This window comes from Telopea speciosissima, chromosome 5 (assembly GCF_018873765.1).
Source record: "Telopea speciosissima isolate NSW1024214 ecotype Mountain lineage chromosome 5, Tspe_v1, whole genome shotgun sequence".
Taxonomy (NCBI): Eukaryota; Viridiplantae; Streptophyta; class Magnoliopsida; order Proteales; family Proteaceae; genus Telopea; species Telopea speciosissima.
This window is the reverse complement of record NC_057920.1, coordinates 65,259,070-65,403,248: the sequence shown is the minus strand read 5'-3', so window position 1 is coordinate 65,403,248 and position 144,179 is coordinate 65,259,070. Positions and strand designations below refer to the sequence as shown.

General features: G+C 38.4%; 7 protein-coding genes across 10 annotated transcripts in view; 4 read left to right on the top strand and 3 right to left on the bottom strand.

Annotated features, from left to right (window-relative positions):
* LOC122661631 (disease resistance protein RPV1-like) overlaps window positions 1–2,543 on the top strand; it is a 6,625-nt gene extending 4,082 nt beyond the window's left edge. For both annotated transcript variants that reach the window (XM_043857090.1, XM_043857091.1), the window contains exons 3-4: window positions 1–53; window positions 175–2,543. The exon at window positions 1–53 is cut by the window's left edge and continues 235 nt beyond it. In XM_043857090.1, coding sequence (XP_043713025.1) covers window positions 1–53; window positions 175–2,253 — 2,132 coding nt within the window. In that variant the 3' untranslated portion in view covers window positions 2,254–2,543. The remainder of the gene's footprint in view (window positions 54–174) is intronic.
* Window positions 2,544–9,589: 7,046 nt separating this feature from the next.
* Window positions 9,590–19,678, bottom strand: LOC122662437 (alpha-(1,4)-fucosyltransferase-like). The gene is made up of 3 exons (XM_043858070.1): window positions 19,038–19,678; window positions 10,534–10,707; window positions 9,590–10,349 (listed from the first exon to the last, which is right to left on the bottom strand). The coding sequence occupies exons 1-3, from the start codon at window positions 19,557–19,559 to the stop codon at window positions 9,774–9,776; spliced, it is 1,272 nt and encodes a 423-aa protein (XP_043714005.1). The 5' UTR covers window positions 19,560–19,678; the 3' UTR covers window positions 9,590–9,773.
* A 35,473-nt stretch (window positions 19,679–55,151) lies between these two features.
* On the top strand, window positions 55,152–61,072 carry LOC122660939 (alcohol-forming fatty acyl-CoA reductase-like). 2 transcript variants are annotated; one of them, XM_043856200.1, is made up of 10 exons: window positions 55,152–55,320; window positions 55,425–55,528; window positions 57,741–57,943; window positions 58,274–58,374; window positions 58,467–58,659; window positions 58,974–59,135; window positions 59,735–59,816; window positions 60,040–60,306; window positions 60,474–60,601; window positions 60,752–61,072. In XM_043856200.1, the coding sequence occupies exons 1-10, from the start codon at window positions 55,242–55,244 to the stop codon at window positions 60,903–60,905; spliced, it is 1,473 nt and encodes a 490-aa protein (XP_043712135.1). In that variant the 5' UTR covers window positions 55,152–55,241; the 3' UTR covers window positions 60,906–61,072. The 2 variants fall into 2 exon arrangements, with proteins under 2 accessions (XP_043712135.1, XP_043712136.1); XM_043856201.1 differs by having other exon boundaries at window positions 55,425–55,532; window positions 57,745–57,943.
* A 1,752-nt stretch (window positions 61,073–62,824) lies between these two features.
* Window positions 62,825–66,944, bottom strand: LOC122663279 (putative disease resistance RPP13-like protein 1). The gene is made up of 3 exons (XM_043858963.1): window positions 66,627–66,944; window positions 63,055–66,467; window positions 62,825–62,858 (listed from the first exon to the last, which is right to left on the bottom strand). The coding sequence occupies exons 1-3, from the start codon at window positions 66,795–66,797 to the stop codon at window positions 62,825–62,827; spliced, it is 3,618 nt and encodes a 1,205-aa protein (XP_043714898.1). The 5' UTR covers window positions 66,798–66,944.
* Window positions 66,945–85,446: 18,502 nt separating this feature from the next.
* LOC122661972 (beta-amyrin synthase-like) lies at window positions 85,447–97,822 on the bottom strand. Its single transcript, XM_043857497.1, has 18 exons — window positions 97,608–97,822; window positions 95,931–96,116; window positions 95,706–95,795; window positions 95,377–95,574; window positions 95,049–95,133; window positions 93,815–93,981; window positions 93,371–93,559; window positions 91,142–91,255; window positions 90,160–90,279; window positions 89,942–90,064; window positions 89,587–89,685; window positions 89,259–89,315; window positions 87,854–87,900; window positions 87,610–87,753; window positions 87,335–87,515; window positions 86,308–86,388; window positions 86,074–86,157; window positions 85,447–85,600 (listed from the first exon to the last, which is right to left on the bottom strand). The coding sequence occupies exons 1-18, from the start codon at window positions 97,803–97,805 to the stop codon at window positions 85,478–85,480; spliced, it is 2,286 nt and encodes a 761-aa protein (XP_043713432.1). The 5' UTR covers window positions 97,806–97,822; the 3' UTR covers window positions 85,447–85,477.
* Window positions 97,823–105,118: 7,296 nt separating this feature from the next.
* On the top strand, window positions 105,119–116,056 carry LOC122661659. Of its 2 annotated transcripts, none has more exons than XM_043857134.1 (3): window positions 105,119–105,629; window positions 112,080–112,140; window positions 113,680–116,056. In XM_043857134.1, the coding sequence occupies exons 2-3, from the start codon at window positions 112,125–112,127 to the stop codon at window positions 115,833–115,835; spliced, it is 2,172 nt and encodes a 723-aa protein (XP_043713069.1). In that variant the 5' UTR covers window positions 105,119–105,629; window positions 112,080–112,124; the 3' UTR covers window positions 115,836–116,056. The 2 variants fall into 2 exon arrangements, with proteins under 2 accessions (XP_043713069.1, XP_043713068.1); XM_043857133.1 differs by having other exon boundaries at window positions 112,080–112,151.
* Window positions 116,057–129,142: 13,086 nt separating this feature from the next.
* LOC122662406 (probable alkaline/neutral invertase D) lies at window positions 129,143–138,022 on the top strand. The gene is made up of 5 exons (XM_043858028.1): window positions 129,143–129,199; window positions 129,641–130,080; window positions 130,160–130,591; window positions 132,213–132,771; window positions 137,513–138,022. The coding sequence occupies exons 2-5, from the start codon at window positions 129,688–129,690 to the stop codon at window positions 137,806–137,808; spliced, it is 1,680 nt and encodes a 559-aa protein (XP_043713963.1). The 5' UTR covers window positions 129,143–129,199; window positions 129,641–129,687; the 3' UTR covers window positions 137,809–138,022.
* The last annotated feature ends 6,157 nt before the right edge of the window (window positions 138,023–144,179 follow it).

Sequence of the window (144,179 nt, the reverse complement as noted above, 5' to 3'; positions counted from 1 at the left end):
ATTTATCACAGAGCAATGTCACAGAGCATTGGAAGGGTTGGAAACAAATCAAGGTATTACATAATTTTGGCTCCCCCCTCCCTTATGATATCATGAATTCCCCTCCTCACCCCAACCTTTTATTGGTTGAAATACCTGATGAATATTGATCTCTTGCAATTACTTGTTTTGCAGAAGTCAACCACATTGAAAGTTCTAAATCTAACAGATTGTTGCCTGAATAAAACTCCTGACTTTTCAGCATTCTCGAACCTGGAGATATTAATTCTTGAAGGCTGTGGGAGTTTGTTTGAGGTTGATGATTCCATTGGGCATCTGAAGAGTTTGGTATTCTTGAATTTGAATGATTGTGACAGCCTAGTGGAAATTCCCACTAGTATTTGTAAGTTGAGTTCTCTTCAAAACTTTCACATTGAATGCGCTAAACTTCAGAAGTTGCCAACAGAATTGGGTCTCATGAAAGGGCTAACAAAACTTATCATTGACAATGCTATTCGGATGGAACAGTTACCTGAATCTATTGGTCTTTTGAAGAAACTTAAGACCTTGACTGCAAAATACTGTGCTGCATTGACTGAATTGCCCAATTCAATTGGTAATTTAAAATCACTTGTAGACCTTGTGTTAGATGGGACACGAATCAGTGTATTACCAGATAGTATTGGATTGCTGCAGAAACTGCGATGCTTATCATTAAAGGGTTGCTTTCTACTAAGAAAGATTCCAGATTCCATTGGAGGATTGGTATCGTTGGAAAAGCTTGACTTGTTTGGCACAGATACTTCTGAAATACCTGATTCTATTGGGAATCTAGGTAATCTAACATTTCTTCGCCTTGATCTTACTAATATAACGAGGCTACCTGATTCTGTTGGATTGCTAGAGAAGCTTGAGGTATTAAGTACAAGGCATTGCAAGAGGCTGCTTAACCAACCAGGTTCAATGGGAAGATTGAGACATTTGCAATGTTTTGAAATGTATTTAAATGATTGGGGGCACTTACCTGCTGATTTTGAAACACTTTCAAACTTAAAGAAGCTGTCAATTGGTGGACTTAAAATTGTAGAATCCAAGAGCTTTCTTGAGGGCCTTGGGAGTTTATGCTCATTGGAAGAACTTCTATTATACAATTGGGCTATCTCAGAAGGGGAAACTTTAGGTGATATTGGGAGACTATCCTCTTTGAGAATCTTAAAGCTAGAGAACAGCAGCTTTTGTAACCTTCCCGCAAGCATCTGTAGCCTTTCTCTATTGCAAAGTCTTGAAATAAGGAATTGCTCAAATCTCCAGTCCCTTCCAAAGCTTCCATCTAGTTTAAGGGTTCTAGAAGCTGAAGATAATTCGTCTATGAAAAAATTATCAGATATTTCAAACTTAACAAATTTACAAGAGTTGAACCTTCGGTTCTGCAGAAAACTGGTGGAGATTCCTACTGATATTGGGAATTCAACAAAATTGGAATCCTTACATTTGGGAAAGTCTGACATTCCCACCCTACCCACCAGTATTAATGCTCTTAACCGGCTCAAGGTACTTGACATACACAGTTGTGTAAAGCTTAAGAACCTCCCGGAGCTTCCATCGAGTCTAACTGAACTAAATGCTGTTGGTTGCATGTCAATGGAAAGATTGCCAAATTTGTCGAACTTGAAAAGGCTCAAGCATCTAAGGCTTGACGGCTGTCTCAAGCTTGTGGAGATCCAGGGCCTTGAGGAATTGGAATGTCTGGTAACATTATGCCTTGATTTCTGTGAGAGACTGACTGAGGTTGAATGCCTTGATGGACTGGAATCACTAGAAAAGCTGTCAATTAAGTGGGGAACTTCGCTAGAAAGGTTACCGAATTTATCAAGCTTGGAAAGACTAGAGGTGTTGGAACTTCCTCACTGCAATAGGTTGGTAGAGATCGTGGGCCTTGAGAGTCTGCAGTCTTTAAAAAAGTTGGACTTGTACATGAGTACATCAATTGAAAGATTACCAGATCTTTCAAACTTGAAAAAATTAGAAGAATTGCATATTGATGGCTGCAAAAAATTGACTGAAATTCAGGGCAGCGACAAATTGGAGTCCTTACGAATATTCAAAATGAAAGGGTGCGCATCATTAAAGAGTTTAGATTTGTCAAGCTTGAAAGAATTGGAGAAAGTAGAAGTCTCCAACTGCAGTAAGCTGAACGAGATCAAGGGCCTCGAGGGAAGGGAGCACTTAATTACTTATAAGGAGTTGGAAGAAATGGAACCCATCAGCTGCTAGACTATCTCTTTGAGTAACCAAATACCAAGATGGAAGACCTCTCTCTCCTACTCTGTCAAGAATGATCAAAATGCTGCAGGAAGGTTACATCAGTCCAAATCCAACCTAAATCTTTACGGTCTTAAAGACTTTTAGCTTAAGCCTGATCCTATCATCACAACTACCAGGCTGGAGCCGAACACTGTCGCATCACAGTACAATGGAAACATTAGATTGTAGCAATCTCTTGGTTTTTTCGGGTAAGCCCAAATTTCTTTAAATTACTAGTTGAAGATGCGCTGTTTTACTTCAGAAAAGTGGTTGTTTCCTGAATTAGTTTCTGTTATGATGCTATTTTTTTCTTTTAACCTCTTGTTATATCCTTTTGCTTGCCAGTTATCATTAAATAATACTTTAGAAGGGATGACACCATGCAATAGAAACAGAATGATTCATGCTCATATAATCACATGTGGCATGTATAATACATGTGACTTATGTGCATTGGCACTTGAGAAGATTCAAAATTGCTTCAATAGATTACACTAAGAAACACCCATGAGAAAAGTGGAGTCACAGTGGTGAAGACCAATATATTGATCATATCTTCCAGTGATGGGTGATGAGCTAAATTCTCATGCTTTGACACCGTAATCTTAGACTGACTTCTAACACATCAAGCATGCATACCTGTTGAGGAAATAATGAGCTGCAGAAGATCCAAAGAGCAATATTCTTGCTTACAATATTGATAATTTGAGATAGATTTCTCTATCTCTCTCTCTCTCTCTCTCTCTCTCCTCCCGTACCATAATATTATGTCTTGATTATAGTGTTTTTGACTGGTAGGGTGGTGGTGCATTGCCTGTTGTTCCAAGGCCTAGCACAATGGGGTTTATAAATGCCATGTGGCAGTAATAGGGCTAGACTCACTAAACAGCAAGTAATATCCCAACCAACAAGTAGGACTGTGGGCTAATATGTTACAGCAATATAGGTAGCTTAAAAACTACAGAACCAGGACCTGGATTAGACTAAACAGTAAGTAATTATCCCTCTTTTTGGTGATGACAACACTAAGGTGATGTCTGGAAGCTTAATTATGCTCCCTCTCAATAAGTGCCATCAATTAGGTTCAATATAACATATTTAAACAGCAAGCTACAACAAATAGAGCAATGTATGTGCAATAACAGATATAAACCACATTACCATACAAATTTTCTCCCCCACCCGTATATGTCTTTATTTAATATCAAACAATACTTCTCCCCCTTTGTTACTGAGAACACGAACTTTGACCAACTTAATTTGCATAACTTCTCCCTCTCTGTCATTGACAAAAGGTGACAGGGAGTAGTATCCCGTAATACCCCATTGCTCCCCTTTTGCGAATTAAAACCAAATGTAAAGAGGCCAAAACAAACATATGTAGAAGATTGAGTCTGATACCAAATCTAGATACCATTTGAATATACCACTTGTAGAGTGAGGAGATAAAAGTATGATGCAAATAAGGCTGTTGAAAGAAAAGATTGGACTTCTAAAGCCATCCAAAGCAAATATACCACTTGTTAAATGCCATTTGTTGGTTAATTCGATAGGATGCAATTGTCATAAACTGGTCTTACATAGATACCAAAGGTGTACCATTTAAAAATAGGGCATCTAATGCCCCTAAGATGGTCTTACTTACAGAACAAAAGATTTAACCAACAGAAACACAGACACTCTAAAACCATATAAGGCCTTACATAGAGATCAAAATATGCCGATGAGTTGCATGAACTCTAATGCCACAGATGGCCATGCATAGAGACTAGATATTCCAAGTGAGATTGCCCTCTAATGCCAAAAATGAAAAGGCATGGCAAGAGTATTAATGAAGTGAAGGAATTTTTAACCAATTGAGGTAGAAGGACTTCACAAACAGGTGAACTTCAATCAATTCAAATGATAGAGACTCAAGTACTTATGAAAGACACAAGTGACTGACAAGAGACAAAAAAACCTAATAACAAACAGGGGATAAGAGGGACTAAGAAATTCAATGAGAGATACATCTCATTGAGGAGGGAGGAAAAAGGATAAAGTTCATCATGTCTTTGGGATTGAGTTCCCAACAGACTTGGTTGATCAACTCGAAAAGAATACTCTATCTAGAGTATGAGGAATGGAATGATAAGGAGAGGAAACAGACACAAAACAGAGTCCTAATACATACTAACAAGGAACAAATATTGAGATAACAACATAAGTGAAACAGTAAGAACTAGACAGAAGGATAGACAACCAATAACCATCCGTATTCGCGGGGCGAATTGAAAAGGAATATATCTTTTGTGTACTGTCTTCCATTCCACTATTCTGATCGAGAAATAAGAATCTCTTCTGAATGACAAAGTCTGATGGGGCACGTTAAATCAAGTCATTCGATGTATCTTATACTAAACTGGCCCAATATAGTGCCCATACACTAGAGTGGGCCCCCATTAATTAGACACATAACAGACCATTCAGCATAACTTTGCTTCCAAAGTACTAAAAATTTATTCAGAAAGAGTAACAATAGAGGATTAAATGATTTGAATTAATCCCTGAAATTTGACAAAGAAGTTCTGTCTTTAGACCATTCATTCTATTCTATTCTATTCTATTCAACGGGCTGTGTGGCGAATAAGAAGATAACTATGGGAATATTTCACATGGGGCTTCTACATTTCTTCCAGTTTTACTTTTATCTGATCATGGGACTTCCCGTTACCATTTAGAAAAATTGGAGGAATAAGAGGTTTGTCATCAAGTGGATTGGTAGGCTTCAGATTAACTCCAATTGAGTAGAGATAGGAAATATCTGAACTTCCATGAAATCCTCCAAAGCGTCGGTTAGTTCCCATCTCAATGCAGAAGTGGATGCCCTCCTCTTTCCCAAACGGTCCGAGCTTTCTTCGGTTGGTTTCAAAAGTGAGAGAACTCAATATTTCAGAACAATTGGGAAATTTGCCGAAATAGGTGTAATAACCACTAATACCCGTAAGAAACTCAGAGGGATGATCTAGTTCAACCTGCAAATGCAAATTAACCAAAACAACAAAGAATTAATATTGGTATTTTTATTTTGCTTATTTATCTATTATGGAAGTCAGAGAAGAATAGAAATTATTTGTGTTTTATGTGTTGACTCACCGTTTTGAAAGTATTTCCATTTCCGTTTCCGCCATGTTTATCGGATAGTTGCAATTTCCCATCCAGATTAATGTATGCAGTCTGTATGGAGCTTATACATGACCTGTCATAGGATATGAAGATCTGAGTTAGATTGCTTCGGCCATTCTCATCCCAGGGTAGCAGTTTAATCTTTCCATACAAATAATTAAACAAGTGAAGTTCCTTCTCTCTTTCTCTCTATCCAATGACATTTTGTAGCTCTAATTATTAGATTTGCCACGTTTTTTGACAACATTTCCTTTTTGTATCTCAAACGAAACCTCTACAGATAAAACAAGTCTTTATGGCTTTTATAGTTGTAACATCTCTTAAAAAATAAGGGCGTTGTTCTCTATGCTGCAGTGCAGCCGGCGCCCAGGCACATGGGGGTGGGTGTAATGATCACCCTACCCCCTGCACAGGCTGCCCATGTGCCTGGGCTTAGGCTGCGTTGCGGCACAGAGAACATTCTCCCTAACAAAATATTATAAAAAGGTATGTGCCTAGGTGTGTACCTGTGCCCAGACACAACCCGGCGTAAAATGACCAACACCCCCCACTTTCCATGGAAGCGGGGCAGTCATTTCATGTCCTGCTGTGTTTGGGCACAGGTACAACATAATATTTGATAAGTTTTACCATTGAATAGTTTATATTGTCAAGTGTCCAACTCTGATTTGAGTTCAATTTTAACATGTAGTCAGAGTATTATTGGACCTATTTGTGCTCAAGATTTGAGACCTATCAAATGTGCCACATGGTAGATATTAAATCTAAACACCTTGTTAGTGTTCTTGGTAGTGTTGTCATTGTTGGTAACCACAATTTGGAAGTGACATATGGTTTTGGATACAATATTCAATGATTTGACAGTGGCATATGGTTGGGATGGGTATTTTTGTCATTCAGGGGGCTAGGGTGGTGATTTCACCCACTCACATGTGTCAGCCTACCCCCCAATCGATTTGGGAAAGATGAGTTGTAGGTTTTGTTTTTCTTGTAAGGGCATTTTTATCAATTCACCCCTTGTTTTTAACGTTGTTAGCCTTATACTAACGCAAGGGGGTATGTGTTAACTTTTATGAACCTCAAGGGGGCAAGTAGAATTTTTCAAAATTGAGAGATGTTTTTGTTATTACGTGATACCTCAGGGGAGGTACGTGAAAAAAACCCTATCTTTTATAGGAGCTAAGAGAGTGTGGTCACATTTTTCTGCATATGGGCATTGTGGAAATCTTAAATTGCACTTTCTCCTGTAAGGGAGAGCTTTTGGGCGCAGGCTGCAGACAGACATGGAGCAAGACAGGGGCAGGGTTTGGGTCACTGGTCATTTCGCCCAAACCCCATATGTCTAGGTGTACCCTGCGTGTAGAGAACTTTGTCCCTTTAGTTTTATATTCTACTATTTTCAATCGTTTTCTACATTTCAATTTCTACAATCAAGCTATCATTTTTGTTTTTTCTCTTTTTTTCGGATGAATAAAACAATTGAAAATAACAAAAACAAACAAACAATCACACAATGCAGAACAAGATTAACATAGTTAGCTAATATCGCATACGTCAAAATACAGAACAAGATTAACGTGGTTAACTAATAATGCTTACATCGACAGTGATGCGAGAACTGCTTCACTAACAATGGTGAATAGGGCTGTATATGTTATTTTTTTTAACTTTTAGATGAGGTGTAAAAATTTATCATCAATTGGTTAATTCCATTCCCATATAGATGCTGGCTTAGCAATACTGCGGAAGTGACCAAAAAACCAAGTAAAAGACAAGAAAAAGATTATTCAGACCATATATGCTTTATTTGGTAGATTAATTCAGGAACTTAATATTCTATATTCCTTCCAGTTTTGACTCAAGGGATTCTTCCTCTTCCTTACCTTTTAGAATAAAGGAAGCAGTACTTAATATTGTATTCTCCACGGGATTGATAAGTTTCATATAAACTCCAATTGAGTAGATATACTAGGAGTTTGAACTCCCATGAAATCCTCCAAAGCATAGATTAGTTGCCATTTGAATGGAGAAGTATTTGCCTCGCTCTTGCCCAAAAGGTCCAAATTTTCTTTGGTTGGTTTCAAACCTCAAATATTTCAATCCATAACCTTCAATGGTAGAATCAGCGTAACCACTAACACCAGTAAGAAACTCAGAGGGAAAATCTATAACAATCTGGAAATTAATCATAAACAAAGAATGATTGGATTTAAAAAAAAAAAATTTACATGTAAAATTTTATATGTTAAAAAATTTTCCCACATTTGGGAACGGGTTTGTTTTTATTATATACAAAGAATTTTTGGATTTTGACATGTCCGAAAATTTTTCCCTTGAAAATTTTTACTTGAAAAAAAATTACATATCTAATGACTCAGTCACTCTATTGGTATGATATTGTCATCTCTGGCCTCAATGTTTTAAAATGTGTCATACTATGTAGAGGAGACTACTCTTTATCAATAACTCAGGATTTTCCATTAATGTATTGAGTTGACTCACCGTTTTGAAAATTTCTCCAAAAACGGCAAGTTCTGTTTCCTAAGATTTGAATCTCTTTCCAAATACGTTTTGAATGTCAAAGCATTATTGGATTTTACACACCAGAAATCAAGTTTGATTACATTTCCTTATTCTCAATCTCAATTATCAACAGAAACCTAAAAGACTCGCGAGATTAAGATAACTATGGTTGTTGTAAGAGACTAAGAGTCTTTATGTCTTTTAAGAGTCATTGTTTCTTTTACTTCTCTCATTTATTTGTGTGGGAAAATTGAACACGCTCAGATTCCAATGAGCTCTTTCCTAGAACATTTGGTATCGTCAACAGAAGTACTAACCAATTAAGGTTCCGCTCACATTGAAGTAAACTCAATCCGAGTTCTAGGGAAATTCCATTTCAAAGCCCATATCAATGGCTGACAAAAAATTGTGAGGGGGGCCTAGAAATTTGAAAAACCTAAATCTCAACCCTAGTTAGCAAAAATGGAAACGGCAAAAAAAGTCTTTTGTGGTAAAAAATTGCAAATAGACGGTCAAATAAAACTGTCAAAAAAATGGAGAAAAGTAAAATATAGAAAACAAATGGTATGAGTTTTAAACGTTTATATTTCAAAAAACCGGCACTACTCATATAAATTGAAGAATTTTTATTTGAAATATATACTTCTATTTTTGACCTTGAGTTGAAGGTGATATCATAAAAATGTAGCCTTTCGAGTCATCTTCACGTCGGTGAAAAAATCAGGCTGATCAGAGTTTGGGAGAGAGAGATATGGTCAGTTAAGTCCAAAGTCTTAAAAGAGGCCAAAAACAAAAAAAACAAAAAACAGAAACATGTTTTAAATGCTTTTAAAATGGGAATACTTGCTGTTTGCTGTATTTTATCGTATATTTCGGAAGCACACGACAAAATGCGTTTAAAATGGTAAAAAAGGGAATGTGTTTAAAACAGAATTTTAAATGCCTTTTTACTAACAATGGTCTCAACCACTTAATTTTGAAATGGTTATCTGATGACATTGAAATGAAACTTATTGAGAGTTCCGTGTAAAAAGATTCTATTTCAAGGGCCATCATTGGTCATCAAGAAATGTGTGAGGGGAATTTGGAAATTTGATAATACTAATTAATTTCGAAAGGGGTATTCGATAATATTTAAATCAGGTCAGTCGGAGATCCAAGGGAAAGATTCTATTTCAAGTACCTTCATTGAATGATAAGGAAAATCCTAAAACTATACATGGTTTAGTATTGCCAGATGACTTTTTTGCAGGTCCGACCAAAACATCAGACGTTTGAGCCTCTGATTGGTTATTAGTGCTTCCATGGATTAATCCGCTGCTGTTGGAAACGAAACTTTTGGTCAGAGATTGATCCACCTGCAGGTTAAGATTCCATGTGAATGTATGAAGCATCAAATTATCTGCTTATGTGATGTAATGAAATTATTATGGAAACCATTCGAATCTATTATGGTGATTCCATATCTGTGACTACTGACCCAAAATAAGAATGAATCCTGGATAATACAGATCAGATATAGGTTAGTTAGGTCTAGAGAATTGGAGTTTTAAATAAACAAGTTCTATATCAATTGAAAATCTCAGCATGGATCTGAGCCCAATCAATATCCGATATGATCAAACCAAATTTCAAAATGAATTTGAATTTAAATCCAAATCTGACACAAAAATTCCACTATAACTTCAAATGAATTTATTACATCCAGTGGTTTCAGAAATAACAATCAGTGTTTCCTGTATACACACTACAATAACCAATTACAACACCTACGGAGGGGGGGGGAGGATTGAATGAGAAAATCAACTTTCTGGTGCTCTATAATTTCTGCCACCTTTACTACTTACAAGTTCACACAGTCGGCATGGCAACGTGTCCAGGCTTGCTGCACGGGTCTTTCCGTAATTACCTAATACACCACACCGCCTCCAAGCATGATATTCCGCATAGGCAATAGGGTCATTTGCAAGGGCCTTCACATAGGAAGCCAGTTCCTCCATGGAGCTGAACTTGGTCCCATCTATAATTGAATGTGGTGGGACAAAGTCCCACACATTTGGAGCACCAAAGTAGATGGGGACTGCCCCTGCATCTAGGGCATAAAATAACTTCTCGGTTACGTAGTTCTCAGTCATGGTGTTCTCAATTGCAATGACGAACTTGTAGTGAGACATGACACAGTGTAGATGATCCCACCATTTTGGAGCGGAGTTGACATTATTTGCACAATCAGGGTATTCAACAAGTGCCATATCCAGTCCTCCAACATTGTTCAGGCACTTGCCGAATGAGTGGTGAGGCAGCAATTTGAGAAGACTCTGGGCAAGTTTGTTTCTTCGAGGAAGGCACCTTGAGGAAGACCAGTAGACAAGTGTCTCCTGAAGAGGTCAGGATGATACTTTGAGCTCAAGTCTTCAAACAAAATAAATAAGAATGTAACAACAATTGACAAAATATATTTAAAGAACTGCCATAATGCTTGTCATGGCGCTTTCTCACATTCACACAAATAAAACCAGGAGAAAACTGTGAGGAGAAGGGAAAAAAACGATAGAAATTTACAGTGTTCTTATAAGGGGACAGGTGATAGTTTCGATTGTTATGGAACAGGGCACCAGCATAAGTTGTCTGCACATCATCATCAGGGTGATAACTAATAAAAATTTCCTCGCGGCCAGACCGGTTCCTCCCAGCTTCGAGGTCCATATATACCCGAAGTGGATCACCTTCTCGTCTCTAGCAAAAGAACGAGTACAAGTCACAAGAAGAAAAAAAGAAAGCAGTCAAAGTAGAACTATGAGACCAAAAGAAGTGAAGTCAATCCATGACAAATGTATACCACTACAAACCTACTGATGTAGTCGAGGTTAGAATACCCATTTCCTTTAAGGTTAAGCATCTGCGTTATAAATCAAAAGTGGGAACTGGATTTCTATATATCATCTCAGTAATTATGAAAAGTGCAATTAAATCCAACACCAGAACACAGATTGATATCTTATGACTATGAAAAATTGTAAGCAAAGAATCACATGCAGACCAGAGCAATTTTTGCAAGATAAGGACAAGACTCCATTAACCATAGTGAACAATCCATTTGTAATTTAATAAAAAAAAAAATGATTAGCAAATGAAACAAAATAACCTTAAGTCTCGTGAAGTTGCAATCTGAATGTTTCAGGACAGTTGTCCAAGGGCCAAATACAGCCTGAATCTATCTGTCACGTGAAACAATAAAAGGAGTACTAATCTCACATATAAAGCAAATACACAATTACTCGTACAGGCTCAATGTTACTCAGGATCAGAAAGGACACACTGAGTTTTTTTTTTGGGTAATGAAAAAAAAACTTTTCTTCCACAAAAGCTTGATGATGTAGAATATTTATCCATAGTTCTATCTTTAAATTTATATAATGAGTCAAGCACTTTATAGATAAGAGAAAAGTTCGTTGTGGGGGAGTGTACTGCCCACGTCTAGACACCGGGGGTAGGCAGAAATCCCTGCCCCCATGATGCCAACACGCGTGCTCTCATTGGTCCCCGTGCACGCGCAGGTGCCACGCTCCCCCACAGAGAATGCCGACCCTTAAAGATATTATTTGATTCATGGATTATTCACTTTAAAGATGGTATTAAGACAGGTGCAGCTTGATAAAAATCTCTACCAAATGTAGGAAGAAATGCCACTTTCCTTTTTCTTGAATAGTAGCCCTTCTTTTTCCCAGTCAGATCAGTTGATCTGTAATCTTATTTAGTATTGATTGAGACTGATCAATCCTTGTTCTAAATTGCTACCCCTTTCAAGCCCAAAACATTTTCTTCATGCTTTTTGGTTATAGTCAAGCTGACTCCGACTTCTTCTGTTGTAGCTCCCGTAACTTCAAAGGAAATTGGCAGTGGATGAACAGATGAGAAAAATCATAAGAAGCTACTACGGACCAAAAAAACGAGTTTTTGGATTATTATCTGGAATATCAGGTGATAATTGTCTCTGTGCTCTTTTACAGTGGACACAAAACTCTGCACCTTTGATGGAGTGAAAACACACATACCATATCTGTTTGAAACAATGGGATTCTGATCTTACTAAACAAAACATTAAGAGAGTGAATTTAGAAGAGAGAGAGAAGTTAGCAGAGCTTTCAGAACACAAGATTCTTCCGTCTTCCAGGACTCTTCATACCCTTACCTCCTCCGAGGCACATATAATCGTCAAGTTGCTAAATCTCCAAGTCATTAATATTTCTTCACAAAGAAGGGCTCCAAAACCTGGCCACATTCACCCATTGAGATAATCTGCCGCTAACATTTCTACCAAAATCCATCTCATTAATTTACAGGAAAGCTTCTGACAGAGATATTTCCATACAACATTTATCTAATCACATTATAGCATAATTGCTATTACTCTTATATACCATTGGAAATGGATTCTGGTCCTACCTTTCTTTCGAGATTCATCTTCTGACATATCTTTACCAACAGCTGCCTAGTGCAGTTGGTGAGCTGTGGCGCGCTTCATGTCCATGCTCACCAGGAGGTCTTGAGTTCGAGTCTCTTGCCTGGTACCTTTCCCCCTCCCTATTCCCTTCCCCCCTACAAAAAAAAAAAAAACTTTTCTTTTCTGGAAGGGGGTTTCTTTTATCTTTTTCCTCGTCTCAGGATCAAACATATCCACCAGAGAAATTTAAGCAGGATATAAGACCTTCTACTCTTTAGGGATGAATGGTTTGAAAGCAGTTGTAATGCAATCCGGGGTTCAAAAAACCCTGGTCTGGATCGCTTATGGTCCAACCCATTCAACAGAAAACCAAGTATTAAATGGAAATGGCAATTTTGTAAATAACCAGAATTATAAAGGAGTTGTTTGGTACCCTAAGATGGGTAGGGATATAAAGCAATTAAAGAATAAGGACAGACTAGGCATTAACAATAAATAAAGGATAAAGAAGAATTAAAACAAGAAGGAAGGGTATTTTTGGATGAAGGCAAATATAGTGACAAACAACCATCACCAATGCTTCTTCAACCTCATGATACCAAGCAACCAGCAGTGAGTTCCTTAGCTTACAGCTGAGACAACTCACTCGATTTAAACCTAATTGACCTGAGATGTTGGAACAAACTTCATGTCCCACTGGTCTCTATTACTCATACAAGGATAGTTCAAAACAGCAAACAGAAGAATTGAAAAGAACTTCTGAAATAAGACCAGGCAATAATCTCAGTTTCAGGTCTGGCTGAGTTGTTTGGGACAAGAGTGTAGGCTAAGGATCACCCCTAGGAAAGGAACTGAACCCAAGAATTTGAGGACAAAAGAACAGGACACAAAGGAGTTCAATTAACTCTGTCGCTGAACTCAGTTTAGTGTTGGATAGAATAGAGAACGAATAGGAGTGAAGAGGAAAGAGGGAAAATGGGAGAAGAACACAGAAGCAAGAGGATAAAGAAGAATGGTACAATCGCATAAAGGGGAAGGGGAGGAACAAAAAAAAAAAAGAAGAGAGGCGAGAGGGAAAGGTATCACGCAACACTAACACTGTAAGTTTCAACCTCAACATTCAATATTCCATATTCAAATCTTTGTCCATTATGTTGAGTTGCATATGTAAATAAAAGAAAGACACCTACTACGAAAAGTAAATAGAATTAGAAAGCAAATTGAACTCAATCTAATCTCTTACGTAATCTAAATTCTCTAATAGCTAACCCAAAATAGAAGATTACATAATATTCTCCCAAATAAAATAAATTTGTAACTATCCTACTGAACCAACAACCTGATTTGGAATCGGTTCCTTATGGTCTAGAAATCCCAAAAAGTCAAACCAGTCCAGCCAAGTATCTGCATCAAGTTGCTTTCTAGTTCCTTTGTGATTAAGTAATACATCACCCAACATCACTAGATCTAACATTAATACATCCAAGGCCAATAGCAATAACAATTTTGGAGCTAAAACTTTCTCCCTATCTCCAGGATTAACCATACTCTTTAACCCATATCAATAGAAAAGAGAAAACGAATCAAAAGTGTTAAAAATGAAAGGATACAATTCCCAACTAATTCTCTAATTTAGTCATAAAATCAGAAATTGATGAAAAATGACTTCAAATAAACCACCCACAACAGTCAAGTATCACATGTGTTAGTGTGAGCAACTGAGTGCATCCTGCTCAAGGGGATCTAAGGCACCCAAAGCTGAAAGAGAGAAAAAGTCCACAGCGCATTACAGTTCAGATCCTTCTGTCACAACATCTTAATACCTAAAGTACCAAAAAAATGATAACATGTAATACTATTATGCACCCACTGCAATTGGCATAAGGCATCACCATTGCAGGATCAAAATTAGCCACATGGTTATTACTCTATTGGACGGGCACTGGAGCTATACCATCTCCTGTCTTTGCCACTGAATACCATTGAGTGCTCAAATCATTGGCCAGAGAAAAAGCCTCAATATTTCTGTAGTCATTCTCCTCATTTCCCAAGCAAAATCAAATATACATTCTGACAGAACCATAACTAGGGAAGGCCCTCATCTAAGGACCCAAACAGGTGAAGGAATCATCGCGTCAAATCATGTGCTCATATGATAAAGACACCCTCCCATATCGTTCCAGAGTGTTTTAGGAAGTTAGGATAACTGCTCAAATCATACCGATTTTGTGTCGCATCCAAAAAACCAGCAACCAATTCCCTGGACATTACCAAAAAAAAAAAAAAGGTAATGAATCCCCTACAGAATTCTCAAGAACAGAAAAGGTTCCAGGGTCCACTGATAATCAATCTCACATACTGACAATGAGGACTGATAGCTGCCTCTAACAGGGGGTTCTGGGGCAGTCCTGCTTCCACAGTGTCCCGCTAGGGGGGGTGGCTGGAGTTGGTCCAAACCTTCAGCAGTTGTTAACTTACCACCTCCAATGCCAACACCCAACTCGTGGTCGACCCAGCATGTATGACCCAAAGCACATTACTTTTTCATGCTCCCTGCCACATTATCATAGTTGTGTTGATCTGAACATATCCGACCTGATTTGAATTTATTTTCCTGAAGTACAACTCTTACCCTAACTACTAATTACATACCCTTACTACAAAAGCCACAAAAGGATTTGCTTTCTTCAAGTACAACTCTTCCACTCATATGACAGGCAAGTCAGATTTGTTTTCTGTATTGTGATAACAAAGCCACGATTAGTATTGCCCATAATCCAGTGCAACATGACTGTACCAAGCATGTGGAGATTGACAGACACTTCATCAAGGAGAAGTTAGAGAGTGGACAGATTTGTATGCCTTTTGTAAAGTCAGATGATCAGTTGGTTGATGTCTTCACTAAAGGATTAGGTGGGAAGTTATTTCATCTATTTTGTTCAAGTTGGGCATTTGTGATATCTATGCGCCAACTTGAGGGGGAGTGTTGAGTTATGTAGCCGCAAGGGCAGTTTTGGGTTTTTTCCCCATAGCCGACTCATGTTAGAGTCGGCTATGAGGGGGGCATTATTGTAATTTTATTCTCTCCTCTTTTATTATAAATAAAGGAGCTTGGTGATCTCATTGATCACTCAAGCATTAAGACCTAATGGCTGCTAGCATTCTTTTTTTAAAGGAGAGCTACAATTCCATCCCTTTATAGCAAATTATAAACTCTCTAAGATGAACCAAACCAATGAGCTAAAATTACAGTATCATACCCAATGTAGGTAAATTCTAACCGAGTAATGATTCAGAAGCATATATCTGTTTTATTACCTATGGAGGTGGTATCTTGCATGACATTTTACAAGGTCAATCAGGGCCAACCCAACCCGGACCAATTAGGGTCAATCAGGGCTAGGCCGGGCTAGGGTAAACCCTGGTAGGACCGGGCCTGGGTTGAGGATTTGTTAGGCCCTGGCAGGGCCTGGCTGGGCTTGGGCTGAGTTTAAGACCCCTAGGGTTGGGCTGGGGTTATAACAAGTCCGGCCCAGCCCGGCCCGTTGACACCTTTAGGTCTGATAATGCACAAGAGTATACTCATCATGAGATATCTGGTTTTTTGTTCTAATCATGGCCTAATTCATCAAACGAACGGGATGGCTGAAAGGAAAAAAAAGTTATTTGATATTGTTCAGTCTTTGATGATTCATATGAATGTTCCCAAAGATTTCCGGTGTAAAATTGTTTTAACTGCTTGTCGATTGATTAACAGGAAGCCTTCTTCTGTTCTTGATAAGTGATCTCCTCTCTTTATAGTGTTTCTTGATTCTCCTTTGTTTTCTTTGTTGCCTCCTGTTTTTGGGTGCACGTGCTTTGTTCATCATTTGCAACTTCATGTTGATAAGTTATCTCCCCGGGCTGTCAAATGTATTTTTCTTGGGACTGTTAAGACCGAATTCGTTATTGGTTTAATGGTTAAATAGTTTTATCGTTCATCTGATTGACTTTGTCTAAGATTCTGCTGATGGCCATGTCGAAGGTGGATCCTTAGATAAAGTGTTAAAGAGTCTTTTACTTTGCAGATGGCTATGTTGTTGGTGAAGTTTTAAGACTTTTTTATATTGCATTGTATTCGTCTAGGTATGCCGGACGTTAAGTTTGTAAATCCTGTTCATATTCTTTTAATATATCTTTTGCTGACCTTCAGCCAAAAAAAAAAAGTATTTTTGTTGGTTATTCTCGAACTCAAAAGGGGTGTAAGTGTTATGATCCTGTTACAAAATGGCAATTTGTCAGTACAGATATTACTTTTTTTTAGAATACCCCATATTTTTCTGCCACTTGTCATTCACCTGACACCGATGTTGTTAGCTCCCCTCCTATCCCTGCTCTTGTACTGTTGGATGAAGTTCCAACTACTACATCGGTTCTGAAAGTGTATCAGCAGCGTAGGAGGAGAGTGCAGCCCGATTTGGTTATTCATGTTTTACAGCCCAACACACAATCTGTTCCTCCGGCTGAAGTTCCTGCTTCCTCCTTGCCTCCAAATGACTTACCAGTGGCTCTTCACTAAGGTACCCGCTCCTGCACTCAAAAATCCATGATTGCTTATCTTATTGAAAATTTTGTTTTTCTCTCTCATCTTCCATCTCACTTACATAGCTTTGTGTTATCCTTATCTACACATTTTATTTCTAAAACCCATCTTGAGGCCTTGTCTCAACCTGGGTGGAAGGTGGCTTTGGAAGCAGAAATGGATGCCTTGGTTTCTTGATAGGCATGGACTCTTGTGGATTTACCTCTAGGTAAGGATATTGTGTGGTATCCTTGGGTGTAAGGCATCGATATGTATTAGGACTTCCTAATATTTTATTATCATGATTTAAGGATTAGGCCTTCCTAATAGGTTGCTATCATGATTTAGTTTCTTAGTTTTAAAAAAAAAAAAAACCCACTAAGTGTGACATTTATATCTTGCTAAATTTAATCACACATCTGATACATAAAAGTTTCAGATCTGTCAGAATATGCTATTTTTTTTTATTGGTTAATGAGCATGCAGACTGCCAACATTAACAAAAGCAAGCACTACCAGAGTAGGAAACATGGAATCTGTATTATAGAAGTATCCCTTTAGTACTTTATACGGTTATCTTTTTCATGGAGGCTCCCCTTCGCCAGAGGTGGTTCTATACATCTCTTTACATTTTTCATCCATTATTTATTTTAAGCAGAATTAATCGGAATGTCTTAAAAAAAAAAAAAAGCTTTCCTTTCTCTTCTCTTCTCTCCTCCTAAAGTACCTGTGGTACCTGGACCAGTCATATAACCAAAAGTACCTGGGTTGGACACGATATGACATGGTATGGGGTTGGATATTTATCAGATCCTCCAAATCCCTAATACAATTTTTTGATTGGTTTACTCATTTGAGAGGGGAGGAAGTATGTAGACTTTTTCTTGCACACATACGAACATAAATTGTTGGCATGTATCTGTTCAAGCACATGCCTTTCAAATTTTTCAGACGGTAGGCTCTTATTACGCTATCACTTGGAGTAATTGATGTCATAAAGCAAGGTCAGATACTCAGAATTGTAAATTTTTGCTAAATATTTTACAATAATGGATGGATCCACATTCTTAACCATGTTATTTAAAATTTATTATGTAATATTAATATAATATGTCCAAGCACCCGTTCCAATTGGTGGATTCACATAAGCCAGCCCCAACATGCTATGATTTTACAGCCAGACATAGACGGAGCTGACTCCAACATGTGTATAAACACCCAACACCTCCACCAAACCCATGTAACAACCAACTTGCTAAAATTTTACCCATAGGACATTAGTGTTCCCCTCCTCTTTCCGTCGAACCTCCCATTCTAGTGAAGATTAGTCTACTAACCAACTTCCTCACTGATAAGCTCCCCAGGTAAGGAATCTACAGCTAGTTTACTATTTGAATCCAAGTTTCCTTCTTATGTTTGGTCTTTGGTTTTATGCCTATTATTTTACCAGACTTGCTGTGGTAGTTTATTGTTCCGTGGTTTCTTTCCATTGTTACCCATCAAAAAGGAAAGACTAAAACTAAAATTTGTTTTAACATTAAAGCATCATCATAATTACCACATCCAGATCATTTGCCTACTCTCAATCATTTTGCGTTGCCAATACAAAATGCTTTTAAAAGCAGAGTCATGTCTTCCATTAAATCCTTTTTCCAAATCTTTTTACAGCACCTCGATTTATATCTCGAGTCTCTACCTTTCCCTCATTTAAAGTCTTCAAATCTCACACAACAAGCTCTAACCAGTCCCAGTTCTAATTCTAGACCCACATCTTTCTGACTTCATCCCAAAGAACAATCAAACTAAGATGACAGAAGAGGTCGACAATTAAGGAACAACAACCCAATTTTAACATTTAATCATGTCCATATTAAAATTTACAACATATGATTTCCCCCATCCATTATCTATTATAGCTCAACAATTCATTTTAATTGTATAACAACTTAACAAGATAAAGACAACTTACAGATATTCAAAATAATTTCTGCAAAACATAATCCATTCTTCAGTCCGACCAATTCAGAACCCAAAAAGAGGTTAAGAGATGAAAAGAAGTACCTTGGATGGAGGTGTAATGGTCTCGAACAGCAATGCGTCAGCTTTATCAGCCAAAACAGGGGACTTGGTCCATAAGCAGCTCAACCCACATCGGCAAGAATACAAATTATCCAAATTATCAGGAATCCAAGTCCACCCTTTAACGAGAACACTGACATGTTTCATCTTCATCGCTCCACAGTCAATAAAACTATCGACATCCTGCAGAACAGAAGCAGAAGCAGAAGAAGAAGACGAACTATTCGAAGCCAGTTGTCTTTGCTTTTCCCTGAACTGAGCACAACCCACCACAGAATCCCATCTTCTGAAACCACCCAAAAAATCCGCGAAGGGATATGGGTTCCGGTCAACTCCTAATTTCGAATCGCGAATAAATGGTAACGAAGAGGAGATAGATGGGAATTCGAGGAACCCTGAAACAAGGAGAATTAGAAAGGCGCAACAAGATATCGAAGCAACGATGATAGAGTTGAGGGATTTGACTTGCATGGTGGGAAGAAGACTCAAACTAGGCCTCTCCATCTCTCCCAGAGGAGAGAAAGAGAGCGAGAGAGAGATATCAGTAGTCTAGTCCATGCCTAAACGTTTCTTCTACGCTGCTCTTGGGGCCAGGCCCCTGGGGAAGTTTTCTTCTCGTCTATTTTTTTCTCAACGACTTGGACTCAATCTGGAATCGCGATCCAAATCGGGTAAAGCCGATTCCAGATCGAGATCGGCCTGAATTAACCATTTTGTGAATCAACTTACAAAATAAAGGGGAAATGATTCCTATCTAGGACATAGCCTTCGATAGGGCTGCAAGAGGGTCGGGTTGAGGCCTGCATTTTAAAACTCTAGCCTAATCTTGAGTTCCTTTAACTAAGCTCAAGCCCTTCGACCCTACCTCAGGGCCTGAAAAATCTAACCTTGACCTGCCATCAGGGTCGGGATGGGCTGACCCTGATTGGGCCTGATCATGGAGTGGGGGATAGGAGAGATAAATGGACTGGAGTGAATTGGGCTGGGTCGAGAAGAAAATTATCAATTTTATATATAATAAAATATTACATCACTTACTTAATATTCTAGCATGTTTATCCAGTGATGAAAAAGCTGTCTAATATATGTATGTTACATCAAATGATTTTGATTTCTATTTGGGAAGAAATTTAGTATATATGCTTAGAACGCATTTAGAACAACACTTTGGTTCAAAAGTGACATGTACAAACATTTGTTGGTGGGATGATTCATGGAATCAATGTACAAGCCTGAGTTACAAGTTCCACCATATTTTATTGGGTTAATTTCACGGACACCCTCTGTAAGTATATGAAATATCATGAACACACCAAACTTTGGAAAAATATCAACCTTCCCCTAACGTTAAGTACAGTTAGTACCCAAAGCTGAAATGTCCATTTTAAACCCCAAGTAATTATTTAAATAATTAAATTAAAGAATGAAATCACATCGTCCCATCTTCTTCAACTTTCTTTTTTTTTTTTTTTTTTTAATTCTTAAAATATTCCCCTTTACTGTAGAAAATCAAATAGCAACTCCGGCATGAGTTAACCCACCGGCGGTGAAGTCAAATATGCGAGATCGATGGTTTTTAGCATTTGTTTTTAAAATATTCATTGGAAGAGAAAGAAATGAAAAAACCATGTTTATCGTGGGAAGCCCACATTAATATAATGTATGCATCTGTTTGAATGGATCTGTCTGTACTGTAATCTGTGTGTGTAAATGTACTTCTGACTTTCTGAGTGGTGGTGGTGGTAGTCAAATGGAGAGGATGAATGGTCAGTCGCTATGGGTCTCTCTCTAAGCTTTGATAGAAGTTTTTGTCTTCTAGTATTCATTCAATTTACAGTAAATGTAGACTACATTCTACACTAAATCAGCTTTCAAAATAAATTCACGATACACGAAAACTGAAACAAATCGGCGAGGGTTCCAGAGACCAAAGATGAGGCAGAGATCTAAGTAGATTGGGGCAGTGGATTTGTCACAAAAATGGTTTGTCTTACCCATTGCCTCTCCTCCTCCTCCTCCTCCTCCATGTTGTGAAGGAAGGAGAATGTGGGGTAGTGGAAGGCGAGTCATTATTGTGGCAATATTCCCTCTTTTCTCCGTTTTGCAGTTTAAACCTAGTAGTTTATTAGCTTTTAGTGCCGAGTGTAGACATTTATTGAGTGTTTCCTTCTTTCAGTAAGTTGTTTCTGTTAATCTGGATTCTTCTATTGGTTTAATGGAAAGTGTGTTTGAGTTTTGTGTTCGGAAAAAAAAAAAGCTTTCAAAATAAATAAAGAGAGCAGAAGTGAAGGGGAAAGAGCTCTGCAATATTGCGAAGGGACCTTGCAGGGACGTTTGGGGGTAGAGATCGAAGAAAGAGTTGGTGATGTGTTTGTGTTTATGTGTGTGTAAGAGAGGAGACCGGAGTTTTCAGGGTTTGACATCCGATGACTGAGTGAAGGTCGAGGGTCGAGGGATGTGTTTGTGTTGTGTTCATTAGAGAGAGAGAGAGGGGGGGGAGTGGAGCAGCGATGTGGCGCATGTCAGCATCGATTTCGGTAGAGGTCTTTCAATTTCTGAAGAGAAAAGAAAAGATTTCCAGATTCAGGGATCCTAGAAGCTAGTGACACCAGCGGAGCCCATTCCGATGAGGTTACAACCGATCTCGGTAGAGAGGCAAGGGAATCAGATAGGCAGGACGAATTGGCCGGAATCAATGGGATTCCCTACTGGGTTTCATCAAGAGACTCCCTCTGAAAATGGGGCAGCTACATGCGTTGATTCCATGGCTGTCTCTCTGTCATAACAGGAGGCTTAGTAATTGGGAATCAACCATTATTTGAAGATAGATGAAGAGAATAGTTTGTAATTTAGGGTTTTACCCTTAAGGGTATTATGATAAGTTCATCCTGTGGTAAGGGTAATTTCGTCATTATAAAAAAATTAACAGCAACTTAACTGCACAGTGGACTAAGTTGAAATAAAAACATAAAGTAAGGGTAGCGTGTGATAGTTTCTCAAAGTTTGGTATGTCCGTGATATTTCATATACTTACAGGGGGTGTCCGTGAAATTAACCCTATTTTATTTTTATGGTTTTGTAAGAAAATTGGATTTTGAGCCAAAAGGCTATGGATATAAATGATAGATATATGGTGATGACCAAAGCCAAATTAGTATAAGTGGTGATACGAGATACAAAGGGTATGGTCAATAGAGAAATAAAGACTTATATGTGTTGGTTATATATATCTGGTGAGGCTAATGAATATAGCTCTATCGACTAAGTATAGTCAAGAAAAAACTAACTGATACACTTATATATAGCCTCTAACCATTACTACTTGCCATACTAATCAGATAAGTCATTGCTCATTTTTATATTTCGAGTCTTAAATATACTTTTTGCCCATGTTATTTTATTCCTACAATCACAAGAACCATAATTATAGAGAAAACCCCACCCAAGGGTGATTTCAGCCATAACTGAAGAGGTTGCATCCTTCAACTTTGTTTCAAGAAGCACAAAACAACTGAGCTTTGAGGCCCAAATATAGGACTTTACAATAGCCTACTTGACCAGCTAATTTAAACCACAAACATTCCACTCCAAGAAATCCAACTTCATTTTCATGCAAATAGTATTTTGAAAAATGCAGTAGGAATGTTTTATTCGGAAGAAAATTTTAATGGAAAAAAAAAAACTTGCACGAAAAATTTTATTATGAAACAATTGGGGCTAGAATAGAAAATCCACGAGACTTCCACTATTGCGGGGTCTCGAGAGGATCATAATATACGTAGTCTTGCTCTTGTTTTCAAAGAGAGATTGATTTCAAACTAGAACCCGTGATCACTTGATCATACTGGAGCAACCTAACTCTTACACCCAATCTCGCCCTCACTATTTGACCATCTTTCTATATGATAAAAATCATATGTGATGTTCCCTAAGTTTTTGTTTTTTTCTTTTCCATGTTCATGTTGACATGAACACACGTGGTTACCCGTATATTTTGACTAATACCTAATGGATTTGGTTAAAGCTATTTTTTTTTTTTTGGGGGGGGGGGGGGGGGGGGGGGGGGGGGGGGGGGGGGGGGGGGGGGGGGGGGGGGGGGGGGGGGGGGGGGGGGGGGGGGGGGGGGGGGGGGGGGGGGGGGGGGGGGGGGTTTTTTTTTTGTGTATGAGTGCAATCAAAGTCCTGCTTTCATGTCCAAGTTCATGTAGAACCAATTTAGGTTTGATGAACAAGAATGAGGAAAAGTTGAGTAGTTTTCGTACTTGGTAAGCATTTTATATTGAGTTTAAGTGCATGCTTCTTCATGGGAAACATTAAATCCATCATTTTCTTAGGCACCTGACTATAACTTATAAGCAGTGACATGTCTAATCACCTAATGTAGCGTGGACCACCACACTATTTGTCAAAGTTGGCCATGCTTGACCCACGGATCCGGCTCCTCTTCAGCGCACCCTCAAGTTGGATAATGTTCGATACACCCTCAGAAGTCGAGATATGACTGAGGTGTCGTTCAAATGACGAGGATAGATACACGATCTGAACGTGGTGCATTTACGATGGAGAGAAGGATTTCCAGCTCATATGTGTGCATCTATCCTCGCTATTTTAATGGCACCTTGGCCACATGTCGATCTCTAGGGATGTATAGGAGAGGAGTCTGATTCTTCTTCTGGAAAATTATCCTCTCCAATTCTTTAAAGTGTGATAGTGCGATAGAACTAGGTGGAGATGTTGACACCTGGCAGCTGCCGCATCCAACTGTCCAAACTCATTGATATGGACCGTTGGATGTGGCAACTGTCAAGTGTCAACCTTTCCACCTAGCATTGCCGCACTGCCATACTTTAGGAATTGAAGAGGATAATAATCCCTTCTTCTTTTTGTATTTTTCTCTTTCTAGGGTTAGGCTTAGGGTTTTATTTTGGCTAATTTTTGCCTGTATTAATTATGACCTATCTCGAGCCCGATTCTTATGGTCTTGTAATCCAATATTTCTTGGCTCAGTGAAATTCTGATGAGCTTAGCTTGGCCCATTAACATGTTCGGCTGGTTGAAGCCAAAAAAAAGTTGAAAAAGTTCATAAGGCAAGTAATAAATTATTGGCACTTGGCTTTATCATAAAACGTTAGGTAGTAAAGATATAACATAACAAGCTTAGGCATGGGGGTTGAGCCCTCATGAACCAAATCCAATTAATAATACATTCTTGTATTTTGCAATACAAGAAGGAAGGCTACATCCACGGCCATAATAAATAAAACAAGATAAGATTTAAGTGGTTCACCCTCAAGAAGGAAGGCTACATCCATGGTCGAGCGATAGTACGAATCCACTATTTCTTTGAAACACATACAAACCTTCACTCACATCTCTCATAAGAGATAGCTACAATTTATAGGAAAACCCTAACCCCAAAAAATACAAAAATGCCCCAAGAAACCCACCCGGACCGGTCTGAACCAAAATAGATTAAAATACATATCAAATTGAAGCTCTTGAAGAGCTCTACAGGGATCAGCACTGAAGTATGTTCTTTTGGCCCTTCTGGCTCGTTTTGAAGGCGAAACGGTCCGCCAAAAAATTACCACAGCACTTTCTGAATTACAACTGAGATCAGACTTCACCAATAACAATCCTAACTATTTTTCAATCGGAACAAAAAACGAGTCATGTTCGGGTTGGGAGTTCAGGAACCGGGTTTTGTACTTGCATGGAGCTCTACAAAGAAAAGTTGGGCAAGCTACGAAAGATCCTGGCCTAGCCTAAAGGATTAAAAGGATCAAATAAATGATGATGGAGCTTTGACCCATTGCATGATATCCTCTATGAAGTCACTTAACTCAAGCTCAGTCGAAGTGGATAGTCACAATACACAAAGTACACACACTGGTCCTGGATAAGAAGACAACAAACTAATTATTTTTTGGCATGTTATTCCTGTTCATCAAATCTCAATTCTTCTGAGAGGGTATGGAAGCTTGTGTTGAAGACTTACTGACGCCATGTGCAACCATAGCCTCCACAGCATATCCCTAAGGAACCCGAGCAACTTCATTAATTCAGACAAAAAATCAAAGCTAACTTCTCTCTCTCTTTTCAACACAGATTTTCTACGGTGCGCTGCCCTATCCTGCCTGTGCTGCACAGACACAGGATCGCGAGCAATGACCGCCTTACACCTGCTCGAACACGAAGATCTGGATCCCTCTCTTTTGTACTTGTTGTGTGTATGTGAGGACTCTAGAATTCCACGTTATCATCTTTTGTTACCCACAAGCCCACAACACTGATTTCTCACAGTACCTTATCTTTAATGATGGTTGGCACAGTTTTCAACCTCTATATAATCATATCTGCATGGATCACTTTCACCAGAAAATGATCTTTATTGCACCTCTATCATTATCAAAATCTCTCTAGTTATCTTCTTCTTTTACTTGTGATATCAGTGTTTCCTAAGAATGCAAAGCAAAGAAGAAGAGAAATGGAGGAAAAGAGCACCAAAAGGGCATTTTGCTGTTTATGTGGGTAGTACATTGAAGAGGTTTGTTGTTCCCATATCTTACTTGAAGGATCCCATCTTCCAGAAGCTGCTAGAGAAAGCTGAAGAGGAGTATGGATTTGATAACCAACTGGGTATTGTTTTACCTTGTGATGTATCCACATTTGAAAGACTTACAGCTGTCTTGGCCAAGTCTTCAGTCATATGTTGCTACTAAGAGGGAGAGCAGAGAGCCCTTCTCTACTTCTGCTATTGTAATTTATAACCTTATATTGATTCTCTTTAGAACACTTTCTAGAAAAACTTGAACCTATAATAATGTAGAAAAGAATAGAAATCGCGAACAAACAATCACACAATGCACACAAGAAGATTTACATAGTTCGACAAGATTGCCTACATCTAAGGTGAGATGAGATCTGCTTCATTATCAATGGATAATAGGATTACGTGGTTCCTTCGCTACAAATTTATAGTGAAACCCTATACAAGTAATTTACCAAAATACCCATATAGCCTTAAAAAATATTTTCTTGGAGATTACTGTCCTAAAAACCTTCGCTACATTTCGGGGCTAGCCTCGATTGTTTGTCTGAATTAATGAATTTTGTTCTTACCCAAAAAAATAAAAGAAGAATTAATGAATTTTGTTGACCGGAAACATTACTTTTTAACACAAAATTGAGTAAGGAAGCTAGTTTGAAGGCCCACACTAGATGATCCTGTTCAATAAGATGTTTCTTGTCCGGAAACATTACTTCTTAACACAAATTCTAACCTAATTTTACACTTGTTGCTCCTGTTCAATAAGCTGTTTCTTGTCCGGAAACATTATTTCTTAACACAAATTAAATCTAACCTAATTTGACACTAGTTTTTCTCCTGTTCATTAAGCTGTTTCTTGTCCGGAAACATTACTTCTTAACACAAATTCTAACCTAATTTTTACTTTATAAACAGACAGAGAGAGAGACCAAGTGGATTTCAATCAAGAAGCCATTATAGGGATGGCAAGAGATGCGCCTCTGACGTCACTTCATTGGAATGATAACAGCACACGTATCCCACATCGAGCCAGATTTCTCGGTTTGTTTACTTGATTAGATATGGGTCCATCTTTTTTGTTTTTGGGGCAACTCAAGGGCCTATTGGCCATCATGCCCCACAAGGAGAGATCAAAATATGGTAACCATAGGGGCTCATTTTTTGGAAAACAAGTAAATGTGAATTTGGTGTCGCTAAAGAGACTTGAACCACTGATCAAGTTCCTGACGCAGTTCTCCCAAGGGAATAGCGAATCGCCAGGGCAAGCCCTGGATCGGCATATGGGTCTATCTGAATCTAACGTAGTACTTTACAAATGAACTTATAATGGGAAAAGAAACGTTGCTTGGTCCCTTGGTTCCTGCACTCAGGCTTAGGAGCATGAAATTATCGCCCAAAGTACTGTGATTCATATTCCTCATCACCAGTCCAAGAAACAACACCCAAGTTTGCTCCTCGTCCGTTGCCACTGTGGTTTAGGTCAAGGGCTTGGTGAGGATTGTTTGGCATGGAATAGTTGGGAGTAGTGACTGTTGGTTGTTGAGTGGTAAAAGGGAAGAGACAACCAGGGAAACCATGGAGTGTGGTTTGGGAATGGTTGGGTGAAGGTTGAGGAGGAAGAGGGAGATGATGTGGCGGAGGTTGAGATGGGGAGAGTGATGTTCGAAGCAAAAGATGCAGATAATAATTTTTGGTAATCAATCTTTGTGCGCAATAGAGGATTCGAAATGATTCAATCGAAGTGGAGTTTAGTGTTACTTCGAAACCCACAAGTGCAGGTTCTTCGATGGAATTCAACACTTTGAACACTGGACACACCACTGGTATGAAAGTGTTGCAGGGATCTATTCTTCACGTTAGGGTTTTCCTATTTAGCTTCCAAATGAGGAAGAAGAAGAAGATGAGCAAGATAGATGGGAGAGAAAGGAGAGAAATTTGGCCTTTCTTTTGTTGGTCGATTCCCTCACTGCCTCTTTTATCCATGCAATATCTCTCCCCTCCCCTCTAATATATATATTAACCGCAACCATAATATCAATGTGTATCATTATGTCAAGTGGTGGGATCTTATAGGGTGATCATATCATAGCTGCTCAAGTGAGTCTGACTCACTTTTATATAGAAATATTTACCAATGAGTCATAGTCATTGTAGTAAATAAAATTATGTATATATTGATGGAACCTCAATTGAACAGATAGTTTGTCGGTACTCAACATGCTCAAAGGAGGTCCAAAGAAGGAGATAGTTTGCAATAATGAATTGAATGCGCTATGTTATACTTTGACAACATCCTTGAACAATGGAGACATTGATTCCATAAAAATTTTGTGGATACCAAGCTCACGAGCCACCAATAGAGCTTTGCAAACTGCTAATGCCTTAGTGACACATGCAAAATTATTGCCACACCCAGAAGAGAAACAGAAAAATCATCCGGATTTGTCACGATTCACACCACCAATTCACTACGGGTTTCCTGGTCAGACCAAATTCAATCCGGTAGACAAAAAGAGAAAGGGAAGTAGGTGGGTCCCACATGATGCACATGTTTGGAGAGAGGTGAAATGAAGAGTCCGGTGACTCTTCACGTACGTGAATGTATGTGAATGACTCACAGCCGTTCAAATAGAATATTCTCACAGATGGATATGTGCGTGCGATGATAGTTGAGGCATTGAGGGACGCTCTCCCTCTACAACCCAGTAACTGACATCTCTACGGGAACTAAACTCCAATTCTCTAACAAAGGACATTTCCACTCTGGGAACCTACTTGGCACCTCTGCATGCTTGCCACGTGTTCATGTTAACCCCACCATAATTCTCTTTTTTCTTTTTTGTTGACTAATAGTTACTCTTTAGTCCTGCCCTTCCATCGCTGACTGATCATGATTCATCGAAGAGAAGAAGATGGTAAGGTAAGATGACTTATCCTTCCAGTGCTCAAATCTCTCTCTCTCTCTCTCTCTGGGTGTTTTATGAGGAACCCTAATATGGGTACTGTGCAGGTGTGCAACGACAAGATGAACAAGAACAGAGAAAGCTTTGGAAACCAGCGAAAGCTAAAAGTACCCCTGGGCTCTCGTCTATAATTCTGTGCTGGCTTTTAATCCCAAAAAAAAACTGAAAACAGAAACACTGGGCGTGGGGGTTACAAAGATCATTAAATGAAGGAAACGTCTAATAATATACGAAGATCTTTTGAATTTAATTTTGTTCAGAAATCAATTTCTCACATCGTGAGATTATTTGGGTATGAACACCAAAGACTTTCTCATTTGCATCTTTGCCATTCTATAAAAACCCAAACCAAAAACCAAAAAACAAAAAAAAAAAAAAAACCCTAATCTCAGTTCATCGTTTTCACAGCCGCAGCAGTCATGGATTTCACTTCTTCCAACAACAACAACAACAATGATGATACCAAAAAAGACAAAGAACAAATGGAGAATGAAGAAGAAGTGGGAGAAAATCAGGAGGTCGACCTCGAGCTTCGACTCGGTCCCAGCTCGGGAAAGCGGCCCATATCGAGTCCTCATGTTTCTGAATCTGTTGCTGGGGCTTCATCCTCGTCCTCCTCTTCTCCCCCTGCGCGTTCGCAGTTGCAGGGAGGATTAGGGTTAGGGTTAGGGTTAGGTGACGGGGTAAGGCTTCATAATGGTGCTAGGATGGTTCCTGTGCAGCCGGCCAGATTCGTTGATTTCCGGCAGGAACGCCAATGGAGGGGTGTGTGGTTCGCTCTTTTCTCTGTGGCTAATCGGTAAGTGGATCTAGCTAGTGCTCTACTCTAATGGTTTCTTCAAAGATTTCAAAAAAGAAAAAAAAAAAGGTTTCTGATCGTGGCTCATGGTAGTAGGGAAGGAGAGATGCTGCCTCAGACTCCGACTCCGTATCTTAAACTGAAGTAAGTAGTGCACGTTAAAGGCTTTTACGTTAAATGGGAGAGGAAAGCTGACTTAATTTTTATTTTTATTGTTTTTCTGGTTTTTTTGACAAATTTTTTGGAAGAAATGAGGAGTTGACGATTTTGTTCGTGAAGAAGTACCTGGTTTTAAAGCTTGGGCGTACAAGTGAAGCTGAGGTATGAATATTGTCAATGCTGCCATTATTTTTTTTTCTTCTTTGAGATTATCATATTCGTTTCAGAAAATAAGGTTTTTGTTTTTTGTTATTGTTTTTGTTCTTTGAGATGAGGAGATTTGTTTACGTGAGTTGGTTTTGAGTTTCTTTGGGTTTTGTGTACATGGAGGACATGCAGAGGTGGTAGGGTTTCTAGAAAGAGATCATTGGGATCCATTCGATAGGTTTGTAAGCTAATAGGTCCAATAAGAGTATAGAGTGAGTTTTGTTGTCATGATTAAAGAAGAGAAAACAGGGATGAATTATGATCATTTCCTTGTTAATTACTTGCAAGAAATAATGAGGTCCTTAAAGCTTCAGAGAGAGAGAGAGAGATGAGGTGCTCAAGCAAATGATGAGGACCCTCACTTGGTTGCTTCCTTGTCATAGCCTAGAAAAAGAGAGAGAGAGAGAGAGAGATGATTCTGATTCCCTAGCTAGCTTGGGAAAAGTAAAGATGGTTATTTAGGGTTGTTGCGGTCTAACAGTAATGATTTGATTCTCTTTTGTTTTGATACTGATAATTGTTAGATAACTCCTTGTGTATGTACAATATTATGTTGACATACTTTAGTGACTACAATGTAAGTCTTGATAAGAATAGGCCCTATTTGTATATAGAAGTGATGCAGGTCTATCCTACATCTTGAAGACCCTATCACAATAGTAGCTCAAATAAAGTTGGTTCTTAGTTAAGACCAACTCAAGTCCAAGAACACCGGACCAAAAGAGAACTAGTCCAAGATTAATAAGATCCTTTCTAGTGGAGAATTTCTACAATGCCCCTTGATGTACCCTAGTGAATTGATGATGTGGAAAGCTTCTTAGTGGATGACGATGTGACACTCACTTTCTTGAAGATAACATGAAAACTCTTAAAGATAACATTAAGACTCCTCAAAACAATAGCCAAAACACATTGCAACAAGAATCAAGATATTGTACTTATTGCTTAAAGCAACCAACAAGAAAATGGAGAAGAAGTTTTAGAGTTTTCCCAAATCAAGATATAATCTCAACCATTAGAACCTCATTTGAAATCAGTGGTTGAGATATCATAGAAAATTTTAGGATTTCTTTTGCTTTGCCAATAAAATGCCTATTTATCTTGTTTGTAATAAACTAGAATTTTAATGAATGAAATTACTTTGAGCATTTGTTAGAATCATGATGAGTTCTCTCTTTTGAACCTAGAAGAGTTCATTCTTTGAAACCTTGAAGAGTAAGAGATTTGTCCCCCTCTTGGATCTTTGAAGAGTTGTCAAGAAGGTGTTGGGGTATTGTGAACACATCCTTGAAGATAGGTGCTCTGAACCGTTACCTATCCTTCAATTTCTTTTACTTTATCCATTCACCTTCCTTTTCCAAATTTCTATTTTGCACTTTACCTTTCTTATTCACACTGTTCGCATAGTTTCTATCTATTTTCCATGTCAAGTGCGTCTATGACAAAATGTGGTTTGTGTTTGTGTGTGTAAACATATTACCTGGAGAAAAAAAGGATAAGCTCTTTGTGTACAACATTTTGCACTTAGGCACTGCATTAAGTTACAACTTCTATTTTAAAGTATCCAGGCTACATAATAATGAAACATAGCTGGGTCTAATCTTATATGCATTCACCTCTTATTGCATGGATACAATCTAGTTAACAATAAAAATGTTTCCATGTTTGGTTTCTTCATTCTGTCTATCTATCTTGTTTCTATTAGAGTGCCTCATCATAATTGAACTAATTTATTAGTATTGCTGCCTTCTCCTCCTCTTGTTGCTATTAATCATGATGTCCTAACCATTTAATATACTTCAGCCTTTCTCCTTGTTTGTAGCCAACCTAATTCCTAAATCAAAATTTCATTGGTCATTGTACTGTAGAAAATCAAGCAGCCCTAATTTGGAGTCCCCATAACTGAAACTAATGCTCTCTTATTCTCTGTTTTATTGTCTTAGCTTTGTACAAACCTCTAAGATGCACCAAAGGAAAGGTTTGGACTTCTGCTGTCATTCCAATGATTCTGTAGTGCAAAACAACAAAATCTCTCTTCAAATCCTATGATTAATGTTTACATTGCATAATATATTACAAAAGATCAAGGATTTCTTCCTCCTACTACTGAACACATCTGCAAGCACACATACACAAACTACAATCTAAGCTACACAAGCTCACACAACAAATGACTTCTTACAAGCCTGAAATTGTATCAATTTAAACACACAATGATTCTCACAAGATTACATCCCTTTTCAAGATTATTTTCTTTCAAGTGTAGTTCTTCTTCTAATTCAAGTGACTCAAGTTTTTATAAAGGCAAAAAACTAGCTGTTGGGATCAACAAAGTAGTTGTTCAAGTCAAGAGTTTGTTTCCTCAAGAATGGGAACTATTAAAACCATTTTGATCTTTAAGAAACCAACTTTTTTTTCTAAGAAAAATTAGTTGTTGGAGTTTATCAACATTAATGAAGATGTTTAGAATTCCATAGTAAGCCAAAATGTTCTCCCATCATTTTGTGGATGGATGGATCCCAAGGTCCCCATAACGAAATGTCAAGTTTCAGCCCAATTGGATTTGGCCACATAGATTAACAAATCAATAATAACTTCAGGAGTATGGGACAACCTAAGAGGTGCGTGCTTGCACATACATGGGAGGGTATTCTTTTTTCTTTTTGTTTTTACTAAAGATCATATTGTATTAAAAAATGAAAAAGAGATTACACAAAAATACAACATGGCCTATTTTAGACCATTCCCTCGATATCCAACAATTAATAGAATTTTCCACATCACTCTTCCATGTGGCTGAATGGGTAGCCATGGTTGCAATGCATTTGCTACCATATGTGGTGAGAACAAGTTGGACTTCAAAAGAACTCAAGGTGGGCTAGTTTTCCTTGAACATCAAAAGTGATAGCATCCAGATCTTCCTTTAAAGTTCTTTTTCACCCACATCCATTCACACTCATGATCAAGAACCCTAATTCTAGAACTCTAGCACTTACGAAGACCAAATCTGGAGGGAGAGAGGGCACAAGAAGAATAACTGATGTACATCCTCCACCGAATTCTAGCCAATGGGAAGTGGAGGAGGTAATTTGTCTTTGATGAAGGAATTGAAGTGTCATAAGGATTTGCGTGAGAGCTCTTCAAACAATGAAGTTGTGGCAAGGAATATGATCCCTAAACTAGACAACATCAAACCTATGGACCTTAGAAGCCCGATTCCACACGAGATTCTAGGCCAAAGAGGAAGAAATTCTGCTCGAACCTAACTCTTACCATATAACTAAATCGCCACTTCGAAAAGGTCTTCTAGCCACCTCGTAAAGCGCTCCCGAAGCATCCACCAACGTTGGAGATGTAGCAGGGCCTAGCCTCCACACATTAACCTGAATAATAGAAGACATCAGTGTCATTCTATTCATCACAAAATTAAGTCGGATTCTATCTCCATATGTACTAATTAGAACCCCGGCCATGAAGGTTCCAATTATCTAGCGAAAGGAGGGTTGAAGAGCCTAGGTCAATCTTCGTCTTAATTGCATGAGCAACCATGGACCTATATTTCAGAACCTTCCTCCAAGACCAATAAGCATCAGAAGGGTAGGAGACAGTCCACAAGGAACGTTGCTTGAGAAAGCAAGAGTAAATCCACTCCATCCATATACCATTACTATAAGAATCCAACTTCCAAACAAGCTTAAGAATCCCTTCTAGATTAACCTCCTTGATTCTCCTGAGATCCAAACACCCTTCTTTCCTGGGAAGACAAATTGAAGACCACCAAATTGTTTGTAGAAATTTGTTATTACTGAAGCCCTTCCACAAAAAGGCACTCATCAAAGACTCTTCTTCTTTATTGAAGGCTTGAGAGAGCTCAAATATCCTGTCTAATATACATAAGAACTTTGCATAAGTTCCCTTACCAATTCTTGTTAGCCTTTATGAGAGACGAACTTGGACTTCCAAAGTTGGAGCGCTTTTATTTTTTTTGAGATTATCCATAATAAGGGAGCAATGATGTGCGGATAGCTTGGCCGTGATTAGAGGGAGACCAAGTGTTATGATCATAGGTAGATGATGGGTTATGGTGTTGGGTTAAAATGTTAGGGGGTAAATGGGTAAATATATTAGATGGATAAGCAAAATGGATAGATGGTTAAATAGGGCGAGTAGCCCATGTAAGACACAATGAATAGTGAATTCTCAATCTCCCCTCAATTCTCTGTCTCTTCGTCGTCTTCTTCTTCTATCTCTTTCCTTCTTCTCCTTGGTCCTCTCTCTCCTTCGTCTATTTTCTAATTTTCATCCACAGACGTATCATTGGTCCGACCTCGCGGATCATTTCCTCCCAGATCTATGTTCATAACATTGGTGCTTTCATTGAACCTTCCCCTACCAAATGGCTCTATTCTCTCATTACAACACCTTGGTCCATTGTTTTCATTACTGGGAACAACATGCTCCGAATTCTCCACTCCTCAATTTTCTTGAGACTGTAATGGCCACCGAACTCAAGCGGATCTATTATCTTGACACAATGGAAGGTGCGGCGATTCTTAGGGAGCACGAGGATGCATATGCCAACTCCACGGATTTGGTTTTGGCTGCGCTAAACCAAACCCCACTGGTTTCCAGGAGAGCTGCGTCGCTTCCTTCTTCGATCCACTGCCCTAATGGACCAGATTCCGGATCGGCGGGAATGCGGGATTGTTGTCGTCGTCGATCATGGAGACCAGGCCTTCAATGATGCCGCCATGGAGCGGAATCGGTTGCTTCAACGATCGTGGCGGCATCGCTTGTCCCTTCCTTCTTCTCGAAATCCAACCGAGCAGAGCTCGTTCTCGCCATTGTATCTTCTCGAATGCACGCAGCTTGATCGGAAGACACCACGTAGCGTTAGCTCTTCGTTTCACGGCAATGGAAGAGTGGCTCCAATCCGTTCATCTCACTTCCTCCCCTGTTACGCTTGCGGAAATGACAAAACAAGAGATAGCGGAGGACGGAACCATCGGCCGCCACCGGAGCCACCACCACCTCTGCGTGTATCCAATCGGTGCCTCGGTTGTTGGACCAGCAGCAGTCCGGACTATATGGACGCCATAGATTCCATTTTTGCTTCTTTCCATTTCTTCAAATGCATTCTGCACCCTATTAGTCATATTCGCATCCGCCCATGGCAACAGGATATCCAACGAAATTCCTGAGTTCGGCGTCAAGCCCAATGTCATTACCTACACCGTAATGATCAAGCTCGTACTAGAGATGATCGCAAAGACTTGCTCGTGTTTGCGTTGGAGCAGTTCTGGATCAAGGAATTGAACCTGCGTTACTTTAAATTCACTTGTGGTTGGCTTCAATGATTTGGATCTGCGAAGAGATGGTTCAAGCGGTGAGAAGGTCGAATGGATCTCTCCGAGTCCTCGGGGCCTCTTACGAGGATCAATCGATCCAGGCTGATGTTGTTGAGGTGTTTGTGAAATTGCTCCCTAAATCGGTGACACGAGATACTACACATGAACCACCGTCTTCTCATCCACATCTCTACTCACTCCCCAATGCCTATGCCAACGTGGCCATCTCCATCGGAGTCTTCCTACCTTCAAAATTGATGATGGCTCAAGGGAGAGCTTGGCTACCAAACGTCCACGCATAGCGGTGAATCCAAAGCCATCACCTATTATTATCCGAGGGGTTGAAGTTCCTTGTCGTGCATTACCGGATATAGCATTGGATGATCCTATAGTTATGGACATCGATCCCAGGACTTGGGCAACTTGTGCGGCTGTACCAAACCATGCTTTGTTTCCATTTGAGTTGCGTCCAATTTCGTTCTGCCAATTGCTTGTGAGAATGCCGTATTGGAGGATTTTCTACCGTCATTTGCATTAGTTCTTGGAACCTCTCGACCACTACCGGAACCACCCCAACCACTCTGCGTGATTGCATTCACCTTTCGTCGTCGTCCCTTAATTTTCTGGTGCCATGGGGCCATGATTACCGGCAAGCAGCACGAGAGGAGCCTCCAACGCCGAAGATGGGTCTTACGTTAATTTTTTCTGGGTCTTCCGCCACTGCCTTCTCGGAGTCTTCAAGGTTTTTTTTAAGGCAGCTTCTCGAGCCTGCTGGCATCAACACGGTTGCAACTCCCAAGCTTTGGCACTTTTTAATCCCTCATGCACTCACGACATCTTTAAAAGCAGGTCTTAAAGGGTTTGTTTTGTTGGCTTATGCTAACGAGGAGCGTTGGGTACACTATGATGAGCAGATGAGTAATGATGAGTGTGGGTTATGGTGTGAGTGTGATGGGTAGCTGAAATTTATTGAGAATTTCAAAATTCTCCCCTCATCTTCAATATTCTCTGGGCCTTTGATCATAATGCGGTTCGATGGGCAAAGAAGGACCTAATGTTAGATGGGTCTACACCAAAATTAGATGGTCTTAACGGCTTTATAGAAGGTCTCAAAACAATTTTGATGGGCTTAGAATTTTTATCTCCGATCAACATGGGCTTCGGCTACCCGCATACGGTTCCCATGCATTCATGCCTATTCGTCTTCATGAGATGAACCGCAAATGAATTACAACTCCATTTCACCAAGGTCCACCTCTGCTCCTTGCTTGGTCTTGTAGAGTATGTTTGGTGTTCGATCGTGGAAAACTATCCTTGCAGTGTGTTGGTCAGTATGCATGAACCTTGAGGACAAGGTTCTCTTAAGGGGTGGGCAATGTTATGATCATAGGTAGATGATGGGTTATGGTGTTAGGTTAAAATGTTAGGGGGTAAATGGGTAAATATATTAGATGGATAAGCAAAATGGATAGATGGTTAAATAGGGCGAGTAGCCCATGTAAGACACAATGAATAGTGAATTCTCAATCTCCCCTCAATTCTCTGCCTCTTCTTCGTCTTCTTCTTCTATCTCTTTCCTTCTTCTCCTTGGTCCTCTCTCTCCTTCGTCTATTTTCTAATTTTCAGTCACAGAGACGTATCACCAAGGCACTTAACCTTAGATGCATGCTCCTCAGAAGCTCCTTTTCCTCCTTATAGAATTCAGCTAGAAAGATCACAGATTTTGTCTATTCACATAAAGACTTGACATAGCTGCAAAGAATAATAGAATACCGACTATAGTAGTCACCGAAGAAGGATTGACCTTATAAAAGATAATAATGTCATTAGCAAACCAAATGTGAGACCCTAAGGGCTTTACACTTAGGGATGAGATCAATGAGTTTCTAGAGAACCTTAAACAAGATGAGTCTAGAAAAAGCTTCAATGATTAGGGTAAATAGGAAAAGGGAGAGAGGACATCACTGCCTAATGCCCCCAGTGATACCAAGGAAACCTATTGGGCTCCCATTAACCAAAATAGAGAATTGATTTGATGAAATGTAGTGCATCACTAACTTCACAAAAGTAGTTGGGAATCTCATTTGAGCCAGAATAGCCTAAAGAAAGTCTCATCTCAATGAATCGTAGGCCTTGTGTAAGTCCAACTTCATTATAGCTACTGGTGAATGAGACTTACAGTTAAAGCCATGAACCAACTCCCAACAGAGGAGAATGTTATCTGAACTACTTCTGCCACTATCAAAGTTGATTATTTATGTGTGAAACAATTGATCCTCAAAGAGAGGATTTATACAAATGTAATTACAAGATTCCTTAGTTGGCAATTATGGAAAGATTGCATGAGATTTAAAATAAAAAAGTTTATTCTAGTAGTACATAGAAAGACTATGCTGAAAAATTTTCAAATATTGAGTTCCATTAAATATAGAAACTCTAGGTCAATACACCCCCTTAAGTGGAAGGGCCGTGTGAGCCGATCTTCAACTTGTCCCTCATGAACTGGAATCGTGTCGTAAGAAGCGCTTTGGTCAATTATGTCTGCAATTTGTTCCTTTGTTGAAATAAACTGCACCTATAGTAGTTGTTTGGCAACACAATCCTAGACAAACACGCACGAATACGGGGTTAATGAAACAGGTACATAGTACTGTGATTGTCGCACCAAGTATAGGAGGGGAGGGGAGCGTAACACCCAATTCCTTAAATAGAACATGTAACCAAATCAACTCTGCAGAGGCGTCCACAAGAGCCTTATACTCAGACTTAGTGGAGGAAGGAGCAACCATATTTTGCTTCTTAGAGGCCTAGGAAATAAGATTTGGACCTAGGAAGATGGCACAACCACCTATGGACTTCCTATCATCAGAACTACCTGCATAATCAGCATCAGTAACCACCTATAAGGCTGATACAAGGGAACGAGCAATAAAAGGCCATGAGTAAATGTTCCTTGGAGATACCGTAGGATACATTTCACCATTCTCCTATGGTCATCAGTGGGTGCATGCATAAATTGACACACCCGTTTAACAACAAAGGAAACATCCGGTCTGGTGAGAGTGACATACTGTAATGCACCCAGAATGAAGCAATGTGTGATGGATCTGAATATGGAGTACCCCCTGCAAAAGATGCTTTGATAGAGGGAGACATTGGGGTAAGGAGTGCTTGCAGTATTTCATCCTTGCACGCTGTAGTAGATCACTAATGCGCACCAGGATTGAGATAAAAGAAGACCATATTTCTGGGGTATAGCCTTAATTCCAAAAAAGAAACTCAATTCACCCAGGTTTATGGTGTAATGTGCAACAGGGTAAGTACCCGACTGGTAAGTGGTGAAGGGGTGTGGAAAGATGGGATTGGGTAGGGAAGGTGGTGGTGTTTGAGCGGTAGTAGCAGGTAGGGTCAGTGTGGTTGTTGCGGTGGCAAATGGAGTACCAAAGTCAATTATCCTGGGAGTGGCCATCACAATCAGAATATCCACCATGGTTCCCAAGCCCTCTATCAGAGCCGCGACCACCTTGAGATGTTCTAGAGTCGGTGGAGGAAGTGGGCTGACTCACAGTGTTGTCAGAGGGAGGGATGGTTGATGCAGGCGTGTCCGTCAATATCAATTTGTTCATGGCTGAAGTGTGGAGAGACTTATGGCGGAAGAGCAGCCCATTTAGTTCAGAATATGGAAAAACGCCAGGTCAAGCGAGAAGAGTAGGTACAATGTCTTTGTGATCCGAATGACACACCCAAAAAATATGGATGTTGAAATCCTCTTGTTGCAAAGGTTGGCCTATAACCATAAGTTCATTTGCTATGGCTTTAGCACATTGGAGGAACTGGGTGACCAGTTCTTCAGGTTTGTGGGAGAGTTCTCGAAGAGCAACGTGAAGAGAGAGGATGTGGGTAGTTGATGCAGATCCGAATGCAACAGTGAGGGTGTCTCAAATTTTTTACTCGTTTCCTTCCCAATGATGAGAGGACAACTTCTTCAAATAGAGAGGAGATGAGAAGACTCATCAACATAGCATCTCGGTGCTACCATTGTGTTACTGCAGTGGCTTCAAGTGGACATGCAAGGTGTCATCAATATAAACGAAGAGACATTGACCTCAAAGAAAGGGAACAATTTGCGTCCTCCAGTGAAGAAAGTTTTTGAAAGTGAGATTTAGAGAGAAAATGATAAGGGGAACCAATGGTAATGGGGGGTAGAGGGGTGAGGGTGGAGAGAAGGGAAGGAGTAAAAGGCAGGTGGTCATGGAAGGGGCAGCTATGGTGGGTGTGGCCATGGTGGAGGTGGTAAGAGAGGGGCCACGATGGGGATGGCCATGGGATGTTCGGCCATAGGGTGAGTGAGAGGGGGGAAGCATCGGCAATGCGGGGAAAGGGGGATCTCCGTTGATGATGTTGGGCTCCATCAATAAAAAGAAAGGAGGAGAGAGAGGACGACTAGGGGAAGGAGAAGATGGCGTAAGTCTTGTTCAGCTCTGTTACCATGTCAAAGTTGATATTATTTGTGTGAAACAATTGATCCTCAAAGAGAGGATTTATACAAGTGATTATAAGATGCCCTAGTTGGCAATTATAGAAATATTACATGAGATTTAAAACCAAAAACAGACTCCAACTGTACATGGAAAGATTGTGCTGAAGATAATCCGAATATTTTTTTTTTTTGGTGGATAAAAAATATATTAACGAAGCAAAGAGATTCTTTTCCCCAAAAAAGGAAAAGAACAAGGAGAAATACAAGGAGAAAGCTCCACAACAAACAAGCAAACGAGGGACTAACTTACAACCTAATCAAGCTAAAGAGAGACCGCCCAAAGAGCAACAAAGTACATAATCACCCATCTCCCACTTTGACCTTCTTCCCATTAGGATTATAGGGAGGAATGAGAGGAATCACCCATCTCCCACTTTGATTCTTAGAAGCACATTTAGATCCAAATACTCCCCTACCATTGGCATAAAAAACACTATCATCCACACTATGTGGAGTGGTCACCACGACCCCATTCAGGTTATCGGAATCAGAATGCAGATGAGCCAACGAAGCCTGAATAGGAGCTCCCAACACGGCAACCATCTCAATGTCCATCGACCTCAATGAGGTGGGTAAAGGTTGGCATCCACACTCCTCCAAAACCAGACTGGGAGATGTTTCTCCCCCCAAATCAACAATTAAATCCAACCCAGCTGGAGAGCTTGCTTCAATCCGAATATTGAGTTTCATTAAATATGGAAACTCGATATTCGGTCAATAATTACCAATAAAACAGATTTATTTTAACTGACCAACCCGTCAACCGAATCTTTCATCCTATTTGCCAAGACCTCAGCAATGAACTTATAAAGAAGGTTGTAAAGAGAAAGTGTTTTGATCCAATACTTAGTCTAATTTCTTCTATTTCCTTCTGTTACAATCCTTATTGGTTGTGATCTTGCTAATTAAATTAAACTTCCCTTCTTTCTAGGGTATGATCTTGAGAGGGGTCCATCTTTCCTAAAGCATATTTCTACTCAGACCACAAACCTTTTGCTTCAGTTTAAGTGAATGTGGACAAAGCATTTTCTTTATCAACGTACTGTTCCTTTCCATTTCAGTTTCTCTTTGTTGCTTTATACAGATCTCATCACTACATTAGGTCCAAGTAAGACAGTAGTCACCTTTATTTATAGAAAGAGGCATTATTAAAAGAAAAAAGAAGGCCTTTTTGAACATGAAGACTGCTCTCATCTCACCATGATCATAATCACCTTGCTACGTGTATCTTTGCGTTGTGGTTGTTTGAATTTTTTCCTTTCAATTATGTTTTGTTTTATTCATCGTGAATAGGTTTCAGTTTCTACACATGCCAACTCAAATGACTTTCTCAATTTTTCACTTACTGGAGCTACTCCTAAATTAGCTATAATTTGTTCATTCTTTATTTTCTATTTTCTATTGTTACCAGTTATCCATCTCATAATCATCATTTCAACTACACTAAGTTTTTCTATATGTTGTTTCTTTACAGCTCAACATTCAGCTCCATACATCATTGTCAATCGTATAATTATCCTATTAAAAAGTTTTTTGGGTGCTATGATGAGCGTTGGTCTAGTAAAGTATTGGATTCACATTGTACCTTGTAGGCTTGCACCTTGATCTGCTGTAATAAGTTCCAGTCTAGTGATTTTTATTGAGGCTTAGCCACAGGTTCCTTGATTGAGTACGTTCCTCGATCGGCAGGGTTACAGGGTAGTATGTTTCCAGGAGTCTTGGTTCCTTTGAATAAGATCACACAAAAACCTATTTGTAGTAGAAGATTCTTGAATAACTCATTTTCTGTAATTGTTGAAGCCTGGACCTGTTCATGTCAATGACAACACCAAGAGAAAACCAGAGTCCAGGCTTTCTTTCTCAGGAACAAGATGCTGAAGTAGCAGTACCTGAGATGGAACTTGTCTTAAAAAAAATGAGTCTTTAAGACAAATCTGAGAAGAAAAAGATCTTAGGTGGAGTATTAATTAGAAAAATTAGTTGTCTCATGATTCAATCCACAATTAGATGAGCACAGGCTTAGGGAGGCTTTTTTGTTTGAACAATCAAAATGATCTATAATAGGCGTTTTAATTTCGACTTTAGAAATTAACTGTCTTAGAGTTCTATTTTTTTTGCAGCCCAAGTGCTTCAATCTGTCCGGATTTAAGATTTCACTCTTGTAATTGCTATTCTCTCCCGATCCGAGTTTGTGTAATCTAACAAAGGGTTATACCAATTTTAGTCATTTATTTCAATTTTTGAGGACTGAAGAGACCAATATAGATCCTTTGGTTTCAATCTGGCATAACAGAGTTTCTACCAAAGAGTGAGTTCTAAGGACTCAATTTATCCTAAGCTGCTTGATTTACAAGAGATTTTCAGCAACTTTTTTTTGTTTTAAACTCCTTTTTAATTCCTCTTCTATACAAGTTTTGGATGTTTCTATTATCTTCAAGAAGAGATTCTGTATCTTTTTCTTGGCTCAGATTGATTACTTGTTAATGGCAGATTGATATTTCATGCATGGGACTTCCATTGTTGGACAACTCTTTGAAGCTTACATTCGTGCGTGATTTCATATTTCGCCCTAGAACACTGGCTCGTTTACTAAATGGAATTGCAATTGGCGACGAAGATGGAATTGAGAGTGGAACTCCACCCTGTCCATATTATTTGATGCGCCTGAATTATGAGAAGCACTGTTAGAGCTCTCTCTCTCTCTCTCTCTCTCTCTCTCTCTCTCTCTCTCTCTCTGGTTGCTCTCTGGTTGCTGCAACTTGTAGTTAATGCATACTAATTAGAGGATGTGAAATGGTAGTTCTATTACTATACCTGTTACTGATTATTTTGAAACTTTGACAATTTGTAACAATCCCATATTAGTCATTTTTGGGGGCCGGGTGGGTTGATATTGGGTTTCCTCGCTTTATAAGCTGGTATCAGTCGGTTTATAGGGTTGAGTTCTTGATAAAATACACATATCAGATGGTTTGCCAATATTTTTTTTTAAAAATACAGCGATACTGATATTTACAGCCAGGCCCTTACATGAAGTGCCCCGAAATATTTTTTTCAGAATGCTTTCTCATGTGAAATGGTATTTGTTAGTTTGCTCATGTAGCTAGATATGATCTGTGTGTGTTTGTGTGCTTCCCTGCAATGCTTTCTCAAATGAGATTGCAACCATGCCCTTACTTGCAGTGCCCTGAAACATGTTCCCTCAAAATGCCTTCTCATGTGGATATGATATCTATGTGTGCTTCCTTGCAACACTTTCTCAAATGAGATTGGATCCACAACAGTGTTTATTTTTGTGTTTATATGGTGGTGTTGGATGGGGGACATGTGTTGGGTACACGTACCTTGCTCGGTGCATGTGTGCAGAGACAATCTCTTCACTTATAGATTCTGACACTTAATTGGATGAGATTGTTGTAGACCCCATTTAGCTGAGATTCTCCTAAGGTGTTGGCATATGCCTCTTTCCTCTTTCTGTCCTTCATATTTCATTTTGCCATTTATTTCACATCTTTTATTTGTATTTTTCTTTTTCATTTCTCACCTTTTTCCCCATCTCTCTTTTCCCATCTTTTTCTTTTCTTATTTTTTTATTAGAACTCTGTTTTCTCTACTTTGTTTTATTGTAGCCAACCTTATTAATATAGAGTTTGTTGTTATTGTATTTTTTTAGGCATAGCTAGATAATTCGGTTTTGACTCGAGCGAGTCATCCGAGTAGAGTTAAAGAAAATGAAACATTATCAAGAGTCATGAAAACTTGCCCAGGTTTGAAAATTGACCAAACTAGATCTAAGTCTGTCTGTGTTTATATAGACTAGATATTTTGCCTGAGTCATGTGAAACTCATCTAGTATGCTTTTTCTTTTAGGACATATACTGTTCATTGGCCATATGTTTTGTCGACAACTAAATAAAACCATATGATTTTTGTTTGTTGTCTTCAATAATAGTCTCTTTTTTGTCTTCTCACCTATGAAGCAACCATAGCCTTAGTCCCTTCTCACTCGGAGATGGAGAAGAGAAAAAATATTGTATGGGTTGGGAATGGCAATACCATTATAAATTGGCCATATGCTCAATCCCATTCCAATACTTTAAACCGGGTAGAAGAGGAGGAAAAACACAACAAAGGTTCTCAAATTAGGCTTTTTATGGGTATTTCAAGTACTTAAAATGGAAATTATACCATTTACATACCCAACGTAGAGAGGCCTTTTCTTGGATTTTAATTCTGATGTGTGACAAGATGATGATGTGGTAATTTGGAATAATTTATATGGTTTGGGGTCTGGATGGGTAGATTTGGATCACGTCCCCACATGGAGATAGATCCGAACCGTCCATGGAGTGTGAGTCCTACGTGCCTCATTTACATGTATGGACATATATATGGATGCATACCAATGTAGTGGGTAGTGGTTGGGATATTAAATTTTGGTTACCATCTAATATATGCTTGGTTATACAAGTACCAGCATGTTCACACTAGTTTGGGCTCCGAAGAAGAAACAGATTGTTGAGGATAACTATGTGTACAACCTATAGTTTTAGACGAATAAAGTCTTGAAATTCAAGAAATGAAATGCGGTCATTCTGTCTTGCACATGATGGACAGAGCCTTCCTTGCCAGGACATCTGCTAACCATATGTAACTCTTTGTTTTCCTTCTGGTATCAAGGGAATTGTTGTGGTCAGCATAAAACAACTTTTATAATAAAAGCCACATTTATGATTTAATTGTCTAAAACATACCATAATTAGTTGACAATTTTCACAACTATAGCAAAAATAAACAACAAAAATGCTAACTTAAAAAATTCTGTGAGCCTTTATGTGTGTATATGTATGTATGTCTACGTATTTATATATCTATGTGTATATGGCCCATGTAATGATACAAAGCGGCCCGTCTCAGTTGGGAATGGACCAATTTAACCCTGTTTTCTTTTTTAAAACAAAAATAAGATTTTTTTTACATTTTCACATAGACCGATACTTATACGAATCGGCCAATCTGAAACCGATTCCTCAAGCCATAGCCACAGTTGAGGATAACATGAACCTGACTTTTGGCTTAAATGAATTCGCTTGTCTTGGTCTCAGCCTAGGCAATGTCAAAGCCCAGATTAGGTTGGGCCCAGGCTGGGTTTTGCGTCCTAGAACCTGGGTTGGGTTCGAAGGTCACTCTTCCAGCTAGCCCAATCCACCCAACACCATACGGGCACAAATTGCAAGTCGCACATAGGGGTGCAAGTTTGGTGGCCAAGCGAGCCCATGTCTGTCTGAACCCGCTTTCAGCCTAGCGGGTCCTAGGCAGCTAGGCTGGGCTATTCAGCTCATAGGGTGGGCCAGGGTTAAGGTTCCTAGTCCCAGGCTGCCGGGCTGCGCTGGGCTGAGGCTTGAACCTAGCCCGGCCCAACGTGCCCTATATATAAACTCACACACACTATATATATATATGGTGGAGTATCAGAAATTGTAGCCACCAAACCACGAAAGCCAGGATCTTTTAGAAAATGGAATTCTTATTCGAAGAGTACATAACTGCATGGAAAAGCTAAAGAGTGTGGAGGTTCGAGTCCTCCTCAAGGCATAATATTGAGAATACTCATTGAATGCGCAATTGAATAAGAGCACTCTGATCAAATTGATATCGATACACCGAGTATCTATTGATACAAAGTATTCTGATGATCCCCATGATCCGAGTCGAAGCTGTTGGAATTGGAATAAGTTCAACAGCGGATCACGAATCTTGGCGATTTTCTCTATTTATTGAATTGAAAGTCCGCTTTGAAATCGTCCGCCACACACACACATACAAAAATCAGAAATAATGCAAGTGACTTGGGATGTCTAGTTTTATTTGTAGGCATCATAATCTTTATTGTTTCTCTTAAATTTTCAATGTGAGACAAAAACTTCTTGCTGAAAGAGAGGAGAAAGGACTAAAAGGATACACTCATTTTTAATCCCACGTTGGAAATTTAAGAACAGAAAAAGAGAATGAGAGTCTATAAATAAGAGGAAAGATGGTGGATATCTTCAAAGTAACTACCGGGGGAGAGGGGAGAGAGGGGTGCCTCTTTGGTATAATATGCAATCCAAGAGAGTCAATCCCTAGACCTCCTGGGGGCATGCACTCAACTGGCCAGCCACCAACCAATCGAGTTAATGGTTGTTTGCAATCATGAGTTCAACTCTCCTCGGAGCTACCAAAAAAAAGTTTATTATTATTGAGTAATGATAAAATAGGGCAAAGCCAGACCCGCCCTGAACCTTTTAGAACTAGGCCTGGGCTAAAATATCTTAACCTAACCTAGGGTGGCCCAACCCAGACCCTATTGTAACCCTAATAGCTAGGGCTGCAATAGGGTTGGATTGGGCTGGGCGTTTTAAAACCCTGTGCCCAACCCTAAGTCCTCTTAGCTTGACTCAGGCCCCACCCAACCCCTGACTCAAGGCCAGAAAAGTCTAACCCTGACCCACCCTCAGGGTCGGGCCGGGCTTACCTTGATTGACCTTGACCATGGGGGGAGGGGGGGAAGGGAGATGCATGGGCTGGCTAGGCCCATGGGGTGGGAAGGGAGATGCATGGGCTCGCTAGGTTGGGAAGAAGAAGAAGAAGATGGAGAAAAAAAAAAGAACGATGAGAAGAAAGAACATGAATAAGAAGATAGGGTCAGATTGGGCTGGGCCAGGCCCAGCCCAGGGCCTCAACCTTAACCTGGCCAGCTCTGATTCAGAACAAAAAAATTCCCAACCCTGACTCGCCCTCAGCTAGGGGTGTAAATGAATAGCCAAAATCCGTTTCAGTATCCGTGTCCGTATCCGTTTAGCATTATCCGAATCCGTCCGAAAGCTAAACGGATGCGGATACGAATAGGCTATAGCTATCCGTAAAGCTATATTTACATGTAAACGGATAAAATATCCGATCGATATTTGTGTCCGTATCCGTTTAGCACTATCTGAATCCATCCGATAACTAATCAGATGCGGATGCGAATATAACACTATCCGAACAAAATCCGATCCGTTTACAGTCCTACCCTCAAGGCAGGATACCTCAACCCAGGTCCTATTCCGGCTCAGGGAAGACTCGACTGTCAGAACCAAACTTGCACCCTATTAATAGCAAGCAATCATACACTGCAAGTCTACAACTGCAAATATGTAGTGGGCTATGGGCCCACTCACCTTGTGAAAGCCGTGGGATCTGATCTGCAGTGTTTTTGGACTAAATGGTCGAGTCGTGCCTGAACTGTAAACTCTCGAAGACTTTTCTGTTCAGGCCTTTAATTAGGTATGGCTTTCAGAGTCTGTCTTGCAATTTTGTTGGAGATGGACATATTAGTCAATACTCATCAGAATCTCTAGTTAAAGTAAGTTGAAAAGAATCTCATTGATAAATGCAACCCACATGGCAGATATTCCTACCTCACTGCCAGTGCATTCTGCCTGGGTGGGGGGTAAGACCATCATTTTACTATTATCTATTTGAAACTATGGACGTCAATCGTATAGACAAGCCACAACAGAGGATCACGATCCTATAATAAATATACTTTTAGACATAAATCCAAAAGATGTGATTAGAAAGTGAATTAAGATTTTAACAAACCATTTAATTGAAATATTTGAAATTAATTACATAATCATGTTAGATAATTATTTTTTTTAAATTAATTTCACTTTCCTTCTCTTCTATTTCCACAGGTGTGAACTATATAAGTGAAGGTCTTGGTTGGGAAAGGGTTCGAGAACTAAGTGCATGTGTTTCAGATTTGACCTTAACCTCAACTCAACTGCTCACCGCCTCACCATACTATATTAAATGAGCTTATTTATGACCAATCAATTTAAGAATACGTAAGCGTTATGGTCTTAGCACACTAACTATGAATGAGGTTGCGTGCTTCTTTTTTTTGGTAATCGAAATTTCATTCAAATAAAAGACATAAAATACATAAGGTTGGGGTACAATGTATCTGGAACCAAGGAGTGTGAAATGATCAATCTATTGTACGAAAGAATGAATTCTTATCAATCTTTGTTCTAGAAGACGGTAAAGACACTCGAGCATGGTTTGAGATAGGGATCTAAATGGATTGGATTCGGCTCAGATACGGATTGTATGTGATCGGATCTAGATATTCCTTGACCGAATACATATACTTTTAAACGGATTCGAATGGATTTGGATACAGATCGAATTCGGATTTTCGACCATCTGTTTACATCTCTGCCTTATGTAATTCAGACCTTCTTCTCCCTAACAAATACAATTCACTCTCAATTCATACCTCTTAGATCATGATTCTCTTTTTCCTTATATTCTAAAACCTGTTGAATTTTCAAAAACCCTCAAGATCATTATTTATTTAATTTTTTATTATTGAGTATTTAGATTTTTTTCAGATAGAATTTTATCGGAGTATTTGGATTTTTTTTTCTAGATATTTCTAAACAAATACATTTGTCCCTAAACAAATACGGATGTAGATTGGTTCAGATTTTCGGTTATCCATTTACATCTTTAGTTTGAGGTATCGATATTGATATCAAATCGATCAATCCGGACAATTTATATCGGTATCGGTGGAGACCGATATCGATCCCTAACCGATAGAGAAAGATGGTAGATTCTCAATCAAATCAGATTATTAGTAGCTGGTCCACGTACTCTATGTCTATTACAGAATTTGGTCAGCGAAAGTTCCTCTTTTCATTCATTTATTGTTTGAGGAACCTATTCAAAGCATTTGGTCACCTAAGTTCCTGAAGAAGAGAGGTCATTTCATTTACTGTCCAAGGAAACTATGAATGCAGAGCATCTTATTGGGTTTATTACTTCTCGTCTAAATCTTCTCAACTAAATCAAAGATGGGAATTCGATCACATGCTCTTCAATTAAGACCACGAGAAGAGTCTCCATTGGGAAACATCACCCACATGGTAAGACAATGAAGAGGGACACAACTTTCTCACGCTCTCTCCCTTCTCTCAAAGTAGAAGGTAGATGTGTCTTATTTTTAGACATAAATATCAAGTAAAGAGAAAAGAAGAAATATACAAGAAAAAAGCCGAAGCCAAAAACTCAACAGGGGCCTCCTCAACCTAAGCATACAGAGAGCTAGGACCACACCAACACCAAACAAAACAAAATCAAGACATTTGCACACCCCACATATTGCTAATAAAAGAACTGATGAGAGCGGATCTTTATCCCATCAATTTGTCTACCCCTCAATTTTCTCAATTCCATCTAATAGGGGGATAAAAATGACCACCTTATCCCTTGTTCGAACACACTACCTGGGGTGGGATCCATCTCCCTTTATTAGAGGGAATTGAGGAAATTGACGGGCAGACAAATTGAGGTGATATTTTTCCAAGAGGAGATTAGCGTATAATATATAGTTTGGCAGTTTTCGCTTTCCGTAGCGTTCCCATTGGCCCCCACGCCATAGTTCCAGACAGAAAACGTGTTCCTTATTATTATATCTAGGGAGAGGGTTCTTTGAACAATCAACATAGAGGAGTGCATTATTGAGGTACGATAAAACTATGTCGTACATTGGAAAGCAACAAGGTCATTTTATATAAGGAATAATGAGATAAACAAAAATGCAACTGCATGGTGTACCCTGCCTTGGGATCTTATCCCCTCCAATTTCCTGCCCGGCCTAGTTCCCCAGTTCCTCTAACAAGGGGAGGTTAAAATGACCACCTTACCCCTACCCGAACACTCTGCCCAGGTAGGATCCACCACTCCCCTATTAGAGGAACTGAGAAATTGGACCGGGCAAGGAATTGGAGGAGATAATTTTCCCCCTATGTTGACAACTCAAAGAGCCTTTTCCCATATATACACTTTTGTTTATCGCATTCTTCCTTATATATTTTCTTATTGATGCCCTACAAGATGTCAAATAATTTGTACTTTTTTTTTTTGGCATTTTAGTGTGACATTATTTTTTCCCAGTGAGGATAATAGTGTCATCTCACATGTGCACCATATATGCTTAAGAATAACATCTTTTGATAATAACATATTGATATGTCACTGTCAAATTTTTTTTTGAAAACCCTTTCATACTTGTATCTTAAAGAAGGTCAAATGTTTTCTATGCTAGGGACGCAGAATGCGTCCAGACACATGGGGATGGGCGATATGATCGCCCCTGTATTTGGGCACAGCCTGTGCTCCCAGTCAGAGAACAATCGTCATAAGAGAAGGTGGTTTCTTATCTTTACTTCAACCAATAAATTTTTTTTTTCTTCTCTTCACGGCCTCATCATGTGGGTGATGTTTGTATGAAAGATGTGTTCAAAGATGTGAGAGAGATAGAACTTGTTACCAAAAAAAAAAAAAGAGAGAGAAGTCTTTTCATTGTCTGTCTTAAATGAAGAGTATGTGGGTTTTCTTCCTTGACTTACATGAGGAGTAAACCCAATAATCCTAGGCATGGTGGACCACTAAAGTTTACGTGTGGATTATCCAAAGAGCTCACCATCTATCCATTTTCAAAATGATCAAATATTCGTATGGCAAAAATATCCGGCCTTTGGTAACACTCCAAGCACCAATGGAGTTGGAAAACTTTTTGCACATATTGTGATTTGGAATTTCTCATTTTACCCTAAATTGTTTATTAAATCATATTAAGGGTAGACTTGTAAATGGATTGGTTTCGGCTCGAATACCAGATATTTCTTGATCGAATACAAATACCTTTAAATGGATTCGTATGGATTCAGATGCGGATCGAATTCGAATTTTCGAACATCCGTTTACTTCTTTGCCTTGTGTAACCTGGAACTTCCTCCCCTAATGGATACAATTCATCAATCCATATCGCTTAGATCATGATTATCTTTTTCTCATATTCTAGAACCTGTTGAATCTTGAAAAACCCTCAAGATCATTATTTACTTAATTTTTTATTATTAAGTATTTAGATTTTTTTCCAAAAGTATTTTTATCGGAGTATTCGGATTTTTTGTTTCCGAATAACTCTAAACGAATACAGATGTCCCTAAACAGATCCAGATACAAATCGAATTCGAATTTTCGGTTATCTATTTACTGCCTTAATTAAGAGGTACCATTTGATAACGTTTTGAAAAAAAATATTTTCTTATTTAGATAAATGGTGAAAACACTTGCAGGAAAGGATAAACACAAGAACCAACCTCCTCTCAATGGACATGAGGGGGAGAATGCTAATGATATTACAAAATAAGGAAATAACAAAAAGGGAAAGAACAAAAGCTATCATAAACTGAAACAGAAAGTAACCAACCACCAAACCACCTAGAGAAGAGACCACATATATATATAAGCTATACTCCTCACATTTGGCTCAGAAAACAGTTTCCAGCCGGATCTTATCTTTATCGTCTCCATTTATCTGCCCCTCCATTTCCTCCAGTACATCTAAACCCCTCTAACTGACTCTGTCTTTCACATCATATTTGAATTTCCTAATATCTATGTTAGGACAAGGAGGACATAAATTGAAAATGAATAATCCTTTATGTGGAGTTACTTTAGGTTTTCAAGGAATCAATAACCAATTTATGGGGTTGGCTCGTGAGTGATCTAGACAGCTCATCCATAATGTTTGAACACCAACTGAACTACCACATTTTAAATATATAACCAGAGGAAACCTTTTGAACACTTACATTGGAGGATCACTTTTCTATATGCTTATGTAGCATTACCTCCTTAAGTTAATAACTTCTTAAAAATAAATGAGGGAAAAATATACAATTTTATAAATTTATGCGACAAAAAATTAATGAATAGTATATGATTCAGTAGATAACATCAATAGGAGAATTATTTGGTAGAGAAGCTGATTTTATCATAGTTGGAAAATTAGGTTTTTTTATTCGATTCATCTTTTTCAAAACTTGGTAAATCGAGCAATTCAAATCTGGTCAAAGTGAATCATGGTTTTCTCTTTTTATTTATTTTTTTAATACATATCTTCCTTCTTGTCCTTAGAGAGACTGAGGACATGATCGATTCACAAGTGAAAAGAAAAAAAAAAAAAAAAACTAATATTGAAAACAAACAAACACAAACTTTGTGGTTTTATTTAGTTGTAGACCAGACTTATGATGTATGAATAGTATAAGGCCTAATAAAAAAAAAAGTTATTTTCGTAGATCTAGGAATAAGAAAAAGATTACAAAACAAGTAAGTTTACTAGATAAAGTGTAAAATGAAGTCAATCTTACTAGTTTTGTAATTAATTTTCTTATTTAGTAGATCTAGGCATTTTCCCTTAAAAAAAACCCCAATCTCGGCAAGTTTCACATGGCTCGTGCAAAAACACCAAATCTATAAGAATTCGAACTCACTCAGACCTGGTTTGATCATTTCTTAAATCTGGACAAGTCTTCATGACTCCTGATCAGATTTCCTTTTTTTTTTTTTTTTTTACTCGACTCGACTGAGTCACCCTAGTCCAAATCGGATGTTCTAACTATGAGTTTTATCCCTTTGTCAATTACACCAAATGGATAAACATATTTTGGAGAATATCATGAACATGCCCATAAAACTTCACCTTCACAATTCATGAGATGAGAGTGATATAGACAACTCTTCCATAATATTTCAGCACCAACTGAACTACCACATGGTAGATATAGAAACAGCTGAAACTATTTGGACACCTACATTGGAGGACCCCTTCTCTATATTCTTATAAGTAAATTACCTACACAAGTTAAATAATATGTGAATTTTCTAACCATGATGTCAACAGGAGAATTATATTATTTTCGGTAGAGAAGTTGATTTATCCCTTTGTCAATTAAACCACATAGGCAAACATATTTTAAAATAGAAAAAAAATGTCTACTCCCGAACATAAGATTACATGAATTTACCATTCTACCACCAATGAATTAAAAATCTCATTCAAACAGATCCCCTACGCGCAGTCAGACAATAATCTCTTGCCCTTTTGAAAAAAATATCCCATGATCATGGCCAACAAACTCCACCTTCACTTCACAATTCACCATTGATAGCATAACAACTCACCAAAAGATTTTATTTTAATCTTTTTTCTAATGGAAAAGAAATTAATTTTTGGTAAACAAAGGAAAGGAAAGGAAATTTGTTCACCTAGAAGAAATATCAATCCTATTAAAATTTTGTATTTTTGTCCTTTTAAAATGTCCCTACTCCCAAACAACTACCAACTCATGTTTTTTGTCTTATTTTTCCTTGTGTTCTCCCTTGTTCCCCTCATGAATAACATAAACCCACCCAGCAATTCCTCTCCCCTGATTATCCGGATTATGTCTTACCCTAAAAAGTAATTAAGAAAGAAAATCAATTAAGATTGCTTCATTCTTGGATGTCATTTTATTATCTTTTTAAGTAAAAATTAACATCTCTACGTCTTCTTATTGTCTTCAAAATCTACAATTAGAGAATTAATTACATCTCTATCATGACTCCAAAGGAAAAAAGACGAAATGGTAATGAAGAAGAAACCTTAAATTAATTACTAGAAAATATCTAGGTTTAATTTTGAAGAGAAATCTAGGTTACCAAATCCCTCCCCCCCTACCCACATGGAAGAACACAAAGAAATCTTCTTTGAGATGACATATAAGAACCCTAATTGGTGAACCATAAAGGGAACCCTAATAGGTGCTCAGATATATCCATTAAACAAGTGAGTTTGGACCAGTAGAGGCTTCCACGCATTAGGTATGAGGGTTACTTCCTTCCAAGTTAACCCTAGACTGTTTATATACTTTCCCAACCACCCATGATCCATGAAATAAATGGTTTATAATAGTGACCTTGGAGGTAGCATAATTGAAGGAATACGTGTAGATATTGTTAAGAAGGACATCTCAAACATTAGTAGATCTTTGGTGTATGCCAAGGACATTGCATGTGAAAATAGACTTTGACGTGCTTCCATAAAAACTCTACCCACCAAAAATAAAATAAAGGGTTAATACTAAAATAAAAACAAAGGGTTAATTATAAAATTAAAAATAAATTAATTTATGGGTTTTATGTACTTAGATTGTCATTGGTGAAGCCCGAATTTTTTTGGATACGTTTTTACAAGGGCAGTTTTATACTTTCAGGAATTAGGATTTCTTAATATTATAATGTGTCTTAAAACACTTTTGATCCATAAGTTGTGATTTCACAAGGTGTGCATGAGGGTTTGTAATTTCTTCATCAGAATAGTGAAAAATTTGCTGGTTTATCACTTGATCGTGAACGTGGCCAAACTTGAGTGAATCACTTGAATTATTATGTTCTCCATGTGTGTGGGATCAGGATCGTCTCCAGGGAGCCCAGCGCCCAGGGTGTTGCCAGGGGGCATCCAGCGGCTAAGCTGTGTCGCACACATCTCGGTGCATGCCTAGGGATGTGTGCGGCACAGCCCAACGGCTGGTAGCACCCTAGGCGTGCTGGGCTCCCTGGAGACGAGCTAAATTCGTGTGTGTGTGTGTACATGTGTGATTTTCTTGGACCTGGCTCTCCTCCAGCCGTGGCGGGAGTTGGAGGGTCCAACCTAGCAAAAACAGGGGGTATGGTCATTTCACAGGGGGCCCACTTGGGTCCCACTTGTGAGATGACCAAAACCCCCTTGTTTTGCTGGGCTAGTCCCCCCCCTGCTAGAGCCAAATTACTATTTGGAATTAACAACGCAGCAGAATAATAATAGCAATAGAAAATCGGGTCGTGCAATGATGAGTTCTAAGAAAAACTTCCCCTATAAAGGCAATCCATGTAATACCCACAATAAAATAAAGGGTTAATTATATATAGGGAGAATGTTCTCTATGCCGCAGCGCAGCCTGTGCCCAGGCACATGAACAGCATGTGTCCAGGCACACGGACAGCCTGCGTCTAGGCACATGCGTAGCCTGTGAGGGGGGGTAGGGTGGTCATTGCGCCCACCCCCATGTGCCTAGGCACAAATTGCGCTGCGGCACAGAGAACAGCGCTCCTTATAAATAATAAAATAAAAACAAATTTGAGGATTTTACTATACAGTGTTACTAAAACCGCTGACATGGGTTGTATTATGATGAGTTCTAAGAAAAACTTTCATTATAATGGCAGTCCATGTAGAATTTAATTTACTACACTAAATGAAGAAACATAATACAGGACAAAGCATTTAATGTTGGTAGCTAGATTTCAATCAAACATTCAACCAAAAAAAATGAAAAAAAAATTAGATTCCAATCAAACAGTAATAAAAGATGTTTTGGACCCTTATTGAGTAAGGTAAAGAATATTCTTATATTGGTAGTTGATAGATTTCTATAGAAAAATGTCTTTCAATTGATTGGTCATAAATTGCGTGAAAGAATCAATAAATATCTTTCCTCTACCTCTCCCCCCAATAAAAAATAAAAAATAAAAAAAACTCAATTTCTTAACACAGTATCACACACTATAAAGAGTCCATGTTACCTCTACTTTCCTTCCATCCTTTGTCATAAATTGAATGTAATAATTTCAAACAACCCATTGTCAGTCTATATATCCTTCTCTTAAAAGTTTTCTTCTATTCTGTTCTTTAGTTTTTTCTCAGAATACAAACAATGGATTTTGAAAGTATAGCAAAATCTCTGGAGCACAAGAACATCTTGATCACTGGTACTAGTGGGTTCCTAGCAAAAAGTATGAATATTGAACACCTTTTCTTTTATTATATTTGTTTTCAAGTTTATGAATCTTTTTCAGGTAATCTCAAAAATCCCCTTTTATTGCTTCTTTTGATGCAGTTTTCATGGAGAAAGTTCTTAGGTCTCAACCTAATGTCAAGAAGCTTTTTATCTTGTTAAGAGCAGAGAATGATACATTAGCTGCACAAAGACTGCAAAATGAAGTATCTCCCATGGCCTTAATTTTCCATTTTTAGTGATCACTTGTAGATTATTTCAAGTTTGATCTTTTTCTTTGTTCTTTTTCTTCTTCTTGTGCCTCTTCTTCTTGTAGAACTTGTCCTACCCATCTGACCCTCTAACCCTTTAGTAGAAAATAAAGTATTTTACACTAAAATTATCTTTTAAGGTGTTAGCTTAGAGATTTACACACCAAAAAAAGCAAAAGAAAAATCATGTTTGAGGTCTAGAGATAGAGCCAAATTTAAGTAGTTTACCTAATAAGTCATCTAATTCTTGACCCACGAAAAACAGAAAAAAAAAATTTCTAAAAAACCAAGTAGGTGTTCTTGTATATTAGAATGTTTTTAAAACTAAAAAGACATTCTCATGTGAGCAATTGGAAAGTACATTTGAATGTTGTTAAATAGGGTTTTGTTAGAGGAGTTATGTGTGACTTTTTGATATATCAAGAATAACAATAACATCATTTTGATTGGCCACAAGCCTTAAAACTGCATAACACACACATAGATAGCCTTATTTGGTGTCCCTATTTTTTATTTTACTCACAAACTTGTACCTTGGATTTTGCAAATCCTTTAGTTCTCAATTTCTTATGGCATCTTATTGGGGGGAGGTTTTCATGCACGGCCGCATTATAGGGGACGAGTGCCAAAATTTCAAATAGGGGGTTTTATGTCATTTCAACCCCCTATTATGAGAGGGGAGATAGAACCCCCCCCCCCCCCCCTCCCACTTTATTTTTAGATTGGGAGTGTATACCTTTTATGGGTGTTTGTGGGTAAAAAGTTGGCCTACACTAGTAGGTTTGATCAGAATTGACCAATTAAAACCCGGCATTGGATTGACTGAATAGTAAATGACCCACCTTGGAGCTATAGATTAATTATTGCCTGGTAGTTCTCGGTGTTTTGTCGTAGTCTGATTGGCACTGTTGCCAGTTTATTTATAGTTTGACTAGTTTCTTTGTAGTCCAATTAGGATATCGATTAATAGAAAATAAACGTGTTCATGTTTGACCTATGAGACGCAGTTACCTAGACAATCAGTAACGGTGTAGAGAGATTGGTGGGGACCAATTAATTAAGCCCAACCGGGTCGACAGGTTGACACCTCTATGTGTGAGTGAAAATGCTGGGACCCATTAGACACCCAAGAAAATAATTGTTAGAATAGTGAGTCCTAAATAAGAGTTTAAATAAGAAATTAACTTGTGTTTGATGGATGTATAATAAAATACGTTTTCTTTTAAATCATAATTTTCGTCCATTCAAAACTTAGTTTTTTGACCGGTTTGTTGGCAACCTGAAAGAGACATTAGATGAATCATGATGAACTGTGGTTGAGCCACTCTCTCTTTCATTTTTTTTCCTTTTTATTTATTGGCAAAAGGTTTTATGCATAGCCGTACACAGTCGTGCCTTCAACCGTTGGATGAGGAATCTGTATCCTCTCAGGTTTTCTGCCAGTACAGTTCGTCTAGTTCCTCTCATAGGGGGCAAAAATGGTGACCTTAACCCTTGCCTGAACACACTGTCCTGGTGGGATCCGCGTCCGAGGCACTAGAGAACTGTACCAGGTAGAGAACCTGAGAGGATATTTTTTCTCTACACATACAAAGTTGTGCAAAAAAACCACAGTCCTTATTTATTTTATGGGGCAAAGAGTGTTGCTAGGGTGCATAGCGTGTGCTAGCACCTCCTTGTGTCTCTCTCTCTCTCTCCTCTCTCATATGAAATGACTTATCTGTCCCTTATTGCAGAAGGAGAGAGATAGACACAAGAAGGTAATAGTGTAAGTTATGCAACCAAACAGGAAATTCAATCCCTTATTTTATATTTTGGAAAAGGTTCTCTGAGCCATGACACTAACATCCCATGTGTCTATCTCTCCTTCAAACATGAAATGGCCTTACTATCCTCCCATGCACGATACCTTTTTGACACACCTTGTTGGTGTGCTCCTCTATGCCACTTGCACAGAGAACCCTCTCCCTTTATATTTTAAGGTAGCACAGATCTGTAACCTTGTATTAAGAGTGAAGTCTTTCTTATGTCTTGGGCATCCCAAGTCCCTCCCTGAGCTTCTAGCCTCAATGCTCCTTAGACCGTTCTCATGTACTGCTTGGTTTTGAAAAGAACTCTACACTCATTTAAGGGCTGGAATATGTTAACATTGTTTTTGAATCTACAGGTGATTGGGAAGAAAGTATTTCGGGTTTTGAAAGAGGAACATGGAACCGGTTTCGGTTCGTTTATGTCGGATAAAGTGACTGCTGTTGCCGGTGACATCTCCTTTGAGAATTTGGGTATAAAAGACTCCACTCTGAAGGAAGAGATGTGGGGAGAAATCAACTTCATCGTCAATGTTGCAGGGAATACCACCTTTGATGAGAGGTAAGGATCGACAATATAGCTGCATTTGATATGCATTCCAAGAAATCATATCAAATGCAACCTTAATTTCAAACGAGATCTCAATTCGACTGAAATTTTGATCGAATTGGGGTAATTTTGTGTTTCGACCTCTGTCTCGTCTCGATTTTTCAAAAAGACGAGATATTATCGAGATCTCGACAAGTTCTTGAACCATGGTATTACTGAAGGTCAAACTATGCAACCTTCTTACCTTGTTTTATAAAAAATTAACCACTTGACTTCTCTTTAATTTTCTATCACAACTTACAACAATGCAGTAACATTTGTTCTTTGTGCATTGTTTTGCAGATATGATGTTGCTTTAAGCACCAATGCCCTTGGAGTTAAGCACATCTGTGAGTTTGCAAAGAAATGCACTAAACTAGAATTGCTTTTCCATGTTTCAACAGGTAACTTCTGCACCTGATTATTAAATTAAACCATTTTTAATACAAATAATTGTTTGTGTTGGAGCTCATTTTGACAAGGTGGTGTGTTACAGCTTATGTCACTAGAGAAAGGGAAGGAATCATATTTGAAAAACCATTCCAAAAGGATGAAACTTTTGGTGAAAACCATAAGCTTGATGTTGCAGTAGAGCAAAAACTAGTCCAAGAAAGATTAAAGGGACTTCAAGAAGAGAAAGCTACAGATGAAGCCACAAAGCTTGCCATGCAAGATCTGGGGTTACAAAGGTTTGAGAGATTCCTCTTAGCTTGTCTCTATGAGAAACTTAGGGACATATATATAAGTAGGTCTGGGCTGAGGAAGGCCCGGCCTAGCCGTAATGCAGGGGGCCAGGCTTGAACCAAGAAAAGTATTAGCCCTAAATTAAAATGATAAGGGAAGAACTTTCACTTATTCATCGAGCCAAAGTCTTTCAATACACTAAGCACTGTAGTTCAGCAATGATAATGGGCCTTTATCTGGCCCAGCCCAAGTTTTCATTCTAGATAATTAAGCTAAATGTAAGACATGCACTAATTATCTACCTATTTTCTCTTATCAGGGCTAGATTATTTGGCTGGGCAAACACATACGTCTTCACGAAGTCAATCGGAGAGAAGCTTCTCGGCCATCTCCGAGGGGATCTACCTGTCGTTATCTTACGTCCTACCATTATCACAAGCACTTACAAAGAACCATTCCCCGGTTGGATTGAAGGCTTCAGGTACTTCAATTAACTATTTGATTGTGATGATCTTATGCCATGAAGTGAATGGGCCTACTTCTAATGGTATTACATGGGCTGAACTACTGCTGCTTCGAGGAAATCCCAAGCTTAGCTCATTATATCTCAGGGGCCAAATTCCAATCCCTAAGGCTGGTTTAAGATCTAGTAACTGGGCTGGCCTATTGTCCCAAGGCCTGATTATCTGGTTATCTGAAAATTAAGCCCAAGTCTGGTCCATTTGAGAAAACTCAGTGCCCTTCAGGCCCAAATGTGGCCTGCAAAATCTTGGGGTTGAGAATCCTTGGGCTAAGCCACGAATCATTATCCCCTCCAATTCGCTGCCCACTCCTATTTCCTCCAATTCCGCACATATGAGCGGAAATGACCACCCTACCCCCTGCCCAAACACACTGCCCAACGTAGGATAGGGTGGTCATTTCCACTTCTATGTGAGGAATTGGAGGAAATTGGAGCGGGCAAAGCCACCCCATTCCGAAATTTCTTGATGCATGAATTCAATGTATACTTGTATAGTTCTAAACTAATTTCCACTCTTAGATGACCATTACATCTTTAGTTAAAATCACTGATTGCAGGACCATTGATTCTCTGATTGTGAGCTACGGCAAGGGGAAATTGAATCACTTCCTAGCAGATCCTGAGGCGCCACTAGATGTGGTAAGCTAACCCTCTCTCTCTCCCTCCCTTTAGGGCAGTTCCATTTTTTTGGTTCAACCACCTGTTTGGTTCGGTTTTAAAAACTATGGGTTCAAAAACCCTTTCATAGTCCATTTTGGTCGACCTAAAAGCCAGTGAATTGGTTGCCAAATGGTAAGAACATCTATTCTCAGTGAGATTTTCACACATATACATTGCTGAACAATCAAAATGATCAATACAGGTTCCTGGAGATATGGTCGTAAATGCAATGTTAGCAACAATTGCCGCTCATTCTTGTCAACGTTCTCAATTCATCTATCATGCTAGCACATCTACAAGGAATCCACTGAAGAACAATGCAGTAGTTGAATTTAGTTACCAGTACTTCTCCAAGAATCCATGTCTTGGAAGGGATGGAATGCCTGTTAGGGTTACCAAAGGTTCTCTACTTCCAACAAAGGCTAGCTTCAACAACCTCATGACTCTACAATATAAGCTACCAATACAGGTAGGCTGGAAAATTGATGAATTATAAAGATGGCCCAGTAGAAGCCTAGCCCATTACAGTTCAAATTCAAACCGAGTTTCTCATCTCTCTCTCTCTCTCTCACACACACAAAATGATCATATCATGCAAAGCTAATTTTTCCTTAAACCACAACTTCTATTCTTCAGGTCTTGCGAGTTATGAATGCATTATCTTTCCAATCTTTGGACAATCTATATTGCAATCTCAACCGGAAATACAACCTAATAACGCGTTTTGTTGAACTCTACGAGCATTTTGCCTTTTTCAAAGCAAGGTTAGTGACATTACATTGCCTCTTGTTTCTTCCATTCCATGCATACAAAGATCAATTAGAGAAGCAAATTTGAGTTAGAATTTTGAGCATTTTATATGATCCAGAATTTTGATTATTTTTTTATAATCCTAATGTTTGTTGGTGTCACAGATTTGATGACTCAAACTTGGAGAAATTGAGAGTGAATACAACAGATGATAACATAGCTTCCATGAAATTTTATTTAGATCCAAAGTGCATCAATTGGGAAGATTACTTCATCAATGTTCACATTCCTGGCCTTGTTCAACACTCAATCAAATGAAAGTTCAAACAAAGTTTGAAAGTTGCAGATTGGTTTCCTCCAATTCATCCAAGTCTTCTCATTTGTTCTCCTAATCTTATATTATTATCATGTCAATGTGTATTTTAGTTTCTAAGGCCTTCTAAAGAGTAAGTCAGAAATTATCAAAGTCTAAAAAGTTGTATGTATTTAAGCATCTCTTTCTTAGTTCATTGTGTAGGGTGTTTATTTTGTTATGCACAATTTTTTAAAGTATACGTGAAATGGCAGTATTTACCCTTATTGGAAAAATGTGTGTTATTCTAAAAAGACTGAAAAAAATATGGTTACAAACTATTTGACACCTCGAGGGGTGTCAACAAGAAAATCCTTTTCAGATTCCATTTTCAAACAACAGAACTTGCCACATGTTGTCGTCATTTATTTTTCACCTATATAAGTAACTACATTTAGTTTTGAATTGTGATCCAACACATTTTGAGTATTTAAGTATTAAAAACAGAGCACATGGGAGAAAAGGTAAATTCAATTTAGAATATAAGAATGATAACTGATATTCTGTATCACTAAAATTGGATGATGAAATATAACATACATGGCACATATAAATCATAGAACCAAAAACTTCAGCAGAATTGGAAATAAAGTACAACATAAGATCCAAATATGTGAGACATTAACAATGATCGAGATTCTTGCAGGTTAAAGGTTTTGGTGAAAGAAATATTTTTGTTGTCAGATATTGATGCTGAATACTCATTCGAACATTTGCTACAAAAATGATATTTTTGTGTCCACAACTTTGACAATCACAATTAATGTGGGTCAGCTTTTGTTTTTGCCAATTTTAAGTCCAGTAGTGAGAGATGAACTCGACATATTAGATCGAGCATCTTACGACTATTTCTACTACAATTTATGTAGCATGATGCAATACAAAAAAATCTTCCTACCTTGTGACGCAATGTAGAAGCTTCAAACATTCAATACAACCACCTTTGATGTGCTCTGCCAAATGTACACTCTTCATGTTACTGCCACAGACAAAAATAAAACTCGAAATTATTTTCAAGGGTGTAAGCAAATGTGAGTGACAGGGGCTTGATAAATGCATAGTTCACTTATTTTTCTATCTGTAACAAGTAAAATGGAAATCAAAGCTATAGATGTCTCAAAAACTATGACCGAAGACTTGGGAAAGGGAGATTTGCCTCTGCATACATAAGCGAGAGAGAGAGAGAGAGAGAGTCACAATTTCAGAATAGGACATTGTCATAATCACCATTCTCGACCAAATCCAACAGAGGAAATAGAGCCATTTGACTCCAGCATTATATCAGAAAATATTAGCCAAGTTGATTGTTCTTGCCTAGAAGAGTTTTTAAGGCAGATTGAAGTATTATATTTGGGCATGTCAATCATCAAATGTAGAGGAGACTAGGAGAGGGACCATGGATTAAGATTACAGAGAAGGAATTAGGTAGGAGTCCATAAGATCAAGGAGAGTAAATTAGGAAGGTTAAAAGGAAAAATTATATTGAGCATTTAACCTGTCTCATATGTATAATACAGTAAAGCAAGGAGAAAGTTGATGGAACAAGACAAGTGCAAGTGAGAATAGAAGCAATTAGCCTTTTTAAATAATTCTGCAAAGATCTGAAAAGTATATTAAACAGAGAGAGGGAGAGAGTAGTTACACCTTTCCACTTGTGCAAGTGACTTGTAGGACAGATTCTTCCTGTGCAGAATTTCCATTATTCTTTAATGACCAATTGAAGCTTTAACGTTGGCAAAAACTAATGGGATGCTGATAAGTGATAACTTATAGATGCAATGTTAGGCAGCGCTCATGCAATTGCCATGTCACTTCAATTCTTGAGCACTTCCAAAGAGAAGTTCTTGTAATAATTAATAATAATTTACACTGCATGTTTGTTGCGTCATTCACTCATGCTCTTCACATCTGTCATTCTACTACAAAGAAAAAAAAGGTTAAATTAATCACAGGTGGCATAAAGTAAATATGGAAATCATAAATTTCTGATTGTGAAGAAATACCTCACTTACAAGGTTACACCATCAATCGATGGTTACTACAGGGATTTGGGTAATCTTGGACCATTCTTCTCCTTCCTTTTTTTGGTACCGTTGTTTTAGTGTTGGACAATACCCGATATGCAACCATTTAAGAGAGGTTAGATCAGAGAGTCCATCATGTAAGGATTCCAGAATTGGGCAATTGTCGATGAAAAATCCCCTAAGATTGGTAGGAAGTAGGCCCTTTGGAATGGACACGAGAGCAGGACATCCACCAATGTAGAGATAGGAAAGAGAGGTGAGATTATGAAGGCCCAAGCTCTCAAGTACCATTCCATTGCATTGCTCCAACCCCAGCCTCTTGATTGATGGAAGGATTGGAAGAAAAGTGAGTTTTTCACAAGCTTCTATCCTGAGTTTTACCAAGGAAGGAAGGGTATGTGGTAATTTTATCATGTTAGGACAGTGAAAGATATATAGCTCATGGAGGCAACGGAATTTTCCTTCACCATATTCCTCGACATTTGAGTTACAAACATGTGGTGAAGATGATGATGATGATGATGATGATGGACGCTGAGAATCACACAATGTTGTCATCTGGTGACATTCCTCCAATGCCAACAATGCCAACAACGCCAACCTCTGAATAGATGGAAGGTTCGGAAGGATAGCCAATTTTTCACATTTTGCTATCCTCAGCTCTTGCAATGAAGGAAGAAGATGGGGAAGTTTTTGTAGTTCACTACAATTTTCTATTACCAGTGTTACCAGGCGAGAAAAGCGATGAGAGAACCATGTCAACTTGGGGCAATCTCTTATCACTAGCTTATGCAAGCAAGGGAATTCTTCTCCACCTTGTTCTTCTTTAACCACCTCAGTCCACTCCTCCAACTCGATCATATTATGAATCACCAGTGTCTCCAATGACCGAAACTGCTTATTAACTGATGAATTATCCCCATATAATTCACATCCTGCACTTTTTACAGCATTGCAGCTGTCGATCATGAGGTATTTGAGCGAAGGTAGTTGCCCTAAAGAAGGCAGGAATATGCATTTATCACAACCAATGAGTTTCACACCCACTAAATTAGAGAAAGAAGGGTGGCCTACCCAACTTGGAAATCTTGTACCACCATAGTTGACAATTCTTAGCATTTCTAGATTGGTATGAGGTTGCAGCTGATCAAATACATGCTCCTCAGCCTTTTCATCTTGTGAACCAAGAAAGAAATCCTTGATTCTGTTATAACGCGAAGTCCAAGACAACTGTAACTCGCGAAGGTGTGGCTTATTCTTTAAATGGGCCTCCATGGCCTTTGTCCAATTATGGCCTACATTTTCCAATTGTGCAATTTCTAGTTTCCCCCGAAGTTGGGACAAATCCCTCAACTCTTCAATTCCACTACAGTCCCCAGTATCAGAACCCACACAGAATAGACTTAATGTTTGAAGATTAGTCAAACTTCCACATCGCAATGGCATTCTTCTAAAAAATGAAAGAGGGAGAAAGAGATGGCGAAGGTTTACAAGGTCACCCATATCTTTAGGCAACTCTCTAAGATGGTGGCATTTAGTTAGGTTCAATGTTTGTAAATTATACAAACTTCCAATTGAATCAGGTAAGGTCCCAATATCAGACTTTGAGAGATCAAGAAGCCGTAGATGTTTCAAATTTCCAATTGAATGAGCCATAGGACCATTAAATTTATTTGAGCAAGTCCAACGAAGGACACGCAGGAATTGGAGTGTAGTGGTGATAAACGACATATCAAGATATCTCGGTCCATCCATTAGAAGGGTGCGTAAGCTCTTGTTTTCTTTGACGTCCCTAAACTTTCTCACCTTGACATCCTTGGATGCGTCAATATCAACATATGTTGCCTCCTCTTCGGTGACATCCGATAAAATACCAATCAACGACAAGTGACGAGTTGCCGTGAGAATTTTGGCTGGCTTATCATCCTCTCTCCTACAGTAAATTTCACCTGAAACAAAATGCGCTAAATCATGAATGAGATCATGCATCACAAACAGCTTTGATGATCCTGAAATATTATTGGATAACTCAGAAAAGGACTTGATAGCAAGACACTCTGATAAATCATCATAAAAATGCTCATCATCATGCCTCTCAATGTTCCAGTAGAAAACACGGTTAAGTCGTAATTCGTCTTCAGATGATAATTCATCATAGCGCCTCCATATCGAACAGGGTTTGTATGGATTATCAGAAGTACGATTAGATAGGTCAAAGAATGACCTCATAAAGAGATCGTCGAAGTACCCTACTCCTATATCTTCAAGCCGTTTTGTTCCTTTTGGTTGCACAATACCTTCTGCCATCCATAATCTCACCAACTCAATCTTGTCAAATTCATAGTCCTTGGGAAATAAAGCACAATATGCAAAGCACCTCTTTAGATGCGGAGGAAGATGATGGTAGCTCAACACAAGTGACGGAAGGATCTCAGTACTCCCTTCTACATCCCATATTTCATTCTCCAAAATATCTTTCCACTCACTCTTCTCCCTTTTATCTCGCAAGATGCCAGCAAGTGTCTTTACAGCCAAAGGTAAACCCTTACATTTCTTCAAAATATCTTGTCCAAATATTTCCAACTTTTCATTTACATCATCAGATGAATTTCCATTCATGAAAGCGTGCCTTCTAACCAGTGCTAAACAAGCCTCATCTGACAAACCTTTAAGATCATGATCATGATCATTCAGATCAGTGCGCACCATTGATGCCACACCTTTGTTCCGTGTTGTAACCAATATCTTGCTTCCTGGTTTACCAAATGCAAAGGCGGTGCTTAAGGCATCCCATCTCTCGTAGTTCTCATTCCACATGTCATCCAGAACCAATAAGAATCTTTTATTGCTCAATGCTTCCTTCAGCTTCTCCTGTAGCAGGTCTAGTGAATCAAAATTAGGGGATGATCCAGTGGCTGACTCGAGAATTCCTTTGGTTAACTTTACCACGTCAAAGTCTTCCGATACACAGACCCAAGCTTTCACACCAAAATGTTTCTTAACTGTCTCATGGTTATAAACAAGTTGAGCAAGGGTCGTCTTTCCAATCCCACCCATTCCAACTATGGGCAGTACCGAGAAATTATTATCATGGTCACCAAGACTTGGAGTTTTGTTTGATAGCAACCATTTAACAATCTTCCACATATCTTGCTCTCTGCCAAAAACTTTAGAACTAATCACCAAAGAACTCGTCGGTGGCCTTTGGACCCTCTGGTTTGAGGTGCTCAAGTTCAAACCTAGAGTAACACCTTCTTGTGCTACACTTTTCAACCTCTCATTGATATCCCTTAGCTTTGATCCAAACCACTCATTGATGCCTTTAATCTCAGATATGTTACCAGACTCCAACAAAGATGAAATACTAATTTCACCTTGAGCGAGAGGAACAGGGTTGCGTACCTGTTGGGTTTGGTGAGGTTGGGTCTGATATTCAGATTCCAATTCCATCCTTTGTAAACTCTCGCAGGTATACCTTCCTTCTGATTCAATCCTCTTAATTTCCTGCAACATTCAGCAATGTTATAAGCCTTAGGCCCAATGCCTTTTATTCCTTCTAAAATTTCATTGATGCCCTTAACTGCAGATTGATTCTATACTGGAGTTCAAACAAAACGAAAAACAAATTTGAATTGATGGAGTGAGAGTGGGAAGGTAGCGTACCTGTTGGATTCGGTGAGCTGATTCCAATTTCAGGCGTAGAAGTTCAGTGGCATACTCATCCAGTATGTCCTCCGCATCATAAAGGAGTTGTTTGAGTTGGCCAAGCCATAGTTTCACAGCAACATTGGTGAACTGCTTCACTTCAGCTTCATCAGATAAGGCCTGAATCATGGCTGACCTTCGCTTCAGTGACTCCACTTCATCCAAGTCGATTTCCCATCGGAGTAAGAAGTCCAGCAACTCAGGAGATTCAAACCTATCGAAGGCCACCTGAAGGATGACCGAGCGGAATGACCCTCCAAAAGGCTGTCGCACACCTGACATTTCTTCTTTCAGAAAAAAAAAAAGATGTAAAGTAAAGAGAGTTCAACAACTCAGGATCCAGAAAACAGAGAGAGAGAGAGAGAGAGAGAGAGAGAGAAAGAAGAAGAAGAAGTGAGGAAACGCTCTTCGATGATAGTATGAAAGTCCATAAACACGCTAATAAGTCACATAACTTTCCGGTGAAACTCGGGTCTACTCCATCATAGAACAAAACTGGGTTTAATGTAAAAGGAAGCGAAGAGAAGTCAATCAAAAACAGAACCAGAGACTATAAAGAAAGAGATAAGCTTGATGAGATGGGGTAAGAGTAAGGAGTAAGGACTAAGGATGGCTGTACAGTTGCTTTTGAATTTTCTTACCCTTCTTTTGACTATTTTCTCGTCCTCATGATTTCAATTCGTGTCGTATCGTTTACTCGATTTCACTGTTTTTTTCTTCCTTTCACGCGTCATTGAAAAAAGTCTCGCCGATTGAGTCAAGAAAATGGAAGATAGAAGAGAAAAATGCGTGATTACGGTGTCGTGTCTATAATTTTTCAGTCTCTGGATCGAATTTGTTTTTAGGCCTGCGTTGGTGCGACCAATTTTTCTTTAGATGTTCCAATAAAAGTCTTAATCAAAAACTTAGAAATAAAACACAGTCAAAAGAATATGACGAAATTTTTCCCACAAGATCATACCGAACCGTTAATTGAAATGCTCAACAACAAAATAAACAAAATAAAAAAAGGGTTTTCGAAAAACAGTGCTTTCATGGAGTTCTAAGTAAGGAAAAAAGCCACGGAAGTATTTAAGAATTCTATGGTTTGGGGCAGTACACTATAAGAGAGAGAGAGAGAGAGAGAATGGCCATGGAGCGTACCTGGAGGAAGAGAGAGAGAAATGGAACTTGTCGATGGCGGAGGCAACATTGTTCCCGATAACTACTGCTTGAGTAAAAAAACGAAGGAAGAAAAAAGACTGGACTTCGCCACTCCAACGGACTGCAACTCTCCATCGCCACCCAAGATCTCATCTTACCTGCAACTCTGTTCTATGCTCGACAACCTCTCACACAGCAGGTACCTGAAGACTCCTTCTTCTTATGTAACCTGCTACTCTTCTTCATCTTCATAATCTCGGTTTCTTCTTTATAAACATTAACCATCAATTCTTTTTCCCCAAAATTTATGACTCTTCTTCATCTTCATAATCTGTACATACTATTTAGATGTTTATTCATTTGCCATAGTTGGCTGCAACCATGGCACCGCTTGATAACCTTACTACAACTGTTTCTGGTGTTTTTTTATCCTGAGAAACAGAAAAACACCTAAAAAGTGCTTGATAAACAGTATTCCATAGAAATTATTCTTGAGTTGATAAATCAAAATTTCTGCTTCAGAGAAGACTTTTGACAGAACATGTCCAACATTGTTCTGCATTGTTCAGCACAAAATTACCAAAAATGTGCCCGATAAATTAGACCCAACCACTCCACTCTCACAAAATCGTCTTCTTCACGGTGGAGCTCTCTCTGTCTTTCACTCTCTCGCTCTCCTGCAGGCGATCTGAAGGTACGCTCATCTCTCTCTCTCAATCTCTCACTCTCTCTCTCTCTCACTATCTCGTTTTCTCTCGCTCACTCTCTCTGTGTCACTCTGTGAGACTACATGTGATTTAACCTGGCTTTCCTGCGAAATTGGTGGGCCATTGAGCCCTTGCTTGGAATTGAGATTTTCCTTTTAATGACGAAGGGTCTCAGTACCCTTTAGAGCTGGCTTTGCTACTAAGCTTGCTTATCAAACAACGATTGCAGATTTGCAGGCTAATGGTGACCTTGGATCTCTAAACATTTAAGGCTCTCTCTCGCTCGAAGCCATCTCCAAGTTCGATTGAAGCTCCACAGTTCTAACCGTCGGCGAACTCAGGTAAAATCCCTCTCTGTATTCTTCTGCATCCTCATCTTCTTCTTCTTCCTCTGCTTCTTCCTCTTCTTTTTCTTCTTTTTCTTGCGGTTTAGGTCTGCCCTTTTGCTTTGTCATCTTCTTCTTCTAAAAATCTTGTATTTTCCTTTTGCAGAAACCCTAAACCAAAAGCATCCTTGATTTCTCTAATCTAATAAACCCAACCTAAAACTTGATTGAGTACAGCCGAAGGTAAAATTCTCCTTTTTCACTCTGTTGTAAAGATTTTTCCCTTACTTCTTCACGCGATTGTTTGCTTTTTTGATAAAAGACACAGCATTGCTTATGGTAGAGTTTAATTTGATAATCAGTTTGGAGGAGAATGATGTGGTCTATGAATTAAGTATGCTTTGGAGTTTAGGATGTAAAAATTGTGACTTGGATGTATAACTTCAGGCAATGATGCAAATCTATGAATTTTAGTGTGAGTTATACTGATCACTGTTAAAACCGATTGATTCTTCTGTTATGATTTTTCCCCTGCTTCTTCACTTGATTGTTTGCTGGCCTAATGTAGTAAAACCCAGAAATTGGAACATAAACTGGGGTTGAACCCAGAAATTTGATGTGTGAAACATGGGCTGCAAGGGATGACCAGACTGGGAGATCAATTGCCTTCAAACCATCTTTCCACCTCTAGATTTTTGTCCCTCTTGACCTCTATGCATTTGAAATTCCTGCCTTGAACCTATTGGGCTTGAATTTATCTGCACATTCTCCCTAGAACTTTGTGGCTATGGTGGATTACCCATTGCAGCACAAGCCAGAAATGGGGAAAAAAAATCAGCCTCTTATTTTCCTTGCTTGAGCCTTTTACAACATGTGAATCCATCTGTCATAAGCTTATACAAATTATGATTGACAACACTAGAGTTAAAGAGAAAGAGATGGGTTTGGTTTTGTGATGATAGTTGAGACTTGAGACAGAGACTATGTGGTGAGTGTAACATTGTAACTGGTCCATTAAGGATTAATAATCTGAAATAAATAATAACAGAGACAAGTGTAGAAGAACTAAACTAGAACCTGAAACCATCAGAGAGACAAAAGGGAAAACAAACATATCTCTCTCTCTCACTCAATGAATCGTGTCACAATACAGGAGAGGGCTTGAAATATCTTCTCAAGTTGAAGCAAATGTTGCTCAAAGGATCTCAAGTGGTTCAATTTTCAGATATGATATCCAGTTGTGTGTTATAGCTTGTCCATTAATGTTTTACTACTTAAATGTGTCTCTATCTATCTTTCTATCTAACCATCCTTCATTCTCAAAGCTTGCAGCTTTTCTTCATGAGATCTGATATGATAAGATATATCCATGATAGCTACTGATCCTACCAAAGTATCTCATTCTGCTCATCATATTTTGTTGGATTTTGTTGGATCTGATATGATAAGATCTATCCATGTTTTGCTGACTTCAGTTGTGTTTTGGTACTTATTCATACTCTTAGAATGGAATGATCCTTGTGAAGAAGAAGAAGAAGATCGATTGTTCTTGCTTTCTACCCTAACCCACTACTTGCTTGCTAAAATTGTAATGATTTATGGGCTTTACACTTGAATCTTGACTCATATATTGGCAAATTTGCTATTCATCTTCATGGATCTTGAAATTTTCACACTTGAATTGGGAGTCTAATTTTTACATAACTCATTGAAGAAGAGACCAGCTCACAAGGCCTCTGTATATAGTCAATTAGTAGAAGAAAGACTGCAACTCCACGTAAAATAGAGCTTCTGTGAAAAATAATATAAGGAAATCTGCAGATATAGAGAATGAGTAGTAGGGTATTGGGAGAAGAGATTGGGAGGTAGGTAGGGGATTTATATAGATAAGAAGCGTAGAAATGTGGAGGGAAAAGAAATAGGTAGATTTATTGTTGGTTCTAACAAGTTTTAGATATGCTAACCAGCTGTTAAGTGGGGGCCTTTGGTATCTTTAAGTCTAATATTAGATGATTCAGATGGTGGGTAGTTTTGAGCTGGAGTCTACCATGAGATCTTGGCATCTCTAACTTCAATCTTGGGCACCCTGTACTTTTCATAGACCAACCAACATTATTGATAGCATAGTTAAGTCTCTGCTAGTCTCAAGACCTGAATGGACTGTGGAGTCTTGTGCTCTGCTGGACTCAGCTTTCTAAAAGTTTGCAACAACACACTGAATCTTCTGAGCCTAATTGTGAGTTTTTGTTGCTCAATTTGGGCTTTTAATTGACTAGATTGTGGTAATATTTGGTTTTGGTTTTCATAGCATAGTTCATGTTTTGATTCACCAACCATAATCATCCACCAAGTATTGTTACATGCTCTCTATTTGTTAAGGTCATCTGTCTGGTGGAAGGATGGACTGTTTATTATTCAAGTCACCATCAGAGCCATTTCTTCTTCTTAAATTGGATAGTTAGACACTGTTACTCACTTCACTTCACTGTGAATTTTTTTTCTCCTCCTTTTGTCTTGTTTATTTTTTCTCTTCAGATTAGATGGTTGATGCCATCTAGTTGTCACTTTCGGATCCTTTTTTCCTTTTTGAATTGTAATGACTTTAGGGATATCTTTATTGTGAAGCATGTTTTTCAAACTTGCTGGGTCTTTTCTCTTTAGCTCAAATTGGTAGAGCACTTGGAACATGAGGATGTCTCAAGCATGTTCCAAGGGGATGGTGGTTCGAATCCACCAAGACCCTTTTTATTCAACTATTCATAGAATACAATCATGAGCATCATACAATGTCTACTTCTCTGTGTTTTTTTTTTTCTTTCTTTCTTTTTTTGTTGATAGTTTGAATGAATTTTGTTGTTTCTTTGGTTCTGAAGATGCAAATCACCTGGAAGTCAAGTGTTTGTTCCCAGAAACAGATTTTATCAAGCACCAATGGTGTTCCAATTGTCTTCTAGAAACGTTTCCAGAACAAGTTTACCAAGCGGGTAAAAAACGGTTTCTCAGCAAAGAAAATGAAAAAAACTGTGCTAAGAAACAAAAAAATGTTGTGTTTTCTAGCACATTTTCAGAACAGAAACACCTGGTAAGGTTATCAAGCAGTGCCCATGTATTCTGTTTCTAGTGTTTTTTTATTCTGAGAAACAGAAAAACACCTAAAAATTGCTCGATAAACATTGTTCCATAGAAATTGTTCTCTGGTGGATAAATTAAAATTTCTGCTCCCCAGAAGGCTTTTGATAGAACATGTCCAACCATTGCTCAGCACAAATCGACCAAAAGTGTGCCCGATAATTTCGACAAGTCTTCAAATTTTTCTATTCATTTTCATTTGACACAAAGCCCTCATCCTCCTCAAGAGCTCTGAGAAGACAACCCTAACGGTGATTCCAGTTGCTGCTGCCATCGTCGAAGCTTCAGGCCATCGATTCGAGTTGCTGCTGCCATCGTCAAAGCAGCAGGAACCTCCAACGAGTTCAGATCTGTGTGTATCCTCCATCGCTCTGCCCTATTTCAGTGTCACTCGAGCGGGATCATTCTTTTCCTTCTCCATTTAATCTAGAGAAGAATTTTGGAGATGGGAATTGAGAAATCGAAACTCGACTACAAAGACCTCTGCTGCATTTGCATCTCTTGCAGACGCCTGAGTAGATTATCCAGCAAAGATCTCCTGGTTGGATTCCCACGATTTTCAGTACCCCAGTGGTTCAAATCTCTTGGCAATCCGTGATGTCCGCAGCAGCAATCCTTGCGTAGTTGTAAAGATGGGCAAACAGGTCTGCTTTTGATATTTTTCATGTTTTAAAGCTCTTTTGTGTTGTGAAAACTTGTTGGAATTAAGACTGATGTTCTTTCCTAGGATGGGTTTTTGCCGACTTGATGATATCTATTTGGGTTTTAAAATTTTGGGTTTCTCTGTTTGATTGTGATTGCAAATGGAACTGATCTTGATTTTGACGAATTTTCATAATTTGTGAAGCTTCTGTCGGATTTTTCTTCTCCTGATTAAATATTAAGGACGAAAGTTGTTGAAGCTTCTTCTTCTGTGACCTGTCCCGATAGCTCTGTTTTGAGAACTATCGTTCTGTTTTAGATGAGGGTTTGCCTAATCATTTGTTTTTTGATGAAACTTTTCAAGCTGAAACCATTAAGGAGAGAAGGAGAGATAAAAATAAAAGGGGAAGAATCTAAGAAATTCAAGCTTACCAATTTTTGATGAATCTCAGCACATAACAGCAAAAAAAGCATGAATTTTAAATGTTGCTTGGCATAGCATAAGGTGATCAGTTGATAACATGCATGAGATGTGTTGCTTCAGCGGTTAAGGCATTGTTCTAAGAGTCGGAATAGGGCATCCCTTTCCCTTTCTTAGGGTTTTTTGATGAAATTGTTAAGGGCTTTGTGGAATTTCGTTTCGATTATGGTAATGATGGATGAGTGAATCCAACATTCCAACCAGCACATATGATTTAAAAATAGACTAACTAGATGCCCCTCTCGATGGAGCTTTTACTGGAAAGTTGAATTAATAATTCCAGCCATTGGCTGGGTGGCTGGCAGGCCCTGGGAACTGGCGATTCTACGGCTTTTGCATCAGATCATTTGTTTCTTTCCATTCGCACCCAAAAAATTAAAAAAAAAAACCAGCAGATGCCAAATGAGGTTGTTGGACTGATGGGTGCATGCCTTGAAGAGAAGATTTTAGATAACCTTTCAATTTTGGGGATTTTTGGATTGAAAATTTGAGATTAGAATTCATGTAAAAATATATTTCACCTGCTGTTCTCTTCTTTTGTGAATGTTGGTTCTGCAACCCAATGTGTGTGAGTGCTTGTTGTGAAAAAGATTTTGTTTGGAGGGTGGAGAAGAAGAGGAGAGGGGGAAAAATCTCAGACATAGATCTATTATGGGCTGCGCAGTCGTGTAATGGTTTGTTAGTTCTGTAGTTGATGTTTGTTATCATCCTCTTTGTGTTATGTTTGCATTGGTTGTTATTGTTTGTTCTCTTTGGATTGATTATAGCCTCTCTACAGAGACGTTTTATTGGCATTTGGTTGGCTGAGATTCATTGTTTGCTTTTGTGTTTTTTCCCCCAAATTTGTGCTGCACAATTATTTAAAATAATGGGAATCACAAGTCGTTGGTGGGTCAATTTAATGGTTTTTCTCTGTTGTTTGAATAATCTGGGTTGTTGGATGATGCTCAATTTCTCTCTTCTTTGATTCTGAGTCCTAGGTCCTTGTTCATTTCTTGCTCTACCTTGCTGTTTTCTAGTGGTTTTACAGGGTTCTATAAGTCTTGATGGGTTTTCTGATTTAAGGTAGGTTAAGGTATAGACTTATAAGTTATAATAATAATAATAATAATAGGAGTACAGCAATGGCAGCAAAAGTGATAGGAGATATGAGACTTGACTGTCCTATGTTCAGCCAACCTGTTCACATCTTTTGAGATGAGACTTGACTGTCCTAGACTCCTAGGAGTGCCTTCAAGTGGTAATTAAACTGAAAATGAACTCATCACTGCAAGTCTCTGCCTCTCTTAGAGTGCGTTTGGTAACGTTCAGAACAGTGTTCTGAACAGTTCTTTTGTTCAAAAAGAACAAAAAAACATGAAAAAGTGTTTGGCTTTGCGGTTCATTTTTTCGTTCTTTTAGAACGAACCGGAGGTCTGGAGCACCAAAAGAACAAGAACGAATGGAAGGGGACAAAATTTGGAAACCCGTGATTTTGCGAGACAAAACCCGTGAGGAGAAGTGTGGAAGGAAGGGGTCTCTTTGGCCGTGGAAGTTTGGAGAAGAAGAACCAGAGCTCGATCTGCAACCCTTCAGGTGAGATCTCTCTCTCTCCCTCTCTATCTCTCGTAGTCTGCATCTCTCTTGCGCTGTTTCCCTCTCTCTCTCTCTCTCTCTCTCTCTCCCTCTCTCTCTCTCATTCTCTGCATCTCTAGAATTAGGAATCGCCCTTCTGATTGGAAATGTAATCTTCTTTCCAATGTTGGCCGTTTAATCCTGATCAAATCTGTTCTTAAATGTCTTGCTTACCCTTTCCAAAATATATCTACAAACAAATTGATTCCATAAATGCAACTTTCTAGAGAGGGAAATTAGAGACCAACAAAGGCCTATCTCTGATCTCTTGGTCAACCATTTGTCTCCCAAAACATTCGGAGGTTCCTCTTTTGTCACAAACTGGTAGAGCTTTTCTTAGTTCGGTAACTACTTATCTTATGTCATGTTTTCTATTACCTAAAAAGATATGTTTGTATTTACACAGGATCAACGCTCAATTTTAGCAATGGAAAACTAAGTCTTGTAAAAAGGTTTCATTAGTATTGAAGCAGTTCATATTGAAGCTTTATTGACTTGGCTAAGATGGTGATTTCTGTAGATGTAGTAGTGATTATTAGGCTTTGAAGAAGAAGATATTGTGAGGTTTATCAGTTGCTGCTGCTTCCTTTTTCTGAGGGTTGGGGAACTGTTATTAAGAGAGTTGAGATTGATTGCTTAGTTGTATCAAGGTGTTCAATGCTAACCAATTAGGGCCTGTTAGTGCCACATTTGCATGCAGCCATACAGCCATAGGAGGCAGAACTCTTTTCTTCTTCTTTTGTTTTTTTTTTGGGAGGGAGGTGAATCATGGGGTGAAAATTGTTAGCCCGGTGGTAAAGTCTCTGTTGTTGGTACTTCATGTAGTAGAGACTGAGGAGACTTAAGATCAAGTCCTACCTCAGATGGGGTTATTGGGTTTTGGGGGAGGGGGTCATGGAGTGGGGTGTGAGTGGGGTGTTTCCTTGCATTACCAAAAAACTATGAGCAGAGCCATGGGTTGAAAATCATGGCTCAACCTTGCTACTGATTAGACCAAGATATATATATTTGGCCATAAGAAGCATCAGGTAATGTAACATAAACTTCATGTGGCAATAATGGAGAAACATTTCATAATCACCCACTGTCTCATAAATAATTGTGTAATAGTAGGGTAAAGGTTTGCAATTAGGCCCTCTTACTTAGTAGGATTTTGTAACATAAACTTCATGTGGCAATAATGGAGAAACATTTCATAATCACCCACTGTCTCATTAAATTTTTTTTCTTGCTGTAACGGATCAGCACCCCTTTGCTTCCCATTTTGATGCATTACAATATGGATGACAAATAAAAATGGTTTTGATTTTACAAGTTGGTATGCCTCTAGATGATTCCATGATGAAGCAATGTAAACTTATGATTTTACAAGTTGGTATGCCTCTAGATGATTCCATGGTAAATTTTGTGAAGTTGGAGTTTTCTGGTTTACTCTCTTCTGTCTTTGATCAGTAAATTCAAGGTGCAGGAATTGCTTGCACTATAGCTTTTCATGGGGAATAGTTTTGCAGATTGAATCATAAGTTGGGACAGTTGGTTGAATAGTTTTGCCGCTCATCTTTTGACTTGCATTTTTTTTATTTTTTTTATTAATTTGTTAGGATTTCTTTTTCCATTTTTATTGCTATTATTTCTGCTACTGTATTTTTTACCACATGTTCCAGAGACCTGGAGAAATAACATTAAATAAGAAACCATCATTATAACTCCTACAATTGATTCATAATATCATTTATATCAATTCCAGAATTGGTAATTGTCCTGAACATCCTGAAATGTCTAAGAAGCATGTGATGCAGTCATTGCTAATGGATATTTTCTGTCCACAATGGACTAGTTTCCATTGTCTAACTCCTCAAAGAAAGCATAGTCCACAGGGAAGTATTCATTGCCATAGAGGCTAAGGAATGGGTAGATATTAACAGTGAAAGGGGCATCATTCTCATTGAGGTACTGAACTATTTCAATTGTAAGTTCACGTATGTCTGACCTGAAGTCACCAGCAGTAGGGACTGGCTTTGAAACAGGGGATTTGTAGATATCAGCATTGAATGGAATAGTTGCTTTTATACGGTTTCCAAGCCCAACCTCGAGGAAGGGTTCATTGCCCACAGCAACATACCTGCAAATTTTAATGGTTTTTGTTGGGAATGATGGGATTTTGTGAAGGGCTTTGGTTGATGTGTGGCACAGCTCCTCCTTTGAGTTCTTATTCTTCTTCTTCACCTAATTGTATTTCTTTTTCAAAGAATGATGATGGAACATCTTTATAAACCTACATAGTTTCTTGACGTAGTAACTCCATCATCCAAAAATTTTCTGCCAGCAGTCCTTTATGGTAATTTTGATAGTTTTTTAGAAGTTGTTATTCCACATGCTTCCATGGATGTGGTAGAATAGATTGGTCTCTTCTATTTCACTTTATTTTTTTATACACAACAGTGGCTGAGGCCACCATTGACAATGAAAATCACCTACAACACACACACACACACACACATACAGGAGGGAGGCCACCATTGGCAGCCCCAACCACCTACAACACACCTACACCATTGGCAACTCCCCCTCCCCCTAATCAATGAGTTCTTGATGGGTCTTTAGCTCAAATTGGTAGAGCACTTGGAATATGAGCATGTTCCAAGGGGATGGTGGTTCAAATCCACCAAGGCCCTTTTTAGTCAATTGTCCATAGCATAGTCAGTTATGGCACTAATCCATACAGGAACCCAATTTTTAATGGCATCTTTGAAATTTGACATATTTTTATTACTTTAGTTATGTTAATGAGATATTTCAATTTTATGCTAAGGTTGGTAAGAGAGAAAATGATTTTGCAAGTATTTTTTGGTATAATTTAGAAGGAAATGACATTATTGTAATTAAAATCAAATTTGAAAGAACATGTTTTACCAAACACCATTTTTGTTTTGAACACGTTCTTGAGATCATTACCAAAGGCTCATTTTTTGTTTCAGAACGCCGTTCCAGACCAAGAACGCATAAGAACATTCTTAGTCAAAAACGTGCGTTCTTTGTTCAGACCGTTACCAAACGCAGCCTTAGCAAACTAGCAAAACCCAAGTCTGAATCTCCAAAGTTCCATCAGTAGTCTGAATCTCCAAAGTTCCATCAGTACTAGCTAATCACTGAATTTTTTATGTTCCATTTGCCTGTTGTATGTGGTTTCTCAAAGAAGCCCATCAATTTTCTCTCGTGACAAGGTTACTTTATATTATTGAAGAGTTCCTGTTCCAGGTAGAAGGTGATAGATAGAAACTGCAGTCTATAAACATGGGAGTATTACTCATCACCAACAACAATGCAAACAACGACATGAATAGGCACAACAGGAACAAGATGTGGATTAGTTCCAACAAAGATGGTGAATTAACATCAGTTCCAGGAAGCTTTAATCATTCCTCTTAGGCTGCGTTTGGTAACGGTCTGAACAAAGAACGCCCGTTCTTGACTAGAAACGTTCTTTTGCGTTCTTGGTCTAGAACGGCGTTCTGAGACCGAAAATGACCGTTTGGTAACGGTCTCAAGAACGTCGTTCAGAACGAAAATGGTGTTTGGTAAAACCTGTTCTTCCCTATTTGATATTAATTACAATAATGCCATTTCTTTGTCAATTATACCAAAAAAAGACTTGTAAAATCCTTTTCTCTTACCAACCTTAGCATAAATTTAAAATATCTCATTAACATAACCAAAGTAAGTATAAAAAGATGTCAAATTTCAAAGATGCCATTAAAATTGGGTTCTTATGTGGATTAGTAGCATAACTAATTATGCTATGAACAGTTGAATAAAGAGGGCCTTGGTGGACTCGAACCACCATCCTCTTGGAACATGAGCATGTTCCAAGTGCTCTACCAATTTGAGCTAAAGACCCATCAAGTTGTCAATGAATTAACACAACAGATTAAACCAAAATATATTCTCCATTCTTTTGGATTCTAGAAAGAACTAAGGATTAACTGCTAAAAATGGAATTACAATCAGATTCATAGGAATAATAGATAGTTTGGAAAAAAAACTAAGGATTAACTGCTAAAATTTAAAAAAAAAACCCTAATTATCTGACTCTAGGTTCCCAAATGACACACTATAATAAGCTTAAGGAGCAATCTCTCACAATTGTCTTCCCCAAGAGCTCTTTGGCCTTCCTAATTAACCACGAAATTACGGCTGGCAGAAGCAATACTTTCTGATCTTGCAACCAAAATCTTAGAGGGTTTGGACTCTCTCCTCATCCAAGAGATTGGACTAGAATCTGGAGAACTAAAACAGGAATTTATGCAACCAAATTTTCCTCCAATGCCATATTATTGGATGCGGAGCAGAAAGGTGCACTGAACAATGTGATTAAAGAAAGAACTACTAGCTTGAGAATTTATGCAACCAAATTTTCCTCCAAAATCTACTGAAACAGTCTCCACTCTCTACCATGAGTTCATTGAAAAAAAAAATAGGAAACACATTCAAGCAATTTATGCAACCAAACTACATACGAAGAGATAATAAGCTCACAGTAGGAAATTTATAGAATGAGAGATCACAATGGAAAAATTGCTATTGGGTTCCTTAAGAACCAATACAACAAAGAGGGGTTATTACATTCAAGAACCAGCAAACTTATGTGTGTGTGTGTGTGTGTGTGCGAGAGAGAGAAGGCTACACATGAGAAGGCTATGGTGGTTTTAAGATCGATCTTGTAAGGCCTAAAACAAAACTCTTTTATGTGTTTCAGTAGAAATTTGGATCTCCCATACAAAACCCATGATCACAACCCAAACCCTTTTTAATCCACCAAGATATAACACACTCCACATCTAGTTTTAGTTTAGATATAACCTAAGTTAGTTCACAGACTGTACAAACAAAACCATGAGAAGAACACTCACTCAGCTATGTACAGAGTCAAATAGACAAGAACCCATTTAAGAATTTCATTACCTCTACAAAGGGTTAGAAGAGGATGCCTCTTGCCTCGGTTCTCTCAGATACCCAAGTAATATTTCAGCCTGTGGAGTCACACAACCAAACTCAAAGAATCAACTCATCTCTGAATTAGTACAAGGAAGAAAAAAAGGATTTTGTGAGCAGAGAAAGATCATCAGAAGATGTGAGTTCATATTCACGAAATCCATTGAACCCATTGAGCTTGGATTCAATTGAGACCTTCTCATCGAACCTGAGAGACAGGGGTTGGATTCTATTTTCCATTAAAGCCCTGTTCTCCTCTTCCAAACCCACTTCTCTTCTCCCTTCCAAATACCAACCATGTAACTTATCTCTCCATGAAATTCAAAATTGCCACGGTAGAGAACTAATTTCTCCATCAAAATGTAGTGAAATTCAATCCTTCAATTCCAACTCCCAATTATATATCCTAAAATTACGTTGGGGAATTATATCAAGTAATAAGCGAGCACTACAAGCCCCAGATTATTGTTTAAGAACAGGACCTCGAGCGCGAAACCATCTAGGGCATCACACAATCCAAATTAAGTATCTGTTCTTGACGTTGTTGGTATAATTGCTCGCGATGTATCTATCCGATATATCCTCAATCAATTAATTCGAAAGTAGAGTAAGGGAATAATACGAACCCATCATCTTGGCCATGAATTTAAGCTCGTCCTGGGCTTCCTCGATGAGCTCCTCGACCTGACCACAGCCGATGCGCTTCTCGATCTGCTCCCAATCCTCTTCTTCCTAGCATACCTTGAGCCGATGCCTTGTGAAGCTCTCCACAGCCTTCCTGTAACCTTCGTCCTCGGGAACGGTTTGGATCTCTTTCAAGGTCTTCAAGTAGAGTGAGATCAACACTTCCCTTGCGTTCGGCACCACATCCAGGCCTACGATCCCAGTCGTCTCCTTCACCTCCGCCAACAATGGCCCAGCGAACCTCCAAAGGAACATCTCTTCCCTTCTCTCCCTACAAAGAACACACAACACCTCTCCTCTTCTCTGTTAATCAGCAGAGCGAGAGAGATGAGTGTCGTGATTTCTCTCAAAAAAATGACGGGTTTTGTGATTTGTCGGCGGAGACGGTCTGCAAAGAACGTTCTTTTGGTGTTCAAGACATCCGCTTCGTTCTAAAAGAACGAAAAAACGAACCGTAAAACCAAACACTTTTTCATGTTTTTTTGTTCTTTTTGAACAAAAGAACTGTTCAGAACAATGTTCTGAACGTTACCAAACGCACTCTTAGTGACCACCTCAATCTAGCTGCTTTAGACAGAATAAAGACAGCTGCAGGATAGATGAAATGATTTAGCTAAGAGTATAAATTGTTTAAAATTTGGGGGCAGTCTTACATCTATGAATGGGTCTCATGGGCTTGGGCTTGGATAGCTTGCAATTGGGTATTATTTCAGTGTTCAGATTGTGTATTAGTTTAGAGGGTTAGAACCATGGGTTTAGTTTTAGGCAAGTTTAAAATATGTTATTACTTGGTTAAGTTTAAAAGAAAGATAACCTCACTGTGAGCTGAGGTTATCTTTCTTTTATCTTCTTCCTTCCATCTTCTTCTTTGCTGCTGAGTTTGTCAAATCAGGTGTAGCTCATATTCTATGTAACTCAAGAGTTCGTTGTTGCTACTGAATCTAGTGTTTCAAATTCACCCAGCTGTTGCTCTGTTTCTTACAAGACTTTGGAACAGAAGGGACTCGTTTGAACTCTATAGTTTCAATTCCATTTCAACCAAAAAATGGGTGTTAGCATCACTATAAGTTATAATAATAATAATAATAATAGGATTACAGCAATGTTCATAAAAGTGATAGGAGATATGATGCATACTTGTGTGTCTTTGTGCTGTTCTTTGAGTAAGTGTGCAACAGCAGAACTGCAGCTGCTCTCATCTCTCTCCAGTCCACTCTTCTCTGCAATTTACCTAAATTGCAGCATTTCACAATGGCTGATATCAAGTGTTTAAAATCCAGTCTAATTTCTTATATGAAAATTGTGGGGAAAAAAATAGACAGCCAGCAGTTTGATGTGGTCTGGGATTCTTGAGACTTGTCTTCAAGAATGTCCCCCCTTCTTGCTTAGGCAAGGCACTCCCTGTTTTTGGCCTGGGATTCTTGAAACTTTTCATTATTCCCTCCCTGTGCTCTCCCTGTTTCTCTTGTCTTCCTTTGTCAAACTGTGCTTCAGGGATACTCTTTGATGGATAGCATTGCATGTGTGTCATATTGAGAAATGCTCTTTAATTGAGAATATGGAACTGGTGTGCTATTAGGTTTTTTGCACCAATTAGAGGCTACCCATCCTGGGTCTGGTTTTGCTAATCCGGCTCAACATTCAGCTATGCTATTATCTATGAAAGTAATCTCTGATTGCTCAAGGTGGTTAGGGAACCCTGCTGTTACATAGAGGTGTCAAACAGTCATTTTGGTCTGGTTTTGAATGGTGTGAATCCGTTTTTGATATGCACCGGTCTAAAAGTTGTAGATAAGCATGACTTTAGTGGCTCCACTGATAAAGTACTACTTGATGGGTCTTTAGCTCAAATTGGTAGAGCACTTGGAACATGAGCATGTTCCAAGAGGATGGTGGTTTGAGTCCACCAAGGCCTTCTTTATTCAACTGTTCATAGCATAGTCAGTTATGCTACTAATCCACCCAAGAACCCAATTTTAATGGCATCTTTAAAATTTGACATATTTTTATACTTTGGTTATGTTAGTGAGATATTTTAATTTTATGCTAAGGTTGATAAAATAAAAGGATTTTACAAGTCTTTTTTTGGTATAATTGACAAAGAAATGGCATTATCGTAATTAATTTCAAATAGGGAAGATATTTTAATTACAATGTTTATTTTAACCTTTATTATCTAAAGTACATTATTCAAGACAAATATTATTAAAATTGGTCACATTACATGTTCCCAAAAGCAGATTTTATCAAGCACCAATGGTGTTCCAGTTGTCTTCTGGAAACGTTTCCAGAACAAATTTACCAAGCGGGTAAAAAACGGTTTCTCAGCAAAGAAAATGAAAAAAACTATGTTGAAAAACAAAAAAATGTTTTGGTGTTTCCCAGCACATTTCCAGAACAGAAACACCTGGTAAGGTTATCAAGCGGGCTCTAAGCCTCTAACGGGAAATAGTTTTTGGTGTTTTTCTATTCCGAGAAACGGGAAAATACAATAAAAAGCGCTTGATAATGGCGTGTTTTTACTGAATGTTTTTTGGAACAGAAATTGAAATTTATGGTCCATGGAAGAGATTTGACAATACATGTTCTACATTTCTCAACACAAGTTTGAGAAAACTATGCCCGATATTAGACATAAGCCTCGTCCTCTCAAAGTCTCATTTAAAGCTTTTCATTAGACTGAAGCCTTCTTCATCCTCTCAAAGCTCTGAAAACCCTCAAGGCGATTTGAGTTTATGCTAATGCAGAAAAATCGACAACACCTCACCTTGTAAACTTGGAATTTAGAGCTTGAATCATGTCGTTTAATCCTTGCACCTGAGGTGTTTGTTTGGAAGGTGGGAGCTTACAGAGACAACAGAAGAACTGTTCTCCCATAGATTTGCCAAACATCGCCTTAGTGGGAGAGAGATTATTGCGACGGAAGAGAGGACCTAGATCCTCTACGGCATGCTGCCCAACCTACGTCGGGCTGCGTAAACACAAGGTCACGCGCAATGATTGCCTTACCCACGCTTGGGCAAGGCACTCGGGCAACACATATGGTTTCCCTGTGCTTAATTAATTCAAGCCATTCAATATAACCGAGTCCATGCATCGCATTATCCTGCCACGCTAGACGATCTCCAGCCCACCCCTGCGCTGGAGAGGAGCCGAATTTTGGCTCCTATAGAATTTTTTTCTTATTTATTGATTTATGGCCAAAAGTTTCATGCACAACCATGCACCCTTGCATAGTCTTGTCCCCCTTTCATAATAGGGTGTCGAAATGACCAAAACCCTCTCATGTGATGCATCGTAACCCACACAAATTGTGAAAAAGGATTTCATTCTTCTCCTTGTTAATAAATTTAAATCAAAACTAACCAGTGGGAAAGAGAAACTCATATCTTTAGCGCGACGTGTTCAAAAAGTATGCATGGACTATTCATGTATGGTACTCATCTCAACTACCCATGCATGGTACTCATCACTTTAGCACGGTGTGTCTAAGCATGCAAGCAAAGATGGCACCTTGAAGCAAGAGGAACATCCTTCCAGTGCCATCTTTGCTTGCATGCCCAAGAAAGCTAAGATCACATTCCTTGGGAGTGCAATTATTCCAAGAAGATATGGTGCGTTTTCTTGAATTCATTCAAGACCCATTGGCCGAACATAGGATCCGGCTCCCCAACTGTGCACTGCCCAACTGCGCTGTGCTATGCAGACATAAGACCGTGTGCAATGACCGCTTTACCCCCACTCGGGCAAGGGTAATGCGGTCATTGCGCGTGGCCTGTGTCTGCGCAGCAAGAGATCCCAATCCCTAAACATATCACTTGTGGATGCCCTTCTATCCTGGTGGAAAAGCAAGGCCATCTTTGCCCCCCTTGAAAAGTCTTTGGTTGACTTGTTTTAACATGATTCCTGTGGATTTATGATATGAAAGGAACCAAAGAAGGTTGTATCCTGATGAAGTCAAAAGTCAAATCAGTTGAGGAATGGGTGATTGCTAATCAACTCGGCATTACTTTTCCTTATCACCCGTCAACAAGAATAATGGATATGATTCGGAGCACCTCGGAGGTTGGTTGGACAAAATTAAATATAGATGGTTGTTCCTTAGGGAATCAAGGTCATGCAGGTGCATGTGGCATTTTCGGGAACTACTTAGGTGATCAAGGAGGTTGCTTCTCTTACTCTTTGGGGTTTCAATCGAATTTTTTTGCAGAATTAGCAGCCTTCTTCTATGGTGTGAAGTTTGCCAAAGAGAATCAAGTTACTCATTTATAGATAAAATTAGGTTTGACTATAGTTATGTCATGTATCCTTTAGCAAAAAATGGATTCACTAATTCTATTTTCTTAAGTCAACATCTTGGAGAATGACTCACTGTTACAGAGAGGTCAACACTCTAGCTGATATTAGCTAAGAAAGGGGCAGCCCATCATCTTTCAAATTATTGGGCAATATCTCGCTCTCTCTTTTGTCTCCCATGAGTTCATCTGGGATGTTCAAGGCATACCACGATATAGATTCCTTAATTAATGGATTTTCTTTTCTTGTAGCAGTTGCTTGTGGTTTATGTTGATGGCAATGCCAAAGGTGGATCCTTCGATCAAGCTTTTGTTTTTTGGTATTGTCCTCTGTTGAGGGCAATGTCGAAGGTGGAGGATAAATGCTTTCTTGAAACTTCTATTTTGTCATTTGGATATGCCTGGATGTTAATCCTGTACATTTTTTACTATTTTTTTGCTAATATTTAACAGGAAAAACATATATAAATACCCAACATTTAGGTGGGGGGGGGGGGGAGGAAAGAAATGCAAAAAAGAAAAAAAAAAAAAGAACTAGTATTACAAAGTTGAGGAGCCTGGGACTAATTGACAATTCTATAGGTGTATTGTCATCATCAACAGTTGTCATTGTCTAGCACATTTTTCAAGTATATATGCGAAATAATAGGATTTACCATCATTAATTGAAGAAATAATGAGGTGTATTAAAAAGACAAAACAATAAGATTACACATTATTTGACACATTAAGGGGTGTCAATAAGAAAATCCTTATAAATTTTTAATACTTAAGAGATAGAGCTAAAGATGTAATTTTAGAGTTTCTTTAGAGGTAGTAAAACCTGCCTACGGTATTCGCCAAGAGCCCACACAGGAAAGAGATCTCTATAAGATCCATAATGTAATGTACAACTCTTCATGTAGGCTCCTGTAATATTCTGTACAAATGAATAAGTGTGAGTGAGCACTATATATAATAAAGGACCTAGTTTTCCTTTAAGCCACAGAGAAGGAGGAATTCCTTCACTGATGGCCATCATTAGGGTTGGATCGAGTGTTAGGGAACATCGAGGAGCATTTCGAACCTCCAACATATAGGGGGGGGGAATAATGTTGACCATAGATTTGTGAGTGAAAGAAAACTTTGTTCAATTATAAAAGAAGTCAAATTATCTTATGGGAGAATGTTCTCTATGCCGCAGCGCAGGCTGCGTCCAAGCACATGGCCCTGCCACTCAGGGGGCATGGTGATCATTGCGCCCACCCCCATGTGCCTGGGCGTAGCCTGCGCTGCGGCATAGAGAACAGCACCCCTTATCTTATTTTCAGAAAAATGTTACCATAAAGATTTCAGAGATTAGTGAATATTATAATGGATATTAATGGCACATCATCCATAACCTTCAATTACCTGTTGGGGGAAGTCACCTTCTTCCAATTGTGAATTAATCAATAACTTTGCCGCACGATGCAGAGGCTTTGGATCTCTCTCGGCCTAATCAGCCATAAAAATAAATATATAAACTGTGATAATCATACATTCAGAATTATTATCCTTTGGAGAATATGGCTTTAAATGCACCATTTTCTAATTAGCCAGCTTAAACATTAATTTTATGAGCACAAGACAATCACTTAACCTTACCTGTCCAGCATGAAGAAGACCCAGCATAGCCCATGCAGTTTGAACTAAGGTTGACCTACCACCTTCTAATGGAACATAAACCTGTTTAAGCAAACACAGTAAACAGAGATTATACCAAGAAAAATTGAAAAGAAGCTGTTAAACAAACACCAAGAAACACGAAAAAAAAATAAAAACAAATCAAGATGACACAGAGATTTAACGTGGCTCACACACTAATATGGTGTGTTTGGTCTACGGGCGAAGCTAAAGATGTTTCACTATGTAATGGAAGAAAGTTACGACGGAGACCCAAAACGGCGCTGCTTCTCTCTCTTCTCAAAACCCTAACGCAAAAGACCCCAAATCTCATTCCCTTTACAACAAGACTGGTAAAGAATATAAATACTCCTCCATCGGGTCAGCCCAAGCCCTCTTTTACCAGCACATATCTCAGAAAAAAAATCTTATTCATGTTGTTAATCAGAACCGGGTCGTGGCGCCCACTTGGGACAGCAGCCCCTACCCGCGAGAAGGAGATAGGGAAAGAGGGCCGGTCACTGTAAGTGACCGACTCTCCATCCTCTTCTTCCCACTCTGAGTATGATTTTGTTAAGGTGGGGGGCCTACCTAAAACCCTAAGCCCATACACAACTAAAAATCTAATTTCTCTTATCTCACTCTTGTTCTCCAGGTCTTTGTGTTCTCTATGGGATTCCCTCTTTTTCCAAGGAACTGTGGTGTGAAGTTCTCCGCGGAGAAGCCTTACGAAGATTGTTCGTGTCAATGGTGCTTGTAATCAAAACTTGGTTCTTTTTTTCTTTTTTTTTTTTGATAGTATCAAAACTTGGTTCTTGATCTCTTCCGCTGCCTTCCCATATCCGTTTAGGTAAGATCCGAACTGCATCTATTGGGATCACAAGTTGTTTAATACAGGTCGCCACCAAAATATGTCTGAGCAGATCAATCTTCGAAACAGGTACAAGAATTAGAGACAAATTAACACATCAGAAGCTTTTAAGAGATGGGAGTTGTTTTGTGGAATTACCTTTTTTGGACATGAAAGGTAACTTTCTCCCCAACCATCTGATTCTTCTTGTTGTTTTGATAGTAAGAACTCACAACCTTTGCGGACTGCTGCACAATTGTAATAAGTCTTTCCAGCAGCGGCTAGCCCTCCCAGTGCGAAGAATGTGCCATAGATGAAGCACACTCCCCAATTCCCATACCTAAACATGGTTTAATTAGAATGATTGTGTTGCATGAGGCCCTAAACATGGCTTAATTAGAAAGATTAAATCAGAGAGAAATCATGAACTATACCATGAACCATTTGGCATTTGAATTTGTTCAAGATAATGTACTGCTTTCTTTATGAACCTTTTGATTTCTTTCTTTCTATGTTGTGGATATAATTTCTTAAACATGACAAGGGCTTGGATTGCTGACGCAGTACACTCAACATACCTATATATAACACCACTCTCATAAATCTAAAATGAGTCTATATTGTACAATATAGGGAAAATGTCTGAAGTGAGAACTAGAAAATGTGAAGAAATCTTACCCTTGCTCAACAAGAGCATCTTCAAATAATTCTGATGGATTGAACATCTGAAAAGAAAACTGAAAAACCATTAATTTAAGTGACTAGTTATCAAATTCGGCAATACAACAACAACAACAAACTCAGCGCACCTTATCCCAATTTAATGGGGTCGGCTACATGAATCCAAACAAAATAAGGTAGAGAAAATTGAGGTCTAAACAAAAAAGGGGAATAAAGATATGAGAAAAGAAGGATGGAAATGAGATGAGAAATGAAAAATGGAAAGAAAACTGCCTGCGGAGATCGTGAGATTTTATAGTTGAGGGAAGCCTCTTGCTCTTTGTCGGTTCTTCTTAACTCAGTGTCAGATTATGTTGAGTCATCAGGTAAAATTTATCTGGGTCAGATGGGTTTGGACTACGTTGGGTCTAGGTCAAAGCAAATAAAATGTTTTTGCATTTAATCTTTACCTCAAAATTTTATAGAATTCATAACTTTCAAACCATATATCTAATTTTGTGATTCGAAATGAGTTGGAAAGAAAGTTTCAAGTACTTTTTAATGGGGTTGAAAATTGGTAATCATCATCAATAAGGATCTTTTTATAAAAATTTTGAACCAATTTCTAGGTTATTTAACCACCTTTTAACCATGTCAATCCTTCAAGAGTATTCAATAATTTTGGTCTCATTTTTAAATTCCTTGGGATGATTCCAAATGTTGTATGAGATTGCGTAAGACTTGTTAAGACACAATTAGGGTTCTCCACACTGCTCCAGAGTTCATCATAGCCACGTGTCTTTGGGGTGACAAAATGTAGTGAGGCCAGTTGATATATGGAGGTATCCAAGGTTCTAGAGTTTTCTAATGTAGAATTATTCTTTTAAGTGAAAATACACGTGGCATGTATATATGGTCATTCTTTTGGATGACTGTACACAAATTGTCATTAATGTACAAGCTTAGTGGCTCTAATACCATGTTATAGCTAGTGTTCAACCTTAAAAGCTTAAATTATTTTGGGAAGAAGCTCAACTGGTATATGAATTCATCCAATGTCCTATGAATTTTCAATATATGGGATTCCAACACTCTCCTCACATGTTGGCCTCATTGTTTGGTTGGCAATACACGTTGGATGGGTGGTCCATCTTTTTGATAAGTGTACACAAATATATTATTACTGTAGTGAATTGGATGATTCTGATACCATGTCTAACTGTCCAATCGTAAATGCTTAAGCTTTTGGGTTGGATAATTCAACAATATCTTACCCAAAAATAAACTGAGTTCAAGAATTTAACCACTGATTATACAGGTTTTCTATAGAAAACATTTATTATTATTTTTCCTTTGAGGTATCCAAGTAATAATATCTTCAATGTAATTGTTTAAAGTAATTTTATTATGTGAAAGAATTAACCTCTAGCCATGATGGTGCTTGAATTGGCTCCCAAGCTGGTAAACCTCCATTTTCACTCTATAAAGCAATTAATTAGGAAGCTGATTAGTAACACCAAAATAAAAAAATTTCAATAAACCCAAAATGAAGTGCACTTGAATGATATATTGCTTAAGGTGCTTTCTTAAAGATAAAATCCTTAGAAATTCCAAGAAGAGTCATTCTCTTGTGATTGACATCTCATGGAAACAAGAACATTTTTAAATCTATACTAACCCTAATTAATTTTACATTACAGATCTACTACAAATATTATATTAGTCCAACTAGAAAATTTCTAAATCTTTACTTGTAGAGAAAGAATGATGTTCACAGCATCATATAGGTGTTGAGGTTCCAATGCTTCACCCACAATTTCTGCTGGCATCATTGATAGCATAAGAGTTGCCTGCAAAAATTAGATGACATTTTTGAAACCACATACCAAAGCTAAAAACTTTGTATAATTTATTAACATTCTCTAAAAAAGGTACTGTCAATAATCCCGCAGATACTGAAACCATTAAAAGAACACCCAATAATTTATTCGATACTGTACGAAGTATTTGAAATACAGGAAAGAAGTACTATTTGGGTAATATTTCCAAGAGGGTTGCAAATGGATCTGCTCTGTATATGTTTTAATGTTGGAACAAGGACAATACCTTCAGTCCCTCTGCTGTGCAATCTGAAACTGGCCACCCATGATCTTGATCTGAGAAAGTCCATGACCCTTTGGAAATGTTACGGTGCATGCTTCGAAAGTCACCCGATGGATTGTCCTGAACCTTCAATGCAAGTAACATAGGATAATTAGGTCAAGGAGGAAAAAAAATACATAAACTGGATAAGCTAGCACTTGAATTTGAGATTAAGTTGATACCTGTGATTTCTTTATGTAATCATGACCTTTTTTAAGAGTAGGTCCAATTTCATCCATTAGATTACTTGCTAAAACTGCTTGTACAGCAAAACTAGTGTCCCATGTCTGGCTGCCAATACCCTGAAATCAAATTATAGTAGCATTTTACAATTTGTGTTATGGAAGTCAAATTTAAAATGCTTTGAAGAAACAATTTAGTTTTTGACAAAGAGAGGTTTGAAGAAACAATTTTTTTGTTGGTGTTTCTGGCTTAGTCAAGCTTGTATTTGTTCATTCTTTTTCTTTTTCTTTTAATACAAATGATCTTCTACCGAAAAAAGAACGAAGATTAAACTACTCAATTTTTTGCAGCAAGTCTACAGGAGCCAAAGGAGCTGCCCCCCCTCCCCCACACCCCAGCCCGGATCAGCTACCCACATGGGGACGGGTGGGGACAGATCTGACCCCTCTATGGGGCGTGGATCCCACACCCTAGAGGCGGGTCCCACATCCCCATAGAGGGTTCAGGTTTGTCCCCACCCGTCCCCATGTGGGTAGCAGATCTGAACTTCACCTCCCCCCAAAAAAAAAAGCATGGGGCGGGAGGATTCTCAGACCCAAAGAAACTCTCGCCAGCAGCCCAATGACAGCGTTGAAGATTAAATTAGCAGCAAGAAATGGGTAACTCCTTAACTGCTTTCTCGGCCTCCTGTTGATCAAGGAGTCGTCTAGTAATTTTGATATTCTTGGAGTTGGCCCTGGTGCCTAGCAATTTTTGAGTTCCATCTTTCCATTTTTATCCTCTTTGGATTTCCCTAATAGCTTGATTCAGCTATAAGGATAGCCCGTTGTTTTGTTGTAGAGTTTTCTCAGTCTATTTCTTATTTTTCTTTTTTATTATTCTTTCCTTCAATTTTTTGAGAAAGAAAAAAAAAAAAAAAAAAAAAAAAAAAACTCTTAGACTTTGTTGATTATTATTATTATTAAGACATTTTCAAGAAACCTGCAATGTCATTCCATCTTCAGCAACCCATATGTAATCCGGGATCCTAGCAAGATGATACTTGAATGCCTCCCCATTTGGATCTTCCACCCAACAAGCAAGCATGCATAATGGCTGTAAAAATCAAGCAAACATGAGATAAGTCTCAATGCATTGTATAGCTAGAGAACACCTTAATTCATAAGCAACATTAAGGCTGTGTTTAGTATGCATGCTTGGAATGTGTTCTAGGTTGATTTTGCATTCTTCAATGATAAAAACAATTGAGTAAATTACTCCCCCCTCCCCTCGATTATGGTCTAATGACAAACCCCTCCCCTGGGTTTTGAGAAATGACTCTCCCCTCCCCTGCATTCCCAAGATTCTATCAACCGTACCCTTGCCGTTAAAAAGGGCTGTTAAGTGATGACATCACCCTAATTATATTCATTTAAACCCCAAGATGCCCTTATTTTTGTGATATTCCAATAATACCCCTAACCATATCAAAACCCTAAAAACATCTCTAGGCCGTTTCTCCAGTGTGAGTAATGGTCACCACCACCACCGCCACCACCACTTCGTAGCCTGTCACCACCACCGCCGCCCTCACAACGTCCATAACCATTGTCGCATCCACCGCAGAGCAAGAAAGCCATCCAATCTTAGAGAACGGTTGGATTTTTTTTTTTTTGGTTGAACGGTTGGTGATTTCAAGGTTGGGTACTGCAGGTGATGGCGACCTTCGAATAAGGTGGTGATTTCGATCATATCCTTTTTCAACTGTTTCTCGTTCTTCTTATCTTTTCTTCTCGATGCAGTCGGATCATAATCTCTCTATCCTGCACATAACTTCCTAATTTGTTCTTTGCGATTATTGAGCTATTGGTTGTGTTTCTTGTTCTATAACTTTAGATTTCAACTCTGTTTTCAAAATCAATCATCAAAACCCAATCTTTTCACTTGTTTTCCAAGAATGCTTCTTCAAGTAGGAATTCTAAATTTCTCAATCTTAGAATCTAATTTTTTAATTATGTTTTCAAATCTAGGTATCAGTTTGGAATCTTAATTTATCGTTGTTTTCAAAACCGAGATCTTTCTACTTGATTTCATGGAATCCTAATTCCAACCCGATTTCTTAAATCTCCTGTTTTGAATCAAATATTGAGTTTTGAGTTAAACCTCGAGAGAGTTGAGTGTTGCCTGGTGGAGCAGCGTGTGGGTATGTGGGCTGTTGGTATCTTCCCTAGCTTCCTCCTTTCCCTCCAGTAAGCCTTCTAATCTCCCTTTTCTCTTTCTGTTCCTTCTTCCTTTTCTTTCTTTTCCTCCTCCTTCCTTTACCTCATATCATCTCTAATACTGCTACGGTGCTAGTTAAGTACAAGCAAGAGAGGCATCGATCTCCCTACGTTTCCTTCTTTTAATCTCAAGTTTTGGGACTTTATTATCTAGCGGTGGGTGATCCCTTTCTTCTAAGCTACGTTCGAGATCCTGCTTTGGGGGAAGTTTCATTGAATTTCGGTCCGGTTCTTCATTCTACCGCTAGATCTAGTTTCGTCTCCTCCGGTTCCTTTGTTGTTGGTTGTTCCGACATTATAAGCATTCTATTTGGGAGGACTAGTAGTGGGGATCTCTCACCTGGAATTTCATATTCAACCTTGACCATATGACAAAAACATCTAATTCTTGCTTGGACTTCGGTTTGGAATTATTACATTGCGTGGTGATATCTTGTGTGTGTCGAGTTATCATTTTCTCACCATGGAGACCCTTTGCGTCGGCAGCAGGGAAAGGGCAAGGAGAGAGCATGAGTGGGGACGGTGAGAGGGGTTGCGTTAGCGCGGGGTGGGGGCGAGTTGCGAAAAGGGATTGTAGGAGGAGGAAGAAGAAGAAGAAGAAGGAGGGGGTAATATAGTCTTTTCCTATCACTTAACAGTCCTTTTTAACGGAATGGAGTACGGTTGATAGAATCTTGTTAATACGGGGAGGGGAGAGTCATTACTCAATACCCAGGAGGGGTTTGTCATTAGAGCATAATCGAGGGGAGGGGGGAGTAATTTACTCAAAACAATTATATATTTTTAACATTTGAGAATGCAAAATCGACATAGAATGCATTCCAAGAATGCACACCAAACACAACAAAAATATCCTAGGTTCAAAACTAAAGAGAAAGGTCGTCAGTTAATCCAACCCTAGCTTTTCATTTTCAATTTAGCTATTTCTTGACTTACTTTTAGCATGCATTACCTTTTCTACAACTCCAATGGTTAGGTATCGACTATTCTGATCTTCATAATGAATTTGTTTCATTGTGATTTGTAGAGCCTTCACTCTCAGTTTGCAGAAAGGCCAGAGTTTAAGAAGAGGCTCTGCAAGAAAATATAGACTATCCCAGAGCAAGTCTTGTATTAAGGGATGGGGGTACTGCATGTCTTCCTGTAATTAAAAATAGAAATTGCTTGATGAGCATAATAATTAAGAACCTAAACAATAAAAAAAAAAAAAGGGGACGCTGTTCTCTGTGCTGCAACGCAGGCTGCGCCTAAGCACATAGGGTGAGCACAATGACCACCCTATTCCCCTGAGTGGCAGGCACATGTGCCTGAACGCAGTCTGCGCTGCGGCACAGAGAACATTCTCCCTAAAATAAAATAAGAGATCCCATGATAAACGAATGTAGATTGAACCAACCTTTGCACACATATTGCGTGCTTTGCTCCAATTTATTTCATGATATGGTTGGAGGTAGAGCTCCTCTCTCAATTGTAGAATGAGATCTGTGATTGGTCCCACAAACCTCTTCCCATATAAATATGATATGGGCAAGTAAACCATGCGAAAGTAGCACAACATCTTCGCTGCTTTGAATGTGGTATGAAAGAAGTGAGGAAGCGAAATGACACCAAAAAACATAGATAGACCGACATGGTATAGTTTTTCCAAAATATTTAATCCAACCTATGATGCTCACAAGAATAGAATTAAATAGAGAGAAAAATCGAGCCCCTCAAATAGAGCTGCCAAAGTTTCGGGTCGGGTCGGGCTTTTTAAAACCCCAACCTAACTCTGAGTCTCCTTAGCTAGGCTCAGGCCCGATCCTCACTCAGGGCCTAAAAAATCCAACCCTGACCCACTCTCAAGGTCGGGTTGGGCTGACTCTTATTGGCCCTGATCATGGGGAGGCGGAAGATGCATGGGTTGGGCTAGGCTGGGGTGGGGAGAAAATTATCAATTTTACATAAAATAACACTATATCAAATATATTATGTCACTTATTATCTTCATATATAATATATGGGAAATAGAACGCCACCTGGTCGCACAACACACGAAATGATCGTTGCACCCCCTGTAACCCAAAAATGACCAGGGGTGTGACATCATTTCTTGCACCCATCTGTCAAGGCGCAGGGGCAGCGTGTCTAGCATGACCTGATGGCATTCTTTCAGCTCCCATAATATATTATATAACAAAATGTGTGTGTGTGCCACTTAAAACAGGGCCAGGCTCTGCCCAAGGCCTCAACCCTGACCCCGCTTGTCCCGTGCTCAGGGTCAAGATATCTCAGCGCAGACCCTGTTCGAGCCCAGGGTAGGTGCGGGGCCAACAGGGCCAAACTTGCACCCCTGACCTCGAATGTGCCACTTGCCCCAGTGGTAAGGTCCTTCGATTATTGTGGCTGAGTCTTGGGACCGAATCCCATCTACACCCTTCTTCTTCTTCTAATCCTTTAATCAGACACTTTTATGCACGGCCGTATATGTACATGATTTGAATGGGGGAGGGATGGGAAGAGGGTAGAAGAGTAATTACACATGTCCTCTCTCTCTCCCATTTAATGGTTTTATGCTCAATCGTGTAGTTATACCGCCGTGCATAAAACCTTTTGCCTTTTGTTATTGAAGAAAAGAGCAGAAAACAAACCTGGATGAATAGGTAGACATGAAGGGAGAATCCATAACTCTGGGGGAACTGGGTTGGTGCCATCCCATTCATATAATCCAAGTATCTATACTAGCCAAAGAGACCAAATTAGAAATAAGCTTCTTTAATTTTAATAGTAGTATTTTTTCATTCTTATATATTATGAATAAGGGAGAATGTTCTCTGTGCCCAGGCACATGGGCAGCCTGTGCAAGGGGGTAGGGTGGTCATTGCGCCCAGCCCCATGTGCCTAGGAGCAGACTGTACTGCGGCACAGAGAACAACGCCCCAAAAATTATTTTCATTCATTCAATAAAAATTGTCCTACCGAAAGCCAAATCTTTCCCCAAGATGGTATTGCAATTATACCACCATGGTCAAGTATCCATTTTCGTGCTCTAGGCAAGGCATCATCTAAGCCACCTTCTGGTCCTTCACCTAACAACCGCATACAAATGTAACTCAATGCTGTAGAGAACATAGCACTATTCCCCTCTATATGCAGCCCCCAGCCTCCATCTTCATTCTACAAATACACCACACCATATTGATGCCTTATAAGAGTCCCCTTAGCTTGTCCTTCCATATCCAAAACCAAAGTAGTAACAATTTTTCTAATTTTGAGCTCAAGACAATAAGGAACAATTCAATTCAAACCTGAAAATTGTATATGTAGCGAAGGATCTCTTTGCGATGCTCTGATGAGAAAACTGTATTAAGATGTCCAGTGATGTATAAACACATGACCTGCGAGAAGTTAAAGTTAGCCGTTAAGGAGAAAGTGCCCAAGTCCTTATAAGTCTTCGCATCAAGCTACTCATATCCCATGTGGGATAATTGCTTTGGTGTGAAATTCCAATATTATGAAAGAAAAACTTTTACCAACGGGGGAAGGAAATACAGTCCGCCTGCACATCCTGCTGGCCAATGGCCATCGCTTGCTTGGAGAGAGGAATAGAATCGCACTCCCCTTCGCAATGCTTCAGTTGCTGCTTCATACGTTATTTCCTCATCATCGGTTATCTTCACAGGGGGTATGTCTTGAACAAAGTTGTTTTCCTTTTTGAGCTACATTTATATATGGTGATCAAACAATGGAAATGTAAGTGAGTTAACAGGGGGAAAAAATATCATCTAATAAATTCAAGGACAAAGTTTTCCTCCACCCATAGAGAACGGTTCACCCACCATCCTAAGATTCACAAACCCCTCATAGGGTTTTAGTGTGTTCCAATATACCCTCCCGATACCCATTCCCACTCCTTGGTGAATCGGATCCCATTCACCGTAGGTGGAGGGAAATGTTAGATAGATTGTAATAAGGAGTTTTAAATCCATTAAGAAGAGAGATTGAACTGTCACATGACTATTGGAATAGTCATGACTATTGGAATAATCATAACCATTCTAGTGAATGGTTTCGAATGAATGGGTTCCAATGAATGGCTTTCAGTGAATGGGTGCCAGTGAGTCTATATAAACCAAGACAATTCAGCCATTCAACAAAACAAATTTTTTTTTTTAGTTCTCTCTCTCTCTCTCTCTCTCTCTCTCTCTTTCAACCAGAATCTCTTTAGAATTACGTTATTTCTTTAATGTTTTGTTGAATCCTGAAGGTGAATTTGCTTCAATCGTGTGGGAGTAAATATCTCCTTTAAGACAGCAAGTACGCATTCAAAACAGTTTATAGTTTCCTTCTCTAAACAGAATTTTATCTATCAAGAAATGCTACAAGTGTAGCAGTAAAATTTCGTCCCATTTTGAAACCCAAGTCTTTTTAATTTTTTCATTTCAGAATGCTTTGTAGACCCAAAATCTAAGAATGGGTACCAAAACATAGCATAAATTACAATGGTTAGAACAAGTACGAAGCATTGCCCGTACGCACAAAACATGCATGCGGATTGAGATTGAATCCCTAGTTTAGAGGTAAATTTATCTTTTCAAGTGCGGTGCAGTACACTTAAGAATCCAACCATCCATCCAACACTTGAAAGGATAAAAGATGTAACTGCCCATGTTTTTACGATTGGATTCTTAAGTGTGGTGCACTGCCCGAGGATGATGCCAAACCCTAGCCTGAACCCATGATATCGATCGAAAATCAAAACAAAAAATGAAGCCTATTGGATCGGTTTCAGATTGGGGTTTTACGACACAAAATCCAAACCGGACTGCACCGAAACCGGTAAGAAACCGAACTGACATAAGGAAACTAGATTGAAACCGAGCCCAAAACAATATAACCCGATAACAATCTGAAATTCATAAATAAAGAAGGGAGAATGTTCTCTGTGCCGTAGCGCAGGTTGCGCCCAGACAGATGGGCAGTCTATGCAGAGGGCAGAGTGGTCATTGCGCCCACCCCCATGTGCCTGGGCGCAGCCCTGCGCCCCTTAACATGATTTTTTCAATACTTATAAATATATTTACATGGAAGCAAGCCGATAAGAGAAACCGACACAATATATGTTGCTTCTAAAAGAATCCGATAAGCAGATTTGATGGCCTCTCTCTATTTTCTCTCTGAGATGTACTACTACTCTATGGGTTATTTACTTGTAATCGAAGAAGAAGGTCACTGTTGGGTTTGACTCGGAAGCGATTCATGCGGAACTCGTCACGAGCCTTGTCGACGGCAGCCCGTTCCTCAGGGGTACCGTAAAATGGGTCGAACTCCCAAGTCTGTCGTCCAACGTAGTTGTTGATGCTGTACAGATATGGGTTCCCTCCCTCTGCAATCTTTAGCCTCCACATCTTCTCTTCTCTTCTCTTCTCTTCTCTTAAAGACGTCAGAACCCTATATGATCATACCAAAACAAAATAATAATTCATAGGAGAGAGAAAGAGAGAGAAAGTAAATGCAAGAAGGAAGGAAAACTATAGTAAGTATGGAGACAAGTATATATAAGATGTTCAAGAATCAAGCAGTTTGGGCCCTACAGTGAGTGACTTCTTATTATTTAGTGAGATGGGAGGAGTGAAGAGCAGGAATGGTGATTTTTAAGGGAAAGAGGCGAAGGATCCGTGCAGTTAATGCAGTAGGGTGCTAAAATGTGTGATGTAACAAACTATAATACTTTATTATTGAAAAAAACTGTAATAGCTGGGAACAATCTTTAAGTTGAGTGTGAGCATTCCCAACTAGCTAGATAAGGATTTGGATCATCTACGGTGCAGCTGCCCGTTCTATCTGTGTTGCGCAGATATAGGGCTGCACGTAAAGACCGCTTTATCCCTGCCCGAGCGCCTTGCCCGAGTGGAGGTAAGGTGGTCTTTGAGTGCGGCCCTATATCTGCACAGCACAGGCAGGACAGGCAGCTGCACCGTAGATGATCTGCATCGGTAAATTGAGGGGATAAAGATCCATCTACATCCGCTAGCTAATAACTCTCTCTCTCTTTCTCTCTCTCTTATTCGGAAAGAATAGATCTCTAATCTGTTAGTTAGTTGTATTACTTTGCCTATTTTAATTTAATTTTGATTGAAATATACATTATTGGTTTATGAAATTTAAGATTATATTTAGGGTAAATTATACGTCACCCCCTGGTTTTCAAACAAAACTCAAATCACCCCTTAGTATTTTGAAAATACTCATTAGTCCCCCTCTACAGTAATGGTGTTAGTCTTCTATTAGTTGTTGGTGTGAAAGGACTATTTTACCCTTGTACTAAAACATTAGAATTAAATTATCACTTAACAGCATGAAACACTGGTCAAGGGTAGTTTAGGGATTTAAATTTATTTAACTGGATGACATCATCACTTAACAACATAAAACTAACTGTAGGAACCAATTTGTCATATTGGGGTCTAATATAGGGGTGATTTGAGTATTTTAAAAAAACCAGGGGGTGATTTGAGTTTCGTTTGAAAACCAAGGGTGATGTGTAATTTATCCTTATATTTAATATAAAATAAAAGAAAGAAGAAGAAGGGAAAATTTTCTTCTTAGTATCCATCCCACTTCACCAACATGTGTGTATCCTATTGTGCTATGATCTCATTTCCGTTGATTTCATGTCTTTCCATCCTTTTATTAGGGCGTTCCTCGTAAGCGACATGTCGTGCAGACATCTGAATGCGGTGATAAGTAGAACAGGGCAAGTGAAAGGAATTATTCCAGCACAGAAAAGATTAAATTAACTTAACATAAATTCTTGAAACATTGGATCCTTAACGGGTAAAAGCCTGGAGTTGGTTGATGTTATGAGGAGATGAAGGATAAATATTGCATGTATACAAGAGATTAGATGGAAGGGTAATAAAGCTAAGATATTAGATGAGTTCAAACTTTGGTATTTGGGAGATCATAGTAATAGAAGCGGAGTGGGCATAATTATGAACAAAGATTTAAAGAATGATGTAGTACAAGTCAGAAGATTGTGAGACAGGATTATTTCGATCAAATTAGTATTGGAGGAAGAGGCCGGTTACCAATATTGTTTGCTCCTATGCACCCCAAGTAGGATTGGATGAAAGTAGTAAGCGTCAGTTTTGGGAACACATGAACGATTTATTGCAGGGTTTTGGCTAGGATGAGTTGATTATTATTGGAGGTGACCTGAACGGACATGTTGGGCGTGATCATAGAGGATACGAAAGTGTCCATGGAGGTTACGGAGTTGGGGAGAGGAACAAGGGGGACTTCAATCCTAGATTTGCAATAGCTAATGATCTTTCTATTGTGAACACTTTCTTTGAAAAAAGAGAGGAACACTTATTTACCTACAAAAGTGGGAACCATACCAGCCAAATAGACTTCTTCCTAACAAGAAGGGCAAACAAATTAGTGTGTAAGGACTGTAAGGTTATTCATGGGAGAGCCAAACCACCCAACATAGATTGGTGGCCCTGGATATGTGTCTCAATGTATAGAAGTGTAGGAGGAGGGAGCCTATATACCTTAAGATAAGGTGGTAAAGATTAAAAGGAAAGCCCCTAAGGACATTTGTTGATAATGTCGTCAAACAAGAAAAATGAGACTTTGAGGGAGACACCAATGCGATGTGGAACAAGACGATGGCCTGTATTAAGAGGGTTGTAAAAGATGTGCTAGGAGAAGCGAAGGGTAGTCGTCAGACCCCTAGAGAGACTTGGTGGTGGAACGCCAAGGTTCAAGCAGCCACTAAGACCATGAAAGATTGTTTTAAGGCAGCAAATGACTAAAGAAACAGAGGATAAAAAGAGGTATTATGAGGCAAATGAAGCTAGGAATATTGTGGGGATGACTAGGGTGAAGAAATATGACGATCTCTATATTAACCAAAATACAAAAGAAGGAGAAAAGAAAACTATTTATAAGATAGTTAAGATAAGAGAACAGAAGAGTAGAGATTTTGATCAAGTGATGTGTGTCAAGGGTGATGATGGGAGGGTGTTGGTAAGAGACGAAGACATTGTAGAGAGATGAGATGAATATATTTGTGACCTACTAAATGGAGCTAGGTCAAGGAGACCTGACCTGAACGATCACATTATTCAACAAGACACTACACGTCATAGATATGCACGAAAGGTTAGTGTGGCAGAAGTTAAAGAGGTCCTACGAAAGATGAAAGTAGGCAAGATACCACGCCCAAATGAGATTCCAATAGAAATGTGGAAAACCCTAGGAGATTGTCAAGACGAGGTCTCGTGGTGTATTCTTCGCTAATGATATCGTTTTGGTGAATGAGGTTCGACAATACCCAGTAGCTCTTACCTGAGCCCACTCTTAACAATTAAGCCCACAACCATAAAGGTTTGGGGCCGGGCTCAGTCCATTGCGACTTTTAGGTTGTAATATTTTCAGCCCAAGAAGCATCCAAGGCTATAAAATTCCAGTCCGCCTGAGGCTCTTTTAAACCAACTTAAATGCCTAACATGTCTACATGAATTGGCAATTTCGCATCAAGCCCATTAGATAATCTTGGACTTCACCTCAAAGGTTTGTCTACTGATCCATCCTTTCAGATTTTACTATTAAACATTATGGGAGAGGGATAGGTATGCTAGCATCCTATGTGTCTATCTCTCTCTTCCACCCTTTGAAATGACTCTCTTACCCCTCAAAGGGAGGATGAAAGAGATAGACACATAGGGTGCTAGCATATGGTATACCGCTAGCATACCCAGCCTTTTCCCAAATATTATATAATAATGAACATTTATATGCAGTACTTAGCTTTCTTGGGTTTTATTTACTTTACAGGAGAGGGTTTCCGACAACGATAGTATTGGGGTGAAGGGGGGGGGGGGGGGAGGGAATCTGCATGTCATACCAAAGGTGGTGCAAAGAACGGTATCATCCACGTGGGGTTCACTTCGAGAGTAGGAAGAAAATGTATCAATGTGGGCCCCATGCATGGGTTATTATGTGAGAGGGAGTGGGATGGAGTCTGCACTCCAGCATCGTGGGGATCTTTTTCCTTTACTTTATGTTTTGCATAAAGCTTTTACTTGACCGATTTGTAACATGTAAAAGGGTGATATGGGCCATATGGCGATTTTAAGGGTAGTTATCTTTTTTTTCCTGGTTAGATTTGAAGGGTAGTTATCCATATAACAATGGAAGATGATGTTTCCGAAAATCATAGCATAAATCTAAGCCATCCGTTTTCACAATTTTTTTTTAATCTATATTGTATAGTCTCATTCAAAGTCGGGAGAATGCACTTAATTAGTGCTAGTACATGTGCATTAACATACATGGGATGTGTGTTAATGCAAAATGAGTATTGGCTTGAATTAGAATGAAATTTGACATTTGGCTAACTAGACCATGCCTTCTCTATTCATGGTTGGACTGTACATATTATCTATCCATGTGGCATAAATAAATGTTTTGTGACATTTGAAAAAATAACATATCTTTATGATAGTAATAATTCGCCTAATTTTAACCATTGTACCAAAACAAAACAAAACAAAACAAAACAAAAAATTAACCGTTGTATATTTAGAAAATATTCTATGTAGGTCACAATGTCATTTTTTCACTCAAATATAATCATACACTCTCCCATTTTTTGTCTATGTATTAGTGGTATGTACACTTCTCTAGACCTACATTTTTTGAAACTCTGTTTTGCCACTTGATTAATATAGATTTGGCTGAAATTAAACATGTGAGCTGGATAGATTGGGGCTTAATTGATTAAAAAATTTCAACAAGTTAGGCAAAACAAGTTTTAAATAGGTTGGGTTTGGATTGGACCCATGCAAAGGTGCTTGACCCCTTGAACCTAAACCCGGACCTTTATCGCCTACGGTTCCCTGCCCGGTACAGTTCCTACAATTCTCTAACAAGGAAGGCGAAATGATCATTCTACCCCCTGACCGAATACTCTACCTGGGTGGAGCCCACCCCCCTCTTGTTAGAGGGTTGTAGGAACCGTACTGGGCAGAGAATCATAGACGATAAAAATTCTCCTAAACCCAACAAACAAACTTTTGAAGGATTAGTGAAGACTTCTCCAATAATCCTAAATATCTACCAAATGGCAGCTTAATTGATGCTTAAATTTTATAAAAATGTTTTTAAGGTCACCATTTATCCATCTATGGGTAGCTCATCTGAGACTAAACAAATATGAAACTGACCCAACCTGATAGATTGCGACCAGATCCTTCTTCTCCCAACAATATTAGATTCATCCATTGATATCAAACTAAGCAACATAGTTGATGCTGCATTCCCTATTAAAACCTCTTCACTTTTGAGACATTGAAGTGCTTCTTAATGCATCATGGCTACTACAAGAACAATATTTGCATCATTAAAAGGGCCCCCTTACATTAATTATAATCTTACCAGCCATTAAACATCTCATTAAGATTTGTACTTGGACTTATAGTAGAAGGGAAACATTTAAATACTCTAGAGAACTTTTGTATGAGGGACATAATTATGTCAATCAAGCATAATAATGTGCCAGTTGAGTGACCTTGAAGAAACCCTTTTTGGAGAAAAGGTAAGGAAAGGCCAGCCTTTTGAGAATAAATTGTATCATGCAGAAGAAGATGTAATTATATCCTATTATATATACACCCACTAGCATTCTATTGAAGGATTCTAATGATATTTTATAACTTATGAGGATTTGAATTTACCAATTCCAAATGATTAAAGAAAAGAAGGGAGGAGTGGAGGACTAGGAGCAAATATCTTCTTTGTTGAATAAGAAATTATTAAGGAGAATATATGCTTTAATCTTATATCTCTACTAAACTTGCACAAAAGAAAGAAAGAAAGAAAAAACTACTAAATAAAAATTCTGTGCAATTTATGATTTTCATTACAAGATGGTATATAGAAAATAGGGTAAATTACATGTCACCCCTTGATTTTTGAAAAAACTCAAATCACCCCCTGATTTAGACCCCAAGATGACAAATTAGTCTCTACCGTTAGTTTTATACTGTTAAGTGATGATGTCAACTAATTAAATAAATTTAAATCCCTAAACTACCCTTGACATCCAAACATAGATTTTGAAGGGTAGTATTATAAATTTAATTCTAATGTTTTAGTATAAGGGTAAAATAATCCTTTCATACCAATAACTAACAACAAACTAACACCATTATTAGAATTAGATCAAGGGATGATCTGAGTTTCGTTTGAAAACCAAAAGGTGATGTGTAATTTACCCTAGAAAATATATTAATTCTTCAATTTGAAACATTAATCTCCACAATTTTTTAAGAGACATATAAATGGAGATTACTCCAACCCAAACCTTTATCTGTATGTGAAAATTCCCTTCATCTAGTTTCATGAGGAAGCTTTTCCTAAATGTATATCCTTTTTCTAAGCCTTGTGATTTTTTTGGGGGTCAAACTATCCAATGAAGAGGAAGTCTTCTCCTTGAATTAGACATATAAAATTTCGAGCAATGGCTCTGTTACATGGAGGGTCTTCTTCTGTATAAAATAAAATGATATAGAGGTAGTTGTAAGGTCAGAGTTAAATGACATATTTGCCGTTATTGCAAATATGTGCTCATTAAACACTAAAGTGAAAAATAGATTTGAAGTGATTTTAATGAAATAAGTGAAGTAGCTCTCGAGCTATTTCACTATTTCAAATGAATTGATTTTAATTTTTCAAATAATAGGTGAAAAATCAAACCAAACACTTAATATTAATTTATAACCCCATGAAATTAAAATAGAAATCATACCAAAAACAATCATAAGTGTGTCAACCTAGCAACAGTGTTAGTAAGGACCATGGCTAATAGTTGTCATCTCTTGGGATTGACTGTCACCCTCACTCTGGTCCTGGGGATTGTGTTTAAGAGGTTAAAAGGAAGGAGGGAAAGGTTGTAAGCAACAAAAAAAATAGTTAAAGCTTGAATTATAGTCATGTAATGGAAGTTATTGAATTATAATAATCATAATTTTTGTACATCAAATCAAGTTTTGATTTTGACGAAATTTTTACTTCACCCTTAGAGAAGGAAGAATTCATTCACTAAGGGTGAAATGATTTCATGTTTAGACTCTTGGGTCATTATTACACTTTCACGCACTCTCTATCGACGAAGTCAAAACTATCCTCTCCTATGACCGTTTATAGTATCAATGCCCAAGGTGAAAGAATTCCTCATTTTTACCCTACTTAATGTACATTACAAACTAGACCAGTGAAATAGGATGGGACCTTTAATTGTTATGGAATCTTACTATCTATGTCTATCATTGATTGAAATTGAACATGGCAACTCATGAACTTTTTAAAATTCACCTCGTATTGTGGCATTTAACAACTCATTATCTTAATATTGACTCAATTCCACTGATCATCGTATCTCAGTTTTTTTTTAATTTTTTAATTTTTTTTTTTGTGAGAAAAGTCAATAGGCAAGGATGACAAGACAAAGCTATAAAGGAAGCAGAAATATTTATAAAATAATAAAGTATAAAAATAAGATAAAGTAAAGAGAAAAATAAGATAAAAAGGGGAAGGAACGAAACATTAACAAAACAAAACTTAAAGTTACTAGTGTTAGAATTACGGTCTCTGCGCTTTCAATGGTTTGGTCCCCAAACCAAACACCTCAAGAGAGAGAGAGAAGGGTTTGTGGGGGCTTTTCTACCTTTTTAGAGTTTACCAGAGCTTCGTTTGTCGTGTGGTGTAGCCTTCCTTTTTTAAGGGTTTTCTTGAACGCGAGGACCCTTCACAGATATGCAGAACAGCGCATACAGCAGAGCAGCAGAGCACGCGAAGGAGAAGAAGAAGAAGAAGGAGCTAAAGTACAACAACGACTACAAATACGACACAAGCAACTGCTATAACACCTTTCCTTGTAAATGGTCTATTAGAGGAGCTGCATGCGAGCTTCTAAGCTATAAAATGCCGTTGAACTGCAAACCATCCTGGTGTTCTTCGTTTTCTTCTCCTATTACAGTTTCAGCATTACGAAGATCTCATCATTGTGTCCCACATTGTTTCCTGGTCGATTCAGGGACTTGGGTATGGTGGTGTCGGCTCGAACAATGTTAGGGTTGGAACTCAGGAAGTTACCCAGTTCGAGTTTTCGTGATCTGGCAACTAGGTATCGTTCAGAATCGGTTTAACAATGAAATTGGGTGAGTTCTTTCGACGATCTGTTTTGTGAAGTAACTTTAAACATAATAATGGCCATTTGTGCAGTGGAAGTTCAAATGTATGAAAGGTGGTTGCTTTGTTTCTTTTCGTTGGCAAACTCTTCTGGTTTAGACTTTAAAGGGTATCTCTTTAGCTCTGGAATCTGGATGAGAGTTTTTGTTATTCAGTTATACAACTGCTGCAGATTGAAATTTTATAGACAGCAGAGTAATAATTTTTATCTTTGTGAAATTGATTAACATGAGTTGAAGAAGCTACTTCCAAATGAGAGTTAAGTTTTTCAAATGGGTAATGGAAACCGTTGGGAAATAGGCTGACCATAATTATTCTCCAGCAAATAGAGTTAGAAACTTTTGAATTGTGATGTCGAGTTCCACACAATGCCGTTGTTCTTTGTTCCTTTAATTGATAAATTGGGTGCACATTAGTTGTTGGAAGGGGAAAATAAATGGTATATCATGTAATTGGGTTTCTAACTCTAAGGGGGAACTGTTGATACTTTGTTACTAAATTTGTACTCTCAATCTATTGCATTTAGACGGTGCCATTTTAAATTTACTATTTTCTTATAATATTCATAGATGCCCTTGAGCAACAACCTTCATTGAGATATCTCCTAGCTGATCCCACGAGTTTGAAACTGTAGCCTGCGTCTACTAATGTCACCATCCCCCTGTTGAAGTGTAATCTAACTCCATGGGTTTGGTTCCGTCATTTAAAACTTGATTTTGAAACTAGCATTGTGATTTTGGTATATTATACTGAAGTTCATATGTATGATAACCTTCAAACTGAATTCTCAATGATATTGATCTCAAGTAGAGTCTAGGGGCATCGTCTTCTTCCTTTTTCAGATTTTATTCAGCATTTCAGCATGATTGGGAACCTCACCCAATCAACCACATCAAGCTCAATGTTGATGGAAGCTCTTTTGGTAACCCTGGCCCTACAAGTGTAGGGTGTGTTTTTAGAGATCATAATGGGCACATCCTGCTGGTTTTGTGGGATTCAAGGGGACGCTGACTCAGTTACACGAGTTAAAAGCCACTGTTAAAGGGCTGAAGGTCTCCTTAGAGAGGTAGAGTTCCCTTCTTATTGAAAGGTGACTCATCCTTGTTGGTCAATCAGTTCATCAGCAATCTGAGTATCCATGGCGATATATGCATTTTACTAGGAAAGCTTGTTTGCTTAGTGTGGGAGGGCAGTTAGAGGTTGTGATCAGCTGATGCTGTATCTTTTGAGCTAGCTAGGTAGTGTTGTCCACCTTTGATGTTTAGGCTGTGGCATCGATTCTTCTTGTATATTATTCCTTGTACTCTAAGCTATTTCTATGCAATAAAAATATCTTGGTTAGCTATCTGAAAATAAAAATGATATAGAACGGCATTATACTAGGCTGATGATCTATATCTAGTAATCTCTGCTCTCGCTTTTCTACATCACTAGATTATCTCTTAGTAATTTACAGTACCCATTGGTTTATACTGATTTAGAATATAAGCTTTCTCAATCAACACGATACTGAGACTAGGTGCTCAGATGGTCATGCATATGCACAGTGCCACAGGCATCCATGTAATTAAGGTGATTGATTTTGTTATCTAACCAAATTAACCTCTGCGATGGTAAAGTAGATAAGCTTATCGGTCGCTTTTGGAACTGAATCCTTCGACTAAAAGTGAGTCATGATGTTCAAGTCCTTGCTGATGATTCTGCTCAACTTGATGCGAACTGTACGTGCTTCAATGTTTCTCAACATGATGCGAACTGTATGTGCTTCAATGTTTCTCAACTATATGCTTGAATGTTTCCTAGTTTATCTCAACTACTCAATCACATACATGGTCTTTATGTTAATGCTGTCACAAGAATTTGAATTCCTGGAGAACCTAGTGAGTAATTGTTGGATCATGTTCTTTTCCAATCACTTGCATAGCTCACAGATATTTGCCAAAGTGCCTTACCCCCACTCGGCAAATGGTATGCTGTGACTGAAGATATTGTCTGAGGTAGTATTGATGCAGAGGAAGAATATAGTGAAAAGAATGGGCTCCCTGGCATGGGCCTGTTATGTAGGATGATCAGAAGGGAAGGGTGAGCTAGGAATTTGAACAAACAGATGAGGAATTGATTTATACATAAATATTGCCAGTTTTGCAGTTCTGCAAGGGAAAGAGTAGCTATGAAGGGGAAAGGAATGTGCAATGGGATGTGTGAGGGTAAAAAGGTGTTGGAGAAAAAGAGCGAGATCGAAATATTGCATTAAGTTATAGTGGAATGGCTAACTGGCTATGTTTGCGGATGCATTTTGCTTGCCTGTTAAGACTCAGAAATTGAAGATAAGAGCTGACATTGGAGTTGATAAAGAAGTAGCTAAAATAGTTAGGTATCCTAGGACATTGAAGGATGTTCTTTTTCCCGACTTACGAGGATATTTAGTCCCACCTAGGGTGGAAACCTTTGTCTGCTTGCATCTTTGAATAACGTGTTGACCTTAAAATCATTTTAAAAATTATTTGGTTGCTAATACATGTTATATGAGTGGTGGCTGAAGAAGGGAAAGTGGTGGAGGGCCGGTTAGGAGGAGAAGAATATCAGAGTTGCAGAGGAGAGAAGGGATCACATAGGAAGAAGATAGGGGGGGGGGGGGCACACCCACAACCATACAGGCTTCAACTGAAATACTCAACTCATCTTTTCATTATCAAATGTACTCCCATCGTTGGGTTACACAAATATTTATAAAACCCAGAAAACAAGGACTCCTAATTACTTCCTAAAATTTAGACTAATATAAAATAGAAACTCAATAAAACTCAAATTAGAATTTTCCCTACGTGTCTAATAGCTACCCAAAATAATAGATTACATACTTTAAACCCAATTAAAATAAATCCTAAATATCCTACTGAACCAGAACAAGGTTGAGACCCGGTTCATCTTGGTTTGGGTTCTCAAATAGGTTCGGGTCGATCCATGGGAGTGCACCTGCATCAATTCCCCCGGTGTTGAGAAAAACTCGACCTCAAGTTTTGCAGAACGGGAGAATCAAAACCACTCGATCAACATCCATCCTTGATTGTGTAAAATCATCAATTAACCCGTAATCGAACGATATGAAATCCGTGACGCGAAGTTCATTGTTGAGGTAGTGACTTGGAAATATAAAATCAATTGGTTTACTCAAGAGAGCAACTGGTTTATTCTCTTCCACAAGTTGATCTTCAATGACCATCGGAGCCATCTCATGATCAACAGTCACGATCTGCTGATGGTCGTTAGCAAACGACATCTCATCAATGGGAATCTGACTATGAGGTTTCACAACTGAAATCGGACCGTCGTTCAATTCTTCAACTTCAATCCTGATCCTGACCGTGTACTTCAGTTTGATCATCGCTTTCGTTGTCCACATTTTCTTCCACATCTGATCCACCTTATGAAGATTGTATCTTATTTGACAAGCTCCCAAAAACCTGTCATCAAATTAGAAAGTTCTGTTTGCAGTTTACGGAACCCATCACTAATCGAAAGGAGTAAATCGTATTGATTAACCTCCATGATGTTGTAGTGGGTTTATGATAACAATGGCAGGATTGTAATTTACTGGACTGCAAAGTAAAGAGAAGATAAGAAAGTGTGGTGTAATGATGGGTGGGGAGGTGTAAACTTGGAAACTAATAAAAAGAAAGATGAAGTAGAATAAGAATAGAAAGGAGGGGGCAAATCTGAAAAAAGAAGAAGAAAAAGAAATAAGAACTAAATGAATGAGTGGGGGGTAGTAGGGTCAAATCGCACAACGGGTCTAACGTATGGGGGGAAAGAGGGACAAACTTGGAATTAAATGAAAAGGGATTAATCAAGATAAAGAGGATAAGGAGGGATAAATTGGTAAAGAAAAAAATATGATAAAAATCAGACGCGAGCAGAGGGAAAAAGATTTTATTGGGTTACCGACTTCAACTTTGACTCTTGGAGTCTTCTACACAGTCAAACCAGAGGAGGAATCCCAGGGGGAAAAAAAAACGCTCTGAACTGGCAACAACAAAGAAGGGGTGTTCCACTTGACTTCTACAAGAAGAGAATCCGGCGGAGTTTGCGGTTTCAGTGTTCGAAACAAACTAGGAGACCTTCAGCGCATGGCGGAAATCCAAGGATGTTGTTGCGGTGGGAGCTCTAAAACAGGTATGCAAAAATTTCTTTTTTTGGATTCAAATCTCTGCTTCTCTTCTACTATCACTTTATTTTTTTTTTGTTCTCTGATTCTTGCTTTGTCTCTTCTTTCTGTACTATTTTTTTTTCTCTGATACCAAATTGGTGGAGGGCCGGTTAGGAGGAGAAGAATATCAGAGTTGCAAGGGAAAGAAGGGATCATATAGGAAGAAGAAAGGGGTAGGGAAGAAGAAGAGTGCACACGCACAGCCACATAGGCTTCGATTCAAATACTCAACTCATCTTTTCATTATCAAATCTACTCCCATCGTTGGGTTACACATATTTATAAAACCCAGAAAACAAAGACTCCTAATTACGTCCTAAAACTTAGACTAATAAAAATAGATTCTCAATAAAACTTAAATTAGAATTTTCCCTACGTGTCTAATAGCTACTCAAAATAAAAGATTACATATCTCCCAAATAAAATAAATCTTAAATGTCGTACTGAACCAGAACAAAGTTGGGACCCAGTTCATCTTGGTTTGGGTTCTCAAACAGCTTCGGGTCAATCCATGGGGGTGCACCTGCATCAGAAAGCTTTTCATTTATTCATTATTTGATGCATTGCCAGTGTAATATGAAGCTGCTTTCTATGACTTTTTTAATCCAAATTGGTTTTCTCCAAAGGATCATCATTTTCTGTTCATTAATTGGCCCTCCAATTTAGTTGGCAATGAGGGACAGAAATTTTGGAGAATATTACCTAATGTTACCTTATGGGATTTGTATATAGAGATGTAGAAGGGTCTTTCCAAGGAAAAGTGAAACAATTCTTATACTGGACGGAGATATTGAAGCCCTTCTTCCGGATTGTGCTTATTCAAGTGCAAAGCTGGTTGGGGCTGTTCAAATTCTCTTTTGCTTTGGATGGCATTTGTGGGAGGAGTAAGATTGGATTCTTCTTTTGAGGCTTTTTTTTTTTCTTTTTGTTCTGCTCATGGTTTGGGTACAGCACTGTCTATACTTTCTTCTTCTGAATACAATTTCCTCGTTCTTGCTGATCGGGGAAAAAAAGCAACACATAATTTTTCTGTAATAGAACTCCAGATAAAGTCAATAAGTAAGATTCTAGAAAACTCATTTTTACAACTGGAACCGAACACATGACAGCTAGCATGGAGATCAATGGTTGTCCGACAATGGGCCTATGGATTTGCAATAGTGGAGGCTCAAACATGGATCTCATTTGGGGCCAAAGTCATATGCAGGCCTTCTTTGAAGCACAAGTTTGACCCAGGTCAAGCTCAACATGAGCCCGAATAAACTTCCTCACTACAAAACTCCTGCTATTTCAGATGCACACTTCAAACTTCCATTCAAATCATCTTCATAAATAGGAGTTCGGTCAGTATTGGAGGAGAATTCTGGTTGATCTGTTGAATGGAAATTTGAAGATGATTTCTTCACTTTGTTTCTCTTGGTTCTAGTCGTAGACAGTTATCTTTAAAATTGATATTCCAGAAATTTCTTGCTTTTGAAAAGCTTTCATTATTGCTCACATTTTGTTGGTCTGTGCTGATTGTTGGTCGTTTGAGTGTTCCAATCCTCATTAACTTCCCCTTGGGAATTCTTTAATATGGTGATTACATCATTTTAGTTCGTCCTCGTATGTTGTAGAATATAATATGGTATTTCAGTTGATATCTTTTAGGTATTCCAATAACTATGTTAGTATACATGTGAAATTCGGCATTATTGTCCAACTATAATTTTTGTTTCTCATTCGATCTGTCATGATTACATGTTTTCTCCATGTACCTTTCTTGTGGATTCACTGCCTTTGTTTTTTAGATTAAAGTACAATTCCAAATCAATGAGTATCTTTCGTCCTTTATATTATTCTTCCCTTACTTTCTTCTCTCTTTCTTTTACCCCATTTATTCTATGGATCAATTATTTGAGTCACCCCTCCTGTTGTAGGTTATATGCCTTTTTTTCTCTTCCTTTTTGGGTTCTTTTGGTACAAGTATGTTATATGCCTTATGTGACATGAAATTAGTAATTGAACTTTTTTTTACCCTAGTCTCATGCTACTTAGGGTAACTGCTATTTTGACTGAATTCTGTAGTGTTTATTCTACCAAAGCATCATTTAATTTTTTTAAGCTGGAAACAAGGTTGCATGTTATCTTACTAGTCACCTGTTTATTTTACCAAAGACTTATTAACTTTTAGAAGGTGAAAGCAAGGTATCTTACTAGTCACCTTTCTCAGGTTTGCATCAAAAGGATCTTGACTCTACCCCAGGGCAAAGTTTGGATGGAAGTTTCAGGAGGTCTAGATCTGGTTTGTATCCATGATTGATCTGAGCTGTTTCTGACAATGGTCTTTTATTTGAAGCTTTCACTTCTTCTTGCTCTAGTGTTGCCGACTTTGTAAATCCAATGGTCTTTCACTTGTATGCTGTGTACAGTGCCTAATATGATTGGCTGATTTTATTTTTAAAATCTAGATTCTTTACTGGTGACATCTTGAAATTTTGAAAGTACAGTTTTTGAAACAGAAATGTGCATGATGTAAAATCACATTTGTTTGCAATTTTGCATAGCTGGTGTTGAATCATGTCATTGACCATTGTTCCAATTTTCAATAAATGGAAGTTATTTTGGTTGTTGCCTAGCCAAAAAAAAAAAATGAACAGTGCCTCCCTTTGATAACTAATGACGAATTATTTATTCCTATCAGTGAAAAATACCATATATTAAATTATAAACGACATTCAGAAGGCAATGTACAAAAGAAAAGGGAGGCTAATGTAGGAAACATTTAAGGTCCGATGGTAATGGGTCCACGACAGAAGAGAAAATGGAAATATTCCCTTTTCCTTTGGGTTGATTACTGAAGAAAACCTTTCCCTTATTAGCCGGAGTACAAGTGTTCCCCTTGATCTTTAGTAAAGGCGGACTTTTAGTTTCTTCTACTATTGCCTCTTGAAAATAAAAGAAATTAACAGCAGTAGAATTCAAAAATTATCAAAATGCAACTAGAAATGCTCAAGGTAACAACAGAAGTCATAGCAACTATCTGATTTAAGCGGGAAAAGGATGATATATACTGAATTCCAGCCAAATATTCTGCTAGTTCTAGCAACTAAAACCTGGTTTCCTCACACAGCAATCATATAAGAAGAGGTAGGTAATTCAGATTCTATCTTTCTTTTCCTCGGTCTCTAAACCAAAATTTTCTGGCATCTCTCTCTTCTATTTTCTAAGAAGTCATACATGCTTCTAAAATCAACTGCTCACAAATGATCTACCAAAGCAATGGGTCTGGAGACAAGTCTGCATTGGGGATTCTATTCTTTTATGAGATTGCACATTGTTACTTTGGTGGTTGTATGCGTTTTCAGGTGGTTTTCTTGTAATCCAGGGGGTTGTATTCTCTACCACTCGCCTCTTGGAGTTTTGGAGGATATTCTGTTGTTCTTTCTAACAAGTCTTTATTTATCAGAAGATCACATAAAGGGGGGGGGGGAATCCAGTTTAGTATACTTTCAGTCTTCTTTAGCCTACGATTAATCCTTCTTATCAGTTATTTTTCATCTATCTAATTCCTACTAAAACTTAAAGCATTTAATTGTCCCTGCTGTTGGTGGAGGCCTAGATCCTCTAATGACATCAATAAATCTTGGGAAGACTAGGACATCATGGTAATTAGTGTTACCTTGATAGATTCTATGTTATTTTCTTACTTATGGTTTATTGCCTTTACTATTTGGTCTTGGTTTCTCTTTCAACTAGGGCCTTCAAATTTTTGCCCCCTCAAAGAAAAAAAAATTCTACTTCTCTGACTAACAACAGACTTTGTGGTTTAGGTGTCTCCCCTGATAGGAGATCGGAGGTTTCAACTTCAAGCAAGTTCATTCCTGCTTCCAGAAGAGTGTTCAAGGGGCTAAAAGATTATTCAAGGAAGCTGGTTGACATTGAAGCATTTAGGCAGAGTCTTGAAGACTGGATTCTGGAGAAGACATGTTCCAGTTCTGCTGAGAGCAACCAATTCTTCAAATCTCCTTTTCACATTGATGAATTGCGTAAACTTGATTATGCATTAGAAGGTGTGTTATTTCAGCAGCTTTTCCGTATGCCCTACTCACCAAACGCTTCTGATGATCTTAAGGAAGATGAGTATCTTGCCCTGGAGGACTTTCTGCATGCTGCTGTAGAAGGCTTGTGGCGCACCTTCTGGCACAAATCTGGACCATTACCATTCTTTGTATCTTGTCCCCGTCATCCTGGATCCAAGTTCTATACTGTGGAAAGGGCAATAATGAGGGGAAGAATTGGAGGGCTTTCTGGTGCAGCTTTGATAGCCAAAACTGGGAATGATATACAAGTTCAATGGGACCAGGTGGTAGAATTTACTCTGTTCAAACCCAACGTTGCTCAGGGAAATGAGTTGGGTTTTTCTGCTATGTCTATCTGTGAAGCCCTGTTTTATGGTTTTCATATACTTCTATCAAGGATTTTGAGCAAGTACAATACTGTTGGCTGTGATTATGTTTATCTGCTAGTTCTTGATTCTAAATTTGGTGGGGTAGTCAAATTTGGTGGTGATCTAAGCAAATTAGAAGTTAACACAAGCAACCCGTATCACTCTGTGGCAGAATGGATCAGGCTTCATGCTGAAGTCACTGTTTCACCTGTGGACAGAATATGGAACAAGCTAGGAAATGCAAATTGGGGGGACTTAGGAACTCTGCAACTGCTTCTAGCAACTTTTTACTCCATTGTTCAATGGAAAGGTCCTCCTAGAAAGTCAATTTCCGCATTGGCTGCTGATCACAGTCTTCGTCTTCACAAGCGAAGGGTAGAATGTCGCCTCATTGAGGATAGCAATGCACTAGTCTCCATGCTACAGTCTGGCCAGAAAGTAGAGATTGTCGAACTTGACCACAATGACGATCCAACCTTTGGAAAGCAAACATCACGTTTGAAGCTTAAGCATGGTGAAGTGATGGTGTTGGAGGATCAGCAGGGGCGACAAGGGTTTCGAATACAGGAGACTCTCATGGAAGGGAACTGTTTATCATACAGTGCTGTTTCTCTTGAACATCATGGTGAGCCATTAACTGTATATGTGGGAGCTCATCCATCAATGCTTGAGCCATCTTGGGAGGATATGAGTCTATGGTACCAAGTACAAAGGCAGACTAAGGTATTGAACATCTTTAAGCAACAGGGGATTTCGAGCAAGTATTTGCCTGAAATCATTGCCTCTGGTCGAATTTTGCATTCTGGTCCTTGTAAGAAACAGAGTCCAGGTGGTCGATGTGATCATCCATGGTGTGGGACCCCAATTCTTGTGACATCTCTGGTTGGTGAGCCACTGTCATCCATTATTGCTCAGGATGGACCATTTTCCGCTGATGATGCAGTATGCTGCTGCAGGGACTGTTTGTCAGCTCTGAGAAGTGCTACCACAGCCAATGTTCAACACGGAGACATCTGTCCTGAGAACATTATACGCGTTGTTGACACCTATGGTTCCAGAACCAGGTTTCGATATGTCCCCGTATCTTGGGGACGTGCAGTTCTGGAAGATAGAGATAGTCCTGCGATAAATTTACAGTTCTCATCTACTTATGCACTTCAGCAGGGGAAGCTGTGTCCGGCATCAGATGCTGAGAGTCTTGTTTATCTCTTATATTTTGTCTGTGGGGGAACGATGCAGCAGCAGGATTCCATTGAATCAGCACTACAATGGCGGGAAAGATTCTGGGCCAGACGTTTAGTTCAGCAGCAGCTTGGTGAGGTTTCAGCTCTCTTAAAAGCATTCGCTGATTATGTTGATAGCCTCTGTGGAACCCCATATCCTGTGGACTATGATATCTGGTTGAAAAGACTGAATAGAGCTGTTGATGGTTCAACAGATAGGGGGAAGTTAGTTGAGGAAGTAGCAGTAACAATGAGATTAGAGGATGTTGCAGAGTCATCGGGAACTTCTGGTGGTTGTACTTCTTTTTCTTGCTAAAAAAGAAATTGGCATTCCTTGCCGAGGGTTTTGGGTTCCGTTTGTGTAACTTTTTGTTGTCGATATTCAGGCAGGTGGGATTGAATTGGGTTCTAATCTGCATTGTCAATTGCATTCTCTGCTGTATTATTTATGTTAGTCTTTTGATTGATTGAATTTGGAGAATTATCCACCGCGGATGTCTACCCATACCAGAAGTATCTTTTATTGTATATGATTGGTGATAAATCTCTTGATTGCAGTATTTTCTGGTACAGACTAGGGTTATGCTCGTTAAATCTTTTTCGATTTCAGGATGGTAAGGAGATGGTCATTCATCGGAGAAATGACGATATATCAGCAGGTTAGTAGCAGACTGTTTCTGCATATTAGTAGAATGCTCATCGAGGTTTTTTTATGTTGGTCGATTTATTTATTTCTGATTCATCTAATTGACACTCTTGCTTGGTCATTGCAATTACTTGAAGACCAATGTTGCACACAGGACATTTTAACTCCCAACTGTTCCCTTCTAAAGGTTAAGTAGAATAGTGAACTTTACAATGGTCATGGGTAGGATGAAATGTCTTATTTTCATATTAAATGAGGATGTGTTGTGCAAAATGGGTATTGGTTTTATCTAAATTGATGTCAGCTTAAAAGGAAAAAATGGATGCCCAAATTCCTCATTTGTCTGTATGCCATGTACTGCTTTCTGGCCTGGCAAGAATGAAAACCATCTTTGTGTTATAACCTTCATATCAATCCTTGATCCCACTTAAAACCCATTTCTGAGTAAATTTGGGACAGATGAATCTGATTAATGAACCTTTATTTTGGTCTCATGCCTTGAAGTTGTGATAGGTGAGCTTCATTGAGATGACAATATGAATTATGGAGCTTTAAATTGGGGTTGGGTTTCTTGCTATATTGTATACTATATCTTGCCTCTTTTTTCTCTAATGAAATTATCAACCACCTATCAAAAAAGAAGGGGAGGTGGTTCTAATACTAGACGCCTTTCCATTGATTGGTTATAATCTGCCAACTCAGTTTCATTAATAAAGTGACATGTTGGTAATATTATCATCTAATTATGGATTAATTGTTTCTTATCTGATCTTGTCACTTGTCAGTGTAATGCTTTGATAAATTGTCTGAACTTGTTTGAAGAACCAAGATGATCTTCAAATTTATTACAGCTTTAGTTCTTATATTGTCTCAATGAATGGATGTGTTCTATGGTGGTAAGTGTCTTTGGTCTGAAACTTTTTGTCATCTGCTTAAATTTGATACTAACCAGTCCTAATGCCATTAAACAATGAAAGGTGCCAAGGTAAACCAGGCAAATAATAGAATGGGAGAAAATCAAATGGTAGTGTAGTCCCACGTTAGTGCAGGGGCCAATGGGAGCATGCATAGAAGCATCAACAAGGGTGGGATTTCTGCCTTTCATGAGGGATGAGTGATCATTTCGTGACCCTCTGTGTCTAGGCGCAGGCCCACGTTGCCTTTCAAGGGTCTTTCCCTAATAGAATTTATCACTTCAGATGCACATAGTGGTTTTTTTTTTTGGGGGGGGGGGGGGGGGATGATCCAGTTCTACTTTACTGGAATTGCATCTCTCAAACAGATCCATTTAAAACTTTGGTCAACTTGGGTTTTTTCTTCCTGGATTCTTTGCATCTGGATCTGATTTTGGATCCAAATTATGGAAATATTTGGTCTTTTTTAAGGCACGTACTTGTTTGGGTTGAGAAATTCAAAAATGGAGCATGAAAAATGTGGCAAATGGAGATTCAAATCCACATTTTAATATTGGTATTTGGTAATAAGGTCAATGTAATAAACTACTAAATTACAATTGGATTTACTTAGATCTGAACCAGATCAACCTCTTGCTACACGTCATATGTGGCGATTTATGGATATACTAGGATCATTTGATACATATCTTATTTGTTTATTGAAATTTCAACAATATTAAGCTTTTGTTAGTTACTCAACTTTTATTTTAGAGAAAAAGTTTCCCATTGACGTATGTTTTATAGGGTTTTTATTTATTTATTTTCTTAATTTTCTGACATTCTTTCGAGTGTTAATTGGTTCGGTTTTAATTCGGTTCAAGTATGAAAGGTAGAAACTAGAACCAAACCGTTCGTTCAATAATTCCAATTTCTCAAATCAAAACCAATTAATAAGCCGTTCTGAGTAACATTTCGGCTGTGTTTAGTTTGCATTCTTGGAACGCATTCTGGAGTTGTTTTTATCATCTGAGAATCCGTTCCAAGAATGCAAACCAAACACAGCTTTGGGTTTTGGTTTAGTATGTATAATTGGTTCAATAAACCAAAATCGAACTAATTAGTGAACAGTTTATCCTTTCATTTAAACCGTTGATATGACATGAGAGATTCCTCCTACGCCGGCAGAGTGGGAACTCTTCCTTTAAAACTCCTTTTGTTTAATTTTTGATAGAGAAGGTAAGTGACAATGAGAGACTTTTCATATTCTCCAACAGCTTTACGTAATGGTTACGTGTATGATGATGCATCTACGCATGCTTAATTTATGACCAGAATCATGGAGGTTGCCCTATCCAATCTTTCGTGTTTCCTCCTCCTAAACATGGAAAAAGATGGGCTTGATTTTCTCTCTTTATTTGCTACACTAAACCTTGAGTCTGCCATAAGCAAATTGAATTCATGGAAAAAGACACTTTGGAGCTCTATCACGCCAAGTGAGACATTGCTTATAATGTCAATTAAGTGCTATTATATAAGTAGTTTGCACTTATCTCTTATTGGATTATCAGAAAGAAATCGACCCAAACTCTTATTTTCCCTTATTTATTTTATGTTTTATTTATTTGACTTGAGAGGGGTGGGGTTTAATAATAATTTTGAAGTGTCAAATTTCAATTTTTGAACGTATAAAGGCGAAATATATTCGATTATTTCTATTTAGAGAAAGGGTTCTCTGAGCAATCGACATAGGAGAGTACACCAATGAATTACGATAAAATAATATAATACATAGGAGGGCAACAAAATCATTTCATGTGAATATGAGAGAGGTAAACATAGAGAATGCTAGCATACCTTGTCTTGGCGTCTCAGAGAATACTTTCCCTTTTATTTAAAACAAGACAAAAGTTTCTATGCATAATCGTGTAAATGCACAACTTGCATTAAATGCAGTCAGATTGGTATAAAATGACATAAAAACCCTCACAACCCTCATTTGATGGAGTTAATGGAAAAATCTCCCCTATACAAATACCTTCCCTCTAAAACAATTCTCTTGATGTCAAAATCTGATTTTGGCCAAAATTTTGCAAATTACTTTAAATGGGTTTCTAGAATTCCGAAATTTTAACCAATTCTTAGCCTGCATAAGAAAACTAGAAAAGGACAAAAGAATGTTTCAATTATTTCCTGTAGTTATACTTCAAAGAAAAGGTGTTTCTTTTAGCATGGGCCACAGGTTGTCCCAAATTCCATGCAAAAAAAGTCTAATCAAAGTCTACATTCCCCTTTCTACGGATAACCTTAATATGAGCAAGAAAAAAAGAGACGCTTTCTTTGACCATGAATAATAGCCAAAACATACTTTCTTTAAAGTATCAAAGTGGATAAGATCTCCACTTCATCTCACTAAGACTTCCAACTACTAATGAGAACAGCAACAGGTAACAGACCTGACCTTTCATACATTGTTAATAAAGTGGGAAATTTAATGATACGTCATTTGAAGGTCTAATCCAAAACCTTAAGGCACTAAACGGAGAGAACTCCTCAAGTATATGAAGACATTAAGGATTTGAACAAATTGATGCGAGATTATAACTATATAGGGAGAGGGTTCCCTACATTGCCCGAGTGTGGTTGCGGACGAATAAGGGAACCTAACCCCTTTGGAATCTAATAATAAGGGGAGGGGCATTTATGACATATCACCTCACATGAACAATAATATGTAATTTCACAATTATATAACCCCTAACATCTCAGCACTCTCCTCGATCATATGTAGTTTTGATATACCTGACTCTATATGTGAGCACAAATCTTAAGAAAAATTATAAATGGACTTAGGCTCTGATGTCATGTTGGAAGATCCAATCCAAGATCTTACTGCATTAGGTGAAGATAATGCTAAGATATATTATGATACATCCAAGATCCCAAGAAATCGATGTAACACTATACCTTTATAACTACCAACATCTCAACATAACTGACATGAAAATGAGGATTAATCATTTCTTAACCATTTATCAAGGGAACAAGGAAAGAAATGTTGAATAACCTGATTTGATAGACAAACTCTCTATGATATCATGACTCATGAGCAATGCTTTAAATTTTTGAATGACTTGCAGTGGGCTCATCTCTTCTGATCATTGAGTCCAGAGCAGAAGGGTTATTTATTGTCTGCAAAAAGAAGACTCTTGAAACCAAACTATCTCATTAAAGAGAGGCGGTGTCTAGACGAATCTGAAAGATCAAAAATCCATAATTGACAAGAAAAGGACACTATGTAGTATGTATAGTAGATTAAATCCTTGAAGATGAGGAGTGGCCCATTTTTTTTGTCCCTTGCAATTTACTCCTTTCCTCTTGCTTCAAACTCATTTATATTTCCATTTCTTTCTGCTTTCTTGCTGTCCATACCCCATTTCTAGTGGATTCCCCCCAAAGGAAGGGATGGATGGCCACAAGTGTGGGCCTAGGAAAGAAGACTGGTCAGCTTATGCAAGCTAGGACTCTCTGAAAAGGGCTCATAGGTGAGTCAGAGTAGAGAATAGAGCAGTTTTATAAAGTCCTTGTTGCTTTCACAATTTGTAGTTGGTTGATGGATCAGGTTTCCCACTTGGTAAGAAAATGTGATTTGGTAAAAATTAATGATTGCAAAAGACTAAGAAAATTTAAGTAAAAAATATTATTTTTTATTAAAAAAAAAAAAAACATACATTTTAGGGTAAATTAAACGTCACCCCCTGGTTTTCAAACGAAACTCAGTTTCCCCTTAGTTTTTGAAAAAACTCAAATCATCTCCTCTACAGTAATGGTGTTAGTTTGTTGTTAGTTATTAGTGTGAAATGACTATTTTACCTTTGTACTAAAACATTAGAATTAAATTTATAATATTACCCTTCATCTTCAACATTGTTCGAGGGTAATTTAGGGATTTAAATTTATTTAACTGGTTGACATCATCACTTAATAGCATAAGACTAATGGTAGGGACTAATTTGTCATATTGGGGGGTCTAAACTAGAGGGTGATTTGAGTTTTTTCAAAAACCAAGGGGTGATCTGAGTTTCGTTTGAAAACCAAAGGGTGACGTGTAATTTATCCTAAAATTTAATTATAAAAAAAAGTAAGCATAACCAAATGGGATATAAAAAGAGAAAATCCATTGAACTTTAGAAAATATGACCTTGACCCATTGAAGGCAAACACAGCAAAGTCTGACCAAATCATTCTTATTGGAAGTAATATATGTAGGCCAATGGAAGCCACCAACCCACTTTTTTTTTCCCACTTGCAGGGATATTCTTTCCTTGCTTCCAACCAAAGAAGATACGCTCCTAAACAATAATCTCATTCAACCCATTAAGAAGGAAATAAATAATAGATATCACATGAAGAGCAACAAAGCAAGAATGTTTTAAAATTGGACCCGCATGTTTCATGCCATGCATGGGGATTTTCTCACTTGGATTCTACCCCTTTCCTCGCCTCTTCCTGAGTTTTTTAGAACAAGGAGAGGTCCAAGAGGGATTGCTATATTGTTCCTTGGTTTTATTATACTTCCATGTTAGACAATTGATAGGAAAACCAGGAAGAGAAGAGGAAAGTCTTAAGCTAAGCCCTTACGATTTTAAGTTTCGAGAAGAACGTTGTGTCATGTGATATTATCCACTTTGGGCTGAGCCGCTGAGGTCTGCATGGTTTTAAAATGAGTCTACATGGAAGGAGTTGGCCCTACTTATAAGCCACAAGCTTTTTCGATACCTAAATGATGTGAGACTATCTTTTAGTTGCTCCCTCCTTATTCTTATCACAATAGGAATTCTCTAAAAGAATTGATGTTTCAAGTTCATTATATATTCTTACCCAAAAAAAAAAATCATTATATTTAAAGTTTGGAAAGTTAATTATTTGATTTTAATTACCATTTTTTATTGTTGATTATTTAATTAGTTAATATCAATAAAAATTAGAAACTCATATTCATCTCTAATATCAATAAAAATTCGAGATTGTAGCCTGATCGTGTAATGTCTGGACTAGTGTGGAGGCCAATGAAAGCGCATGCAAGAGCATCAACATAGATACGATTCTTAATTTCAGGGAAGGCAGGTATTTTTGTGAGCTCTTATGTGTAGGTGAAGGAGTTACATGACCAGGTAACATTCTTTTTCCCTTTATTGATAAGTTGCTAATGATTCATCTAAGTAAGTCAGCTGAGTCAATGTAGGAATCGAGATCCTCCACTTCCTCCTACCCGTATTACCGTGTGCACCCTAGACACAGCAAGGTGGCGGAAATACCACCTTACCCCTGCCCGAGCGGGGGTAAGGCGGTATTTTCTGCCTTGCTGTTGTGAGGCGCACAACAGTACTGGACTGGCGGAAGTAGAGGATCCGGATCCGTTGGCCTATAGATCAGATTTATAGAAAAACGAAAAAAGTCCAATTAATGTAACATGTAACGATTGAGTTTGGCTACCTTCCTATGGCCCACATTTTATTGAACAGTTGAAAAGCCACATCAACCCTATATATGTTTGAGGTTGAAAATCCTAAGTCATAAATTACTAAGTCATTGATAGATTCAATTTCACAATGGTCGATCCCTACTTGAACACAATGATTTACGTGGTTCACTTAAGATAGGCTATGTCCACAATAGAATGATAAATTCATAAACCAGAGTTTTCATTATTCTGATGAAGAAATTACAAACCCTCACACATATTTCCTTACAATTTCGCTATATATAGCATTTTAAGATGCATTGCAACTAAGATAAACCCTAAATCCCCAAAAGTACAAAATTGTCCCTAGTATAAATATCTTCAAAAAGTCAAGTGCCAATACTGAGGAAAAGTGAATAATACTTCTTGAATTAAACTAAGATTAGGCTTCACCAATAATAATAAGAAAAGGTGATATCTGAGTTCTAACCTAAAACTAACTTTGCCAAAAATTCAATTTGAATCATTAAGTGCCTAGTAATAAAGTACTAGTAGAAAACCCATGTGATGCATGCAGGAAAAAATGTAAAGGAAAGAAGAAAGGGAGAGAGAGACAGAGAGAGACAGAGGATCGTGCATGGGAGATTTGGTGCATCGATTCGTCAAATAGGGGGTGGGGTGTTATGGTCATTTTGGATAGGTATTTATGCCCATTTGATGATATCTAATGCCAGCCACGCATAAAAACTTTTGCTAAAAAAAAAAGAAGAAAAATAACTCTATTTAGTCAGGTGGCTCCCTACGCCAGTGCGGTGGCCAATGGGAGTGCACACAGGGGCATCGACTAGGGAGATTTTTTATTCTATAGGGATTGGAGCAGTCATTTGAGAAGGGTTGTGTGTGGACACAGGAGCCCCGCGACTAGCCGACCAGGCAGTTTCATTTTTTGCTAAAAAATATACATCTTATGAATAAAGATAATTCATTACGAGATGCAACTACTTAAAATTAGACTATACATAATGAATTATAGTGAGAGTGGGAAGAGGAATGATTATAGGATGAGACTAAACTGAGAGTGATGGGGATTGTTTGGTTGATTTCCTTAATCTTAAGGAAATTTGTTGATTAACTAACAAATAAAAAAGAAAATAAATAATCAAATATTTTCATTCAAAATATTTAAATAAAAGGGAGAGTGTTTCTTGTTTGGTAGTGAAGCCTACGCCGACATGAAATTCATGAGGGAGGTCATTTTGGGGGAGGGAAGGAGAGGGATAGAAATAGAGGAACACTAGCGTAGGCTATAATCCCAGATAGAGAGAACATTTTCCCTGGATGAAAATACTTTATAAGTGAGAAGGATTGAGGGATGGTGGAAAACATCATTTTGTCCTAATATAAATTAATAAAGATAGATGGTAATTAATACTAATGTTTAAGCTCATTTTGTTACATATAAAAAATGTAATATGCAAATGATAGTGTTTTATAAATAAACATGATATACTAAGGAAATAGCACTATATTTAGTAGGTTTTTATTAATGATTTATTAATTCTAAAATGATAATAATATTATAAAACCAGTAAGAATAATGTATTTATTTTGTTATTGTTGATTTTTATGTCTCTAAAATTACCACCAATGACATATTAAGATTATAAAATAAAAAAAGTGTACAATAGTATTAGAAAACTAATTAATAAGAGTAAGATCTATATTTATAATATGATATTATAACAATCTAATAATACGATATATTTATGATGATTGCTTGTATTTGCAATGAGTAAAGAAAATGTGTATCCGAACATAAGAGTTGGACTTTCAATTCTAAATTCTAATTCCAAACCCTAATTCTCAATTCATGCTTGAATTAGTTGAACGAATAAATATTCATACTCAATATAACTCCATTAACACAAAAAAAGAAACATTGTATGAGTTTTTTAGGTCAAAAGGGTACTAAAGACAGTTATCCCATGTCTTCAAGAGGAGAGGGCTGCATAGTAACTTAGAATTCCATTAAAAAAACAAAAGTTCTAACTCATTGTTAAGGCCTTAAGGGACATTGAGAGATTGAATTTGGTAACCCACTACTAAATCCCCTCACAAACTCACTTCATTGAGAAATCACACACACAAAAAAAAAAAAATTGTTCAAGGTACTTTTTCCCTAATATATATCATTTGTGGTTGTTTACCGAAAGAAAAAGAACGCTAATCAGTCGTGTGTTTAACGTCTTTCCTGCACTTAGACACAAATCAATGTCTTTGTGCTCAAAAAGACTGTTTATTCCAAGTGAAATCGAAAATAACATCCAAACCAATACCTCTATGCGCACTTTCATTGGCTACTGTGCTGGTGCAGGGGCTACACGATCGATTAACATTCTCTTGCCCAAAAAAAAATGTATATCATATGTAGTTAGGTTCCATGCAGGCGGAAGAGACTTAACAGTCACTATTTATTGTGCTTTTAAAAGGAAATTCAGTTCAACTTGTAATTTTTGGAATTTTATACTCCTAAACTCTTAATATTTAAAGATAATATAGTATTTTATCCTCCATTCATCTTTAACAATATGAGTAAATTCCTATTTATTTATTTTTTTTGGGTGGGGGGCTCCTAAAAAGATCCCTATTGATGGAGACGTGAACATTATATGAGAAATCAAATAAAGAATTACTACACATAAGTGGAAATCAATGGAGATGATCCAAGAGTTCTATTTATTTATTTATTTGTTTTTTTTTCTTTGGGAGGGAGAGTGGTAGAGAAGGTTGGGTTGGGACTTGGGAATATATTAAACAAACAAGTCTTTCTAGGCATCACTATGCCTAGTGAAGTATACCGTTTAACTATTTGTCATTTGTCAGTACATGGTTAATTAATGCACTAAAGGACTTTACATACATCTAAATGCCCAAATTTTAGTCCAATATAACCAAGGAAAATTGGTCAAACTTTCATTCAAAGTTTTAGTAAAATTATCAAAATGTCATCAAATAGAAATGAATATAAAATACGAAATGACATCTTTTGTAATTTTAACTCCCTCCTCTACTCACTTTAATCTAAAATTGTGCCAGTGAGATACTTGTATGGTCCTCTATCACAGGGATTAACTTATGTACTATCATATGACAAATAGTGAAGAGTTATACATCAAACTATTTCTTTCGAGCTTCTACTACAAAAGTGAAGATCGATCATCAATTCCAGGTTTCTTGTTGGCATATTCTTAGATCTCATTTTGTTATTTCTCATCCAAGTAATATCAAGTAAAATTTTTAGGGTTGTTCTTAAGATAACCTATGACTTAATGGATTTTCAAGGGGGGTTTTGTCCCCATCCAATGGTTTCAAGTATGACCATGCACCATGCATGGCAAATGAAACCTTTTGTCTAAAATATATTAACAAAAGCTACTATGATTGGTTACTACTAGTACTTCCCTCGGCCACCCTCTTTTTTGATACTCTCTAATAAGCAAATGAACTTATTGAACCAAGAGTGTGGCTCAGGTCCTTGAACGAGGATGGTCCTCGGGGCCTGAGCACCACCCACATGGAATCCACAACACCCACTAGAATCCAGAGTGGATTCCATGTGGGTGGTGCTCAAGTCCCAAGGACCACCTGAGCTGCCGGACTCTTGAACCAATACTCAACATTTAAACATAAGATGATGCATGAGTAGATATTGATTATTGGGCAAGAGAATGTTAACTAGTCGTGTAGTCTTGCATCAGTGCGGTAGTCACTGAAAGTTTGAACAAAGGTATTGGTTTGGATGCGATTTTCGATTTCATTAGAGGTTGGAGGGTCTTTTCCTGCACAAAGGCAATGCTTTGTATCTAGGCACAAGAACCATACTAAACACACAACCAACTACCATTTTGACTAAGCCCCGCTTGCTGCTGAAAAACGTAATAGGTTAGCGCGACTCGCTTCGCTCTAAAAGCGGAGCTCATTGCTTGACTTGACTAAGCTCTGCTTGCAGCTTGCTGGTTTTTCCGTCATCCAATCCACAACAAATCGAATGAAATTTTTCCCTTGACTATTAATTACCAATATAATGGATTTGATTGCAAGTAAATTTTTTATTTTTTCTCTTCAACTATTATTATAACAACGGTGAGGGTTCTCCAAACAAGCAGGGTACTCTAAACTTTCTTACATATTTTCTTTAAGGGAAAAAGATCGGAAAAAGATCTCTATTTGGTGGTATTTCCTACGCCCTCTCACAGGGCACCATGAAATAACGCCTCTACTCCCTAGATAGATATCCAAGCGTGTTCCCTCCATTGGCTCAAGCGCTTGTATAGAAACCATGCAACCAAATAGTGATCTCTTGCCCTTTTCTCTTATATTATCTTATTATATCTTAATTGTAAAAATTAAGTTAATAATATAAGAACGGTATTAAAAAATCATTGGTTCTATTTTAGTTTTCTTTTGGAAGGAAACAACCTCATTGGTTAATGCTTGCATTGTTTACTATAATTAAAGTAACATGTAATGTTCTTGGATGTTGACTATTACGATGGCACTATCCAAAGTAATACTAATTTCCCTTATAAAGACCAATAATTGCTATTAGGAGCTTAATTTATTGAAGAGAAAAGAAAGGAAAAACCTTACGCACCCATGATTTCGTCGATCTTCACTATAAACAAGATTATTGGTTCAAATTAAGAAAATTTCATACTCTTATATATATTTTAGTCATCAAAGTTGTGGAAGGTTGATCTGGCTATCACTAATGCTAAATCGGGGACCATATGGGTTGCCTAAATGTCAAATCGTTTATTTGACTCAATTATATGGCCCACCATATATTAGATTTCTTCTAGATTATGACGAGAGAATGATGTTAATAATATTCTTCCATAGTTATACTAGATATCCAAAGGTCCTACAATAGTTAACATCGAAATCACACCGGTGATTCTTCTTTAAGAGGGTGGGGGTTAGAGGTGGGTAATCACGTTGTTAATGACCATGACAGAGTTCTAAAACTCTTATTAAGATATTCTTAGATCAAGAATAAACATGATTTGAATGACCCTAATCATCCAATCCCACCATAATCCTACTTTTAGGTATTCAAAATAATACAAGTGGATGGTATGGCTATTTTATTTTCTTTCATCTTAAAAGGGTTTTGTTGTGTATTGAGATCATCTAAAGTAGTTGACCTTTCAACATAAATGTATATCCCATGTAGGTCCCCAACAAAATTAGGTCCAAATACCTACCAACTACAATTCTTAAGACCGTCAATACTGTTTATAATTGATGATAAATTTATGGGAAAAGTTTTCATACACGGTTGTGTAAGCCGTGTATGTGAGAAGTTCTCTCACAAAGAGTTGGAAAAGTCATAAATCCCCACCTATTAATTAATGGCTTGAAACTCTCACCCTCTCACATACACGGTTTTCACAATCGGAGGAGGTTCGATACCCTACATTTAATTTAAAAGTAGTTAGAGATGGTAATGGGGACCGAAGGAGGTTCGATTCGATTTTGGTTAGATTGAATCGATTTAAATCTTGTATTAGGACAAATCAAACCACTAAGGAGCTCTTATCAATCCATTAGGGTTGTTATTGGTTCGAGAGAAAACATGTTTTCTTTACAGGAAAAAGATCACTACCTAGTCGTGTGCCTCTACAACCAGACACAAGGGATGGCGGAAAAAGACCAACTAGCTCTCCTCCTGATTAGATGCTTGTGCGCCTCACCTAATTGGTCCCTGCTTTGGCACAATGATCACACAACCAAGTAGTGATCCCCAATCCTTTCTTTATAATGTTTTTCAGTTTTTATCGAGTTTTTCAGCTTCACTTTGGTTTTCGATTCTAGTCAGTTCAATCTAATTCGATTTTCTACCGATTTCATAAAAAACCCTAATCAAAACCAAATCAATAAGGATTCAATTCATTTGTCTGGTTATTTAGTCGATTTCGATCGGTCCAACCGGTCGGATTGGAAATTGACATCCCTAGGCATGATCAGTATTAGGTTAGGTTCTTCCATTAAAAAAAATGAAGATTAAAGCAATTATTAATGAAAATAAAGCAGAATAATCATTTTAATAATGTTGTCACTTAAAATTAGCTTTTTACTAAATAAGGTACTTGTCATATTTTAAAATCCAACTATACCAACCGAAGACATTATTGGCAAATGACTGATCAAAGCTCATCTCAAGTCCACATCAGCAGATGTTACCTTGGAAGTGGGACATTAAATTAATACAACAAGGAAACTTTTAATTAATCGTGATTATTTATTACTGTAAATGAGAAATTACGAACCGGCTTTAACGGTCACAAAAATTGGTCAGAGAAAAAGTGCCGTGGAGTTTTGTCGAATAGTCCACGAGGGACAACAGGTAATTCCCTCGTGCTCGACCGGCTATTACCGGTAAGTTTCTAACAATGAAAGAGTTAGATAGACTCCTGGAAGACAGGGTCTCCCCTCCCTGGCTTCCTCTGTCTTTCTCTTTGTTGTTTGACTATAAATGTTTCAGCTTCCGCAGCCATGTCCTTTTTTTCTCTTCTTCTCCTATTCGTCTCCGTTCAATTTCCGGCGATTATCGTCGGAATCCTACCATTCTTTCAGCTCAAGCTGTTACTTTTCTGCTATTTGTGCTCTCCAAGGTTCGTTTTTCCTTGAATTATCTTCCAAACCTCGAATCCTTTCACTTAGACTCTCTTCTCTTCTTTTGAAAACATCGGAAGCTTTGATTTTTTTAAGTTTTTCTGTGGAGGTGTTGCAGAGAATGCGGATATTTTTTTATTTATATATATATATATATATATTTTTCTTTGACTCTTGTTCAATTTCTCGTTTCTTATTGTGCTCTTCGGGTAGATCTTGATTATATGATCTATAAATCTTAATAAATTTCTGAGTTTCTGTGTTCTCTTTAAGGTTATCTAGTGGAGTATGGTTCCTGGTTCTATAATGTAGCTTATGTATTAGTGGAGGAGAAAAAAACCAAGAGTTTTCGTTTTGGAAATCTTTTGAGCCAATTAGAAAGTTCATATTTTGAATCGCAATATGTTCTAATTGTTGGATTACTTGCCTTTTTTATTCAGTTTTCTTAATTGCGGATCCATAAATCTGCCTCACAAGGTAGGGAGATATGGAGGGGACTCGAGGGATGGGCCTCAAGTATGTGGACTCACAATGCTCTCTGTCGGAGCTTGACGATATCGATCTCTCTCGGCTTCTCGACAAGCCAAGGCCGTTCCTTGAAAGGCAGAAATCCTTTGACGAGACGTCTCTAAGTGAGCTCTCAATCGGTCTTAAGTCTCTTAACCGAGGAAGCACTGATAACTTTGAGACGATTTACTCACCTTATGGACGCTCAGGTTTGGACACACCGACTTCGTCGGCTCGGAACTCTTTTGAGCCTCATCCAATGGTGGGTGAAGCCTGGGAAGCCCTCAGAAGGACTATAGTGTTCTTCAGGGATCAACCTGTAGGGACGATTGCTGCTCTTGATCATTCAGAGGATGCTCTGAACTATGATCAGGTCCGGTCTTAATCCAAAATTCTTTGGTTTAGTTTTCTGTTTCTGCTCATTTTGAAGACAATTGAATTTATATGCACAGGTGTTCGTGAGAGACTTTGTGCCAAGCGCTCTGGCTTTCCTAATGAATGGAGAGCCTGATATAGTTAAGAATTTTCTGTTGAAGACTCTTTGTCTTCAAGGTTGGGAGAAAAGAGTAGACCGTTTCAAGCTTGGGGAGGGTGTGATGCCTGCTAGTTTCAAAGTGCTTCATGATTCTGCCAGGAAAACGGATACTCTAGTAGCAGATTTTGGTGAGAGTGCGATTGGAAGAGTTGCTCCTGTTGATTCAGGGTTCTGGTGGATTATTTTGCTCCGAGCCTACACGAAGTCGACTGGAGATTTGTCGTTGTCTGAAACACCTGATTGCCAGAGGGGAATGAGGCTTATTCTGACACTGTGTTTGTCCGAGGGATTTGACACGTTTCCTACCCTGCTTTGTGCTGATGGATGTTGTATGGTTGATAGAAGAATGGTAAGTTTGTCTTATTCTTTTTCTTTCACCCCACACTTCAACCCCAACAGAAAAATTGGCTTACAGAAAATTAATCAATGTTGTATAAACCCTTTTAATAAATTTGAAAACTATGTGTACACTTTATTCTTTCCAGTGGATCTTGTTATTCAAAAGGGTGAAAAAAGGAGCTAGTTTCTTTTTTCCTTCTAATGGAGCATTGCTTGGGCTCTATTGATATGATATGCATTACAATTACAATCTATGCTTTTGAATGCTTTGATTTGCTTAAGAAGGTTATGTATTCAAAGGAGCACATAGTTTTAATTGAATGAAAATGTCTTAAGGGATGATCTCATTCAAATTCAGAGATTTCAAGGTTTTTTTTCCTCCTCTTTTCATAACATTTTATAAAACTTCTCTTTTTGAGTGTGTCAGAACAAGGAGAAATGAAACAAAATGATGGTTGAAGTCATTCCTTTTATGACACTGTCTCTCATCTGCTTTCTGATTGAAGCATTTTGCAAGTGATTGCTTTTGTTTGCCAAAGTGATTGATACACTAAAGCAATATACTGGTCTTTGTGTTAAAGATAGAAAGGAACCTGAGTCGAGGTTTTTATATATATGTGCATCTATCAACATGTGTTAATGCATTCAGCATATGCTTGGAAAGTCTTTATTTCATATTTGTTTTTCTCAATTATATTTCCCGCTTGTTTACTTTTGGAAATGTCTTATGATTAGGGTTAAGTAAATATCACAAAATTAAAATATTTGGAATTTTTCTAAATTCTGATTTGTTGTGTGTTCCCAATCCTTGACCCATTGAAGCCTAAATTATAACCTTGCTTCAGGGGTGGAGGAAATAGCTACCCAGCTTTATTGCTTGCCCATGGAAATATAAAATCAACTCAATAAGGTTTTCCCCAACTAATTGCTTTCCCATTGAGATACAAATTAAGAAATATCCTAATCCTACTTAATTAATCATGTTTGTATTTATTTTTTATATATTACAAGGAAATCTCCAAAGTAAGAGATATTCCTTCTATCTATTATTGCATTGTTTGTACTTCATTGTCCGTCCTATTGATATAACAAAATGTCAAAGTATTACTAGAAATATCCAAGGCAAATATTCCAACAATAACTGGAAGAAATTGGAAAATTTTCCTCAATATTCTGAAGATTACAGAACTGCTGTTGGACTGGAGTTGGATTTCTTTTGAGCCAATTTGTGTCCTGGGAACTGATTCATGTGACTGGGATCTGGGATACCATTTACGTGAGCATAGCAGAAACTGATATTCATAGAAGTATAGCACGGGACAAACTAAGGATAATATTAAAATTTAATTGTTATCATTCTAGTCCATCTTTTTTTTTTTTTCTCCTTTTCAGTGATTTATTTATTTTGGAGAGGGGTTGGGGCAAAGAGAGAAAATGGAGACTGGGGGGATTGTATGGAGGGCTGCATAACTAAGATAGAGGCTATAGTAATCTTCTTCTGTTGCTTGTTAAACATTATTTGCAGGAATGATAAATTAACTATGAATGTGTCGTCTTCATTATGCAACTTATAATAGGTTGATATCCACCTTGAGAATGTTGTTAGAAATTGACATTTCCTCATTTTACAGGGAATTTATGGTTACCCTATTGAAATCCAAGCACTGTTCTTTATGGCATTGAGGTGTGCATTATCGATGCTTAAGCCAGATAATGAAGGAAAAGAGTGTATAGAGAAAATTGTGGAACGCTTGCAAGCTTTGACTTTTCACATGCGGAGTTACTTCTGGATTGATTTCGAGCAACTTAACAAGATATATCGTTATAAAACAGAGGAGTATTCTCATACAGCAGTTAACAAATTCAATGTTATTCCTGATTCAATTCCAGATTGGGTATTTGAATTTATGCCAACCACTGGTGGATATTTTATTGGAAATGTCAGTCCAGCAAGGATGGATTTCCGATGGTTTGCTTTAGGTAACTGTATTGCTATTCTTTCCTCCCTTGCAACTCCTGAGCAATCCACGGCTATAATGGATCTTATCGAGTCAAGGTGGGAGGAGCTTGTGGGAGAAATGCCCTTAAAGGTATGTTATCCTGCAATAGAACACCATGAATGGCTAATTGTAACTGGGTGTGACCCTAAGAATACAAGATGGAGTTACCACAACGGCGGATCTTGGCCAGGTTAGTTCTATCTTCCAGTCCTTTTTTATAGTGATTCTTTTATTTTATTATTATTATTATTTTGTAAATAAAATTTTATTTTTTTTCATTTTGAATCAACGTTGTTATGTATGTAGTGCTGAGACACTAATACCAGTTTCGTTGGGGTAGACTTCAGCAATCATGAATTCATGATTGGCATGAGAATTGCAGTTCTCCAATTTGTATATGTTTCTGCCTATGCAATAACCCAGACCATTAAAACTTTTAGTGCATTTCCACATAGGCTAAAGGTCGATGCCCACACCATCTTCGCTATTTTAACTAGAATTGATTTGATAGGATGGAATGATGGATTGTATGGATATAAATAAATCATCAGGAAGTCTTTAGTCAGTAGAATTCCATTTGGGACGAACAACAACAACGCAGCTTTATCCCAACTAAATTGGGTCGGCTACATCGATCCTTGCCCTCCAATCAGCTGTATTCAAGGTCATACTTGATATAACGCCCAAGCTATGCATGTCTTTCCTCACCGCTTCTCCCAAGGTCATTTTAGGTTTGTCCTTGGCTCTTTTGGTTCCGTCAATCTAAATCAAATCAGTACTCCGTACTACAAGTCTCAAATCAGCCCTAATATGATCATTCCTCACTTTATCCTTCCTAGTTTTGCCACTCATCCTTCTCAACATCCTCATCTCCATTATTGGATGCTTCTTAACTGCCCAACATTCCTCACCAAACATCATAGCAGGTCGTATGACTATCCTATAAAATTTTCCTTTAAGTTCTAAAGGAGTACCTCACACATCAAACATTCCGGACACACATCTACTTCACAAGTTACACACCATATACTTTGTCTTTGTTATACTTATCGTAAAACCTTTTGATTCCAAGGTTGATCTCCTTAACTCCAATTTGGCGTTAATCCCTGCTTTTGTCTCATCCACCAAAACTTCGTCTTCGTTCTACTTATCTTAAAACGTTTTGATTCCAAGGTTGATTTCCATAACTCCAACTTGGTATTAATCCTTGCTTTTGTCTCATCTATCAAAACAATATCATCAGCAAAAAAACATGCGCCAAGGAACCTCATCTTGAATGTCTTTGATTAAATCATCCATGATAAGCGCAAACAAATAAGGGCTTAAAATTGATCCTTGATGTAACCCAATTGTAATTGGGAATTCACTACCTTGACCCCCCACAGTTCTTACACTAGTCACCACACCATAATAAATATTTTTAATTATGTCCACATATTTACTTGAAACGCTTCACTTTTCTAATACTTGCCAGATAACTCCCTAGGGACTCTGTCATAAGTTTTTCTAGATCAATAAAGACCATATGGAGATCCTTCTTGCAATCTCTAAATCTTTCCATGAGTCTCTAGTAATTAAATAGCTTTTGTCGTGGATCTTCTTGGCATAAAATCAAATTGGTTCTCTATAGTAGTAGTTTCTTTTCTCAAGTGGGTTTCAATAATCTTCTCCCATATTTTCATAGTATGACTCATTACTTTTATGCCTCTGTAGTTCTTTTAGCTCTAAGTATCACTATATTTTTGTAAATCGGAACCGCAATGCTTCTCCTCCATTCATCTGACATTTTCCTTATGCTCAATTGCTCATAATATCATTAAACAGCTTGGTTAACCAAGATAAACCACATATTCCTAAGCTCTTCCACCCATCTATTGGGACCTCTTCTCGGCCTTGTGCCTTGCCTACTTTTATCCTCCTTAAAGCTTCTTTAACTTTAGACACCCTAATTTTTCATACATATCTTCGACATATAGTGTCTTGATGTGTAATGCAGCCTTCTGTGACACTATTACATGGAGTGTCTTCATTTGGTAGGCTGCAAAAATAACCCTTCCATCTCTCATACTGTCCTCATCCCCTATTAGTACTTCACCATCTTCACTTTTAATACATGGTCGAGATCTTTACTCTTCTTTTCCCTTGTTTTAGCTATCTTATAGATAGCTTTTTCCCCTTCCTTTGTGCTTAGATTGTTGAAAGATCATATTTTTTGCCCTTTCTTTTCCCACAATCTTCTTAGCTTCATTTCTGGCAAATTTATCCCTTTGTAGATCCTCTACTTCCTTAGTTAGTCCTTTGCAATGTCTTTAAACTAGCTTTCTTAGTCTTAATGATTGCTTGGACCTCTTCATCCCACCACCAAGTCTCCCTACAGGAATGATATTTTCCTTTCGATTCGCCTAGGACATCTTTAGCAACCTTCTTAATACAAGTAGTCATCTTGTTCCACATCGTATTAGTGTCTCCTTCAAAATTCCACTTTCCCTGTTTGACCAATTTATCAGTAAATGATTCAATGTATCTCCTTTTAAGTTCCACTACCTTATCCTAGGGCAAATAAGCTCACCTTTCTTACAATTCTATGTAGTGAGGCACATATCCATGACCATTAATATATGTTGTGTGATTAGGCTCTCTCCTGGTATAACCTTACAGTCTTTACACAACAATCTATCGGCCCTTCTAGTTCGGAAGAAATTCATTTGGCTACTATGATGTCCACTTTTGAAGGTAACTAAATGCTCCTCTCGCTTTTTAAAATAAGTGTTTACAATGGATAAATCATAAGCCATAACAAAATCTAAAATTGAGATCCCCTCCTCATTCATCTCTCCAAAACCATATCCTCCATGTGCACTTTCATAGCCTTTATGATCTTTCTCAACATGTCCTTTTAGATTATCCCCTATTATAATATTTTCTACTTGACTAAAACCATGCACTAATCCATCCATGTGTTTTGAAAATTATAACTCACTACTTTCATCCAATCCTACTTGAAGCGCGTAAGCGCTAATTATATTGGCGACAACTTTCTCCAACACAAGCTTGATGGATATAATCCTATCTCTGAATCTTTTAACATCCACCACATCATGCTTTAAATCTTTATCCACTACTATGCCCACTCCACTTTTATTACTTTTATCCCATGTATACCAAAGTTTTAATTCATCCAACTCCTTAACTTTTTTTACCCTTCCATCTAGTCTCTCGAATACATGTTATTTTAATCCTTCTCCTCATAACATCTATCAATTCTAGACTCTTACCCGTTAAAGATCCCATGTTCCAAGATGGTAATCTAATCTATCAATTCTAGACTCTTACCCGTTAAAGATCTAATGTTCCATGATGCTAATCCAATCCTATACTTTTGGACTAGCTTCTTTACCCACACTCGTCCACGGTGTGACCCTTGCCTTCTTGTCACCGCATTTGGGCCCCAATGTGTCGCTTGCAAGGGACGCCTTTGCTAACCCTTGGTAATTTTTCATTACACCAGGTCATAGTGTAGTGCATCACTTATTCTGGCGGGGAACACCCTAAACGTTAATATAAGGTTGTAGAATCCATGTAAAAGGGTTTGGCTAGGGTTTTCTTCTGGTGCTGGCTGCCGACCTGACGCACCAACACTCCTCCTTTATCAGGCCTTGGGACTGGCAGAGGTCCATTTGGGACAAAAATGCAAGATTATTTCTATTATAGGTAAATGTTTTTTTTTAACCTTCCAAAGCAAATGTATATAACTGGATAGGGAGGAAACACATGCCCTACAGAAATCCATGCTTAGACTTTGTTCAGAATTGACAGTTAAATATCCGAGGACTGGAGTTACGCCTCATGGGTTTAGATCTGAGTATGAGTCTGAGAAATTTCTAGAACTATTTTTACTAGCACCCTCGAAAATTACTTTATTTTGATTGTCACGGATTTGGAGCTTTGGGGTGTATTGTGTATACTATGTTTCATTTCAATGTTTTTCAGTGCAACTAGATAAGAGTGTTCCTCTGCGCTAAACTACTTGAGAAAATGGAGAACGTGTTTGCTTTCACTGCTAGCATAGTTGCACATTAAATTATAATGCTGAACCATGCACTGTCTGAGTATTGCAGTGAGCAGATATTTTCCCAAAGCTTGAACCTGATGTTCTTGTTCGCAACTACAATGACTGTCAAAAAGGCTTATTCCTTTTTCATATTTTATTTCCTACCTCCGACTATGTTGAAAGATCCAGAAAGAGCCCAGTTCTTGAAATATACCAGCTAATAGTTATTGGAATCATCCTGTGCTTCAAACTTTCAATGTTCAAACTTGGTAGTGACTGAGCAAGTTCAATGTAGTCAGACTGGGGACTGCATAAGTTGATTCAATGGCATCAGAGCCAATGTTCCAAAGTAATATCTATCAAAAACAGATCAGATATTCTCTTAACTACATCTCTAGCACATGCCCAAACATAACCTTGTTCTTGCTTTGTGTATGCATCTATTTTCAGCAACATCATCATATAGTGGCTGTTCTTAATCTTTCTGCAAATGGCTTGTCTCATGCATACAGATGTGTGCAGCAGCACACATGCAAATTTAGCTCAAAAATCTCACCAAAGGAGGTGGGGATATTGTTGATTTAGGGCAGAAAGCAGATCTTTCTGCATATTGCCCACAGCCCCAACACTATATTATGAGTCAACTGGTGATTCTGGTCTATGGGAAACTTGTGTGTGTTGTCTAGCAGACAGCACATGGGGCTGGTTGCCAGTTCTTATCTGCAATTGTCTCTCCCTGGTTGGCTGTTTCACCTACCTGGCTAACCAGTTATATTTTAATCCTATGTTATATTTTCTCTCAAAAATAAATTTTTTGGTTCAAATTGCATAACCTATCAAATTTATCTTTTTGCAATCTTCTTTTTGTTGCCTTGTTCAGTGCTTTTGTGGTTTCTGACTGCTGCTTCCATCAAAACTGGACGACCACAAATCGCAAGACGGGCAATTGATCTTGCTGAGAGCCGTCTGTTGAAAGATAGCTGGCCGGAGTATTATGATGGTAAATCCGGAAAGTTGATTGGTAAGCAAGCAAGGAAGTTTCAGACATGGTCAATCGCTGGATATCTGGTTGCAAAGATGATGCTGGAAGACCCTACACATTTGGGGATGATTTCACTGGAGGAGGACAAGCAGATGAAGCCCGTAATTAAAAGATCTGCCTCTTGGACTTGCTGAAAGTTAAAAAGAAACACAAAAGAAGGCAAAAAGAGGATTAAGTGAGGCCCTTCTCTTTTTTCCCCCTTCTTTATTTATAACACCACCTATTCTTTGGCCATCTTTTGTCGTTTTAGGGCTTGGTTGACAATATGGTTTTGTGTACATTAGTTTCCTGTGTCAGACATCTTGCTTTTCAAATAAAGATACATTTTGATATTTGATTTTCAGCTTATAGGTTTGTGTCTTATGGTCTCCCTTACAGGATAAACTTGTAGAGGAAACAAAAGATAATCATATATGTTGTATATAGTATATGATGCTGCAACCATTCATTGAGCAATTCTGCCATGACAACAAAGCTCCGATTCTGTATAGGTTTGGCAGTGAAAGAGGCACAAGTGCTCACTACAATGGTTGCTGCACAGTATCATCAAATAAAGTTTCATATTCAAGGGGATCCTAAATAAGCAATATTTTATGATTCATGTGGTTAGACCTGCTTTATTCAAGGATCCTGGAGCAATGTTTATAAAAACCATTTACTGGGTTGCTATGTGTACTTAACCCAGTTTAGTAGTCCTGAAGTGGCTAAATCCTAGAACTGATTCTAAAGCCTAGTGAATAACATCTTCATGACATGTAGGGGGTAGAAATGTGAAGAGACTTGGATTGGCCAAATTCTTGAAGAATAGATTGGGGTATCAGGTGGATAGGTGTCTATGCCTGATCCCATCCCAATACTTGAAACTTTGGCCCAACAGTGATGAATATTAACCATTTGCTCAGAAACTTTTATATGAATAATGAGAGGCTGAGAGATCCAAACATTGGGCCGCAGCTTGAAAGAAGATAAACCCTTAAACCAATGTGGATGTATCCAGTGTTGAAGACTATCTCTTGGTTTAGATGGATTTAGTCTGTCCTAACTCCTAACTCCTAACTCCTAACTCCTAACTCCTAACTCATGTGACTTTTCTCCAGTTAAGGGTATATCCTTCTCAACACTCAAATGTTGTGATTGTGTTAGCCTTGGGATGAGGCTGTGGGTTCAAAAGCATAGGGCATGGCATGGGTTGAATATTTAAAGGTCTCAAGGCCTCTTCCCTTGTCTAAATTAGTTGCACGAACTTGACTCCTTAGTTTTATAAAATTTCCTTTTTTCCATCAAAAAAATGTCTAAATTAGTTGCAGTTCCGTACGGATTATGAGCTACATTTATGTAAGTCGTTAGGGTTGTGACTTGTGCGTGTGGAATGATGAGGACCAAGGGATTCTGTAGTACAATTATAAATTCTTATTACAGTGATGACAAGTACTCGTGTGGTTAAGGAGTAAGGAGGGCTAGTGGACGTTGCAGGTTTTGCAGCTTTAAGCTTTGTAGAGTGCCCAGTTGCCAGTTGCTACACAGATAGAGACTCTCAAAGTACACTAATTTGCTTTGACCAAGGTGATAATGGAGTTATTCTACCATAGCTTTCATGCATTTAAACCCTGGACGAGGTTGGCGCAATGGTTAAGTTGCGCTGTTGCAACTTGCAACCATCAGGGTGCGGATTTGAAATATAAAATTTGTCTCTTCGCGAAGCAGGGTAAGGCTACTTAGTAGGGGTGTAAGCTTGGTCCTGTCTGCCTGAATACGACTTGGTGCGCCCTGGCCTGAACAAGGTATGGGCTGAGATACCTTGGCCTTGAGGACAGGTCAGGGTTGAAAATTTCTGGCTATGAGTTAGGGTCGGGCCGGGCCAAGGCTGAGGCTTCAAACTGAGCACGGCCTGGCTCAGCCCAGCCCTGTTTGTTGTTATATTATAAAATATATATTGATCTAATATATATTATAAATTTTAAACGTCACACACATTTTGTTATGTAGTATATTATATATGAAAATAATAAGTAATATGATATATTTTATTGGAGGAGCATTCTCTGTGGAGGAGCACATGGGGCCACCCACGTATGGTGGCCAATGAGAGCACGCTGGCATCTCAGGGGTGGGAGGGATTCTTGCCTTTCATCGAGGGCAGGCGGTCATTTCTCCCCCACTGTGTATGGGTGTGCCATGCGTCCTCCCCCCCCCCCCCCCATCCACCCAACCCACACACACAGAATATTCTCTCTATTAGGACTGCAACAGGGTAGGGTTGGGCCGGGCCTTTTAAAACCCTAGCCCAACCCTGAGTCCCTTAGCTGGGCCCAGGCCTGACCTGGCCCTGACTCAGGGCCAGAAAAATCCAACCCTAACCCGCATGGGCTAGCCAAGCTGGAAAAGGGAGATACATGGGCTGGCTAGGCTGGAAAAAGGAGATGCATGAGGTGGCCAGGCTGGGAAGAAGAAGATGAACAACAACAACAACAACAACAAAAGAAGAAAGAACAAGAAGAAGACGGGGTTGGTTTGGGCTAGGCTGCGCTTAGCCCGAGGCATCAACCCTGACTTAGGGCTAGAAATTCTAACCCTAACCCACCCTCATGGCCCAAGTATCTCAACCCAAGCCCATTTTAGGCTCAAGACGGGCTCGGACATCAAGGCCAAACTTGCACCCCTACTCTCTATTTTATTATAGTATTATTTTATGTAAAATTGATCATTTTCTCCGCAGCCCAACTTAGACCATGCATCTCTCCCTTTCCCCTCCCTATGATCAGGGCCAATTAGGTTCAACTTGGCCAGACCCTAAGAGCAGGTTAGGGTTGGATTTCCCAGGCCTTGACCCCTGAGTCAAGGCTAGGCTGGGCCTGAGCCCGGCTAATGAGATTCAGGGTTTCACTGGGGTTTTAAAAAACCCAACCCGAACCTATTGCAACTCTGCAGCTTACATTTGTGCACTCCCAAACCCTGTAGTAGCAGGAGACGGGAGGGAGTCTTGTGCCTTGAGATGCTCATTTTTAGTGTTAGAATTGGGTAACAAGTAACAACTAACAACTAACAAGACCTGTCTACCTCTACGTGGTTGGACTTGGCCCCTTTACTTAGGAAACAAAAAGGTAATAGAGCTGGAATCCAATGGCCTGAAAACTGAAAAAAGTACTAAACAGCTCAAGTTAGGAATGTAGTCCTATAATAATTGGTGAGTAGTGTGCCTCATCAAATCAAATACAGAACAACATCCCTCTAAAATAGGAGTAACCGCAAGAATATGCTGAGGGACCTCAAGTCCTAGAGGTGTAAAAAGTCATATCGATCTGATTGAACCAATCCGACTGAATCAAAATTGACTGAATTTCTTTTGGTTCAATTTTGGTTTTGGTTTTGGTTTTTAGAAATCGTTAATGGATTAAAATAGATGAATCTACCAATTAGACTGTCCAAAACCAACTATTTGAATTGAAATCAGGAAAAACAAACGATGAAACCCATAAATTTAATGTTTTATATGTATATATATAAAAAATCAAGACTGAACCCATAAGAAACCGTTAAAAGAAATCAACAGTGGTTCCAAACCGACTAGACGAAATAGCTATCGTCTTTGATAGGGCTGCAACAGGGACGGGTTGGGTCGGACCTTTTAAAACCTCAGCCCAACCATGAGTCCCCTTAGTTGCGCTCAGGTCGACAAGGCCAAACTTGCACCTTAGTCTTTGTTTTGATTTTTGTTGATCAACACCTTATTGGTTCGGTTTCAATTCGATAGAATATATGTAAAAAAAAATTAAATAAAATTGACCGGAATTAGACCGCATTGACTGTTTTATTGCCCCTAATATCAACTCAACTCAACTCAAACACATCACCCAGATCCTTTCGGTATTGGGAACCCTCTAAAACATGAAAAGTAAAACTTTTTTTTTAGGCTCGGTTTATTTCGGCGTAAAATAATACCCTTAATATTTTTACGCGATGAATTTTACTTCGGAAATATAAATTTGTACATGTTGAAAAATGTTCTAATGTTTGTTTTCATAAAAAAAAAAAACATTGGAACACTATTCAACATTTAAAATTTTACATCTCAATCTTTTTTAAGTGAAAAATTTTCAGGGTTTACGCCGAAACAAACAAAGCCTATAGGAGAAATTTTTCCTTCACCATGGAGCCGTATAGCCATCAACGGTTGTCAATTTCTGTCCCCTCTTATTTATGAATGGTGAATAATACCTTCCATTGATTTACAAAGATGAAAAAAAAAAAAAGGGGAAATTTACACATACCATCCCTGAGGTTTGATGAAAGGATATTTTCACCCCCTAGTTTTGGAAAATTTTACGTACCCCCCTGAGGTTTGCAAACGGTAACAAATAAGCCCATTCCGTCAGTTCATGACTAACACGGTTTAAAAATTAGACTTGAACCGAAGGAATTGCCCTTACAAGAAAGAAAAAAAAAAACAAAAAAAAAAAAAAACACCTGCAATTCATATTCCCCAATCGATTTTGGGGAAGATGAGTACCTAACCATCGCTCAGCACTTTTCCATCATAAAATTCTAGTTTTATTGCAAAACCATACCAGAGGGATCTCAAATCTGAAATTCCGAGTCGTAGTGGTGACGAGGTTGGACGAATGATACGGTGGCAGCCGAATAAGACGATGCCTTAATTTCAATTCCACGAATCGCAATGGTGCCCCAAATCGTTTGGTTTGAAAGCAGATAACCTCACCAAACCCATTTTTTATCAAGTTCAAAGAACATCAAAGAAGCATTGAAGACTTAACTTTCCCTATTTCCTTGTGCTTAAGAAGCTTCATGGTTCCAACACCTCTCTCTTTCCACTGATTCAAGTTTTATAACTTGTGTCTTCAATTTTTACCAATTTAATAGGTTACAAAGGGGTTGGTGGAAGTAGGATTGAAACTGTTAGCGGATTTTTGAGGAACGGAGTAACTGTAGCTATTAGGAAGAATAGGGTTTGTACGGTTTAAAACCCATCTTCTGCCTTCAATTCTCTCTCCCAATCTCTCATTCTCTCAAAAGTCAGAATCTCTCTTCCCGAGTTCCACTGTGTTGTTCTTTGCAGTGATCATGGCGAGTAACGAGGCAGAGCACAAAGAGGAGGGAGAGGAAGAGGCAACAAAAGTTGCAGCCGGTGAAGACGAAGATACAGGAGCTCAGGTTGCTCCAATCGTTAGGCTTGAAGAAGTTGTTGTTACCACTGGAGAGGAAGAAGATGTCCTTCTCGACTTGTAATCACTTCTCTTCCAATGCCCTAGGCTCTGAAAGTTCTCCGAAGGAGATTCACCGCATGATGACAGAGATCGACACCGACGGAGATGGCTACATCGATCTCAAAGAATTTGCCGATTTCCACCGTGGAAGTTCCATCGGTGATGTAGACGCCGGTAATGGGATGAAAGAGCTGAAAGATGCATTTGATATGTACGATAAGGATCATATTTTATTTTTATTTTTTTTCTTGTAAGGGCAATTCCGTCAGTTCAAGTCTAATTTTTAACAGTGTTAGTCATGAACTGACGGAATGGACTTATTTGTTACCGTTTGCAAACCTTAGGGGGGTACGCAGAATTTTCCAAAACTGGGGGGTGAAAATATACTTTCGTCAAACCTCAAGGGTGGTATGTGTAAATTTAAAAAGCATAACACTTCCCATTGTTTCCTCATTGACACCATCCGAATGCCTCGATCTCCTCTACAGTGCAAGGGTGCGCCGGACATCTTTTGGCACGGCACCAAAGCTCGTCACATGGACGAGCTCCCATTTGGACAATATGGATCGAGTTGGAAATTCGGATTTCAAAATTAAGAAATCCTCCTATCAATCGCATATGCACCATGATCAGCTGTGCTTCATTAATCCACACCATCCAAATGAGAGCTCGTCAACGTGGCGAGCTCTGGTGCAACGCCAATAGATGTCCGATGCACCCCTGTGCCGTAGAGGAGCCCGATCCCGATCTCCCTGCTGAGGACAACTCTCTCTCTCTCTCTCTTCCTACAATGAACAGCTGACTGTATGAGTCACCATCCCAAGAAGGATAGTTTTTTTCTTGTTCAAATCCATACCCTTTCAATAACCAAGTAGTGGAGTTCTATTTTGCATCCTTTTAGATTTTATTTGTTGTTGTTCGTATTGGATAGGATCAGTTTATGTTGGGTTAAAACAGCACTATTTGGTTGGGCCCATGGGTTTCATGGGCATATTACTTCATAGGGATCTAGAATTGTACTACGAATATCTCTTTGAAGCAATTGTTAAACCCGAAAAATTATCTATACTAAGGGTGTCAATTTAGAAATAGAACCGCAAATCGAAACCGAAAGGTTCTATGAGCCGTTGGTGTAGAGTACACTAGTATTTTATCTGTCTATATCTCTCTTCCTCATGTGAAATGTCCTTGCTACGCACCAATGTACAAGCATATTCAAGATCCTCTACCCCTCTTGGTTCCTTCTCTTCCTTCCTCTCTTCCTTTATCACAAAAAGACCCTC

Bases quoted from the DNA above. Each gene is read 5' to 3' on its own strand.
- LOC122662437 (XM_043858070.1), bottom strand. From the start codon at position 19,559: ATGGAGAGGCCTAGTTTGAGTCTTCTTCCCACCATGCAAGTCAAATCC. The intron at 10,708-19,037 runs GTACTTCTTTTC...TTCTTTTGCTAG, and splicing joins CCATTACACCTCCATCCAAG to AGACGAGAAGGTGATCCACT. The intron at 10,350-10,533 runs GTAAATTTCTAT...TGACCTCTTCAG, and splicing joins TGTCCCCTTATAAGAACACT to GAGACACTTGTCTACTGGTC.
- LOC122660939 (XM_043856200.1), top strand. From the start codon at position 55,242: ATGGATTTTGAAAGTATAGCAAAATCTCTGGAGCACAAGAACATCTTG. The intron at 60,307-60,473 runs GTAGGCTGGAAA...TCTATTCTTCAG, and splicing joins AATATAAGCTACCAATACAG to GTCTTGCGAGTTATGAATGC. The intron at 60,602-60,751 runs GTTAGTGACATT...TTGGTGTCACAG, and splicing joins TTTGCCTTTTTCAAAGCAAG to ATTTGATGACTCAAACTTGG.
- LOC122663279 (XM_043858963.1), bottom strand. From the start codon at position 66,797: ATGATTCAGGCCTTATCTGATGAAGCTGAAGTGAAGCAGTTCACCAAT. The intron at 66,468-66,626 runs GTACGCTACCTT...TGAATGTTGCAG, and splicing joins CAGCTCACCGAATCCAACAG to GAAATTAAGAGGATTGAATC. The intron at 62,859-63,054 runs GTATTGTCCAAC...TTTTCTTTGTAG, and splicing joins CTTAAATGGTTGCATATCGG to TAGAATGACAGATGTGAAGA.
- LOC122661972 (XM_043857497.1), bottom strand. From the start codon at position 97,805: ATGTGGAGGCTAAAGATTGCAGAGGGAGGGAACCCATATCTGTACAGC. The intron at 86,389-87,334 runs GTAATTCCACAA...TTGCTTAAACAG, and splicing joins ACCTTTCATGTCCAAAAAAG to GTTTATGTTCCATTAGAAGG. The intron at 85,601-86,073 runs GTAATTGAAGGT...TCATTTGTACAG, and splicing joins AAGGTGACTTCCCCCAACAG to AATATTACAGGAGCCTACAT.
- LOC122661659 (XM_043857133.1), top strand. The intron at 112,152-113,679 runs GTTTGTATCCAT...TTTGTGGTTTAG, and splicing joins TTTCAGGAGGTCTAGATCTG to GTGTCTCCCCTGATAGGAGA.
- LOC122662406 (XM_043858028.1), top strand. From the start codon at position 129,688: ATGGAGGGGACTCGAGGGATGGGCCTCAAGTATGTGGACTCACAATGC. The intron at 130,592-132,212 runs GTAAGTTTGTCT...CTCATTTTACAG, and splicing joins GTATGGTTGATAGAAGAATG to GGAATTTATGGTTACCCTAT. The intron at 132,772-137,512 runs GTTAGTTCTATC...TGCCTTGTTCAG, and splicing joins CAACGGCGGATCTTGGCCAG to TGCTTTTGTGGTTTCTGACT.